At 45.4% G+C, this 123,648-nt stretch overlaps 4 protein-coding genes and 2 long non-coding RNA genes across 10 annotated transcripts; 2 read left to right on the forward strand and 4 right to left on the reverse strand.

Annotated features, from left to right (window-relative positions):
• Positions 1–19,633: 19,633 nt before the first annotated feature.
• LOC142765544 (uncharacterized) lies at positions 19,634–20,144 on the reverse strand. The gene is made up of 2 exons (XR_012884306.1): positions 20,080–20,144; positions 19,634–19,982 (listed from the first exon to the last, which is right to left on the reverse strand). It is a non-coding gene; the product is annotated as an uncharacterized LOC142765544 (long non-coding RNA).
• Positions 20,145–23,206: 3,062 nt separating this feature from the next.
• Positions 23,207–30,865, reverse strand: LOC142765545 (uncharacterized). 2 transcript variants are annotated; one of them, XM_075866687.1, is made up of 3 exons: positions 30,669–30,865; positions 25,637–25,691; positions 23,207–23,487 (listed from the first exon to the last, which is right to left on the reverse strand). In XM_075866687.1, exons 1-3 carry the CDS (start codon positions 30,813–30,815, stop codon positions 23,246–23,248), a joined length of 444 nt encoding a protein of 147 aa, XP_075722802.1. In that variant the 5' UTR covers positions 30,816–30,865; the 3' UTR covers positions 23,207–23,245. The 2 variants fall into 2 exon arrangements, with proteins under 2 accessions (XP_075722802.1, XP_075722804.1); XM_075866689.1 differs by having other exon boundaries at positions 25,637–25,699; positions 30,669–30,807.
• Positions 30,866–49,467: 18,602 nt separating this feature from the next.
• Positions 49,468–69,564, forward strand: LOC142764960 (uncharacterized). Its single transcript, XR_012883988.1, has 2 exons — positions 49,468–49,584; positions 67,872–69,564. It is a non-coding gene; the product is annotated as an uncharacterized LOC142764960 (long non-coding RNA).
• Positions 69,565–78,704: 9,140 nt separating this feature from the next.
• Positions 78,705–88,043, reverse strand: LOC142764962 (mialostatin-like). The gene is made up of 3 exons (XM_075865508.1): positions 87,586–88,043; positions 85,617–85,712; positions 78,705–78,875 (listed from the first exon to the last, which is right to left on the reverse strand). The coding sequence occupies exons 1-3, from the start codon at positions 87,826–87,828 to the stop codon at positions 78,738–78,740; spliced, it is 477 nt and encodes a 158-aa protein (XP_075721623.1). The 5' UTR covers positions 87,829–88,043; the 3' UTR covers positions 78,705–78,737.
• On the forward strand, positions 83,318–121,665 carry LOC142764961 (uncharacterized). 2 transcript variants are annotated; one of them, XM_075865506.1, is made up of 4 exons: positions 83,318–83,456; positions 116,124–116,363; positions 119,043–119,150; positions 121,535–121,665. In XM_075865506.1, exons 1-4 carry the CDS (start codon positions 83,397–83,399, stop codon positions 121,646–121,648), a joined length of 522 nt encoding a protein of 173 aa, XP_075721621.1. In that variant the 5' UTR covers positions 83,318–83,396; the 3' UTR covers positions 121,649–121,665. The 2 variants fall into 2 exon arrangements, with proteins under 2 accessions (XP_075721621.1, XP_075721622.1); XM_075865507.1 differs by lacking the exon at positions 83,318–83,456 and adding an exon at positions 113,636–113,942.
• LOC142765546 (uncharacterized) lies at positions 91,974–98,065 on the reverse strand. Of its 3 annotated transcripts, none has more exons than XR_012884308.1 (4): positions 96,677–98,065; positions 95,886–96,143; positions 95,170–95,282; positions 91,974–94,619 (listed from the first exon to the last, which is right to left on the reverse strand). XR_012884308.1 is itself a non-coding variant. In XM_075866690.1 (4 exons), the coding sequence occupies exons 2-4, from the start codon at positions 96,022–96,024 to the stop codon at positions 94,453–94,455; spliced, it is 351 nt and encodes a 116-aa protein (XP_075722805.1). In that variant the 5' UTR covers positions 96,025–96,143; positions 96,677–98,065; the 3' UTR covers positions 91,974–94,452. The 3 variants fall into 3 exon arrangements, 1 of the variants encoding a protein (XP_075722805.1); XM_075866690.1 differs by having other exon boundaries at positions 95,170–95,214; XR_012884307.1 differs by having other exon boundaries at positions 91,974–95,282.
• Positions 121,666–123,648: the final 1,983 nt, after the last annotated feature.

Genomic DNA, 123,648 nt, shown 5'->3' on the forward strand with positions numbered 1-123,648 from the left:
CCAGTGCCACACGTCCACGACCTCACATCCTGCCAGCGAAGGGTGCTTTCATGCACAATACCAAGGGCACATGTGCGAGGAGCCACATGAATTTTCTTCGTGATGTTCGGAGAAATAAAAGTGCAGTTGTTGTTTGGGACGCGTGTCGCTTCTGCTCTGTTCGCTCGGCCTATTCGCGCGTTCCAACACTACCAAATATATCACTGGTATGACGTACAGTCTTTAGCACGCTTATTTCTACGAATGGTTTCTTGGCTTTACGTTGGTTTTCAAATCGTCCAGTCGGCTGTGCCTTGCTTTGTTTTCTGAAAAATAAACTATCAATAAAGCTTTTGTCTTTTTCTTAAAATATTAAACATTTTATTTATTTCTTTCCAATAAATTTGAGGTTTATTGTATCGTGCTCGTGTGAACACATAAGTACATGCTGAATACGCTTGCGAAACCATACCCTAAATCGCACCCAAATGGACTACTTGGCATAGTAACACATGTGCGTAAGCTCCACCCTTGTAGATTTGGCCATGCTGCCTCAGAACGTTGTCGCCGAGTATACGTTTGCCAAGCGTGCTGTCACCTGCACTTCCGGAGATTGAAAAATTGTAAGTACACCCGATTATAACTTTAACACATGAAACCACATCTTTCAAAACACTTCGCCAAAGCTGTGCTTCGCCTAACACACTTACTTCTAACCCAAAGTTGATCGCAGTGGCCAAGAAGTTGTTTTCAACATGAAGGTATATTGTGCAGAGGTTCAACACAGCTACACTCATGCATTTCTCTCACGGATATAAGGTAAACTAAAAACTGAGAAATGGCGAAGAAAAAACAAGGAAAAGTTCCGTCCGGAGCGCGAACCGACTCGACTAGAAAGCGTATGTTCGACCGTTTACTAATGGTGCGCTCTTCATAAACACAATTCACCGCTGGCGGTATTTAGAGATTGGTGACTTCAGCGAGTTCTTGATATAACTTTTGAGATATGAAGGGCCCGGAAGGCGCGCTTAAAATGTGCATCTTCCGTTTTTGTGCGTCTTTCTAGTTTAGGAATATGTTAAATGTTTCAAGCAGCTTATCACTCATCACGTGACATTATAATTTGCTGCTGTAGCGTTCCTTCCTTCGACTTTTGGGCGAAACAATGCATGACGCTCAACTAGGTCCGTGAAGAAACGTTGCGCTGTCGTGTTATACCAAGTCCTATAATAGAGAAATCAATCGTGTTCCTTTATTCGATTGAGAAAGAAATACATCGTTCGGCACTACAGGGCAGCAAGCTGACTGAATCATCTTTCTGTTGAACACGTGTTCATTTGGCCCACCGGAGAACTTTCTCGCACATATTTTGTCAAATGCCGCACTAGAACTTCAAGCACATGTTATTCGCCACACTTTATAAATATCGCCCAACATGCTTTCATTTACTGTACATATGTTTTTCCCCTAGTTGAACGTGGGCACTACAAAAATCAAATGCCATACTCGTATAAAGCATGACATTGTGAGAGAAACGTAGGAAAACTGGCGAAATAAGCCATGCAAGGCTTCAAGAAGCAAAACTGGACGATTCTGAACAATAATCTGGTTGCTTATATAGCTTATTTCTAGGACTTATCTGTGCGACAAAGGTTCAAGGTTGCTTCTAGGTTGTTGCTAGAGTCACTGTTTATTTTATTTATTTATAAAGTACTGCAGACCATGAAGATGGCCCAAGCAGGAGTGGGAGGTGGTACAATGATAATGATATGACCAGTTATTACATGTACAGGTAATAGATGTACAAGATTCGGTGCTATCTTGATTCTGCGTGGATTCTCGGCGCGTAAATATATGAGCTATTGCACAGGCACTCACAGACTCACTGTGTCATGGATATTCATTCCCCAGGGACAGAAACGCACGCTGAAAAACAAGCGTTCGCACCTCTTATTGAACAACGGACATGTCGTTGACGTATAGACCTTCCGTCACCCACGGGTCATCTCGCAGCCGCCATTGTCCTCCTTCCCGTTGCCTAAAGTATTCTCTCGTTGTACGTACTCGGGGTCTTTGGCTCGCCATCGTCAATTTGCAGCCATTTGTAGAGGTAACCGTTGACTTTTTTTCCTTTTTTCAGTGAACCAGGTGTGGGTAGTGAGATTTGCCTCATTTCTGATGCGTGAACTCCTTTCTGATTATGGTAATTTTCTGGACATCCCCATTCGATGACGACCAAAGGGGCGTATGCCGACATTCTTTGCGGGAAGGGGGGTGAGGGTGGAGAATGTGGCACTTTTTTACTTTCGGGGAGCGCGCTCTCTTTAAATGGCCATTTTAAGGGTGAAGTTCCTTACGCCGTGGTCTGTGCGTCAAGTGTATGTGGTAGTAGCCACCTCTAGTTTAGTCCATAGAATGTCTGCTGCATGGCGGTACTTATATATAATGAACATATTATGAAAAGATGCGATATGGCGGTACTTGGAGTGTCTACTAGATGGACGGATAGGCGGACAGATAAACGGACGACAGATGGACGGACGCACGTACGGATGAATAGACGGACGGACGGACAGACAGACAGACAGAGAGACAGACAGACAGACAGACAGACAGACAGACAGACAGACAGACAGACAGACAGACAGACAGACAGACAGACGAATGGTTGCACGAACGTACGGATGGATGCATGGACAGACGCACGAATGGACGGAAAAAAACGAATGGACGGACACTTCGCGACACTCGTCATCACTCACTCTTAGGATACGGTATGATGTTTTCCATCTAAATGCCATGGCGAAAAAAAAATCTTTTATTGAGGGAGGATGCGCGGGCCCGGTGTGCTACCCGTTGGCTATGCCATTGATTACGAAAGGTTTCGATAAGCTGCGAAGCAGCTTATGATGGAGCTCAAACTGGAGTGCGTGTTGCTTGACCACCCTTAGTACGCATACACCAACTCTCCCCACTCTCGCGTGAGCACAAGGAAGACCTGCTCGCGTTAGCGGTGCAACGCGACGAGGCGGCGGCGAGAGCGCTGCCTCCGCTTCACACACCACACGCCAGCGTCAGCGGGAAACTGCTGCGGATGAAACATGGGCTCGACATGCCCAAACGCAACGGCCGCGTCGGCAAGCACATCCCGTCGTACGCAACGCCGACTTCGAAGCCTAGCGTCAGCGTCAGCGGCGGACTAACGACGTGAGTTCAACGCCCGTGCAGAACGCCTCACTAGAAAACGTAAACGCCCGGGCTTGGACGATGCAGACTCCAATAAAATTACACCATTTCCCTCTAAAAGGGACAACGCGGCGATGTGAAGCCGCGCGGGAGAGGGGGGGGGGCACACCACGTATGCATTGGTTTAACTAGGTGTCTACGTAAGTAACAATATAAGAACATAAACACAACACAAGTGTAACACTAAACACGCAATAATTACGGAAACATTAACGGAAACATAGTCGAACAGATAGATGAAAACGCGGTGTGCACCCAGCGCTGCTTCACATGACTTGATTGGTCCCCTTGAGTTATATATATATATATATATATATATATATATATATATATATATATATATATATATATATATATATATATATATATAGTATTAGTGGACCAGTGCCGAGTACTGAGATTTCCCATTCCTCAGGCACACGCCCATTTACGATTACGATGACAATCTTTGTTTAGGCGTAGGGCCGGCGCGGAGCTATGTGTGATCTAAGAGATCATTCTCCGTATATGCGTACGCAGATCTGCATGAGCATTCTTAATCTTGACTCAAATCCAAGACCACGCTTCTGTTTCTTACCCTAAGAAGACGATGGTTTTTTTTTTTATGATAACACGGCGTAAAGCTTTCTCCACTGCTTTCCCGTGTTCTATCATTTCTTTTCACTGAAACACAGCTTCAACTCAACATGTATCAACTTCATCTTCCACAAACATACAAATATGTGAAACGAGTTTCGACAACCAACTATACGTCTGCTTCGGTTCCTTTTCAGAATGCGCGTTTTTATATGTGCGCTCCATAAAAAGACAACAGATGCCTCGTAAACAATGGGAATGGACGCCGCATGTACACTAGAGGCCTATTGCACCTTCTGAGCTGTTTTATAATATCGGTACACACACTGCACTGCACTTCTCTTCTATAGAGTAAAAGATGCTCACTGGCCCTTAAAACTTCCTTTCATTCTTAAACGAACTCTGGAGCTTTTCATTTATCTGCCTTGTTACGAATCGAAGATTCGGGAGTGCGTGCGAGCGTGTCTCTGTCCATCTTGCATTACATGTGTTTGATTGTGGCGTTACAAATATTATTCGCAATTTGCAATATTATAGGAACGTTTATGTCTCTCAGTATTTCATACTTGTTGCTATTCTGTATTTTAATTCTTTTTCCATCTCTTCTGTGATGTTTTAATCCAAATCCCGAAATCTATGTTCTGTAACATACGAATGACTAACAGCCCGCCGGCAAAATTTTTCTTGAAGCTGAAGTTTATTGAATGTGCACACAATGTAGTGTAATGTATACCTCTGACGCATGGTTGTGTATATATTAGGCAGACTGGCATATGTATCAACACGAGGCTAAGGGAGCATACGTCGAGTCCGAAAGGTCGCCCTAGTACACATTTGGCACTGCATTTCAATGAGTCCGCTTGTTCTCCTTGCTTTAGCAGCACGACCTTGACATACAGGCATAGAAAGAAACAGATCTTCAAGGAAAATAATGAGCCTCCCTCATTTAACAAGAAAAACGATAAATGTGCTAGCCACACCTCGGTCGCCTTGATATGGAAAGAAATTTCGCTCCTGTATGCTGTTCATTCAGCTTGAGATAGTAAGTTGTGACAAGTGCGCAGTTCAAATGTTTTCAGGGACCAGTTTGCGCAGATATGAGAGTTATAACTGGATGTTTTCGAAAAATAAACCAGTTGTTAGGTTGCACCTGTTTGTTTTCATTTCAGTGTCCCCGTGTGCCTGCGCAAACATTTCCAAATAACTTTGTTTTAACTAGGCCAAATCGCAGTTTCGCTTCAGCCCAGTAAAGTTGTCCGTCAAAGCGACGTGAAAGGCCACCTGATAACAATTGGAAAGACATGCACACAGCAGCAGGCGTAACGTCTGTACATGGTGCATCGATTCGTTATGCCATGCAATCCCATAGTGTGCACGCTTCTTCTCACGCCTGCTCACACTTGCTCACGCCTGTGAGACAAACTGCGAGCGTTCTCAGAAGTTTATGAGCCATTTGAACGGGATTTTCTTGTCTGAAGGACATTCTTAAAGGAGCTCACAGTGCCACACAAAACGTGAGGTGGTGGCGTAGGGGCTTGAGTAATAAAGTTTTTGTACTAAAGAGGCCTATGGAGTACAAGTGTGGGGATGGCAACAAACTTGTGTTTATTTCCTGATGAACCGCACTTTCGCATGTCAACTCTTTCTCTGTTCACCGCTGTTTTTCCACGGCTTATTGGTGGCAGCGCAACCGACGGCAATTATATCGACTGAACGTTGCTTTATTTTCTTTACTGTTTGCCCACTTTGTCACGCGATAGAGGTGTTCAACACGTCCACGTTCTTAACGCGTTCGTAAACTCTGGACGTCACCCATTTCATACATACCATTTGTATGAGTGGTGAGGAATACTTGCGTGCACTTAACCAGACCAACGTTGTGGAGACCGCAAAGCGTTTTGCCTTCATGTTAGCAGCTGTAACCCCTAGAATCTCCGGGAACTAATGACTAGATTGTCAATAAACACGAAAGACACGGACTCCATTTTGAAGGCACGATGCCATCCACATGCGCATGGCTCAGCAAATGGCAAAATTGATCTCGCTGGTGTGCAGCCTTCTCAGCATTAAGCACCCTTCTTCATCTTCTTTTAGCACTGCTACTCAAGCCCTATTCATTTATCTCCCCTTTTAAAGCAGCCTTCTTTTGAACCACTTTGTCTCTTGCCATTCTTTCAAAGTTCGCGACACAAGTACCTCGTGTCGCCGTTGAAGCTCGCTATTCCGACTTTCTGCCTTCTGTCATAACGGGTGCGATACTTCTTGGCAGTAAATGGCCGGTATTTCTACTGCTTAGTAAATTATTGTTTTGGTTATGCCACCAAACCCTCATAAATATCACGCTGCAACATCTGGGCCATTTGCCTTCCTTTCCAAGGCTGTACAACTTGTGAGTGTTCACTTCCATGTTGCATACTTTCACAGAACCTTCTGTCGTATTTCTGATCACCTTCACTCTGTTTACGACGTCGGTTGGTGGACTTAACTCTCCATTGTTTAAGGCGCTCGCTGCCTCCAACGCTTCTGGTGGTCTACCAATAATTATCTACCCACGCTCGATGTCCCATACATTGGGTGCTGACTTGAAGATTTTGCCAGTCCCTGTTAAACTTATTGACGACTCCATAAGCAACCTGAACCGAGAGTTACGTTTCAAACGCTCCTGGTCACCTGGAGGCACACTGGCTTTCGAAGCTACGGAAAGACTAGTGTTCGTGCCATGGTACACACACATGGCTGCTGCAGCCAAAGGAAAACTTCAGAGTGCGGCGGAAAATCCACAAGTTCAGCTGTTCATCTATTCGAAGTCTCCCGGGGAAGTTCTTCAGGATTTCGCTTTGTCTCTCTGTCAAGTAACACTCATAACTGATGCTGGACTGAATGCCCCCGTGAATCGTTACAAAAACTGTGACAGCCGACAGTTGTTGTCCTCTGCCGAGCTTTTCAGTCGGGTCAACTCTGAAAGAACACACATCCTTAGTCCTGCAGGAGTGACTTTTGCTGGGCCGCCTAACCTCCGCTATGCGAATGTCCTTGAAGGAATAGCCGTCGTAGATGCTTATAGAACCAAGAATATATCGACCAAACAGATTCATGTGTTCGATGGTCGGCTCTTCGTTCTGAATAAAACTGCTGATATCACCCTTCTAGCTTTTCCCGTGCTTGCAAATTATGAGCGGCAGTTTTTCACGGACGCAAGCTATCCACCGGCCGAGCTCTGCATATTTAGCCTGACCAACATCACTGTGCGCGTATTTTTCGTTGAGTCGTCATTTTCACTCTTTCTTTTTTTCCTTGTATTAGTCTCATTTGGTTTAGCCGTGCATTTTTTGACAAGATTCCGCACGAAGCTACTCTTTCATTATCTTATCTTCCGTGGAGCTGATCTCGTACTGTTCATGATCGCCACTTTTCTAGGGCGAAGCCCGCCTGCTTCGATTGGGGACGCTGCACCGTATAGAACTGCAGCAATTATCTCTTGGGCTCTGGGTGCCTCCTTTCTTGGCAGCTACTTTCAGACAACCCTGATTGCGATTCGGAGCGCTCCCGTGGCTTCAAGTGGAGTTCCAGACATAGCGAGCTTGAGAAAACTCGTAGAGCAACAAAAAGTAGAGCTCTGCGTTACTGGTTACTGGAGAGGAGTAGATACCGTGGACAGTCTAACTCTCCCGGACAACCTCTTCATTGTTGAAGCTATTGCTAGATATAGGAAGCATGAATTCCCGTTTAGATGGCCGTCGGAGTGTTACGGTGTTTCTCGCGACGGAACACATATCGCCCTTTCTCTGTGCACCGAAGATGAAGTTTCAATCGCCAAGAGATCGAACCTGGCACCAGGGCAAAGCTGTGGTCTAGTTAACCGCATGACACTCGTCCTGAAGACCAACCCTGAGAGGTGAGTCACGCGTTTGGTGTATCGCTCATAATCTTTGTGCTGATAGCAAGTAGCAGTAACCAGTACCTTAGAATTTAGAGGCACCAACTTGGTGGTACAATAGATATGGCGTCCGGCAGCTGGCCAGAAAGCAACAGATTTCATCCCGGCCATGACGGTTGCGTTTGAATAATTGCAATATTCTAGAGGCCCTTGTAGTGTGATCAAAGTGCACGTGAATACAACAAAGCTGGTAGAAATTTCTGAAATCTTGTATTATGACCTGTCTCATATCGCTGTTCTGTGACGTCAAATTCCAGAACTTATCTTGGTCGAGTTCGAAGTAGATGTTGATGATGGTGAGGGTCTAAAAGCATGGCTAAATATGGCCTCTTCTTGTTCTCCTCCTCCCACGGCTGATATCCAATGCCGGGAATTAGCCAAGCAGTACGTGAGTTTTCTGTATTTTGGTATACTACCTGTATAGGCTGAACTATCTAATGTGATAAACCTAATTGCAAAATATTAGTAATACAATGTTTAGATAATCATGAATTTAGTTGTATATTCTTTTATACTAACTGAATGATTACTCTGTGGCGTAGAAAACATCCGTGTGAACATCCCTGTGACTATAGACCAGAGCAGAGGCACCAGAAGAAAAACCAACTGATTCTGATATTTCGAGACCCATATAGAGAATAGGTGGTCCTATGAGTCTTTTTCCCAATGACGTGAACGTTTGGCACGAAACAAAGTAATGACCAATAGTCTCCTTCTCACTAAAGAAGGAGCGCAGAAGGGAAAGCGCTTGACTTCCTCCATCCAGGTAAAATTTGAGCGAGGTAGCTCGGCACCATGTGCACGACCTTCTCGATTGCTAGCCTGCTTCTGTTCCCGGTGCATGCCTAAACCGTACCATTAGAAAGCGAACTACAGTGGGCATAACTTTGGCCGTTTCAAAGAAATATCAAATACCTACTACAAGCACAGTTGTTGAGTGCTCACTACGCCGTAATTACTCCTTTCGCGAATTAGCGATGGGCCCACAGGGCGTCCCTAGGACAACACTTGAACCTGCGTGGCTGTTTATTTTGTTGATGTTCCTGGTGCTGATCATCACCAAATATGAGTAACAAGTGAGCCCTCTAAACATCCTCTCGAAGTTCAATACACGCGTTTGGACACCTGGCAGAAAGGCTCCTTTCATGCCGTGACATTGTTTCTTTAACACTTCTTTAACATGACGTGACATTGTTTTATGACGTGATTGTTTCTTTGAAAAATTTTCAAGAAATATTGTGAATAAGTGCTAGAGCAACTTCTTGCCACGCAGACGACCAGAGTTCAATCCTCACTCAGGCCAGAAATGTTTATTTTATTTTCATCAATCTTGCTTTTTAAGTCACGACCAAAATGATTTTTCGCTCACAACCAACGACGCCGACGCAGCAATTTTTGCAATACAAGCTCCTGAACACTCTCGCGTTAACGATCGCCTAGCGTTTGCTTCCATGCTCCACGAAATTATGATGCCTTATGACATAGTAGTACCATGGAACTTAAATATTTGCCCCACGAGACTATACATTGGGTTCTAGAGAAGCGACTCTTGGGCTTTTCTTTTGACATTGTTGCGTGTTTCGTGAGACCCGACGTTTCTTTATTGGCCTGCAGTCACCCAATTGTGGTGCGCGTCCTCAATAGGTGGTTCATTTCTTGATTAGAACCTGGTCATCTAACACCCCCAAAAGTTTATATGCATAAAACTAAAATAACGTGCTACAGTGTTGGCAAAAGACCACGCTTTGCGATAGGTGTCGACACATGGTAAGTTGTAAAGAACTACGTCTACTTAGAGCCGGTGGTTACCTCTGAGCCGAAGCATGAGAGTACAATAAAAAAAAATGTGGTCGATCCCTCTTTTTGGGAATCGGTATAGCACGACAGTGAAACGTGTCCTCGCAGAAGTATTTCGGCAATAATTGTGCATTGTTTTGCCACAAGGGCGAAGGAATGAATGCTATAGCAACAGATAGCAATGTCACGCAAACAATGGCAAGACGCTCTAAACATAAAGTGCATACCTCAAGCAGAAAGCATGCACGAAACGAGCACACACAGGAGGAGAGCGGACGAACAGCTGTCATAGCACGACACTTAAAGCACGCTACTCAAACAGAAAAACGCACCCAATCAGCGCACATGGAAGCGTGAATAACTGTCACAATTTTCTTACTTTTTCGTGTGTATGACCAGCGCTCTCCTTTCGTAAACGCGGCCATGGTGGCAAGTGAGCTGACTGTCGGTCTCTAGCGAATCACGAGTCTGATAAGCGCGCCAGAAGAGACCATGCTCAGTGTAGGCGGTGATTAGTGATGACCCAAACGCGAGTGGCAGCTATTTTTAGGACACGCCCAACGCGAGCCAGTCGCGCCATCTCGCTACCGATGACGAAAACGCGCTGAATATATAAAGCTCAGAGGACTGTCAAACGGTGTGTAGTGTATGTAATTGGTTTGCCGTTAAGGTGTGCGATAAGGTTCGCGTTGTGGCGAAGTGGTTAGCATCGCATGCTGAGAAGTCCGAAGTCATTCGTTCGACGCCCCACCTGAGAACGTTTTTATCTCAATTTTTTTGTTATGATCTGTAAGTTCATGATTTACGTCATATTCGTGAAGGAACTACGTCAGTGGAGCCGTGGTTAACCTGGCATAAGGTAAGCATAAGTATGTTTTGTTTTAAAACAAAGATGGGGTGAAGCGCATTCCGCAAGCACTCTCAAATCATGAGTGGTAGTTTACAACTATCTCTTCAGAGAAAGAGTTCTTTTTTAAGAACTGCATCTTGCTAGTACTTACCTACAAAGGAGAAAGCTAGAGGCTTACAAAAAGGATTTACCTTAAAGTGAGGACGACGCAGCGAGCTTTGAAAATTAAAATGATAGATGTAATCTCAATTCATGGGTAAGAAGAGAGCAGAGTGGGCCAAGAAAAAAACAGGGGTTAAGAATATCAGAGTTGAAATCAAGAAGAAATGGCCAATGGCAGGAAACGTGGCGCGTAGGCAGGACAACAGCTGCTCATTAGGGGTAACTGCCTAGGTTCATAGAGAAGGCGAATATGTGAAGAAAAGACAGAAAATTAGGTGGGCTTACGAGATTAGGTTTGCACATACAACGTGGCAGCAGAAGAAACAGTACCCGTTTGATTGGCGGAGCATTGGAGAGGCGTTTTCCCAGTTGTGGGAGCCGTCAGGCTGACGACGATGATACATTTAACACAATTTTTGAAAACAATATTGGAAGTTGTGGTCAAGCAATAAAAGAACTAAGATCATATGGTACTTTATATGACTGCTGTGACGACTCCTATGAACAAACCAAAATCATTCTTTAGTTGTATAAATACGAGCAACACTCTAAACACTTCTGAATACTTGCGACGTGAATTTCATAAAGAAAAACTAAGTACACTTGGAAAACCTAACTGATGCTTCTTACTAGGTCTAACGGTATAATCCAGTGGGTGGCATCGTCTCCGAAACGTTAAGCGCTACTTTTGTGTTTTCTTCTAGGTACTTTCATGCCCGGATTGTTCGAACGCTTTCGGAAGCCGGGCTAGTTACTCCTCATCGAAGACGACTGCATCGCAACATTGAAGACGCCGGTGTTGAAGAGGACAGTGGGCACAGCTCCGTTCGGCTGTTCTTCTTTGTGTACCTTGCTGGCTGTGCTCTGCCACTCTCAATGCTTGCGTGCGAGATATTCTGGCACAGGCGTAAGCAGACACGGGTCGTTAGCACAGAGTCCCGGTGCTCGGAATGATTCAGTCGCTGAAGCTTATGCTCATCGCATTATGTCACGGCATCGGCGCCTCGAACATCCTCATGTTTAAAGCCTGTACAGATTGCTTTCAAAAAACATTTTCTCAGCATAATACACCAAACCCTCCACCACCCTCAGCAACATTCACCATCTTTTTTCATCCGTTCTGCCGATATAACTCTATCCAAGAGTGAATACAGTCACAGCTGCCCTGCGGTCACACAACCATGCGATCAGTGCATTGACACTCAAATATCTCCAGACATGAAATGATGAATCTATAGGTGTAGATGACAACCTAAACACGTACGCTGCACGTCTTCGCAGGCGAGCGAGTACCCAACTCGTTGTTGCTGCCAGTCGTCTACAGCCGTCGTCTGTAGTTCTTGTGGAGTTTCGGTAGGGTACACATAATAAACAAACGTCGTCAGTAGTCCTCTTGTGTGATCTTCGCACGGTAAACAAAATAAACAGCGGTCGTCAGTAGTCTTTGTGTCCAATCTCGATAGGATAGACTGAATAAACAGCAGTCCTCATTAGTCTTTGTGTACATCTCGGTAAGGTAAACAGAACAAACAGCAGTCGTCAGTTGTCCTTGTGTCCGAGCTTGGTAGGGTAGACAGAACAAACAGCAGTTGTCACTAGTATGTGTGCCAGTCTCGGTAGGGTAGACTGAATAAACAGCTATCGTCAGTAGTCGTTGTCTGCATTATTGGTAGGGCAGGCAGAATAAACAGCAGTCGTCACTACTTTTTGTGTCCAATCTCGGTAGAGTAGACTCAATAAACAGCAGTCGTCAGTAGTCCTTGTGTGCAATATCGAAGGTAGGCCGACTAAACAGCACTCATTTGTACTTCTGGTCTACAATATCGGTATGATAAACAGAATAAACAGCAGTCGTCAGCAGTCCTTGTGTCCAATCTCGGTAGGGTAGACAGAACAAACTACATTCGTCACTAGCCTTTGTGCCCTATCTCGGTAGCGTAGACTGAATGAACAGCTGTCGTCAGTAGTGCCTGCTGTGCGCAATTTCGGTACGATAGACAGAATAGGCCACAGTCGTCAGTAGATCCTATGTGCAATATCGAGAGGGTAGACAGAGTAAACAGCAGTCATCAGCAGTCGCTTCCCGTGCCCGAAAACGTTCATGGCATCGACTTAGAAGCTGAACTGCGACTGCATTCCCTCTGTGGTGCGGCTATAGTTTCTTGTGACCCTATTCTTAAGAATGGGTTACAATGCACTCTTGTTCAGAAGTGATCGTGATGCGCCCTGAGTACGAATTGGCTTAAAGGCGAATTAAATGTCTAAAACATGACCTATGAGGCATGGCATCGCCACCGAAAATTCTGTGTTCATTCAATTTAAAATAGTCACCCAGTGTGATGGCCTGGATGCAAAAGTGAAAAAGTTTCAGACGTAATATGCGAATTTCATGGTTTCTTTGTTTGCACTTCAATAGCCACCGAAGCGTTAAAAAGTGTTCCTAAGTGCGGAAGACGACGCAGGCGAATCTGCTAGTGTATTTGAGGTGCTGGTGTTCTCCAATACTTATTCTTTGAATTGTTTAAACGAATAAACAATGCTAGATTTTACTTCGTGTGTTCAACTCTATCGCCCCCATTGTATCAAGGAACATTTGTTGTTCCAGAAAAAAATTTTGAGAGGAAAATTGAGAAGTAGGAAAGACATTGCGTACTTTTGATACGTAAAAAATTATATCACAGCACCAATTACGGCTTCTTTAAACATTTAAATGCATAGTGTACCCCAGAACGCTCTTTCCCTTAAAATCTTGCGACGTTACTGTTCATGCCTCCTTTACGCAGCTGACGGGCACAAGACCAAAGCAAAATGCTTCTGTTCTTTGAATTAGTTGCTTTCTACATAACTTTTTTGGGTTGCAATCAGTGTGTGTGTGTGTGTGTGTGTGTGTGTGTGTGTGTGTGTGTGTGTGTGTGTGTGTGTGTGTGTGTGTGTGTGTGTGTGTGTGTGTGTGTGTGTGTGTGTGTGTGTGTGTGTGTGTGTGTGTGTGTGTGTGCGTGTGTGTGTGTGTGTCTGTGTGTTTGTGTGTGTGTGTTTTGTCGTGTTCTATCTATGTATGATATATTCAGCACTTGCAATAAACAATCAGTGTTTAGCAGTCTCGTGTACTCTTGTTTGCTGTATTGCATGTGTGACATTCCGTTACGTTGTGTTTTGTTGTCGACATTATACATTCCCCCATTTAAGTTAGCGTGCACTGCTATTCTATGCAGGTTGAATTGTCTAAACGAAAGAAATGTCTAAAATGACGTCTTTACCTTTACATGATTCATGTCCACTCTTTCATGATATGTCGTCTTGACGTTCGTCATGCATTGATGCAAATTACCATTCTGGTGCATGTCAGGTTGACAAAGCAACCACGAAAGCTACACGAAGTATGCGTCACATTACTTGTGACATTCATGAAGTCGTTAGGACCACATGCTATCAATTGTTAGTGAAAGGATGTAAGCTCTCTGTGGTAGTTATATACCGCTCTGGAGTGTGTTGGTATATGTCTCATCACGTTCACTATATTCTGCACTTTAGCTGCTCAACTTAATGGCCATTTTATTTCAGCGATGACTGCGTCCAACACGCCTCGCACTTCTTAAACGCTCATGCACCCACAAAGGCCGGTGTTGCAAACGAGTATCATGCGACAAAGCTGTCCATTTCTGGATTGATTGATATGTGGGATTTAACGTCTTAAAACCACCTTATGATTATGAGAGACGCCGTAGTAGAGGGCTCCGCAAATTTAGACCACCTGGGGTTCTTCAACGCGCACCCAAATCTGAGCACACAGGCCTGCAACATTTCCGCACCCATCGGAAATGCAGCCGCCGCAGCCAGGATTCGATTCCGCGACATGTGGGTCAGCAGGCAAGTACCTTAGCCACTAGACCACTGCGGCCGAGCAGGCTGTTCATTTCTGTCAACCTGGCTGAAGGTTATTTGAACAGCATATATTGGTAGTTAATTGCAAGCATTCATCGTAACCTGAAGCTGCAAACACCTTCGTAGTGAATGAGAAGCTAGTGTTCGTACCATGGTACACAGGCACGACTGCAGCAGTTAAGCGAATACTTAATATAGCTGCGAAGAGCCTGCAGACAAGACTGTTTATTTATTCCACATTGACAGACCGAACACTAGCAGAGCTTTCTTCATATCTCGGTCAAGTCACAATCGTGACACCTGACAGCTACAGCGTCCTGTGAATCGCTTTGACAGCTGCGGACGTAGGCAGGTAGTCCTCTCAGCAGAACATTTTAACCCATTTCTCGAACGAACTTCCGCAAATCACATCGAACGAGTTTGCATGCTGGCGCTTCCAAAAAACACCTTATAAGTATCCCAGAAGTGGCCATTACAGATGGTGTACCTTCGAAAAATGTATTGGTAAATATCATTCACAAGCTTCATGATTGGTTGCTTGTTTCGAGTAACGGGGCAGATGTCACCCTTCCAGGATTCTCAGGCTTAGCAACCCATGAGTCATTAACCACATGCTTATTAACCGCCTGCTTGATTCTGGAGATTTAGTAAGTCTATTATAATTCTTCAGATAACTTTCCGACAGTCTACGTAATCGTTCGCCTTTTTTTGCCTTACCGTAGTTTTATTTGCATTATCTACGCTTTTGTTTTCAATTATTGTATGAAACTACACCTCCAACGTCTACTCCGTGGAGTGCATTTCGTTAGAATGATGGTAGCCGCTCATTTTGGGAGCAGCCTATCTTACTCGATAAGCGATGCCACGCCGTATCGCGCCCCTGCTCTCGTTTCTCGGACCACGGGCGTAGGCGAAAATTTGAGAAGAGGGGTGTGAGGAGGTCAGTTTTTTTAATTTGAGACAGCGCAGGCAAATGGCCATTTTGCGCTTTACATAGCACGGTGAAAAGTGATTGGGAGGGGGAGGCGGGCACGCGCCCGATGTGCCGTACCCCTGGCTACACCACTGTCTTGGGCAATGGGCACAAGCTTCTTCATCACTCACTGCATTCAGACGGCCTTAACGCCAATCCTCAGCGTTCCGAAGAGTTTCACTCGTGTCCCTGGCTTAGCAGCATTAAGAAATCTTGTGTAGCAGGGCAAAGTATAACTGTGCTTTACTGGCTACTGAATAGGAGGGGAGGCAGTTCATCATTCACAGAGGCTGAGTGTTCTGAAACTTAATTCATCTTTAAGGATCATACGTAGGCGTGATTTTGCGGGATACATATAGTTAGGCAAGCTCACTAATGGGTCGACTTAGACTCCAGTAGAGTCGTGAGTCGGAGTTTGAGTCTGTGTGAGTAATATTTTCGTGAGTTTGAGTCCAAGTTAGTCCAATTGTGAAATGTTTCTGTGAGTCTGATTCCCGATGAGTCTATTGAAGGAAACTTTGGTCAGTGTGAGTCGAAATGAGTCCTAAGGGCAAAGTGCATTTCATGAATAAATCTGAGTGAACTCCCCATTCTTTCACAGACCTGTCGTCTGATTTCTTCAGCTTCAGCATTACAATCACCCTTATGTCTGCTCACATTCAACTAATTATGTCTATTCACAAATCAATGTAGCAGCCACCCGCTAGCTCAATAATTGAACAGATATACGCGATGATGATGACGTGTGGTGTATAATGGCGCAAGGGCCATTTAATGGCCAAAGAGCACCAGGTCGATTGACAAATGATTCAAATGATGATTATAATAGATGGCTGTAAAAGGGCCCTTAAAATTTCTCGCTCTAACGCGGGTAAAAACATGGAAGCAATAAAACCATGACATTGGTGTGAAACATGTGCAGTGAGAGTGAATGTAGAAACGTCGGGATAGTAAGACAATAATGGAGATGCAGCCACCGTAGCAGCATTCTTTCTTCGGAGATCGTGCTACGGAGCGCATGGGTCGTACCTACTTCAAAAGTACGTACGACTCTTGAAAACGCCAACAATGATTAATGTGGAAAAATGGGTTCTCTACCGATAAACATTGATGGGTGCAAAGGTATCTGTGGTTGGTATGGCATAAAAAATGTTTTTTTCTGAGAGCACCTAAATCACTGCATTGGACGTTGATGTGGAGGACCGTGAGCGGTTCTCCCCATCTCTCACACAATGTTGCATCGCCACCAGACAACAGGAGTGAATGTGTCGAGTATGTGTGTCCTATCTGTACTCTTGTAAGTGTGATTTGTGTGTAACGTGATCTGGGTACTGTTGGCCGATTTTCGGTTCTCGGTTTAATAACATGTTTGTTTTCTGTTTGCCTATCCCATAGGCACTGCCAACATTCTCTGAGCTCCCGTCATAGAAAAAGTTTCAGCACAAGTGCAGGAACAGCTACAGATGTGTTGATGGCATGGTTGTCTTGAGCAGAGATGGCTAGCTGATCCGCCGACACGTTTTCAATGATTTCGTGGTGCCCTGGCAACCAGCACACTTCAATGTGTCGCTTAAGGGCATAGATCATGCATAACAGCGAGTACAAAGACACAAAGATAAGATTTTTACGCTTTGAAGAGTTCTCAAAGCCGTTACTACGCTCAGCGAATGTTTGTATATTACAGAGCGTGGTACCTGCAGTTCCTTAATATGCTTGACAGCCACAAATACCGCGTGAGCCTCTGCTGTGAAGGTGCTTGTTTCGGAGCGCAGAATACCGGAGTTAGAGAAAGATGGCCCAACAACTGTATAAGACACACCAGCGTGAGGCTTTAAAGTATCTGTGGAAATTTCGGGGCATGTGTACTTGTGTTGGAGCTCGAGGAAATGCGTGCGGATATCTGCAGTAGGTCCGTGTTTAGGGATTTCCACAACAGATAAATCACAGCCTATAACTTGCCATTTCAACGATGGCGGATATACTATTGGAGCCATCAAATGGTGTTCTACAAGTAGCACAGCTGTTTCCTCCGCGAGCCTCCTGACACCGAGTGAGTAGGGCTGTCTCAGGAAAGGACGATTATTGAACAAGGCAGACAGATCATTAATTGTTGGGTGAGTGGAATGTTCCTTGTCTGCAATAGCATTGATACATTATGTAAAATACATGTAACATATCTGCACATGAAGCGACCATTCATTTGATTCTACGCACAGACTCTTTACGGGCGAGTTCGAAAAGCACCCATAGAGAGACGAATACCTAGATGGTGGACAGGGGCGAGAATCTTTAAGGCTGGTGGTGTCGCAGACTGATAGATTATAGCACCGTAATCTAGGCGCGTACATACGAGGCTTTCATATAAATTCATCAGACATTTCCTGTCCCTACCCCACGTATTGCATGACAATTATTTCAAAATATTCATGGTTTCTAGGCACCTGTCTTTTAAGTACCTGATGTGTGGGATGAAGTTTAGTTCTGTGTCTACTATTCGTACAAGAAACTTGTGCTTGGTTTGCGTTTGTCATGCAGATCAATGTCGTGGTCAGGATGCAGGCCTCTTTTTCGGCACAACAAGACGCAAGTGCTATTTTGCACGTTGAGTTTAAAACCATTCTCATGTGCCCATAGAAAAACCTTGTTCAACCCCATTTGAACTTTCCTTTGGCACCTTAGGATGTACGATTGGAAATCAACTTGTACATCATCGACATATATAGAGGAAAAAATATTGCGTGAGGGAAACAGGTACAAGAAATTCATTTTGACTACGAAAAGTGTTCAACTCAATACACCTTTTTGTAGCACTCCTGTTTATTGGACAAATATTTGATAAAGACAGTGCCAACTCGGACACGGAATGTCCGGTTGGAGAGGTAGCTTTCGATGTTGTCAGCATTTTACCCCACACACCTAAATGTGATATGTCTCGCAATATGTCAAAGTGCCATGTAGTATTATATGCGTTTTCCGCATCGAGGAACACAGAAAGAAAAATTGCTTATGAACAAAAGCGTCGCGAATCGGCGCCTCAATACGGACAAGGTCGTCAGTAGTGGACCGAGCATCTCGAAACCCACACTGGTATGGGCCATGTAGGCCATAAGCTTCAAGGAAGTTCATCAGGCGCCTATTTGTCATTTCTCAAAGACCTTGCAAAGAAGCTGGTTACCGCTATTGGCCCGTAGCTGAAGGCTGAGGATGGGTCTTTGCCTTGTCTTAGAATTGGGATGGCAATAGCTTCCTTCCGGGCTCAGGGTAGCTCGCCAGAAAACCATATTGTAACAGACTAGTAAAAGGTAGAGAAGAGAAGGAGAGGAAGACGAAGAGTCTTGGCACGATCGCAGGGTGCTGCCGCAAATGACCATCACCCAGGCAGCACGCCGCCGTTGGACCAATCTTGGACCAACATCGGCTAACATCGGCACCGACGTCAGGCCGACGTCGGAAGTGCAACTTCTTCCAATGTCAGGCCGACGTTCAAGCCAATGATGAGCCGACGTTTTGCCGATGTTTTAGCCAGTATGCAACCAACATTGGGCCGACGAAGGCCCATCGTATTGCCGACAAAGCTGCCAATGTTCGGCCAACATTGGGCCATATTTCAGCCAATCACATGCCATTTTTACGCCGATGTTTGCTGCACGACGAATATTGGCTACGGATGTACGACCGACATTGGACCAATCCAGGGCCACATTGCAGCCAATCAAATGCCGTTATTACACCGATGTTTCCTGCACGACGAATATTGGCTACTGATGGACTTGCCATTATGTAACCATTATTAGGAGGGAATTTTTCTTACCGGAAGATTTAAACAATATGCCTCGATGACCCGCTCTTGTAGCTTTGCAGCCCTGTATACTTGGGGCAACAGAAAATTGAATGCTGAGAACTGAAAGCAGTTACTCGATCTATTTCATCTTTTATACCTCATTCCCTTTGCTAACACTAGAAGTGTAGTTTATTTTTTTACCAATTTATCTTTTGCAATAGCGAGTGCTTTATTTGGTACTGGTATTTGGTACAGCACATCGAAAAAAGTCGTTAGGAAGTAAATGTTGAAAGCGTATGTCCCCCACTTGCAATCCCCACATATGTCCCTCACATGGTAATTGAGAATATTCATAGTTTAGAGCATTTTTTTGTAACTAAAACATAGTGATGGTGCTTCCGAATCAGCATAAGCTAGCTGAACAGTGCACCACCGACAGTCTGCAGACTATTTATTCTTTGTTTTTTTTATTTATTTGGTACAACAAAAAATGTATACATTGAAAAATATATATACACAACTAAAAAAGGCCCGCTCTACTGCAGGTCAGGTTGCGTTGGGGGCACAGTGACAGTGGTGCTGTCAAGGCCCTGGCTGCTGTGGCTGGGCAGAAAGCCAGCTGCCGCGAGCAGCCGATAATCCGCACTCTGAGAGTGGGGATCATCGGGCTGCTCCACAACAAATGCTTCTCTGAAGCGCCGCTTCCTGCCCCCACAGCGATCACCAGACCCTGGCAGCCACCTCTTAATAAAGTTGAGGGCCTCCGCCTGGTCGCACCCTGCTTTTTGGCAGATGACATCTGCATACAAGAACAGAAATACCATAGTACACATGAAGCACTGCAGTACAGAGAATACACAAGGGTACACACACATAAAACAATGAACAAGTATAACCTGTCACTAATCTACAGAGCCTCAGGTTCACAAAGGCCCTTTTCCCTTTTTTGCCATGAAGGCTGCACTTGCACGTCATGTGCCAATACAGCCTTCATGGCATTCACACCAATTTCTCGGAGGCCACGTCCCCCAATCTGCAGGAGGTGCTTGCGCTGTGAAAAAATGCAAGAAGCATAGATGGGGTAAACGCAACAGCACATCGAAATGTTTTCATGATAAAAATCTGCAAGAAGAGGACACTGAAAACAACTACTTGAATTTTTGGGCATCACAATATTTCATTGTTTTTTTACGCTAACTTCAACTCACTTGACCTAAAATGGTTTCCACATCAGCCCTCTCACACTCAGTGTGAGAACCTTTCAGAGTCCTTCCCTGAATGCAGTTTAGCTGTTATGAAATCAAATACAACACTGTTATAACCCTTAATAAATATTGATTCTAGCTATGAAATAGTATAATTACTTTGTACAGTGCTCAAATTCCAATACACGTTTCTTCGAGGTTACAATGTCTTTGCCTGTATGTTGACCAGGAGTAGCTTCTACAGGTGAAAAACGATAAAATATGTGGAATTCAAAAAGAAGCTTGGACATGTTTTTAATCAATGCATTGTAAGCAGAGCACAACAAGATAAATGAACATGATTAATGCGTACTAAGAGGCAACCTTAGAGCGACCAAATCTTGGTCATAGATGAAACTGATAGAAAAATAAAGGTCGCACTAGATGGTCGCACCATTTGCTGTTTATATTTTTCTGTGATAGCCAACAAAGAGGCATGTCGCTATAGAAATCTCATCACAATAAACAAAGGTGCATTTTTCTTCACACCGCGAAATCGGGAGCATGTTAGATTTTTAAAAAAGTAAGAAATCGGCTAACACAAGGCAGGGTGAACTGTAGCTCAAAGTAGAGAGAGCCGCAGTGGACACGAAGTAGGGTGATAAATGAACAAAATTACTGAATGTCTGTTTTAAGCAGGCTATTGCTAGTCACTGCCCATCAAACACACGATGCCGCCTACATCGTCTGCTAGCTTAGGACAGTTCACTCGGACTTCACAGACTATAGTAAATACAGTCGAATCTCATTAATTCCAACACACTTAATTCGAACTGACGCTGTGGTCCTATCAAAGCTATACCGCGCTCCGAAAATGCTCTCAGCACCCCGCCCAATCCTTCGGTGGCACTTCAGACACCTCATCGCTGTGCTTGAAGAAGAAAATGAAGAAAAGGAAAGAAAAGACTGCGGTGGAATGTTTGCCAAATGCCAATCTGCGACATTCCTGTGCCCCACTTCGGCTTTTTCCGTCCCTGCCACATAGAGACCCTTCTCCTCTTAACACTGCGCATGAAGAGAAAGAGGGGAAAAAAAGCTGTCGCAGAGAGTTGGCTCTCTCATGCCGAATTACAACGCGCCGGTGTCACGCTTCCCTGTTTTTCGTTCCTGCTATGTAGAGACTCTTCTCCTTTCAACACCGCGCATGAAGAGAGAAAAAAAAAAAAGCTGCCGCGGAGTGTTTCTCTCTCGAATGCCGATCTGCTTTTCTCCAGGTGGAGACGCTCCTCCATTCTCATCATGTGCTGGCCACGCTCCGGCTGCAGCGCAGATGGTAACAGTGGAAACACAGTTGTCTTCGAAGAGTGTCAGCACTGGACATTGCCGCGCGCAACTTCTTTTGCCAGGAGAATACTGAAGCCGAAGTACAAATGCTTTGCAAACTGCACGCAAAACTTGTTGACTCATTGCAAGGCCAACGTGTACAGACATGTATTGACTACTTTAATTATTGACGGATGTCCTGTAATTTGTGAATAAAACTTCTCCATGCACATGCATCACTGCATGGTGAGCCCTCCGCTCGTTTACCGTATTTACTCTATTCTACCGCGCCCTCGATTGTAACGCGCGCCCGGTTTCCACGACAAAAAAAAAAAACTAAGACATCGGTTGCAACGCGCACCCTTTTTTCTCGTTGGCCCGCTTGATCACACCACTCGCGAAAACGACTCTTTTTGAGAGCGTCTTCCGTATAAATATGAAGTACGGGGGAAGCTTATGCCTATCTGACTTGCAACAGAGCATTGCTGTCTCTCTAGTTTTACCGTGGCCCGATGCCAGTACACAAACTTGCTTCGCCCCCTTCTCCTAGACGGTTGTGGTGCCAGGCATGTCGAAGTAAAGAGGCGTGTGATCGGCATTCCCGATTTGCCCAAGCAGGTAGCCGTTGTTGTGCCGCAAGTTTAGGAGGAACCTCTGAAGACTCTGAAGCTTTTCTTCGTACTCCTCCGGCAACTTCCGGCATATGCCCGTTCGCCTTCGGAGGGAAAAGCCTTTTCTCTTCATAAAGTTCGTTAGCCAGCACCTGCTCGCTTTAAAATGGCTCTGCATTAGCCCTTTTTCTAAGGCTAACTGCATAGCCTGCACTTGGAGCAGTTCTGTCGTCACGGGCCGCTGTGCCGCTCACTGCTTAATCACATACTCGCCGAGCAGCTCTTCAATTTGTGGAAACCGACCCTGCTGTGGTCCACTGAAGCCTTTGCGTGAATCTTTGCTGTCGACAATATTCTGCTTTTGTTTCCGCCAGTCCCGCACGCACGTTTCGGGAACTCCGAATGACCGCGATGCGGCCCGATTTCTGTCCGTTCCGGCACACGCGACGACTTTTCTTTTAGAAGCAGCATTGTGGTGCACTCGTCGAGTTTTTAGAGTCGGCCCTACCATGCCGTCGATGCTAATGTACTACAAGATGACGAACTCCTCAGCACACGTATGAAGTGCCGCGCATGGGAAACACATAGGCAGAAATGACCGACGCGCCATGCCGACGTACGTAGGGGGCGGCCATTTTGTAAGTGGCGATGGCAATAGAATGACCATATTCATTTTTTTTTTCGTACTCGATTCTAACACACATGCGATTTATGAACTCTCTTAACCGGAAAAAAGGTGCGTGTTAGAATCAAGTAATTACGGTAACTTTCATTATTTTGAACTTCTTTTAATTTGAACAAATTTTCTGGCCTCTTTGAGTACGAATTATTCATATTCGACTGTAGTACAGTGGCTCAAGAGATAACCTGACTAGTTTGTTTCCCGAAACACAGTATCTTAAAGCAGTACTAAATTTGTGCATGTTACATAGGCATATTAAAAATCAAGAAATATACACCGAAGCCGCAGCCACAGCTTTACTCTGCACAGCTGCCTCTGCTGCCTCCACTTCTCCAATTGTACCAGCAGGCAGCCGGGGAAGGTCAGAGGGGCGCTGTGCTGGCTGGGCGTGCTGAGGCACGGACAAGAGCCGTACCTTGTGCTTCAGCTGTCGCACCTCCTGCAGAACCTCTCTTTGTTGCTGCCGGATGCCAAGTTGGATCCGCAGGATCCGTAGCAATAGAGCTGAAACATACAAGAGTACATACCATATTTACTCGCACAATTTGCATCCTCACATAATTTGCTCACCAGTATAATTAGCCAGCCTGCTTTACTACAAGAAACTTTTTGCTCGCATACTTTGCCCTCCCCAACCAGCCCGAGCCACCTTGCCAGCACACACACAGACACATTTGACTTCATGATGCTCTGGTCAGGCACATCTCTTGTCGAGCAGGCGAGTGCAGTCTTACGCAAAATCGGCTGAGTGCAAGGTCCCTTCTTCCATGAACTTTTATGCTTTCCCTAGAATATCGAACTTGAAAACTGAAACCTCTTTATGTGTAGTCCGAAATGCCTAAAGGTTTGCCTCCTATCTTCCCACCTCTTCCACGGCAAGAATGTATTCCCGAGACACAGCACAGATGTTGAACGCGTGCAAGGACCTGTCACATCAACTAGATGAGGCAGGTTTTCGCACTCATTTTTTTTCGGTTTTGCCATCTGGTCATTGCGTTTTTACCGTTCCTTGTGATAGGCTACAATAATTATATACGAGGCAGATTGCTGTTATAAAGCTTACCGAAGAAAACTGAAACCGTGCTACCGCTAAGCACATCAGCGTGGAGTTCTTCGACATGCAATATTCAGTATGGGAGCCAGCAGAAGAGTGCGTTGAATAAGACTTAGCATAGAAGCTTGGGTGTGTTGGTTAGATATCGGAGGGAACACAACGCAATAGAAGACTGGGACAAGGAATGGACACACACACACATGAAGGGCGACACACACAGCACTGTGTTGGCATCGCGCTTCCTTGTCTGCATCTTACTTTACGTTGGGTTCCCGACAATTATTGGAGAGTACTTATGTTCTCTGGTATAACCCTGTCGTGGGAACTGGTTTTTGTGAGCACTGTTCGGAAGAACTTCAAGAAAATGGGGGCATTTGCACAGGCTCAGCAAACAAATGACAATCCGCTTTGAAACAGCTGTGACAGCGCCTGCAACATATATTCCCAGTTGAGCTTTTAGGCCAGCGATTCCTACTAGCTTCGCACATGACCGGATTAACAAAAAAAGTACACATAATACGCGAGTATATACCGCATTTGACTCTGTAGCTTTGATGAACCAGGCAGATACACAAATTTATCCAAAACTCCATTGATTCTGTTGCAAAATTATTCAACAAACATATTGCGATGTTATCCATGTTACTATACGACTGTGGCACTTTACCATTGCAGCTTTCCAGGAGGCACACATAGTGCAGCGTTAGTTCACCACTCGCAGTTAATTGTATGCAGTAGGTTGCTCACAGCAACTGACTGCATGCAATGGTGAACATCTTGCATGCTTGCACCGCTGTTTCAGCATGCTGGCTGCTTCCCATACGGCTATCAATTGATGTTCACAAAATTGGGAAGATGAAGAAAGACTACACAGTGCCCTCTGGCCACCCTATACTCCAAAACTCCAGCCAACAAACAAACAAAAGAAACAGAAGTATGCAAATGAATATTATTCCTAATGCAGCTGGAATGGAGTGTAGTTTTCACCAATTCTGTGTGTTAAGTCAATATGGAGTGAGTTAACTCCATAAAGTAGCTTTCCTCATAACAGTGTTCACTCTATTGTAACACAAGGAGTGACTTCATAGCATCTAGAAGGAAAAATATAATCTTCAGTATTTGATTGAAATGTGAGGCTCTACCTTAAAACAACAATAATCTGGAAAAAGAACTCATTACGCTCGAAAAAAAAAAGGTAGCACAGTTGATCCCCTTTACAAGAGACACTGATGTAACAGACAAACGGGGATAGGAGGCACCAGTGTGCAGGCTGACATTTGGCCCATCATGCATCAGGCACTCCGTAGATGCGCCTGTGCAGCCGGGAGCCCTGCAGTCAAGCATGCTGAGCAAGACTAATGACCACTGTACAATGACACATTGCCACAAAATTTCAAAACTTCATTTCACAGACTTCTGCAAAAGCTTCTTACACTCTTGCATAAATTTTGCACAAGCTTCTCTCATTCTTGCGTGATTTTCGTCAGAACATATAAGTGTTGGAAGTCGTATGTCCCCAAAAACTTGCACAATACAAATAGCATACATTAAAGTCTATCACTTATTACGTGCATAGTGTAACAATGAAAGGAAACTCACGCATGGTTTGCTCCGAGCCTTCCCCGTGCGGTGCCTCCTTGAGCCTTGGAGAGCACTGTACAGCTAGAGCAAAGTAGCATCAATTCAGTGTTAATGGCAGGTTAACAAGACAACACAACTAACCCCCATATTCATAAACGCTCCCCGACTCGACTTTCACCCTTCCCTTGACAGAGTTGAGCACTGTGCCGCTGCTCGTTTGAAAGCGACGCTGCGCTACTCGAGAATCACAGCAGATTATTGCTGACATGCAGCAATTTTCTCTGCTTAGAGACGGCGCTCCCATCAGCCATCTCAAGTGAAGGTGAAGCGTTGAGTGGAGGGACGTTCTAGAATACTGGGGTAAGATTGGTTGCAAGAACACTACAATAGGCACACTTAATTTTTACACTTCATCTATATTGTACAGCTACACACATTCTGCATCCTTATAATGCAACATATACATACAGGCTTATAAAGTAAACACTGTAGGCTGCTCAAATAACACCTACACAAAAAAAATACCCAAAAGTGGCCATGCGCAAAGTACTTTTATTAGAAACTCACAAAACTTTTGCGGTGATGGAGAATAAATAAGGCAGGTTACGCTTGGAGGCACATGAGACCTTCGCAGCTTTCATAAAGTACAAAAAACAATATGGTATGTGTGTGTGTATGTACGCATGAAGCTTCAGCCTTTACATACGGTTTCTTGAAAGAATCGACTATGAATTTTATGGCACCTGTGTCCTTCAGCGCAATTGAAAGCCTGCTGATCAGTGTGTGCAATTGTGGAATAGTTACATAGAAAATGGCGTGAAACACCTAAAATCAAATTTTTCTAGCTAGGAAATATGCAGCTGTGTATACACAACACATGCTGCAAACAGTGGGACGTGACCACAAGAGTGATTTGAGTGTAAGCGGCAGTATTCCGCATTCATGCACCCCGCCATTTTCAACTGTTGCCCAAGAGCAGCACCACTTCAGCGTGCTACTTTTTTTTACATCATAAACAGCACGGAATACAGCGAGGATGAAAACAACATATTCAATTAAATTTTGAGCACTATTTATGGTGCGCATGATTGATTGATTGATATGTGGGGTTTAACGTCCCAAAACCACTATATGATTATGATAGACGCCGTAGTGGAGGGCTCCGGAAATTTAGACCACCTGGGGTTCTTTAACGTGCACCTAAATCTGAGCACACAGGCCTACAACATTCCCGCCTCCATCGGAAATGCAGCCGCCGCAGCCAGGATTCGAACCCGCGCCCTTCGGGTCAGCAGCCGAGTACCTTAGCCACTAGACCACCGCGGCGGGGATGGTGCGCATGAAAAAAAAATAGGCCTTTGTACAACGACAAATTCATAATTTGCCTTCACGGACCATCTGTTAGGCTGGACCACATACAGTTTTTTTGTGGCTTTCAAAAAAGATTTGAAAAAAAAAATAATAACCGTGTTTACTCTCGTCATGAGCGCACTCACTAAGTCACCCTCATTTCAGTCGCCAAAATTTTGAATTTTTTTTTCTTCCACATATTAAACACACACCTTACGTTCATCCGCTGAAGTCCCACGGGCTCCCCCCGCCTTGCCGCCTTCGCTCGCTGCCACGTGCCATTTTATTTTTGTTTCTATTTGTTCACGGAACGTCCCCTGTCTTTTTTAATTATCTCTTGTAACATATGTGGCATTATCTTGTTCCCGAGGTGCCACAGGTGCTCTGCTATGTAGATGCACCATTAAACTAGTATTTTTGATCAACTGTGCATTTCTGATGTTTACCTTGCAAGTACGTAAAACTGGCATGCTTCTTGATCTACGATACACATGTGGCTTGTCTCACTTTGAAGGAAAAGTTAGCATACAATAGTGTAAATGCTTAGAATTTGAAATATTGAGGCAGCTGCACACCGGAGATGATCATATGGTAAAGAAACAAGTGCTGCCTTATTACTGGCAAGTTGTCACTTATATGTACAAATAAATTTTGCCAGCTAAAAAAAGTACAAAAGCACAGCGGGGCTATGATGTGGTTCAACCTGTGGATTCGCTTCATTTATCACGCCATATGATGAAGCTTCCTTTGGTAAAACTGCTCAGACAAGAAAAAAAGTTTGCTGTCCAATACAGCAACTATACAAAGTGTGCACGTGCATCTCGCAGCGCCTTTTCGTCACTTCCGAAATGCGCCACCAACATGCCCGGGCACCAACCGAATCTATCGCCTACAACTGCCATGTTGTCTCCTCGTGCTTGCACCCGTTTAGTTTTGCCTCACGATGCAAGTTTGAGAAATTATGAGCTGCTAGTGAGGCAAGTTGATTTAGTAGTCCACGCAGAGGGAGCAGAGCTTAGGGTGTTTCTTCGCTGAAAGTTATAACCTGAAATTGAGAACGCACATTCCGATTTTCCTAAAAGTACCAGCGTATTTGGCTGGTGCAGATTAACAAAAGCTACTTGAAGAAACTTTGCAATATTTGCATCTTCAGGTGCAACTTCATTACGGGTAAGTGCCATAGCCAAGTATTTACCTGCAAACAGATATAGCTTACCAAGATACTGTACATACAAACTTGTCCGCAGTTAAAATCATGATGGCGAGGAAGGCGGTTAAAATCGTGATGGCGATTGCGGAGATTTGGTATTGCATTGAAACAAACTATAAAGAATGGGAAACAATATTAGTTCACTTTGAAGTATAACCGATCGGTTCAAGTTGGGCGTCAGGATATTTTTTTTATTAGTCAATTAATTCTATACACGGTCTCTATCATGTTCAGTGACTCCACTGTACATTAGCGTACAACAAAAGCAAAATACAAAATGAAAAGTGTGTTAAAGCATACGCGCAAAATAAAGTGATGACTGGCATTACCGCGGCACACACCATGCAAAGTCGCTATCTGCCTTGTATAATATTTTCCTCGACTATTTCCACAAATTGCAATCAAAGAGGCTCAAGCTCAACATCAGCACTGTTTAAAACACTTGCGGGGGGGGGGGGGGGGGGGGACATTGCTACTTTGGTGGCGTAGGCCGTGACAATATATTCATGATATTATATCTCTTGGAAACTTGCCTAGCTCTGCCCGACTAGTTTTCGATGGGAGCAGCTGCGCTTCGCACATCCACTCTTAAAATTGCGACTCGAGAAATTTTGAGCTTTCACTTGTTTTTGGCCAGGCAATTTGAGGTGAAAGCAAGATAATAGGCCCTCATAGGTTGTGGCGGGCAGCCGGTGTACGCCGTGGCTGGTATATGTGTCGCACATCTTGATTATCTGGTCTTGTATCGAGTGAACGAGCGAGGCCTTCCTAATCCAATGAGCTCGTTAAAGTAAGACAACAAAAAACCACAATGCTTCCACATCGTTCACAGCAACAGATGACGAGCCCCCAACAAACCGCACTGCAGCACGTGAACTGCCGTAGGTACCCAGGGAGTTACCCGGGCATGGTGGGAGAGGGCGACAACGGCAGAAGTGACATCACAAGAACACTATGTATAAAGGGGACATTTACAGACTTTTCCCATTTTTTAAACTTCGTGCACTGTTCTGTCACAATTTATAGCTCAAAATAGTTGTATTTTGAAAAGGGCACTAATTCATAAGCCCAATGGTTCAAGGATGGGTGCAGTTAGGGGGCCCATTCTACGTTTTACTTATGCCCTTCAAGAACTTGCTTACAGGGCCGAAGTCCTGTTTCAGAAAGAACACGCTAGTGCGTGGCCAGCAGTCCGTCAAGCATTAGTGCTGGTGAGATTTGGAAATGCAGCGCATGAGCATCCTCATCTGCTACTTCTCTGCTCATGCTCTCGGGGCTTACTTGCGAGGCACGGTCCTTCGCACTTTTCATTTTCACACTGTAAATCAACTGATACCAACTCTGCCTTCCATTATTTAATAAACCAATATTTCATGGTCACGAGGACGAGCTTAAAATGTTTGCTACATCAGACCTGAACGGCATTTTGAGTCATCGAAACTTGCTAGTTGCAGCGAGCATTATGCGAAAAATATGATGTGCTTTACGGTGACAACTTGCAAAACACTGCAGCAACGATTAAAATCATGCATTTTTTGTGCTCACAGGAAATCCCTGAAGCAGGAGGCACTGGGCTAGATAAATTGCGCAGCTAAAATACGGATGCGCTGTCCAATGCTGTCATGCGAACAGGCGGAGAAATGGCAGACAAAACTTGGCGCACCCCGATTCTATGCGCATGCGTCCCATTCACAAGCCTCGCTGCCAGTTAGCACCACATGGCTCACTGTCCATGAGCTCGCTTGTTTCCTGTAACAGTGGACCATACGGTACACCTATTTAAAAACGAGGATAGAATGTATATAATGCAGCATCTGATGAAGCCATGATGATATGTTGCTAATGAAATCTGGAACTCTAGTTAGTACCCTTATTGTTAACTAGCCGACCAAGTAGCAAAAAGATTTGCGACTGAAATGATGGCATCTACACCTGCCCTTAAAGGGACACTGAACAAAGTTTTTGCCGCCGAGATTTTCAGCCAAAGCAAAAGATTGAGCCATGAAATTCATAGACAATAATAATTTCAAGCAGAAACTACGAAAACATACTGAATTTAGTGAGCCTTTTACAAAATGCCGCGTCTAGCTCTTAGACGCGGCGTTTTCTAAAAGGTCGCGACATTTATTTTTCAAGTTTTTTTTTTGTTATTCAAGACAAATCTACGGTGCATTGTTCACAGAAAACAAAATTGCCTCGGTAAGATTTCTTTGTGAGCAGCTTACTAATTTTAAGTCAGGCGCGTTGATTCGTGAACTGAAGGATGGGAGTGATCGATCTTGCCTGCTAGTGGCTAGGCGACAAAGGCTTTACCTCATGTCCTGGTGTAGCTAAGTCACGCAAATGGAGCAGAAAATGTGCATTATCATTTATTTCAACTAAATATCACATGTATGTGACTTATTGCCGGTGACAGGTGATCAGGATGAAGTCGACAAGTTGCAAATCTGAACAAGAATTCACTCGAATGAAAAACCAACCTATACTCACGTGCACGGTGAAGTCGAACACGTCGTCCGTCAATGTTGTCGCTGATGCCCGAAGGAAAAGAGAAGAGGACAAGCGACGGGGTCGTCTCTTTCTATAAAGTCGGCGGAACTGCCAGAACGGCCAACACAAAAGGCATCGGGTTGACATTCCTCCATCTGGGCATCAGTCGCTCCACCCGGGCATGCAGCTGCTACTGGTTCTACCACTATCCTCGTCCTCGTGCCTCTACCCGACATTGCAGTGTTGCTGCCATACTCGCGAACCTTTTTAAATTAAAGCACGCAATCATGTATTATCGTGCGCCATACTAAACTTAAAAACAGTGCGCCGGTACATGAGATCACGAAGCGTGGTCCACGCCATCACAAGAGCAATTAGAGAAATGAAACAAAGAAAACGAAAATGTATAAAATATTTTGTCTCAATACGATCCGCAATCCAGTTTCCTGCAGCGGCTTTTGGCTCTGTATGAACGGCCAAGCCAGTGCCAAGCCAAGCTTGCGCCCCTGATCAGCTGTTTGTTTCCATCGAGAATTCAACAGTGAACTGGCAATGTGTTTAGAGTATATTGCTAAAGGGCTTGAAATTGAATATTTCTCTACGTACTACTGCTGTACTTTTCCTCTCTGTTTCCTGATCACAGTGATAAGATTGAGGAGGTTACAATTTAGAAAACAGCAAGTGCAGCTCAAGCATTGCTAGTATCGCTGTTTCGGTAATAAATGTTACAAAGATTTTGCCCCGCGACCTGCTTGCCGTGTTCGAGCACCCAGTAGAAATTTACGGTGCCGCGTTTGAAAGAGTTGAATAAAATTGCAATATTACGAAAGAAAGGCTCTGAAGCAACATCGCATTTTATCAGGCCTACACCTCCCACACCTAGACGAGTAAAACTCGTCGATATTATCTTGCAAAGCTGTGTATAATATTTAAAACACATTGTTTAGCCCACGATGAATTGTTCTATCGTGTGGCTTCTCCATTTGGTACTGTCATGTTAACTTACAAAGGCAACTTTCCATATTTAGTCTCTTTAAATGTTGCAAAAGCTTGACACGTGGTGTGTATGCCATACTCATAATTCTCCTCGTAACCTGGGTCCGCCTCTTTAAACAGCGTCGCATTTTATTGTTCGCAATTGTGTTTGTTTTATACTGTAAGCGAGCTGTGTGATTTCATCAATATTCACGAGTGTTCCCTGACTATACAAACACGTGCGTCTTATTTGGTGCGGTGCACGTTTGTATGTAGCAAAAAATGTCATTTCGTCAGCGTGTGTCTGCATACACTTGCATGCCCTGCAGTACGTGTACATAATTATTGCAGTCAGGACTGCAATGCATAGCCTTGCATGGGACATATATTCCATGCACCCTCAGAGAAATGTTGTTTGTTATGAGCCTACTGTTTATCATTACATTTTTTTTTTCGTCAAAGTTTCATCTCCATATAAAGCAGCTGTATAGAGGCACGAGCTTCAGCAGCTTCCTCGTTGTTCCATTTTAAATAAAAACACCAAGCCTACCCGAATCAATGATCTGTTTGCTATCATTACTGTTATGTGTTCTACGATGTACACAAGGACAGTAGTATACAAAAATAGGGAGGGAATTGAATGCCCTGCCTGCATGGCTGCGCCCTTTCACAAGATCAGGTGCTGCGCTGTGAAGCTTCCTACCGGCCTGCGCAAATTCAAGGGAGCGTACAATAGCGTGGTTCAAGAGGAATTGTGGGGAATACTGGACACACTAGGCGTGGAACGTGTTGTCACTAATCTTTTAAAGGATATTTATAAAGGTATCAAGGTAGTTATAAAGTGGGAAAAAAAGGCATTCAAGCCTGCAGAGGTAAAATGGGGGCTTAGACAGGGGTGTCCCCTGTCACCCTTCTTATTCATGATGTACCTACAAGGATTAGAGGCCAAATTAGAGGCAAGGGGACTTGGCTTCAACCTCTCTTTAGTCAAACAAGGAAAACTCATTGATCAGGCACTACCAGCATTAATCTACGCAGATGATATAGTGCTAATGGCCGACAACAAGGAAGATTTGCAGAGGTTGATGGACATCTGCGGTAATGAGGGAGATAAGTTAGATTTTAGATTCCGTTAGGAAAAATCAGTAGTCATGATTTTTAATGATAACAAAAGTAGTGAGCTTAGAATACAGGAAGTCACGCTAGAGATAACAGACAAATACAAATAACTGGGCGTATGGACAAGCAATGGGACCGAGCACCTGAGGGAACACGAAATATGCGTGACGACTAAAGGTAACAGGAATGCAGCAGTCATGAAAAATAGGGCACTGTGGAATTACAATAGGTATGATGTTGTGAGAGGAATATGGAAAGGGGTCATGGTTCCTGGGCTGACGTTCGGCAATGCGGTCTTGTGCATGAGATCAGAAGTTCAAGCAAGATTAGAAATTAAGCAACGTGGAATAGGTAGGCTTGCTTTAGGAGCTCACGGGAATACACCAAATCAGGGAGTACAAGGTGATATGGGATGGACATCATTTGAGGGCAGGGAAGCTAACAGCAAGATAAAATTTGAGAAGCGATTGAGAGAAATGGGGGAAGGGCGTTGGGCTAGGAAGGTTTTCAGCTACTTGTACATGAAGAATGTCGATACAAAATGGAGAAAGCGAACCAGGAAGTTGACTGGTAAATACTTAGAATACAGCAGGTGGCTAAATCAAAAAGAACTATCGGTTAAGAAGAAAGTGAAGGAAACGGAGACTGACATGTGGAGAATTGGCATGATTAAGAAGTCCGCACTAGAGATCTATCGAACTTTTAAGCAGGAAATTGCCAAAGAAAGAATCTATGATAATACTCAGGGTAGTTCTCTACTGTTTGAGGCCAGGACGGGAGTATTGCGAACCAAGACATATCGTGCCAAATATGAAGAGGTAGACACAATATGCAGTGCGTGCGAAGAGAAGGAAAAACTGCCGAACACTTGACAATGCTCTGTAAAGGGCTTCACCTTATAGTTCAAGATGATGGCGCAGAGTTTTTCAAAGCACTGGTGTTTAGGGACAGGGAGGGCAAAATAGACTTTAAGCGGGTAGACTTAACTAGAAGGAGGTTATCTGATTGGTGGCTAAAGTCAAGGCACGATTGAAAATTAAACCCTTCACTTCAAAGTGCCTGTCCAACTTCACTATTTAAAGGGGGAAAAAAATCTAGTGGTTAGTTCACTAAGCATTACGGCTAGGTGACGTTAGCCGCCGCCCGATCTAAAGGGTACGGCCACATCCATCCATCTATCCAGCCAAGAATATGCTCTCTGGCTTGTTGCCCCAGGCCTAGTCAGGTAGATTTTCTAGCCTCACCGTTGAATTGTTTGCTCGGGTTGTGGCTTGCAAACATTGCGGTTTTGGGCTTCGTATCATCTTGTTCCGTCATCATGTCCTCCAAGTGGAGGACATGTCGCAGTGTGAGGAGGGAGTACGACAAGGCGCTGATAGAATGAGCTATCAGTCTTACCAGGCAGGCGGTTGAGAGCGCACCGAGGCAGCTGACGCACACCAGCACTATCCGCTTCCTGTATAATACAGGCTAGGGAATTATAGAAACACAGAGCAGAAATCAACTCTTGTGCCTCTCTCATGCACTCACAAGGCGGAACCTGCTTCGAACACTGAGGACCGAGCTAAGCAACACCATGCGTGACGATAAATCATGGTCTCCTATTGCAATAATAATTAAGGCACGCATGCAACTTAAACCATTGTCACGCAAGATGAATTCACAACACCATCGAAGTGAACCCAAGGCACGTGCTGATTATTATGTACGGTACTAGCGCTAAATTCATGCAGACGTTTAGTTGGCGCTGCAGTAGGCCTAGTTGAAAGAATGGCCACAGCTACTCCTGTGATGGAGAACGGGCTCATTAACATCTTCATGTAGATTAAAACGGCTTACCCCGAAATGGCTGGGAGTGTCACGCTATCCCTAGCAGTGGCACATGCAGTTGCATATTTAACGATTGCAGAAATGGCGTACCAATTTCCAAAGCACCTATCAATACTTCCGTCAAGGCGTAGCACCAAACACTTTATCGCACATTTCGGGAAACATACCTTTTTCTCCCAATCTGGTGGCTAGGCATGACTACGCCCAAGAATAGGCATGTTAGTATGTATGTCGGTGGTATTTCCATCTGAACCCTGAAAAATTATTTCCCTAAACCCACGAAAAAAAAAGAAAATGGAATGTGCACCTGTCATCACATTGCACCCCATCACAGGAATGGGATCAGATTGGGCTGGCGCTCAATACTCCCTTACGCCTAATCAGAGCTCGGTTTGGCACCAGCTCCAGACAAAACCATTTATAATCTCCTGTCTGGCACATCTGTTTTACTCTGCTCTCTCTCAACCAGAGTGCACCACCTGTGGTTCACCCCTGGTGGATCTTTTTCACTGTTTGTGAATTGCACACAAAGCCCTTACCGGTAGATCCTATTCCCAATTCTTCACTATTCTCATGGGAGGCCACTCTTTGGGCAGCTTACATTACGACATGTGCGTGTCATGATGTCAGTGCCGTCTTTTTCAGAGTCGGCGCCGTCTTTTCTTTCTCTTTTGCTCCTTCCCTGTCCTGTGTTTCTGGTGTTGCGCTGCAAACAAGTGAAGATGTTTAAGAACACCAGATGTTCAAAATTTGCTTCTCATTATATATCGTGGTTTTGGGAATTAAAACCCCAGATATATTGAAAGAAGATGCATGAAAAGGGAAGGATGATATTGGAAACTGGCAAAAAAGGGATGACAGACTTCTGAAGCTATGCAGCCATTGAGATTTTCAGCTGTTCACGCAATTCTCACACGTGGCTTTGATGCAGCTATGCACATATCACACAAGCATGCTGACTGTACAGTTAGTATAACTGCAACCTTCATGTACCCAGCCTTCATGTACCCTCTATGACATTTCAGAACATCTGAGTCAGTGTTTGCATCAAGTTATGTTCTTCATGCTGGGGAACCAGTGTGATGAGTTACCATTTCTACAGAATGAAGCCCTGTCTACCTGGAACAAGCTGCAAGATATATAACTAAACGGCCCTTTTCAGGGCCAGTCAATCTCTGTCCGGCTTGGATGCACCAACTGATTCCCTTTATCATCAACCCTCAATAAAACTAGCAAATGTTTGTACATGTGCAAGCAGTGTCATTCAATATCTTAGGAAATGCTTGTGAAGCAATTTCAAGGAGAATCGTTTTTCTGATCTCATAGTGAGGCATTAGGAACACCTTAGTCACACCAAATGCCATTATTCAATGAGAGGAACAAGAGAAATATTTCACTGGGAACTATGAAGTAAACAAAAAAACAAATGTTTTCAGATACTGCGAGATCATTTCATAAAAAAGCTCAGAAGTTGCTATGTGTGGCCACATTTAATCTGTGCAAGCATCGTGTGGTTACAAAATTCTGTACCAAACATAGGTTCAGCTTTCTGGAATATACCGCGCTGCACAAGCTAGCTCAGTGGATGCACTTCTGTACCCTGCCGGAGAATATTTTTACCACCAGTATGTTGTGACGTGAAGTGAAATGGTGATTGCATACTAGGGCGCGTCCTGCAGGACCCCAATAAAGTTGTTTCACTTGATTGGTTGGTGTGCTGTAAGCAGAACATTTCCAAGAAAAATCGTATAGTTTGGAGGAGGACTTAAGCAAGGAAAGGTGTAGATAAAACACTGGATTCACTGGCATTATCCTCACCAAGTATAACATTGTTTTTCTGGTGAAGCTTTGTGTCTGAACAGCGAGCAGGATAAGCTGGTAAAAACATGCGAAATGGGAAGTCTAGCACAGCAATCTGTGCAGTACTGCTCATTTCATGGAGCATTATTTCACAGGCTTTGCTCATTGTTACCGTTAAGCCTATATTATGTCCACTGCAGGGTGGAAGCCCAATCAATGTTCCCTGTCCTGTATGAGCCAATTTCATATTATGGCTGATAATTTCTCGATCTCATTGGAACTAATCACCTGCCACCCTCTGCTACATTTCATGTGTCCTAATATAAATTAATTGACATTACTGACCTGTCATCCATCTTTTTTTCTCATTCCCAACTAATGCATTTATTTTTGATAAACTCTGTTTTCTTCCCATGTCCTAATACTATACTAGTCTTTTTTCATTATTCTGAAACATTATCTTCGCTCAGAAGCTAGAAGTTATCAGAAAGAACATAACGACATTCTACCTCCTGAGCATATGGAATCATCAATACAAAAATGTAATAAAAGTGAGAAAACATCCTATCTATATAAAAGGCCCTAAAATACTGCAGGAGGCAACAAATAAACTGGTATTTGTATAAAGGCAGTGACAAAAACTTTGACTACTGTCACTTATTCTGATTCTTAGGACATATTTTTTAGTACATCATAGCACATAATTACACATTTACACAATTTATACAAAGGAATTGCCACCACGTGCATTGAGGCCACCCTTCAGAAGTCATGTGAGCACAAGGTTGAGGTAAGCCTTAAAAACCAGATTAAAAGACTAAAGGATGCTGGATATCCCAACAGCACCATCATACCCGTGTGCTAAACCCTCCTGCAGAAAGTCAAGTTAAACAAAACAGGACCAAAATAAAAACAGAATGATCAAAGATCTTTGCATGCTATACCGTACGTACATAAGGTGTTTCACAATATAAAGAAAATAGCGAGCCGATATGATTTTATCTTGTTATTTGCCATCCCTTGCAAGTTTTCAAAAGTGTGTGTACTAAAAAGCAACAGGAATAGCCATTATTTCACCATTTGTCACGAGAATAGGTATACTGAATGCCAATATAATGTTGTGTATGAGATACTATTGACACGTGGAAACGTAAATATAAGACAAACTGGGCATGGGCAATGCCCCAATGTTTGAGCAAGACAGCATGCTTAAAATGTTAAGAATGGCTATGGTAGTCGCATGGCCATACACTGTAAAGAATGTAAGTGCAGTTCTATGTTTCATAAAACACTGTTTTTGAAAAAAGCAAGAACAAGAAATGAAAGAGAGACTGTGAAAGCATTTTCTTGTCAGGAAGGCCATGGATCAGTGCATCAGTATACCTTCACTCATCCATTCGGAGAGAGAGTATTCTTTTCTCAGTTAAGATTATATTATCATGGTCTCACATGTGTCGTTGTGCATGAGCACTGTTCTTGTACTCTGTAAAAAAGTGGGCGTAGTACCTTCAATAAAATTTAGTTGGCAGTCAGCGCTCTTTCCTGTCCTTTTTGTCTCTTCCTGAACTTCTCTCACTGTTACTAGAGCAGAACCACGATGAACCAACTTGCCCAGATTAAGCTATTGTTGACGAAAAGTCTAGTTACGGCCCTGGTCTATGTGTTCCGAGAGTGAAGCACTAGTGGAGCTATCTAACTACCTAACGGTGAGGAGGGTTTGTGTATACTCGAGCTTGTTTCATGACATGGTGAGAGGTGGCAGGTTGTTGAAATAATATACTGTGCGGGAGGTCAAGATTTTGATTGAGAACGCTGAGTATGAGCCAGTGACATTAGGCGTTCAAGACTGTTTGCGATATTCACTCTAGCTAGGACCTTGGTTGGTGGTTGACGTGTGCATTTGATCACATTGTAGTCTTCCATCATAATTTTTTTTGCCACTTGGCGTCGACGCTCTTGAGTTGTACCAAAGTAATTAAGCATCCAGGTACAAGTATCTTCTGTCAGTGTTTCAATGATGAGCTGAATATGAGTAATAGCTTCCATCGATACTTCTGGTATTGGTGTATGCACATTTCTTTTGAAGTTTTTTTTTGTTATTAACGATTTGCCCTATGCATTCACGTTTCTTCTTTTTTTGTGTGTCGTACTTCTCGTATCGCGCAGCCTACCGTTTTGGGCACACGTAAAAAAAAGTACAGAGAAAAGATGCGTTCCACGCCGAAACTCGCGTTCGCAACGAGCTGGGCACCGACAGGGTGCCCTACGACACCCACACACTCCGCAACACCTTACGAACCGTTCGCTGCGATGTTGTTGGGAATTCGTGTGGTCGTTGCATGAATATAGCGCGTGCGTGCGTGCGCACGCGCGTCTGTGTGTTATATCACGGCAAATGCATATGTTGTATGATTCAGTCACCATAACGCAACTGACGACCCCCGCTCTTCCCACACGTCAAACAGCAGCAAGTGCCGTTAACCGTACTGTGCTGTGAACGCAAAACAGATTCGAATAGGTCGCGTAGATAGCTAGCCCGACACATGATACGATAAGATTTGCGTCAGATATTCGACGTCTACATGCACGCGTAAGACAGCGGTATCCGCAGCAGCTTCGTCATACGTACAGATAGCACCGCATCGGACGTCACGTCTGACAGAGAAACTTGATCGGTAATTTTTTCTCACTTAAAAAGTCTACCTTGCACAACTTCAACCAAAAATTATGCATTTCAACGAGCTGTGCATGGTTTAATGATTGATTGATTGATTTGTGGAGTTTAACGTCCCAAAACCACCATATGATTATGAGAGACGCCGTAGTGGAGGGCTCCGGAAATTTCGACCACCTGGAGTTCTTTAACGTGCACCCAAATCTGAGCACACGGGCCTACAACATTTCCGCCTCCATCGGAAATGCAGCCGCTGCAGCCGGGATTCGAACCCGCGACCTGCGGGTCAGCAGCCGAGTACTTTAGCCACTAGACCACCGCGGCGGGGCATGGTTTAATGACGAAAAGATAGTTCTAATATTGTGCCCGGCACATATATCCCAAAACCACCATATGATTATGAGAGACGCCGTAGTGGAGGGCTCCGGAAATTTCGACCACCTGGAGTTCTTTAACGTGCACCCAAATCTGAGCACACGGGCCTACGACATTTCCGCCTCCATCGATCGGAAATGCAGCCGCTGCAGCCGGGATTCGAACCCGCGACCTGCGGGTCAGCAGCCGAGTACCTTAGCCACTAGACCGCCGCGGCGGGGCATGGTTTAATGACGAAAAGATAGTTCTAATATTGTGCCCGGCACATATATTACTCTCTCTCTAACTTGAAAAATCGGCGCGTGAATTGGGGCCAGAACAGCGCCAAAAAGCAGCACACGCAGAAATTGGCTCATATTCTAATATTATGACATCGTGATGTTGGCTTTTCAGCTGACACCGGCAATAACGTTCAAACGGCGGGCCAATAATGCCGGTCTTATTGGATGGCTCCGCCCATATTGGCTGCTACTTGTACAACCTGGCCCGATGTGTCCGTTCTAATAGGCCGGCATAGTCTATATGGGTGGAAAGTTCTGAAAGCTGGCCCAATATAACCAATCTAATAGACTGGCACAGCCATCATTGGCGGAATGTTGTTAATGCTGGTCAAACATAGCCGTTCTATTCGGCTGGCAGAACCAATATTGGGGGTACGTTGTCAACACTGGTCCAACGTCGCCGTTCTATTTGGCTGGCATAGCCAATCTTGGCGGTACGTTGTGAAAACTGGGCCGTTCATGGGCCAGGCAATGCCGATCTATCCCCAATATTGGGCCAACCTTCTGTGCTGCCTGGGATGCATAACTCCCATTTTATACTACGCAATACTGTGTCCATAAATCTTTCAAAGGTGGCTGGAGCATTACAAAGGCCAAAAGGCATGACATTAAATTCAAATAAGCCATCCAAAGTTATGAAAGCAGTCTTTTATTTGTCGCCGGGTTCCATAGGTATTTGCCAATAACCTGACCGCAAATCAAGCGTTGAAAAATAGGAAGCGGCATGCAAGCAATCTATGACGTCATCAATCCGCGGTAAGGGATGACATCTTTCTTCGTCACAGTGTTTAGACGCCTGTAATCTACGCAGAATCTCCAGGAACCATCTTTTTTTCCTGACAAGAATTACCGGGGCTGCCCACGGGCTGGACGACTCTTGCACGACACCTTTGCTCAGCATGTCCTTTACTTGTTCGGCGATAATTTGCGCTCAGAGGATGACACTCGGTAGGGCTTTTGGTGGATGGGGTGTGCAGAGCCGGTGTCTATTCTGTGACGAGCGCGGGACGAGGGTAACTGAAGGGGTGCATCGCCTGACTCGAGGCTTGCAATAGCCGGTTTCAATTGAACGGGTAAGTCGCTGGTACCAAAGGTGACCATTATGTGTTTTGTTCATATTTCTTTCTTGACTTGCCGTATCACTATTCTTTGAACCTTTACTACATTCTGGTCTTGCCAGCATTCTAATAATTTACTTTCAGATAGTTAGAGGAAGTCATCATCAGACACCACACCACGCACTGTATTCATAGACCTGTGTGGACCTACCCAAACTGGGACGTCTCCGAATGCTACAATTTAGATAGGTTATCATATTGAAGGTTGTCGCGTATCTCCTAGAGGAGGACGCCACTTCCCAACTTGGTTACATTGTGGCCTGGACCATTGGCTGCTGTGAGAGTTTTCAAACCGAGGAAAGGCGAGATTGTTCGGACTGTTTTGTTTTCTTTTTGGATGTGCACGACATGGTACTTTGGGAACAACTGCTTCGTTTTCAGGAGTGTGAAGCTTTCTTCGGGGCGCCACATTCTCGGGTGCCAATTGGGAAGTGCGGGGAATAAGTGTGCCATGCAGGAAGTGTAATATTCGGTGGCGATGGTGGCCACCCACAACCGAGCTCAACAAGGGGATGCTGCAAGATTGAATAGTGAGCACTTGGGGATGCCAGCCATGCATCACTGCAATAACCGAATATAACTACCCAAGGTTGGATAACTAACCATGATTAATTCTCGCCGCCAGGAAATTTCGAATTAAACGGAAAAGAGAAGATTACAGGACAGATAAAAAACGAGAGATAAAGAAGCTCAAGGGAGAGAGAAATAGGAAAAGGTGACTGCTGATTTCCCCTGGGTGTGTCTCACAGATGTACGCGAGTTACGGAGGGAGAGGAGAGGGAGCCTGATCTACCCTCTTTCTTTGTCATTAAAAGGCCTTGTTTAAAACATTTCGTGTGAGTTATCACTTTCAATAATAGTGTTCGTAGTGAATTACAGCCACTGGTAACTCGTATTAAAATTGCGACATGAAAAGTGCCAAGTATAGCAACGAATATGTGAGATAGCGGTATTAAACAGGATTAACATGTTGCACAAAACATCTAATAGTTCACTAACAGACTCTTGAGTTAACTCAATCAAGAAGGAAGGAAGGAAAAGAACATCAAGAGAGAAGGCAGGGAGGTTAACTAAGCACATGCTCGGTGCTCAATCAGACTCAAATAGAGCAATATGTCTCAGCCTCAGTGAGTGCAAGTACGTAATATTTCGGACAGTTTGAGTCCAAGTGCATCCGATTCAGAAAAGCCCTAGTCAGTCGGAGCCCTAGTGAGTGTTGGTTCAGCAAAACATTGGTAAATGTGGGCGGGAGTGATCCCTGGAGAGGGATGTATGTTTCATCAGTGAGTATGACATAGCTCTAAATTTTCGTTCAACTATAATTGCTGTATTCGAAAGACCGCGTTCCCGATCGTGTAGTCTCTCGAGTGCTACGAGATGGCTCGTGGTGGGTCGCACGTATACATAGCAGCCTTTTTTTCTGCACCGAAGATGAGATATTCATCGCGAAACGGCGGAATCTACGTCTCGAGGAACGCTGCGGGCTGGTGAACCACATGGCGCTTGTGCTGAGCACATCCCGACATGTAAGTAGGGCAACTTTGCTTGTTTACATACAAGTAGTAAGGGTACGAAGGTATTGCCGCTAGATCAAAAAGAAGGTGTGGCCTGTTGTGTCACGTCGCCGTCAATGAGTCAGTGCGTTTAGGCTGAGTTTAAAGTAGCAGCCGCTTTTATGGTGAGGGCATTCGTACTCCCGTCGTCGAAGCAGACTAATATTCCCGCCTCAAGATTTATATGTGTCCGTGTGCTTTTTGTGCTCTTTCGTACGCTTTTTTTTTTCAATGTTTTCATGCGTGATTGTAGCTGGCTTCATGTTTCCTGTGCTTGACCGCGGCTTTTTGGTGTGCCCGTGTACGGTACTTGATTTTTACAACGAACACTGTATATAGCTAAGAAAAACGAATAACTCTTCGGCATTGGTGTCACGCGATGGAATCACAAAGGGAGAAGAAGAAGAATCTTAAGTACGAAGGTTGTGAAAACTGCGGCTCTTAATTTTCGGAATGGTTTTGTCCGGTTCATTTCGTTGTTTCAGCGAGTGTAATTTGTTACCGACGAGTGCTTAAGACGTGGACTACTCCCAAACCAACTTCTGTAGCCGGTGGGTAGACTTTTGTTTTTCAATCGAGCTCGCTCAACCCCGCTGACGGGAAGCTAGGCCTAACCGAACCAGAGCGAACCCCGGCGTGGTGCCGCTCTTTGCGGCTATTTATTTCTATAAGAAGGCATTTCGGATTTATCTGCTCGTCATGAAAGTGACCATATAAGGGGGGGATTTACTCCCGGTGATGTTTTCGGAAGGTTTTGGCTAGTAGGCTACCGTGGCAAGACGACCGTCTAACAAGGCTACAATCACCAGGAGTCGTGAGACCAAGACAGTATAATCCACGCTTAATGCCAGAGGGTCTGCTGGAGAGCAGCAGAATAGAGTGGCAGAATGAAGGGACGCTCCAGCTTCCGTTATCGAGAAGGACAGGTGTCGTTCCAGACGAGGAGATCTTTGTCCGGAGATCAGCAACACCAGGGCAAGTCATCATATGCCGACTGTGTCCGTCAAGGTACAGCAGAAAAGGTAACGCGGGGTCCGCCGCCAGAGTATCAAAAAGACAACGAAAAGCTAGCAGAGCTCGAACACGAGAACAAGAAAATGAGGGACACGATAGCTCGACTTATGGCCGAGATATCTTAGAATAGGAATGGAGGAGGCCAACAGCCTGTGGTAGCCGTCACGCTGTTGACTCACTGAACGGAAATACCCGTAGTTGAGGCATGCGAGACAAAGATGCCTGCCAAAAAGTAGGCCATAGTTAGCGAAAAGGACAAAGCCTCGTGTAGAGCTAGATCGGAAATCCACAAAATGCTGTCTTCACTCAGCGAGAGCATAAAACGGCTAAGCGAGACGGTCTCGCACATGCAGGGCAACATGCCAGCCACGGAGAAAAGGCACAATTAACAGTTTTCTAAGATAGAGTGGTTTCTATAAAATGTCGTTCCACGTGTCGTAGATCTCAGAGCAAAGCCATTTCCGGCAACGGCTAACCCAACGGATCAGTCACCAAAGCAACAGGATGGCTGCATGAACTAGTGCATTCGTAATGTGGCAGTGGAACTGCAGGGGGTTTCTCCAAAAAAACTCTCTGCAGCAATTTATTCACTCTCATTTGGAAAAACCACATGTCATAACTTTGCAAGAAACTCAAACCACTAACGTCACACGGTCCTGTTACCGTGCTGTCACAAAGAAAGAAAAAGGAAGAAGCATCGCGGCTCTGATAAGCAACAAGCTGACCCACGTCATTCACGCTCTCGGTATAGGTTCATACAAAATTGGGCACATCATGATCGAAATTATTCCTGGATCTACTTATAAAGAGAGTATTTTCATTATCAATGTATATAGCAGCCCTAAGGATTTCAGACAGCGCTTCAAGGCTCTCCTATCCAAGGCCGTACAGATGTCCAGAGGCTCCCCCCTGATTATAGCGGGTCACTTTAATGCACCCTATCGTACCCGTAAGATACTCGTAAGGGGGAGGACCTATGGAGGGAGGCGTTGAACCATGACCTAGTTTTAGTAACAGACGCTGTGCTTCTTACCAAATGCGGTACTTCGTCCACCAGGGACACAACGCCGGACCTCACCTTTGTCCTCAACGTGGTGGAGGTCCAGTGGTCTAACCTCAACGTGGACTTGGGCAGCGATCACTACCTCTTCATCACTGTTCTGCTAGTTGGACAGACAAGAGCACGTAAGTTAAGAGTGGCCGACTTGGACTTTTTCCGCACAGAGAGGAGAGGTCTGACGATGAGGAGAAGCTTGACCGGGAACGCTGGACGGTGCAAATAAGAGATGACATCCATGCTACCACTAAGGAAGTCACCACGAACCTGCCTGTAAAAAGGCTAAACAGCAGACTGGCTCATCTTCTCCAAGCCAAACAGTCCCTCTTGGCCATGTGTAAGGGACAGCGCCTCAAGCAAAGGATTCGCAAGAAGATTGCCGAGGTGAACATAATCATTGAGAAACGCTGTTAAGTCCTCCCTGAACAACAATGGTACGATATTTGCAGTTTGGCTGATGAGAAGATGCGCCGGGCAGGCCATTGGAACCTCCTAAAGCACCTGTTGGATGACACCAACACCAAGTCGAACCAGAGTTGTACGCTGACTCACACACTTCATGCAGCTAGGCAAGAGTCCTCGGACGATCAGGTACTGGCAGAAATGATCGGGAAGTACCTGCCAATTGCTTCCGGTCCACCACCTCCAACTCCCTTTTACCGAAGGGGTACTAATCCAGAAATAGACGCAGAATTCGGAGGTGAAGAGATTAGGCAGGCATTGCATGACTTAAATGGCAGGTCAGCCCCAGGTCCTGATAAGATCACCAACAAGGCTTGGAGAAACCTGGATGAAAGATCGGTAGAGTACCTGACGGATATAGTCAACCATGTGTGGAAAAGTGGCAGTGTCCCAGAGATGTGGAATACAGTCACCACCATCATCATCTCCTAACCGGGTGAACCTCCCAGCCTCGACAACCACCGGCCCATCTCCCTGACATCATGCGTAGGTAAGGTGGCCGAACATGCTATCCTGAACAGGGTTACCCAATACCCGGAGGAACGCGAACGCGACATTTATCCTCACAATATGATAGGCTTCAGGGTGGGCCTTTCGGCGCAACACTCTATGAAGCTGAACAAATATCAAGTTATTGATACGAACACAAGGGACATAAGAGTGATATTGGGACAGGACTTGGAGGAGGCATTTGACAACGTTCTGCATCACTTCGTGCTGAGTCAGATCTAACGCCTTGGGCTTGCAAAGCGCTTCCTTGGCTACATAAAATCATTCCTGGCTGACAGAGAGGCTATACTCACGATGGGCGATGTTGTTCCGGATCCGGTAAAGCTTGGCTCCAGAGGGACGCCACAAGGCTCAGTACTCTTTAACCTTTAACGCCGACCCTCTTTAACCTCGTCACGATCAGTCTGTCTCAAAGACTCTCCGAACTCCATGCCATTAGTCATACCATATATACTGACGACCACACCATAGGGTGTACCGGTGGCAGTGATGAACGAATAGTGGCTGTGCTACAGAAAGCTATTGAGGTCACGGAAAACAACATAAAGCTGACTGGTTTTTGATGCTCGCTGCAGAAATCGGAACTGCTTCTGTACAGGCCCAAGCGCAGGGGCCCCAAACTGAGACATTGGAGGCGATTAGAGGATATTGACATTGCTCTCAGAAAAAGTGAGGGCAGCTTGATCCCCATAGTGGACTCGTTCCGGGTTCTAGGTATGACTATTCATCCGAACGGCTCCAATAACCTGACGGTCACGCGTCTCGCCAGAAAAACTAACAATGCCGTCAGACTAAAAAAAAAGGGTTGCCAATAGGCAACCGGGACTTGGAAAAGATAACCACGTAAGGTTGGTGCACGCCTTTGTGATGTGCCATTTCACCTACGTTGCAGCCCTGCACAACTGGCAAAGGTCGGAGCGTGATAAGCTCAACACGCTAATAAGAAAGGCCATAAATAGAGCTCCCGGGCTTCCCGTGTACACAAGCACGGATAGAATGTTCCGTCTCGGCATGCAAAACACGCTTGAAAAAACTGTATAGGCACAGGGGAGGGCGCAATTTGCCAGGTTGTCCACCACGCGTTCCGGTAAAAACATCCTGCGGGAGCTGGGAATTCCACTGATGGAAATCAAGTCTGACTTCTGCAGCATTCGTCGTCAACAACGAGAACAAATCCCCGTTGTCCTCATCTCTCGAAATGTTCACCCCAAGCATAATGAGCGTAGAAGACGGACCAGGGCAAACGCTCTAATACAAAAGGCTCAAGAGCATGCCGGGGACTGCTTCTTCGTCAATGTGGCCTGATATCCCGAGGGGAAGGCGTATGCGGCAGTGAGCATCAACCACGAGGACAGTATCACCAACTCGACAAGGGTCTGGACGATGGTGGCTAAAATATCAGAGCAAGTGGCGACTGCGTTGGCCTTGCTGGATAACAGGAGTTCCACAACTTAAAGCAACTCGAGATTGGCGGTCCGAGCATAAGCCAAGAGAACAATATCGGAAGCAGCTTTGCGAATTTTTCGGGAAAAAGACATCAGGCCACACAAACACTAATTTGGTTCCCAGCTCATATGAGGCACATTGAGGGAGCCCTGCCCAATCTCAACGTGTCAGCCCACATAGCTGTGCGAGGACTAGCAAACCGCATAGCTATAGGGAGGCGCGGCTCTGTCTTGGAGAACCGTCACCCTCCCATCTCGTATATTGAACTGACAAAATATTTTTACCTGGTGTGGAGATAATACCTTCCACCACACAGAAAACTAAGTAGACCTCAGGCTCTGACACCCAGGCTTCTGCAGGTTGTGGCGTAAACTAATCCCGTGCTATTGAACAAAATTTATCCCGACATACAGCCAACTAATACGTGTTCCTTTTGCCACCATATAGCTGCCTCAGTAAATATGATCTGGCGATGCCTCGCGTTACGCTGTGGGGAACTCATTACGCCGTCCAAATGTGAGGTTGATATTGCAAGCTCCGGACTCGAACAACAGCTATGGGCAGTCCAGTGGGCCCACGACGCAGCAGAGAGACTGTCTTTCTTTCCCGACGTGGGAGCGGCCCTCAACGCACTGAAGCACCTTCCGAAGGACCAAATAAAGTTCATCTATCCATCCATCCATCCATCCATCCATCCATCCATCCATCGATCAATGTCAGAAGCAGTCTCCATCGGGTGTACTATCAGTTACGTTGTTCTCTGCGTCGAGCCCAAGCACGCGCGCCATTGACTGCTCTGTGACTGACGTCATCCATTTTGTTGCAGCCGGAGCACCAAGCCCGCTTGCATCTATTTCTACTGAGACCTTTCACAGGGGTAAGTCAGTGACAGCCCCAGAAGAGCGCCGACAACGAAAACGTGAGACAGCTCACATTCGCCTGGCTGGTGGTGCAGTCGGGGTAGAAAAACAGGCTTGTGAGGCCGAGTGCCTGCAGCAACTGCGTACCGATAATCGGGCGCTCTTCCAAGCAGTACTAAATGGCGAGCGGCAAAGCAAGCGCCGGTGGTGGGTGGATCATGCAAACCGTGCCGCCGGGTTAGCTTGCGATGTCAAACGCTTGCCACCGAAAGCGTTTGACACACGACGCTTGACACACGACTCTTGCCCCAAACAAGCATCACGGCGGGCGTGACAGCGTCAATGTGACTATTGCGAAAGCGCGTTCACCGAGGCGAATATTCGTTTTTTTCAGCAGGAGTTTTTTTTTTTCAGTGGCACTTGGGCTTCTACTGAGACATCTATGACCGCCTGTGGTTCAAGAAAATGACTATTATTGGCGCATTTCAAAGCGTATTTAAACGCTCCTTACATTCCTCATTGACCGTGATCATGCGGGGCATAATGTGCGACATTTGAAATAAACACTGTGGTACACCGAAGCCAAACGTTTGTCAAACCTAATTAAAAAGCATAAACATGTAACTAATAATAGGGGAAGGCTTCAGTACAACGTCGGGTTGAACCCGCTGCTAAACACCGGGGCCGCACGTTCCAGTTTCTGCTGGTAAACTACGCCAATCTTTTGCGTCTCACTGAGCAAGTTGAACACGAGAAAAGACGCCGCTGTGGAATACCACGTATTGTGTGTGTCGGGAAGCATATTATTTGATGTAGAGGACTTCTTTTGTCAGAAACAAGTGCCAAATCACACGTTCATCACAGTCTCCAGACGACAGCATGATATCACCACCGCGTGCTCAACGAAAAAGAAAGCATGTATCAACAAAACATGCCCAGGGCGTTCTCTTACCTTCTGCACCAAAGACGCTATCGTGGCAGCCCGTCCGCGCAGATCGTAAGAGTTCAAGGCATCTTAGTAGCGTTTCTGTTGAGGCCGACCGTTGCCATAGACGAACCAGCAAGGCGAATGTCTTTCCCCTGTCTGTCACTTTGGTACCCCCTTCACGACGAACAATCACTTGGAATGTTCGCGAAGCTGGGAATCGAAACGAGTGGGTGACGGAACGTAAGACGGGGTGGTGAACTCGCAGAAGTTATGTTGTTCGAGTGGTCCGAGGGAGTCTTGTAGAGTGGTCAGTCGATCTTGAAGAATCGTGATTTGACGCCATGGGTACACTGTATCGAAGAGTGCCACCGGTACGACCTCGGCGCTGGAATTTGTTAGAGTGTTTCTTTTTCGGGGGAAAAGTATTAGTCGAGAGCGTTCAAAGAATTGTGAACTACACATGTGGGGGAATACTGGCATGGGGTTGTGACTTGGACAAAGGGAACAGTCCGCGTTTTGAAAATGTTACTTTTTATATGGCTGAACTTGAAGCCGGTACATGGAAAGTCAGATTACACCCACATATTGGCACTGATAGCGGTGAACAGAGCATCGGTTGTCGATCACCTGATTATCGTTTGAACGCGCCGTCGTTTATACATCACGCGTCGAACGTGCCAGTTTTATCATTGGTGGTCGCGCAAGTTTTTGAATAAGCTTGAGTTTTCGCGTCATGCGCGCTATCTTAACAAAATCATCTACTACAGCCCTGAAGCTTCTCGAACACCGCTGGTGTGGTTTGTTCTAAGCATCGCTGACAGTCTTTGTTGGTGAAAACGAAATACCACAAAAGTGAAATAAGCTTCTAAGGGTTTTGCACAGTTTGCGATGCATAAGATCTCATTCGAAGCACGGTAAGCTTCTTCCCGTTGTTCAATGTACCCTCTGAGTAATTTTCCGAGTTTTCATTGATATCTGCTGTGTGAATGTTTGCGTGGGAATCTTGTACTGCCCTAACGAAGAATATGTTTTGTCATGTAAACTCTTGATCTTAACTTGGTCTGTGGCCGAAAACTGGCTTTGTTGACACGTTAAAAGGACCTATATTAAGATTGTACTTGCTTTCATGGTGCATTGTGGTGGGCCGGTACGTCAGCCACAATGCACCATGCTTTAGGGATTTGCCTAGTGATTGCCTCCCCAATATTGGAATCAGTGACATTCTTCAATTCAAGTGAGTCAAGGTGTAGTGCTCATGAAGAGTATTGAAGCCTACTCTACGAGAGATTGGCACTCCTAAGCAACACTGTTCACATATGTGGTCTAATAGGTACGTCTACTAACGACTTCAGTATAAAATCTCGGGTGTGCATCTTTGATACAAGTTATTTACGGCTTGGTGAGAGTTGGTGTCGCCGGGGGACCCTTAAGCTTCGCCCTTAAGAGTTGAACGCTACAGCGAAATCCGGCCTCTATTGCAGCCTTTAGCCGCTTAGTGCATAATTATTATTATGTTTTGTTACACACACACGCACGAAAACGCGCGTGCGCGCAAGCACGACGTATCTATAGTAGTGCAGTGACTGTAGGGTGGCCGTTTTCATCCGCTGCTCTGCTGTATTCGAGACATGTTTTTAACAATGTTTCACTGATGTCACCACCCCCCTCATACACACACGCGCACGTAAATAGCACATACAGGTTTTTGATCGAAAGCAAGAGTCACATGGCCTCCAAGATATACGCCGCGCACTCGCCATCTCGGTCTCACAATGCCTCACAGACGACAGCACATTATTTAGCGTTTGCGGCTTGCTTAATCAACGCCTCTGGAAAGGCATGACATGTTTTCCGCTAGAGGGACATAGTTCTCCATTTTTATAGCTGTTTGAAAGTTCCTGTGTGTTTTTAGCGGCGATGGCTTTACTATGCCGGCCTTTGTCGACGTAGTTTGATGACCTCCCAAATGCACCGGCAAATCGCCGAATGGGCTCGTTTTCATCGTGACACCAGCCGAACAAAATGCGTTAGGAAGACTCCTCCCACTACATGGCATTTATGTAGTGTGTTTTTTTTTTTTTTTTCAATACAGCCACAAGTAACAACGTGACTTTGTGGTATTTGTGGTAGGACACTTGCTTGCCACGCGGATGTCAGGGGTTCGATCCTTAATGGGATCGAGAAGTTTATGCTTTATAATATTTGCTATTTTTCTCGATTTTTCGCTCAGAATCAACAGTGCCGACGCCGACGGCGGAATTTCTGCGACACGAGCTCTCTAACGCTATCGCGTTATAATGCATGTGGAAACGCTCCCCTAGGGACGACCTTTGGCTCCAGAGTGGGCGTGCGATGAAGTAAGCCTGAGGCGCCGCTTTGGCGGCACGCAACAGGCCGTGCCTTTTTTTTTATTTAGCGATCGTGACAGAGGCAAGCTACGTACTTTTCTGTGCTAGTGTTATGAAGAAATTTCTTGGACATTCAAGCTGGCTTATCTTTCGTTGTCATCGCGAAGAAAACTTCTGTTTTATAGTAAATCTTATGTGAAAGGGTACAATTTTCCACGATTGCAATTTCTTGAACTGCTACAAACAACATGATAAGGATGTGTGATCCTTTATTTTGTTTTATATTTGAAGCATATCAGTATAATGCTGCTCATAACAACACAAACACTACAGTTTCTGGTTGCACAATTACAGGAAGGCGGAAAACACTTTTCAGGTTGTTGAAACTGTCCGACAGCTTTCGGTTATTCGTTCTCTAGAGCATGCGTGTATCATCTATTGAGAGCTTGGTCTGTCCACGTCGAGGGCACATCAATACATTAACACACTCCCGTCCTGAGGTATTTCGTATGCTTCTTTAGAAACAATATCTAGATGTGAACAAGTCATGGAACTAACCGAATCATATATCAGCATTGACTCGTAGTTTTAGTAAAATAGTAACTATTGTGTAATAAAAATTGTTTGAGCAATATCACAGCCTCACTGAAAGTCATGTGTGCGCATAGCCCCCCCCCCCCCCAACTTCCTACAAGAAAAGAAAAGACTAGTAAATCTATCAGTTTCTCTTCCCTTGTTTTTGTCATAGCAGTGATCTCGAATGAAAAATCCTGATGCCTTTCAGAAACCTGAAATATTTGCTGATGAGTTGCCAGCTCACCCATGTTCACAAGCTATGTGGTGCGATATCACAACGTTTATTGCTGGTGTTGTTTAGATAATGAGGATCTTCCCCGGAGACATTTTCTGTATTTCTTCATGTTGTGCGCTGAAAATAAAAATGCATCCATATTTTATAGAGTTCAAAAAACAAACCGCATATTTTTGTTAGAGGTAATTGGTAAGGATTGTTAGTCAGCGCAGACAAAGCTGGTCTCAAAGCCGTCTAGCTCTACCGGGCCTAATATAACTATCAATGTGCGGGCTCTTGCAGAAAACATACCACTTGTCCATTACCTACCCTTTGCATGAGCGATCCTCTTTCGATTCACGTGTTAACTCTTTTATTCAGTGCGATAAGCCAATCGAAAGTCACATGGAGCTACTGGCCGCAATTTTCGTGTCATCTGTGGGGCACGATGAACGTCCACGGCAGGCTTTGTAACTAAGACACTATCACGGCATGTCTGACACAGAGGACAAGCGGCCGTAAGGAAGTCACCAGAGTAAAACGAGGTGTAATAAACTCACAGGGTTCTTTGAGCATTCACCTAGGACGACTTGAAGGTGAGCGCCACGACCTTTGCTTCTCAGTTTATCTATAAAATACCTGGAAACACGAGACGCGTGACTATACTAGTGCCAACAGAAGGGTGCTACAGGAGGGTGCTCCAACGGCATCGTGTGGCGTTGCGGAATATGACGTCACGCCTTCATTTGTCAGGTCATAATTACTTCACAGGTCTTTCAATCTGTTACGCCATCATGACGTCTTGTGCTGACGTACTTACGCGATAATTATTTTGTATTATTCTTTCCTGTGACCGCCGACAGTCATATTTCACGTTTGATGAGACAACTGAGACATACGCCTTAAAGGATCTCTGCAACACTTTTAGAGCATGGTCAGAAAATGCTGCTAATCGGTAGTAAAGGCTTCCGATAACACGCGAGCCAAATATTATAGCGCAAAACGGGGCCTGGAGTTCACAATAAATTATCGAGGTCAGCAGAAATTGTTTTTCTTCTCTCGACAAATCACGCAATATGCCCGAACATCACACGTAGTAAGCCCGTCTATCAGCAATTAAATAATTTGAACATGGCGCGCTCGCTCGTTACAGAGATCACCGTGGAAGACCGCTACTTGACCACGCGTGCGCACGTGAGCACACTGAGGAAACCGCGCATTCGAAGAAAAAAAAAGTGATCAAGGTCACGAGGCGCTCGTGACGTTTTTCTGTGGCCCTGCCACCCCTCCCTGCTTAGCTTCCAGTGCTTTCGTCGAGACGAGAGCAGAGAGAATGCAATTGCAGCATGCGACAAATCTGTGTACCCCCACTAACACTGGACGGATTCTCACATTTTGGCGGCGTCAAATTTGTGAGGCAATAAGCTCTTCTAGTGGATTCATTCTATGGTTTCTTGAAAAACTGTTTGAGGGCCCCTTCAAAAGCGTTATTATGCCCTGCTATAACACAAGGCTCTCTTGTTTCTTAAGGTTACACCTACCAATCTCCTTTCCATTGTTCGCTATATTGTCCTCAATTTAAGCTGAACTCTCTTTGTGAGTCTCCAGGTTTCTGCTCCGCAGCTAAGTACTGGAAAGATTCAGCTGTTATACACTTTGCTCTTGAGGGATAGTGGCAATCTACCTGCCATGATTTGAGACTAATATTCAAATGTGCTTCACTACATCCTTATTCTTCTAATTGCTTCAGCCTCGCTGTTTGGCTCCGCAGTTATTACCTGTCCTAAGTAGACATAATCTTATACAACTTTAAGTGCACTATTACCTATCTCGAAGCGCTGCTGTTTTCCGAGGTGTTTGCACATTACTTTTCTTTTCAGCAGATTAATTTAAGATCAACCTTTCTGCTTTCTTTGTCTAACTCCGTAGTTATGAGTTACGATTCGGCCCCTGAATTACTCAGCAATGCAATGTCATCGGCGAAGCACAGGTTACTAAGGTACTCTTCATTAACTCTTATCCCTTACTGTTCCCATTCCAGGCCTCTGAACAACCTCCTGTAACAGCATTGGGGATATTTATCCCCTTGCCTTACACCCTTTTTTTATTGGTATTCTGTTAAGAATTAAGGATATCACAGTCGAAATAAAAAGGAGCAAATTGACGTGGGCCGGACATGTAGCGCGTAGACAGGATAACCGCTGGTAATTAAGGGTAACTAACTAGATTTCCAGAGAAGGCAAGTAAGTTAGGGGGAGACAGAAGGTTAGGTGGTGTTATGCCACAGACATGGTCCTCGTTCGAAAGCGCTTCTTCTCACGAGATCGAGCGCTGTTGCGGCGAACTGTCTCCCCCCTACCAGCGCCACCTTCCATGCAGAAGGCGGCACCGTACAGTTCCGCGCATAACATCACCTCCTCCACCGCGCCACCTTGCTGTTCCGGGTATGGCTGCGTCTCCTCCGCCGAGCCCCGGGAACTGGTCTGAGAGAAGTGACCAAAGACGTTATTTAAGGTCATGCCGGTCCCATGTTTGGAGGATTTTGCCCTAGCCGACGTTGTCGTGCTGGCCGGCTTTGTAGAAACTATAACCTGTTATAGTAAACGTTCCTACCTGTTGTTGTTTTCAAAATCTATTGCCCCCCTATTCCACCTGTGGGCGAAGGCTTCAGCAAAGTCCGTTCGACTGTTTGCCGCTTTCGGGTGCCGCTATCATTGCAACAAACAGGAAATCCTAGCAGTGGTGGCTGTGGTGGGATGCCATCAAACCCGAATTTCTAACAGTGGTGGCAGCGGTGGCATTCCATCAAACCCGAATTCATAACAGTGGGCAGATGATATTAAGAAGTTAGCGGGTATAAAATGACAACAGCAAGCACAAGACCCGGTTGACTGGTGGAATATTGGAGAGGCCTTTGTCCTGCAGTGGACGTAGTCAGCATGATTATGATTATGATGATGATTATGATGATGATGTATATGATGATGGTGATGATGATGATGATACAAAGCATATGGCCGTCCCGCGTCACCCAAAGTATTACTAGTCGATTGGCACAAAGATATCCAGTCACACCATAACACTTTGTTACAAAACATGAATGACACCATAACCTCCTTGCGCTGATTTCTTTACGCAGCATCAATTCTGAAATCACGGGAAATCTGGCGGATATCGAAACAAGAAACTCTATTCAGAGTCGACCAGTGTTAGGGCACTATAGGTCTTCGTCTCAATGATAGCAAGCTGTCGCTGGCGCTGGGCGGTGTCTTCAACGCGATGAATATCCTTAGTTTTCCCTGGAGAGTTATTTTGTGGACGTTTTGATGCACATGTCATTATGTAATTATTTTATTTCTATTCGGCTTGTGGTTGGGTATACTAAAATGTAACAATGAAATGTTGAGGATAGCGATGAGTGGTAAAAATTTAGCGAACCCTTTATCGGCATGAAAGCTACAGAAATTTATACTAGTAACACCGGCAACAGGTGGGAGGTTGTTCCCAAGGTTATCAAATGGAGCCTCCCAACTTTGGTGACAGAAATAGTACTCTGATGATTTCATGTTCATTTAGTACTTCAACATTTCTTGCCTGAAGACGTGACTAAATCGAAGTTAGCACTTTCCCTGCCACCCCAACCATGCGTGGGCCTACGGAGTATACCTTGCGAATATCATTGTAATAAGGGTTCCAGTGCAAGCACGAAAATGCTCAAAGAAAAGTTCTGTTCACTTTTCTTCTAGCCCTTTCGTTCTTGCGCTGCAACCCTTATTACAATGGAATTTAACCAACTAGCCAAAATAGCCGTTCTTCTTGTTGCGAATTTCTCTTGTGCACGCCACCCTACTTTTTTTCCTCGCACATGTCGTCTTGTACCCATTTGTGGCGGTATACACATACGTCGCTGATTCGATTGAGTATACGCGCTGCTTTTTTTTTTCGAAGAAGTAATTCCTCTTTATCACGCAATAGAGGTTGTTAAAAAATCCATTGCCTTAACATGCCCTAGAAGTCGGGACGTCACCGTTTTTCATGACTGAAACTTGGGTGAGTGCCAGTGGATACCTTAGCACGCAATGTTGTGGATATCGTAGAGAGTACTGCTAACAAACTGCGGCTGCTGATGACTATGTTGACGGAAAACATCAAAACAGAGCGATCCACTAATGGGGACGCTCTTTGAATTGGGCATACCGTAATGAAATGCTGTGTTCCAGAGCGATGTGCACGTGGGCACCTTAAAGCATACTGCCTGGGTGTCAGTAGCTGTGAATAAACAAACACGGGACACTAACGACTACGCATTAATGGTGGTGATCTGCCGTCTACAAGGATACCCCACTTAAGAAGTCGAAATGGATCTAGTTCGCGTGCAGTGTGGCTGCAGGCTTTATTGATCTTTTTCGTTTTGTTTTAACGCTTTGTAGCTAGCACTGTGGGTTCATTTTCACTTGTAAAAAAAAAGACTTCTTTCGAAACACTTCATGACTCTGTCTACCTTTGGCAACGCTATATCCTCATTTCGCTAACTTAGCTTCGTGCGCCAAGTTACTGCCTTCGGCCATAGCACGCTCTGCAGTTATTGACAGCAAACGTTATCTGTTCAGCTTGCTTTATGAAAGTACTTGGCTGCTGACCCACAGGTCGCGGGGTCAAATCCCGGCTTCCGTGGCTGCATAATTGATGGAGGCGAAAATGCTGTATGCCCGCCAGTGTGCTTCAATTTGGGTGCACGTTAAACAACCCCAGGTGGTCGAAGTTTTCAGAGCCCTTCTCTATACGGTGTCTCTCATAATCATATGGTGGTTTTGAAACGTTAAACACTACATACATGTCAATTAATCATTTACCTTTCTTAGTTTTTTCGGCAAACGATGATAACCAATATCTGCTTTTACTTTCGTTGTCTCGTAAAGCTGTCAATCTGTTGCCTGCAATACCATGGTGTTGTCCTAACCTACGTATCTACGCGAGGCTAGCAAACCCTGAAGAACGCAACACTGCTACTTTCGGTTCTGGGTCGATCCAGGAACATCTCGTTTATCAACATTGGCCTCAATGTTGCGTACTTTCGCAAAACTTTTTCTCGGATACCTGACTGACTTTACTCTGCTTACCGTATCTCACGCTACACTTAACCCACACGTGCTATCGGCACTCGCTGCATCCAAATCATCTGAGGGTGAACAAATCATTATCTACCCACGATCTACGCTCCACTCGCTAGGTTCCCACGCGTCGACTTTACCCATCCCTGCGAGGCTTATTGACGATTCAATGGACAACCTGGACCGAGAGTTGCCGCTCATACCCAACTGGTCACCTGGAGACACGCTGACTTTCGAATCTACAAGAAGGCTGGTGTTCGTGCCATGGTACATGGACTTGACTGTTGTAGCCAAAGAAAAGCTTCAGAGTGCGGCGAGACATCCGCAGGTTGAGCTGTTCATCTATTCGAACTCTCCCGAGGAAATTCTGAAGGATTTCGCGTTGTCTCTCTGTCAAGTGACGCTCATAACTGATGCCGGTTTGAATGCCCCCGTGAACCGTTACAGAAATTGTGAAATCCGAGATCTGTTGTCCGCCTCCCAGATTTTTACTCGGACCAACTCTGAAAGAGCTTACGTCCAGATCCATGGAGGCATGACTTTTGCAGCGCCACCTAACCCCATAAACGGGAATGTTCCTGAAGGGATAGCTATCATGGATGCTTATAGGACCAAGAATATATCAGCCAAACTGATTAATGTCTTCGATGGTCGGCTCTTCATTCTGAATAAGACTGCTGATGTCACACTTCTAGGTTTCCCTGCGCTTGCAAATTATGAGCGGCAGTTTTTCACCGACGCAAGCTATCCACCTGCCGAGCTATGCATATTTAGTTTGCCCACTATCACTTTGCGTGTACATTTCCTGGAGTCGTGGTTTTCTTTCATTCTTTTTCTTCTTGTATTACTTTCATTTGGTTTAGCCGTGTATTTCTTGACAAAAATCCGCACAAAGCTGCTCTTCCATCATTTTATATTCCGTGGAGCTGGCCTCATACTGTTCATGATCGCCGCCTTTCTTGGGCGAAGCCCGCCTGCTTCGATTGGGGAAGCTGTGCCGTATCGCACCGCAGCAATCGTCTCTTGGACGCTGGGCGCCTCCATTCTCGGCAGCTACTTTCAGACAACCCTGATTGCAATTCGGAGCGTTCCCGTAGCTTCTAGTGGAGTTCCAGATGTAGCAAGTCTAAGAAAACTCGTAGAGCAGCGAAAAGTAGAACTCTGCATTACTGGCTACTGGAGAGGAGTGGATACCGTCGACAGTCTAACTCTCCCGGAGAATCTCTTCATTGTTGAAGCTATTGCTAGATATAAGAAGCGTGAATTCCCGTTTAGATGGCCGTCGGAGTGTTACGGTATTTCTCGCAGCGGAACGCATATCGCCCTTTCTCTATGCACCGAAGATGAAGTTTCAGTTGCCAAGCGATCGAACCTCGCACCAGGGCAGAGCTGTGGTCTCGTAAATCGCATGGCACTCGTTCTGAAGACCAACCCTGAGAGGTGAGTGGCCCGTACGAGTGTATTGCTGTTAATCATTGGAGTGATAATAGTTAAATGAAACCGATATCTTCGCATTTGAAGGTGCCGACTACGTGGTACAGGGCTACGCAGTCGGTTCCCGACCCGAAAGTTGGGGGCTTCTATCTCAGCCGTGGCGGTAACATTTCGATAAAAGGCAAATGCTAAAACATTGTCTACTTAAATAAAAGACCACTGTAAAATCTTAGGCAGTAGAAGTTTTTAGAGCCCACCAGCATGGCGTGTTTATGAAATATAGTTTCGTTTTGATAACAAGAATGTCAAATTTCAGACACTATTATATTGTCGAAATCGAAGGTTCTGCGTGTGGCTCCACCGAAGGTGAATTGTTTTGGTCAACTCATAATTTCACTTGAGGACATAACGACCCAACTTCAATTGCTATTTGAACGAATTAACCTCTGTGTTCTCACTACCCTTCAAATCGCCCTTTTTATTTCCCCTGCTTTGTTGCCTGTTCGTTTCGTTACGCTATGATAAACCGATTCAATTGTTTAGGGACAACGTTGGAATTTCTCAAGTATCCTTACATATGACAGCAAGTTTATTCTCAACATTCATACATGCATTGCAGAGGAAGATTACTAAATCACATGAAAAAAATACCGAACTCACAAATGAACAATAGAACAAATGCACTTTCCTCATTGGCAAGGGAAGAACAACCAAGTTATGAAACCTTCTAGTTTTGTGAACAGCTTCACCATTCTTCTACAGAACTCTCAAGTTTCGTCTACCTACCAAGAACGTCTACGTTGTTATAACCTAATTAGGCATTATCTGCAGGATGACATGTAACTCGAACGTGTATTTTGCTGTGTACTTTAGGTTGGCTAAAGACAATAAAGCAAAGCAGTATTGTACGATACCAGTGTCATTGTGATGCGATGGTGATGCGACTGGTGCGCGTAATTGTGAATGATTGAAAAGTGCGCGAAATTAAAGGATGACCGAGTGCACGTGCTGGGTCGCCTGAACAACGACGACGCCGAGGACCGGTACACGTGAGAGCGTGGAGCGCAAGCATCCAAGACCATAAAGCAAACAAGGGCCAATGGCTGATCACCACGGAGTTTTGAAAGGCCAATCGGGACGAGACAAGTGTGCCCCAGAGGAAGCCAAGCCTGAAGGGCAAAAGAGCTAGGAGTTCGAGGTGAACGAGGCAAGAGGAAGGTCACAGCTGGGAGCTGAAGACAGGCAGTCGGGTGGCAGACCTGAGCCTTCTGGACTTCACCCGGTCTGGACCTCCGGACAACGCCTTCCAAGGACGGCGAGCTGCCTCAACGGTCGAGACCAAGGCCTGCAGATTCCGGTGCGGGTGCAGCAACGGCAGTTCGGGTCACGGGCCTGAGCCTTGCAACCAGCCACCTCATCGGGCGAATCTGGGCCGCCACAGGCATCACCGAGCGAGTCCCATTCCATCGTCGCCGCCAGCGAGCATCGGTACACGCCGTCGCCACCATTACAGCAGCAACGTTTTGGTGAGATCGAACTTGCTCTCTTCCCTGCACCGCCGAATCACCGCGTCAGAACTGCATCATGTAGCTGTGACTTTCCGTCGGCAGTTTCGGGACTTTAGATGTTTGTTTTCCTTCTAAATCCCGCTTTTAGCCAGCTACTCATTTCTTGTAGTTTGTGTTTGAGTTTTGCTTCAGTTCTGCAGTAAATGTTTAGGTGTTGTTTGTTAAGCAAACGGCTTTGTCCTTATTAGAAAAACTCTCCGGGGCTCAACCAGGAGAAACAAATCAGCAACAAGAACCCGCATCACAAACTGGCGTCCGCAGCGACAGGACAAAGCCGTTGGTTTGACACCTTCATTTATTGACGCGGTTGACATCATGTCGAATATGCGAGAGCTAATGGCCTTGGCGGATCGCATGGGAATTGATGGGGCGGATTTTAAAGCATGGTACGAGGAGAAGGAGGCACGAGCACGAGAGGAACGGGCTGCGGAACGAGAAGCTCGAAAGGAACAGTTGGAACGGGAGACGCAGGCCAAGAAGGAGCAGCTTGAGCTCGAGACGCGCGAAAAAGAAAAACAGCTCGAACTGGAGACACGCGCAAAGAAGGAGCAGCTGGAATTAGAGAACCAAAACCTGCAACTGCGTCTTAGACTTGCCGAAGCTGAGAATAGCCGTGTAGAGACAAGAACTGTTGACTCAGCACCAGGCTCAGCACAAGAAAGGAGTGTTTCATGCAGCGTGAATCCTCATAAGTTGATACCGGGATTTAATGAAAGCCGGGACGACTTGGACGCCTATTTAAAAAGGTTCGAGAGAGTCGCCATCGGTCAAGAATGGCCTAGGGACAAATGGGCCACAGCTTTAAGTTTATGTTTGAGCGGAGAAGCCTTAAAGGTGTTTGGAAGACTTTCGCCGGAGGATTCACTCGATTATGATAAAGCCAAGTTGGCGTTGCTCCAGCGTTTCCGTTTTACGGCCGAAGGGTATCGGGAAAAGTTCCGACAAAGCAAGCCACAGGACGGCGAAACAGGCAAGCAGTACGCAACTAGGCTACTGAGTTTTTTCGATCGTTGGGTCGAAATGTCGAGGACCGGAAAAGAATATTCGGCTCTTCGTAACTTGATAGTTACAGAACAGTTCTTAAGAAACTGTCATCACCGTTTGGCACTTTTCCTGCGAGAAAAGAACTTCAACAAGCTAGAGGACATGGCCGAGGCCTCAGATAACTTTTTAGAAGCTCAGAGGCAAGTCAACCTGTTAGTTTTCCGAGAAAAAGTGGAATCTAAAAGCAATACGGAAAAAAGTGGTAGTTACTCGGAGAGAGGAGCAGTACGTTGTTTTGTATGTGGCAAAATGGGTCACAGGGCATCGGAGTGCCGATCAAGGCCAACACAACCTTTCTGTGGATATTGTCAGAAGGCGGGGCATGATTCCAAAACTTGCTCAAAGAAGAACGGTTCAGCCAACAAGACGTCATGTCTTTTGTCGCCAGAGGAGCACTCAACGGAAGTGAAGCTTTCACCGGACAAAGAAGAGGACATGGCGGGCGCCGTGAATACTCACCCGAAGTTTGCCACACACAAAATGCCCGTGTTACAGGGCCGAATCTTTGGCCGAACCGTCTCAGTGTTGCGGGATACGGGTAGCAATACACTGGGGGTGCGTCGTTCTCTGGTACCCGATGAAGCCCTCATAGGTACTACCGCTACGCTATTCTTAGCCGATGGCAGTAGCATCATCGTTCCTGAGGCGGAGGTGGAAATTCATTCACCTTATTTTTCTGGTACATCTATTGTCAAATGCATGACAAACCCACTCTACGACCTTATCGTCGGAAATGTACCAGGTTCACGTGAAGTCCATGACCCCGATACCAAGTGGGAGGAAAGGATTCCGGTAAAAACCTACCCCAACTATATAGCGAGTGGAAAAGGAGCAGATAGAGAGGATGGTACCCTGAAGTCTTCAGTGGTTGGTATCAAAATCCGAGAGCAACGGTCAATCTCATCTGAAATCGATGTACCCACCTTGAAGACGACCCGAAAGGATCTTAGTGCCGCTCAAAAACAGGACAAGACCCTAGATTCTTGCAGGAGTAAAGTAGGTCAAGGGCTACAGGGAGGATCAAAGTCCTATTCGTTCGAGATAGAAAAGGGGCTGCTATACCGCTACTATCACCTACCATCTGGTAAGGTGATTCAACAAGTAGTAGTGCCCCAAAGATTGCGCAGCCAAGTGCTTACTTTGGCGCACGAAACCCTGATGTCGGGGCATCAAGGAATAAAAAGAACGATTGATCGTGTTCTACAATCATTTTACTGGCCAGGAGTTCAAGAGGCAGTGAGGAGATACGTGCGCTCTTGTGATGCATGCCAACGAACCTACCCCAAGAGCAGAGTTGGTAAGGCACCACTAGGTCGAATGCCTTTGATAGACACCCCATTCGAAAGAGTGGCAGTGGACATTATCGGGCCTTTAAAGCCAATATCACACATGGGTAATCGATATATACTAACACTAGTGGACTTCGCTACTAGATACCCAGATGCAATAGCCCTGCCATCCATCGATTCAGCCACAGTAGCCGAGGCACTGGTAGAGATGTTTTCTCGAATCGGGTTCCCGCGTGAGGTACTTTGTGATCAGGCATCATGCTTTACATCGGAGCTAATGAGAGAGGTCAATGACTTGTTGGCGATCAAGCATCTCAGCTCCACACCCTATCATCCCATGTGTAATGGCTTAGTGGAGAGATTTAATGGCACACTAAAGCAAATGTTGCGTAAATTGTGCCAAGAGGAGCCCAAGACATGGGACCGACTATTAGCCCCACTCCTGTTTGCGTACCGGGAAGTCCCGCAAGCCAGCTTGGGATTTTCGCCTTTTGAGCTGATCTACGGTAGAAATGTTCGAGGACCTCTCAGTCTACTTAAAGAATTATGGACCGGAGACAATCAAAGCGAGGAAGTGAAGACAACATATGGGTATGTCCTGGATCTCAGAGATCGCCTAGAAAAAACATTGCAGTTGGCACAAGAAAACCTGTCACGAGCTAAAACAACGCAGAAGAAATACTATGACCGGGGAAGTCGGATGCGTCGGCTAAAGGTTGGAGACCGCGCCCTCGTACTACTTCCCACGACGGAAAACAAGCTTATGATGCATTGGAAAGGACCTTTCAGGGTCACAGGAAAGAAGGGTGACTCTGACTACTGGCTGGATATGGGACATACTACCAAGCTGTTCCATATAAACATGTTAAAACGCTACGAAGAGCGTCCTCCAGAAATATCACCCCAGTCCGCATCTTTCATTGTAGTGGAAGAGGAAGAGACAGACACGCCAGTGCCTACCTTTAAAGCTACTGAGGGCTTTGGTACTGAAGCTATCAAGCTTGGTCCTAACCTCAGGAATAGACAAAGGGAAGAAATTGACGAGCTCCTAACCACCCATAAAGACGTCTTTTCCGAAGTCCCCGGCAAGACAAACTTGTTAGAGTGTCGTCTTAAACTGACAACGTCCGAGCCTATCAACACTCCACAATATCCGTTACCATTCGCAATGAAAGAGGTAGTTGAGAAAGAAGTCGGAGAAATGCTGCGACTCGGAGTGATTGAAAGGTCCGACTCACCTTACAACTCACCATTGGTGCTGGTGAAGAAGCCCGATAAGAGTTACCGTACTTGCATCGACTTCCGTCGCATCAATGATGTGTTGGTCTCCGACGCAGAACCAATTCCGAGAATGTTGGAGCCGACTACATGAGTAGGTTGCAGTGAATATGTTCTGTGTGTTATTATTACAAGGTTATGCTTGTGTGGTGGACTGTTACTGGAGTTAATGACTGTATTTGTACTGTTCTTAGTTGCTGCCAAAAACTTTTTTTTATTGTTGTTGGTTGAATGTTACGTTCTGTGGACTCGGTGTTTCGACGTGAGACATGTCAACGAAGAAGCGGTGTGGTGCCATCGGTGTGTTGTGATAGCTTGTGTGGTGCGCATCGAACGACAGTTTTTCAACGGGAAAAACTTCTTCGAAAGGGGGCCATTGTGATGCGATGGTGATGCGACTGGTGCGCGTAATTGTGAATGATTGAAAAGTGCGCGAAATTAAAGGATGACCGAGTGCACGTGCTGGGTCGCCTGAACAACGACGACGCCGAGGACCGGTACACGTGAGAGCGTGGAGCGCAAGCATCCAAGACCATAAAGCAAACAAGGGCCAATGGCTGATCACCACGGAGTTTTGAAAGGCCAATCGGGACGAGACAAGTGTGCCCCAGAGGAAGCCAAGCCTGAAGGGCAAAAGAGCTAGGAGTTCGAGGTGAACGAGGCAAGAGGAAGGTCACAGCTGGGAGCTGAAGACAGGCAGTCGGGTGGCAGACCTGAGCCTTCTGGACTTCACCCGGTCTGGACCTCCGGACAACGCCTTCCAAGGACGGCGAGCTGCCTCAACGGTCGAGACCAAGGCCTGCAGATTCCGGTGCGGGTGCAGCAACGGCAGTTCGGGTCACGGGCCTGAGCCTTGCAACCAGCCACCTCATCGGGCGAATCTGGGCCGCCACAGGCATCACCGAGCGAGTCCCATTCCATCGTCGCCGCCAGCGAGCATCGGTACACGCCGTCGCCACCATTACAGCAGCAACGTTTTGGTGAGATCGAACTTGCTCTCTTCCCTGCACCGCCGAATCACCGCGTCAGAACTGCATCATGTAGCTGTGACTTTCCGTCGGCAGTTTCGGGACTTTAGATGTTTGTTTTCCTTCTAAATCCCGCTTTTAGCCAGCTACTCATTTCTTGTAGTTTGTGTTTGAGTTTTGCTTCAGTTCTGCAGTAAATGTTTAGGTGTTGTTTGTTAAGCAAACGGCTTTGTCCTTATTAGAAAAACTCTCCGGGGCTCAACCAGGAGAAACAAATCAGCAACAAGAACCCGCATCACAACCAGCAAGAAATAATAATATTTAGCATGCTATTCGACAGATCAATCAGCCAGTACTGTAATCATTTACTGTTACTAAGGTTCCGTTCCATTATTTGCAATTATATACTTGTGTAATAAATATCGTCACCAAACTATTGTTCTGCGGCAAGTTATCTTTTGTCGTACAGTTGAAAAACGCAGTGTAAAACGGGTCAACTGAACAGCAGCACATTCATCTTCCCATGTTGTAAGTGGAACCGTCGAAAACTTGGTGGTCTTAGCAAAGGCTAATGCTTAGATCACTCGGAATATCGAATGCCCACAATATTTATATAAAGTGTATTATGTAATGTTATCGTTCCAATATATATACAGTATTCATTTCTGGTAGCACCACTTACTTTTGCACAAGCTTTGGTAAACTTTGGTGGTCGGGCTAGGCTTCATTATATGCTCCGCTTTTCACCATCCACGGAGTAATCAACCTTCGAGGTTTTCCGCAAGGTCACAGTTGCAGCTGAATAGTCGAACAAAAGCTACTGGTTGATGTAATGAATAGTCTTTGGGGCGCTCTCATCGTTGGTTCATATTTCCACAGTCTCCAGAATTATAACTGCAGCTTCCCCTCTTTCTCTTTTAACGCGATAGTGTTACAGGGCTCGCTTCGTCGAAATCGTGGCGTAAGTATCAGCGTCGGCGTGGGCGTCGTTGGTTCTATGCGAAAATTCATCATCTTGTCCGTGACAAAAAAATTGAGAAAGATGCAAATGAAATGAATAAAAAATCTCCAGCTCCGAAAGAGGATTGAACCTAGGCGGTCGCAAAAAATGTTACATGTTTATAGCAGTCTAATTGAAGGCTGGATTCAAATGAAAGGCTTTCTATGGCGGTCTCCAGGTACGCCAGCTTAAGCCAGTCCAAGCTAATTGTCTCTTTCCGGCCGTTCTGAAGAAGAGTGGTCGCGTAATGGTCCGTCCTAAGTTGGTGTCGAGAGCTCGCGCCCGCAAACGAGGGCGCTACAGTTGATTAGTTGGCTCTCGTCCTGTATGTGTTGTTTTGTGTGTCATTTGTGCGTGAGCCGGGCGCTTCACATTTACATTTGCTAGCCGTTCTGAGCGTTGCATTCAGAGTTGTTGCTATCGCATTCATTGCTTCGCCTTGAGGCGAAACTCGACTGTTTGTTTAAAACGCAGGTGTCGCTGAAGTGAAAGTGTCGCCAATCCACAACCACAATCGTATTGCTTGTCGCTTTCGCTGGCCAGGCACTCGGCGAAACGTCAGCACACTCTCTCACGAGCTCTTGTGTATTTACATGAGTTACGGGCACAAGTGTCGGGTTTGTATAATTTCTCGCAAATGCAGCGCTCAGCAGTCTCTGCCTTCTAATGTTGCCAAGGCTTAAGTGGCGATAACTGCTTTTATTGTTCAATACACTTGTAAATTTGGCTACATATATGCATAGAGCTCTACTCGCCACACCTACCTGTAACAGCTGTACCGCTCCATGACAAAATAAAAACTTCGAAGACACTTAAGCTTCGCCTTTAAGAGCACGCGGTAGTGAAATAGGGGCCCGTGTGCACCGATTTCTATATAGCAAGCCTAGCTTCGGTTCTTGGCGAATGCATCAAACGAGCCATGCGGAAACGAACTACTGTGAGCGTAATATTTGCCGTTTGAAACCACTTTAGAAGGTGTACTCCAAGTACAGTTTTTAAGTTACCATCTACTCCATGATTCTCCCGTTCGCAAGTGAGCGAAGAGCCCACTAAGCTTCCACTAAGCTTCCGAACCTACGCGGCTGCTCACTCTGTTAATGAGCTTACAGCTGATCATTAAATATGGCCGAGCGTTTGTGATGGGTGGGTATTATGGAGGGGGAGCCGCTTGTTACGAAATTCACATGTTTCGACGCCACGCGTGATTCTACGCTTCTGGCACGCAATTTTCATTCCACTAGTTGACATTCATTGAGCGTTACTTTTTGTTTATTTTCTTTTGAAGCTTTTTCGAGCAAGAGCATGGCTCTGTGGTACAACACCCGTCGGCCGCGCAAACGACTTGGTTTTAATTCTCACTAGAACCGAAATTTCTCTTTATTTATTTCATCGGCGTATTTCTCATTCCTTCGGTCACGCACGAGTTTACGACTTTTCTCTAACAACCAACGACGCCAACACCAACGCGCAGGCCGAAATTCCTGCGCAACGATCGCTTTAACACTTTTGCGTTAAAACAGGATTCGGGAGGAATTCGAGCGTTAGCAATCTGCCTGGCAGTCGAGTATTTCACAACAGCGCCATACCTGCGCTTGCCGTTTCTTCGCAGAAGGGCCCTATACAGACGTCATGTCGGCGAGATTAGAGCTTGACCCGAGAGTAAAATAACACCACGTTTCACACAATTCCAATTGCGCAAACAGTGGCTGTTTTGAAAGCTTTCGACCAATTACAAAGAGCTTAGCGATAACTCATTATCATCTCCAGCCATGCCATCAACAAAGTCCACATAATGCATTAAAGATGTCTAACAGATACCTCGCTTCTCTGGAAACTGATTACTAATCGCACGGTGAGCACTGCCTTCGCAAAATTATTATATATGGCGTACATGGTGGCGCAGTGGGTTCTTCGTTGCATGGTCTGGCGTTCTTTTTTTTTTAATAATCTGCAGTCACCCAGTTCCGGTATGCGCCAAAGAAAGGTGCGATCTTTCGCGATAAGAATCGGATAAAATAATACACTTGTTTTCCAAATGTGCAGTTCTATTGAAACTTGCCGTACAATAAGAAAGGAATGCGCGTGCTGTGGTTTTTTTTATGGCAGCTGTGCAGTAGCACAATGTATCCTTTAGCCTTCTAAACATGCTCTTATACTCAAACCTTGCTTTTGGCTACACAAAATATATATAATTTTATGTTCACAAATGGCGTCAGGGGCTAAATAGCGCGCCTGATTTTTCATAATATATCCCACGTTAATTGCAAATATATATTTTATTGTACTTAGAAAACCAAACTCTTGTTTATCATTAGGCCTTACAGTAAGCTACCCGGCAGCATTTTTTCTCAAGTGTTGCGTTCTTTTGTAGGTACTTCCATGCACGGATCATTCGAACCCTCTCGGAAGCTGGACTGGTTACTCCTCATCGAAGACGCTTGCGTCGCAACACTGAGGACGAGGACGTCGAAGAGGACAGCGACCAGAGCTCCGTCCGGCTGTTCTTCTTCGTGTATCTTGCAGGCTCTGCTCTGTCGCTCGCAACACTTGCGTGTGAACTCTTCTGGCACAAGCATAAGAAGACACGCGGCGTTTACGTAAGGAGAGCCGGTACTCGGAATTACGCTGTCGCTCCTCGTCGCATCATGTTGCGGCAGTGGCGCCTAAGAACACCCTGACGCTTAAGATATTCAGATTGCTCTCAACAAAATTATCCCCGCCCGACATACTACGCGTACGGTCGTTATCACAGGAGTCAGCCGAATTGATGTACACTGTAGTACAAAGTAATCACCTGTTTATCTGCAATTCGCCCTGTCCAACGCGAGACAATTGGATTCAGTGCATGCAAAATCTTCATTTCATCTAACCTTCGGCTACTCCTATAGCTACAGTCATCATACTTTCTCATTCGTTTAGTCACTATAACTCTAGTCAAGAGTAAGTACAATCACTGTAGTCATAAGATCAAACAGCCATGTCATCAATGCAACGACATTCAAAAATTCCAAGAGTTATCCCGATAGGTTCGTAGCAATAAATTACCACTTAAATGCGTACGTTATGCGTCTCCGCACTCGAGCAGGTGGACCCCTTGTTGTTGCTGCCCGTACTAGCCTTGACGCTAGAAAGAAGTTCGTGGAACCCTCCGGTCACCATTGCTCGGCCACCCCTGTTTGCAGAAACATGGGCTAGAGCACACACAAGCAAAAACGCTAATTGGAGCTAATAATTACAACCTTGTCATTCTTGAACATGCTGAAATATCGGCAGTGCGAACTAATAGGGTCTGCGCTTGTTTGTCTCTTCCTTTGTTATCACGTTAGTGCCAATATTTTAGTATAAATCAGTACCAACTAGCCCGATACTGAACCTTTCTGCGTTCTTGAACAGCCCAGCAAGAACATAATGAGGCATAAAACCCCACACATTGATCAAATCCAGCAGGAACACAAACAACAGAGAACATAACGACAAACACTGGTGCGAGGTAGTTGTTACACTCTGGTCCCTTTCGAAAAGATCTATACAGGTAATCATACAAAGGACACAAGGAAGGCGGCTGTGGTCCATGTGTGCAATCTAAGAATGGAAGACACTATAAGCAGCTATCGTCCTTTTGTCCTCTCTATAGTCTGTGATCTTGTGGCGCTGTTTATAGGAATAGCCTGTGGTGCACTAGCCTTGAGAATATACTACGATACCAACCCATCACTATTCGGTTCTCTGGACAAAGGCATGTTCAAAACACGCGGCAAAGCATCGCAACTTAAAAGTCTCTGTTCGCTGGATTTATATGATCGCCTTGTGCCATTTCACAGCAGCAAAAGTGAGGAAGTTCTATGTTAGGCAGCTATGTGTACTTAAAATGGCATTTGTGTTTCATTTGCTACCGTAGCGTAAAAAAGAGCTTTTTAATATAAAATGAATGAGACGACGACATTAGTGAAGCCATAGGCGCATTTTAGGCACCAGTTTGTTAATAATTGATTGACATACTATTCACTCATTCATTCAATCATTTATTTATTTAGTATTTTATACACGTCACCAACCAGAACAAATGCTGCTAACCTGTTCTTCGTATAATGAACTCCATCGCCGCAAAAACACCGAGGACACTGTTGTTTCAAAAAAAAGATCAGAGAAAGCTATTATTCACACAGTAAAAAAACGTGTAGTTTTTATGACAAAAAGAGTAAGGACAGATCACTAATTACTGCTTATTTAAACATTTAACTGTGACGTGCACGGCGACACGCTTTTTCGAGGTGTACACTGTTCACGCTCCGTTTGCTTTGCTATGGAGTACTTGGCACCACTGTAACTGGTTCAGGGATATTTACGCTTTGATAAGGCAGAAATACGAAATGTTGGGCTACTTTGTGCTGCTTCACGTGAAGTGTGAGACTGTGCTAGAAGGAACTCATCAATCCTGGCTACAAAAACAAACAAAGAAAAGCTTTCCTTCTTAGATGTAGTCCCCTTTGACATGACTTGTATTGAATCGAATCGGCGTGTCAATTTCTGCTCAAGTTGTATCAATGTATGTGAATATTCGCCACTTACAATAAACCATCAGTGCTTAGTAGTCTCGTATACTCTTGTTCGTTTTACAAAAATCTGTACAGTAGCCGAGACAACCACGACCTTAATACGATAAGAACTAGCAGTAACCCAGATGACACCCCACCAGTAATGACAGAAAAAGTCAGAAAAGCTTTGGAGAGCATGCAAAGAGGCAAAGCTGCTGGTGAGGATCAGGTAACATCAGATCTGCTGAAAGATGGAGGACAGATTGTGTTAGAAAAACTAGCCACCCTGTTTACGAGGTGTCTCCTGACGGGAAGGGTACCAGAGTATTGGAAGAACGCTAACATCATCTTAATACATAAGAAAGGAGATGACAAGGACTTGAAGAATTACAGGCCGATCAACTTGCTCTCTGTAGTGTACAAGCTATTTACAAAGGTAATTGCAAACAGAGTAAAGAAAACATTAGAATTCAATCAACCAAAGGAAGAAGCAGGATTTCGAACAGGCTACTCAACAATTGACCACATTCATACTATCAATCAAGTAATAGAGAAATGCTCAGAGTATAACCAACCACTTTACATAGCCTTCATAGATTACGAGAAGGCGTTTGATTCAGTAGAAATATCAACCGTCATGCAGACACTGCGGAATCAGGGCGTAGATGAAGTATATATAAACATTCTGGAAGAAATCTACAGGGGATCAACTGCTACCATAGTGCTACATAAAGAAAGCGACAGAATACCAATCAAGAAGGGTGTAAGGCAGGGGGACACAATCTCCCCAATGCTATTTACCGCGTGCTTACAGGAGGTTTTCAGAAGCCTAGAATGGGAACAGTTAGGGATAAGAGTTAATGGAGAATACCTTAGTAACCTGCGCTTCGCCGATGACATTGCATTGCTGAGTAACTCAGGGGACGAATCGCAACTCATGATTACGGAGTTACACAAGGAGAGCAGAAAGGTGGGTCTTAAAATTAATCTGCAGAAAACGAAAGTAATGTACAACAACCTCGGAAAGGAACAGCGCTTCGAGATAGGTAATAGTGCACTTGAAGTTGCAAAAGACTATGTCTACTTAGGGCAGGTAATAACCGCAGAGCCTAACCCCGAGATTGAAGTAACTAGAAGAATAAGAATGGGGTGGAGCACATTCGGCAAGCACTCTCAAATTATGACAGGTAGATTGCCATTATCCCTTAAGAGGAAGGTATATAACAGCTGTATCTTGCCGGTACTTCGCTACGGAGCAGAAACCTGGAGACTCACAAAGAGGGTTCAGCCTAAATTGAGGACGACGCAGCGAGCAATGGAAAGAAAAATGGTAGGTGTAACCTTGAGAGACAAGAAGAGAGCGGAGTGGATTAGGGGACAAACGGGGGTTAAGGATATCATAGTTGAAATAAAGAAGAGGAAATGGACATGGGCCGGGCATGTAGCGCGTAGACTGGATAACCGCTGGTCATTAAGAGTAACTAACTGGATTCCTAGAGAAGGAAAGCGGGTTAGGGGGAGACAGAAGGATAGGTGGGCAGATGAAATTAAGAAGTTTGCGGGTATGAATTGGCAGCAGCAAGCACAGGACCGGGTTAACTGGCGGAGCATGGGAGAGGCCTTTGTCCTTCAGTGGACGTAGCCAGGCTGATGATGATGATGATACTCTTGTTCGCCATCTTGCATGTTCTGCTTCCTCCCGCATTGCCATAGACATTATTCCTCCTAGAGTTAACATTAGCACACACTGCGATTTGATGCACGTTGCCATATCCGAGCTAAAGAAGTGTCTCCAACGGCATGTTCAAACTTCTGTCAATCATATCGAGCATTCGAAGACATGTTGGGACAAGAAAAGGTTTTTCATGATTGCATTTGCGTGTACAGGCTGGTTATATAGCAGGTAAGTGAAACAATGACGACGTACGATCCACATTGTTCATGCCACTTGTGCACTCACTAGGATCGTCTGTATGTGGTGTCATTTAACCCGTGCCATGTTATTCGCGCTTGTAATTCAAGTGATACATGGTTTAGCATACACCAAGATGCCGAAGCGGAGACATCACGATGAAATGTAGTCTTTCATGTCATGGCGGTACGTGACATGCATTTCACGGTATACTAGATTTATGTAGCAGCGTCCGGGCCGGCCATCCTCGCGAGCACAAGCGCTACATATCAGCTTACTGTTTCTGGTGTTGCTAACAATAATGCTGCTGTTGGAATCGTTGCGCAGCTGTAAAGAAGCGGTTATATAAAGCATTTGAGACTGTTCAACATACGTCTGCGTGCGATACAATTATACATATCTTCAGCGTCATTATGTAACGTTTCACTCGTTGACAAAATTGCAACGTAGTCCCCTTCACTGCGCAAGCATCGCATAACATCGAATATAAAGATACGTGAGCTATGCCCAATTTTTTACGTAGATATTTAAGCCACCAGTAAGGCATCATAGAGTTGGTCATGTGTTCTTATGTCAGTCTTGTTCATTTTTTGCTATGCTTTTTAATAGGAAGACGGGCATATAAATACGGTCAGGGAGAAATGGTTCTTTTATATATAATTCTAATTAAAAGGCTAAAGCAAGATGAAAGAGCAATCAAAAAGAATATTTCTGCAGTGTTCACTGTGCGAAGTATCTCATATTGAGATAGCTACACAGCGGAACAACTGCCCTTTTTTGATAATGCAAAACTTCCTTGTGTGGTTCGTAGTCGTAGTAACCTTGGCAATATTCTGTCACGTGATTTCGTTCATAATCAAAGTGACGCAAATAAAAGCACAAAAATAATTAGGGTCTCAAAATGGCACTTTAACTCTGTTTTAGCTCCTCGCAGAAATCATCTTGTCAGGCTTTATTAAAAAGGGTATATCGGGCCTTACAACGACATTATGAAGCTCGATACACAAATCTTTTCGTAAGAAAATCCCTGTAGACTGCAGCACGCTCGGGTTTACTACGCACATCAATCAAACTTAACGGAGGCCATTAATGCATTCTTGGAGTCGACATTCTCTTGTTGTTCACGTATAAATGAAAACACGACGGCACAGCTTAATGATTCCTGCTTCAGAAAATGCAACTTAAGTTAGCGCGGCTTCGAAGAAACGGACAAAGTGTCCGTGTTGTACTTTCCAACCATCGACCATTTTAAGTGCCCGTGTTCATTCGTCAGCAAACAACGCAGCGGGATCACTAAGTGCGCGGTGCGGTGCCAGTGCAACGAATGTTTCGCCCAATAAAGCACATGTACGCCACAAATTTCGTCGCATGCACGGCCAGCGCATCAGCAACAAAAGCTTTAATTGTCATCTTTCAGACAAGACATTTTCAAGTAGAGCTCGAGCTTGAGGAGCATAATATCTATCTGGCTCGCAGACAGGTGAGTGCACCAACATATATGGCACTCAGTGTATCGTGTCATTTGTAGGACCACTTCGAAACATGCCGTTTTGGACAGCTCCATAATAGTTTGTTGATCTCAGACAGTCACAAAAACTTGCCGGTCGATTATGTCGGTTCGTGTCAAGATAGACAATTTGAAGCAGCGAAACGCTTTTGTGAGGCACTGCTTGGGACCGCAATATATAATCTTTATAAGTGTCACTTTGCTCTATGCATCGCATGTTTAATGGCCCCGAAAAGAAAGAAATAAACGTATTGAGATACAAAATGTTAATTCTCAGCAGATCCAAACAGCCCTTGGAGGGGAAAAGAAGTGCATTTTCGTTGAGTAGGACGGTATGACTTACTCAGTGCTCAATCACTGCCATTGAGGGGGCTGCGGGGCGAGGCCACAAACACAGCAAAGATAAAGAGAGAGAGAAAGAAATCTACAGCATGTCAAATGCCACTACCACTTAGTGGCAACTTAGCGGCGTCCTTTTAGGGGTGAAGCCCCTTGGGAACTAGCCCTGTTTTTGTTGCGGTCATGGCATAGAATCGTTCCTATAGTCGAAACTTCTGTAAGACACACGGAACGAAAAAAAAGAGGTTTTACGATAGACTTCAACGTTGACATAGGCTAGCTATAAGGTACGAAATTGCTGTTTCAGGCGAAAATTACCTCTTGAGAAGAGTAATTATTAGTTTATTTCTACTAAAATGTGCCCAGATGTTAAAGCTCCTAAAAGAAACCTGTAACACATGGGCGAACCGCGAAAATTGGGTTCACAGCTTTATGGTGTCTCCGTTACTAGAACACGTCTACCCGGCCACCGATATGATAACATCTTTCTTGTTGATGACGTCAGTTCCCACAAGCAACTTTCCGATGAGACGGGACTGGTTGAGAGCACAAAAGGCAGTTGAGGCCAGTCACGTTGCCCTTGCCAATCCTGTTGGCCGCAATGGCCATATCGAGTGGCATGCACGAACGTACAGGGACTGCGTACTGCATGGGGGAAGGGGGGGAGATCTGGGTGAAGAACATATCTATGGCGCTGTGAAGGTCGATGCCTGTTGTACTGCAGATGTAAGCACTGCTGGGGACAACACGTCAGGATATCTCGGTTTATCATGTTCTGTGTACTCAACACGTAGCGCGTAGGCCGGATAACCGTTGGTCAGTAAGTGTAGCTGACTGCATTCCCAGAGAAGGCAAGTGGGTCAAGGGGAGGCAGAAAGTTAAGTGGGAAGATGAGATTAGGACGTTTGCGGGTATAAACTGGCAGCCGCAAGCAGAAGACTGAGTTGACTGGCGGAACATCGGAGAGGCCTCTGTCCTGCAGTGTGCGTAGTCAGGCTGATTGGTGCATTCCTCGCTTTCATACATTTTCAGTGGACAAAAGATACGCGATATGCAAATCTGACCAGGCACCACAACCTTGGTGGTATCATTTGACACTTTTCCATAGAATACAATTGAGAGGTGCCATAAGAATAGGTAATACATTGAAGCACTCTTGTTTTGCACTGTAAGTGTCGCTTGTGGGCAGGCTACTAAAGCGTTCGCCAATCGCAGCTGGCGCTCCATGCTCTTCCCCTGGCACTGACTGATCACCGTAATGAAGAAAGCAGGTGCTCAGTTGTAAGCATAAAAACGGTATAATGGTCCGGCTGCGTCTACATAGTCGTACGAGGCAGCGCGTGAGATAAACACACAAGAATAATTTCACGGCCCCACCTGTGGAGATTGCACGACTTTATGTGTATACCTCGGTGCTCATTTCTAGAGATTGCAAAAAAGATATACTTTAAAATGTTTTTTTTTTCAAGTGAAGGCTGTGTATGAAGAGGCTTTGCAGCTCATTCCGGACAGCATCTAAAACTCTCAAAGAGCTGTTGTGTATTTGAGTGCACTACTGACAGAACACTGGCTTTTAAAGAACCGGGTCTCATCCTCTCGAGTCTTATCTGTCTTAAAGATGCTGTCTTGCGCTCGTCATTGTGTGTGCGTTGGTCTTTCCGTGCGCCTTTTGATTTCAGTGTGCTCGGTCTATGAATTTTATTAAATACGATAGCCTTTCTTGGGGACCTTCAACCTCAAACATTTTGATCTGTCTGTCTGTCTGTCTGTCTGTCTGTCTGTCTGTCTGTCTGTCTGTCTGTCTGTCTGTCTGTCTGTCTGTCTGTCTGTCTGTACATTTGTCTGTTTGTCCACCCTTAATGGTACCCTAAACGAAACCAAGGAGGCCAAACAATGCTCCAAACGGCTGACCCCTTCCGCAGCGACCACCAATATTGCTCAAGGTTCAGCGTTCATACTTGTGCGATTGTCAATTAAAAAGCATTTATTGCGCATGTCTGGGGCACCGTAACAACACGTCAATACTACGTATGTGTGTTTTTTACTAGGAAAGCCATCCATAAGTAATTGTATAAGGAACGTTTATCACGCTGTGCTGACCATGCAACGCTTGCACGAAAAGGGAAGTGTTTCGTTGGAAACACTTCTCTTTTGCTAACACGACACGGTGGTGGCACCTACCCGTCGACTTGCGTTCTACACCTTATCACCTCGGAAACAGGTGCGTACGCCGCGTGCTTCATTTTCCAGGATAAGTGCCAGATAGCGCTCATATCTGTCGTGCGACATGACTTGGCGCGCTCGTTCACCTCCACTGCATGCTCGAGACACTCTAACGCAGCGCCACCAGAATACCATTCACCAATTTTCTTGTGAAGAACATCAAATAAACGTTCTTTTAACTCTCTCCAGACGCAAGGTTATCGTCTTTCGACGACATTTGCAGTGTAACGGGCAGATACGGGGCCTTTTTTTTTCGTGAAATACAGACATACGCTTTTAACCTTTGGAAGGCAGTTGCACTTCTCTTGATAGCGTAATACCGGCCATGATGGTCTAGTCACTATGGCGCTCGGCTGTTGGGCAGCAGGTCGCGTGATCGAATCCCGGTCATGGCGGCCACATTCGTGGTGGAAGTGAAAATGGTCGAGGCTCGTGTACTTAGACTCAGGTGCACGTTGTTACGAGCGTGCTCCCACCCACCCACTGAAAGGCTCCCACTTCCTGGTCTCCAAGCAAGGCTGCCTGGGAGAGTGCCTCAGAACCCTGTGCGTAGATCTCTCTCTCTCTCGCGCGTGCAGGCGTCCCTCACACGGACACTGGGTACGTCCACCAGGAACACTGGGCCCATCCCTTAGAGACGTCGTAAGGGCCTGAACAGCGGAGCTGCCCCCCCTCCTCGATCGTAACGGCTCCTATAATAGGCCGGCGCATCTAACGTCGGCTGTTTCGTCGTTCATGTTTAGTAAATCCATTGCAAATCAAACGTTTTTCTTCTCTGGCTGGATTGTGCCTTGCCACTGGCTGTATGCTTCCAACCCATGAAAAATTGACGCATCTCCAAGAAGTGAATGATGACGAGTGGATGAAGTTAGGTGCTATGAGGTCCATAATGGAGAGTTTTAGCAAGTTACGGAAGTACGGTATGCAAGTAAGCTACCGTATGACGGTACCGTTACCATACAACGGTATCAGTGCAGGCACCCAAGCACCACAAAAGCTTTTTATGAATTCACCACGAGGTTGTCACGCTTTATTGTAGCCTGTCAGCCTACGCATTGTAAACGAAAGGCCCATCGTTCGGGGGATAAGCTGTCACTGGAACAGGGAATGGCAAAAGCCGAACTAGCGGGCCAGAGGAAACGCTACCGTACTGCTTTACCGTAATAGCGTATCCTATTTCCGTAACTCGCTAACACTCTCCAACGTGTACACTTAGAGTCACGGGCTAGTATAAAAGACTTGTGCTTCTTCGTGTTTTATAGTGTTCCGTCTCAATAACAATAGATAATAGTCTCTGGCTAAACTTATTTGTATGTGTCACATCTGTTTCCCACATTCATGAATCTGGGCCTGACGGGTGCGAATGCCGACAGAGCTAGGCCCTAAGGATCTTTACCCCCAAAAGATGTCTATCACCTTTGAGTCGACTCGAGAGAATGCACGAGGAACACCACTGGGTCTAACGTGACAGCGTTAAAGAGCTCGTGTCGCAGAAAACCCGCCGCCAGCGTAGGCCTTGTTGATTGTGAGCGAAAAAATGTCTGTGCGTCTATGACCGAAAAGTGAAGTTACAGGTATAGCCGTGGGAGGCCGCTACTTGCGAACGCGTGCGCGTGCGATCACACTGAAAAGGCCGAGCATTCGAAGAAAAAGTGTGCTCAAGGCCACGAGGCGCGGTAGTTTCTTTGCCCTGCCCCCCCCCCCCCCCCCCCCCTCTGTCTGCTTAGCTTCCAGCGTTTTCGTCGGGACGAGAGAAGAGCTAATGCAATTGCAGCATGCGACAAACTTTTGTAACTCCACTCACACTGGACGGACTCTTAAATTATTTTTGCGGCGTTGAAGTTGTGAGGCAATAAGTTCGTCTAGTGAATTCATTCCATGGTTACTTGAAAAACTGTTTCAGGACCCCTTTAACGCATTTCGTTCGACAGGTGTCATGATGAAAACGAGCCCATTCGGCAATAATAGCGTGCGCTGGTCCAGTCTACTGTGTGCGTGTTTGTGTGCGAGCGTGTGTATGTAACAAAACATATGAATAAGTATGCACTTAGCGGTTAAAAGGTGCACTAGGTGCCGGATTTCGTTATCGCGTTCAACTCTTTTAAAAGTGAAGTTTAAGGGTCCCCCATTTTTTTTTCTCTGTGGGGAAGCCAGCGCGAGGTATCTCCGTAACGTAATGCTGTCAACAGTATTTTAAAGAACAATGAATTAAGAATAAACTGGGTCATTAATCTAATCTCTCAAAACTATTCGACGTTTCGGAACCGCACGTGATTTATTTGTTGGCCGACCTGTACTGACCAGCTCATTGAGCAAGAAACCCATACATGGTTCTGAAATAATATATAATTGCACCATACTTGGTCAGTGTATGTCTCTCATCCCATCCAGTGCCAATAATATATTAGCCTTGAAAGAGCTGTCAAACCGGCGCCATATTATCACGTTCCGGGCACGACTTTACTCACGACGAAATTCTGCAAAGGCATTTTGATGTGCAAATGTACCCTTCAGGGTCAATTCATTGATATCGCCAGTCATTGTGAGACTTGCCATCGAAGAACTTTTTCCGGCTTTTAATTTTGATCTTTTGGGAATGGTCTTATACACGTTACTCTCCACCTATACGCCGATCGACTGAAAGGCAGCGCTGCGAGAAAGTTACTCAAGCAATGGCGTCGCCTATAATTCTCAATGAAGTTTTCTTTATTCATAACTATTTTATATGCGCCTGTTCAGTGATGGTGGCCTAGGTACGGGCGACTTGCCGTTTTCATGTTCGTCACAGGAATGCCCAAGCAGATTCTTCCTACCTGTATCGACCTCCACGTGGACGACTCCCATACATTGCTGAGTGTGCTGAAATAAATCGATGATAAAAAAATTAGGTTACCTACAGAGGCCGCAAAAACTTGTGCAGCTTACTCAAACTTGCTCATGAAATGTACTTTTGCTCTTAGAGGTCACTCGGCTTCAAATTAATCAGAACTTTCTTGACCTCAACTCACTCCGAGTCACGCTCACAAAAATTTTCTTCAACCAGCATCACTTCGTTTCAAACTCACCGAAACATTACTCACCTGGACCCATCCCGACTCACAGGTTGATATCGATCTGAATGAGACCAAGTGATGGCTCACGAGTTCATTGGCCTAGAATTACCTTTTTCGACCATCGTTTCAATGCCTTTTAACAATAATATTTCGCGTAAAATGCGCACATCTTGACGCCTTTTTATACAGTACCTCCGAATGCGAGCTATGACTGCTCGTAACGTCATTTTTCTTAACCAGTAACGTCATTTTTCTTGAAAAAGATCACAAAGTCAGAATAATTAACAAGAACCTTCTTGAAATAGTTGGTAGAAGCAGGGTGGTGAATTCACCCCTTACAAATTCAGGCCTACGATCAACCACGTCTGAACAACACTATACTTTGGAATGCATGAGAGTAGACGTAACTATAAACGTGAATGCAGGTGAGCTTTGTAGTAATGCCGAAGATTCGTAGGACCATAGGTCAGCAAAAACTTCAAACACTCTCAGACTAACTCAGACTCAGGCTCACGACTCGATCTGAGTCCGAGCGAGTCCGGGTAAGTTGTCTCATGAGTGAGTTCGCCGTTTATGGTTACTCACCACGCACGTCATCGAAACCTCGGAATCACCTGTTACGCGACGCCAACAAGCCGAGAAATAGTTTTCCATGCATTAAGTCATGGCTACTAGAGGCGCTGATTCTGGGTTTAAACCCGCATGTATACCTCATAAAGTAGATGGAGGGATGACCGCCATCATAGCTCACTTTATAGAGCATCAGACGCGTTGTTCGAAGGCCACAGGTTTGGTCCCTCCCCACGGCAAGCTGTCTTTTCTTCCACTTTTTTTTATTTACTTTTACACTAACATTACGACTAATAACATTTTCTATACATACCTAACAATCATGGTCTGTTAGTTCTCGTTGTTATTGTCAAACAAAGAAAAAAACGAGCCCTTTACCACTTCTAGTTAAACTCACTAAGTTACTAACGTAAAAAAACTCTTATACGTCCAATACCAGAGCATGATTCATGCGTCTGCTGGAACCCGTATAAAACATGCGACATAACAGGTTCTGGTCTGTACATATTAAGACTGTTCGTTTCCATTACCATCGCTACGATCGTCATTTCAAGTCCTAGTCAGCAGGGAATTTTTCGAAATTGTCGCCCCTATGCGACAGACGTGATACCGATTCTTTGATTGATTGATTGATTCTCTCTCATAATCATATGGTGGTTTTGGGACATTAAACCCCACAAATCAATCAATGATTGATTGACTGACTGATTGATTGATTGATTGATTGATTGATTGATTGATTGATATGTGGGGTTCAACGTCCCAAGACCACGATATGATTATGGAAGGCGCCGTAGTGGAGGGCTCCGGAAATTTCGACCACCTGGGGTTCTTTAAAGGGCACCCAAATCTGAGCACGTGGGCCTACAACATTTCCGCCTCCATCTGAAATGCAGCCGCCGCCTCATCCGGGATTTGATCCCACGACCTGTGGGTCAGCAGCCGAGTACCTTGGCCACTAGACCACCATGGTGGGGCACTGATTCCTTGAATTTCTTGCATTCATTTCTTCATTCATGTTATTGACTATCCTCAGACCGTTACATCTCGTACGCCAATGCTCTTTCTAGTAGATGTTACCACATCCTTAACCTAAAAGTTTCTTTACGCACACTAACGTTTTTTAATACAGCTAATTTCAGAAAGGGACTAAAATATGTAACATTTTACCCTATTCGTGAATTGTCGCTGTCAGATGTTGCCGAAGCACTTGCAAGAAGCTTCAGGTGTAGAGAGTGCCCCTCGTCCCATAGAGAACGGCCTGGGGGAGTCATAGTGGTAGCCCCATGATGGGTGGGGAGCATTGAAGTCCTCCACTATATTATGCGGCTGGTGCAGTGCTAGTTGTTGCACGCGCAAAGACAGGGGGCCGAATTCGACCGGCGGTCCCGGGGGGGGGGGGGCTGTAGGCGTTAAGTACAAAAAGACAGTGAGCAGGTTTACGAGAAGGGTAAGGGAGAATTTCTAGAAGTACGTGATTGGGGAAATTAGAGCCAATATCATGGGGGATGACGTTACATTCATGTTGCGTTTAACTAGAGTTGCCACTTGAGAGTTAGCGCGCCCCGACGTGTCATGTATCCGGATAATTGAGCGTGCTTGCCACCCTCTTGAAGCGCTATGATTTCTGGACGATCGCAGGAGGCAAGAAACTGCTGAATCACGGGACGCTTACGGGCGAAACCCCGGCAGTTCCACTGCCAGATGGTGCTGTTACGCGAGCGGCCCGCCATGGTTAGGATGAGAGTTTCTGCCGCCTGGGACCGAGAAATAAGCTGGGCCTAGGGCAGCATCGTAAGATTCGCACCAAGCGTCTAATGCTTTACTGAACGAGTCGAGTTGCTGGGTGAACTGGGCTGTGAGTGTTTGAAAATCTTTTTCTATGGTGCTTTGCAGAGCCGCGAAACTTTGGTCGGTGCGTGTTTCACTCATAGTCAAAGCTGACGTAAGGTGCTCAATTTGGGTTTGCGTGTCATTTGGTTGTGTCCCAAGGCGCGCGCCAGGTTTATTGCGCGTGAACGGAAGAGACAGTGGTGCAGCAAGCGACTGTCGCGGCAGGTGTTGCGGGCGAATGGACGAGGCGGCAGCTGTGGGCGCCGCGGCAAGTGCGCGGCAGGCGAGGGAGATAGTGACGCAAGCGCACACTGCGAGAGAAGCGTGCCGTCAACGCACAGTAGCAGCTTGACCTACTTGGCACCACGCCAACACCTGCGGCGCGCTGCATATTCGTACGAAGGGAGAGTGCTACACAGGCTAGTCGGAGAGCTGCTTCACATGTAAAAACACATGAGAGACAAGAAGGTCGCCAAGCTCTGCACCTCTGCACTTCCTCTGGCTTTGCACCCCTTGAACGAAAGTGCCTTTTTAAGACATTAATTTTACATTCTAAAAACCAAAAGTGCTAAACCAGAAATGCTTGGAAGAGAAAGAAGTGCGTGACTCATTGCACGTGACTCTGAACACGACGTTACACTGACAGTGGAGGAGGAGGAGGAGGAGGAGGAAGGGAAGAAATGAAAGGCAGGGAGGTCAACCAGATGCACGTCCGGTTTGCTACCCTGCACTGGGGGAATATGTGAGGGGATTAAATGAGAAGAGAGAGAGAAGTGAAGGGCAACATGTGTGTAGATGTGACCTTGTCCATTGCACGCTTATAAGCGGTCGCGTAGTCCGGTCGTCTTTAAAAACTTAGCAATGCCCACGTCGCTTTGCTGGCCTGCCACGCGTAGAGCTATGAACCAAGAATCTTCTCTTCGGAAAAAGGTCTACTGTCTAGAGTCTCTAACGTTTCGCGTAGCAAGTTGCGTTCGCTCACAAAACGTTCACATGAACACTGTAGATGTTTTATTGTCTCGTCAGTGTCGCACGATTCACATCGGGAGCTATCCACCATTCCTATGCGAAAGGAGTACGCCTTCGTAAAAGCTACTCCTAACCACAGGCGGCACAGTAAAGTTGCATCCTGGCGGGAGAGGTCCGATATAACTTGTCTCGATGGGTCCAATTTGTGTAGACGGCGGTTCCCGACACTGGGGTCACTCAGCCAGGTTTCCGACATGGTGTTAGCGAACGAGTGAAGGCCCCTTGCAGTGTCGGTTCTCGACAATGGAATTGGGGTTGTCTGGGCGTCCGCGTGGGTGGATCGGGCAGCATTATCAGCAAGGTCGTTACCGACAATACCACGATGTCCCGGTAACCACTGGAACACCACGTCATGTCCTTTCGATAAAACTTCGTGAAGCACTTCTCTTATTTCGTTCACTAGTTGTCGATGCACCCTTTGTCGTAAAGCTGATTGCAAGCTCTGAAGGTATGCCCTGGAGTCGCAGAAGACAGCCCATTTTTGAGGCCGGGCTTCCGCGATATAAAGTATAGCAGCACGTAAGGCAGCAAGCTCCGCTTCTGTGTATGTTGTCCTATGCGATAGTTTGAGCTTTATAGTGACCTGGTACGTCGGAATGACAACAGCACCTGTGAAGCTGTCATCAGCCGATACCGATCCATCTGTGTAAATGTCGGTCCTCTGGCCGTATTTTTCGTTGTGTAGCAACAATGTCACCTATCGTAGGACCACTGTTGATTGACGGCTCTTGTTCGCTATTCCCGGAATAGTGAGGCACACCTGTTGTTGTTGTAGGCACCACGGAGGTGACGCTGGTCTTGTTGCTGGAGTGAAGCCAAAAGGAAGGCATTCTCTATGGGCAGAAATAATCTTTGAAAACATCGATTGTGGTCTTTGAAGTGGCAACACTGCAACATGGTGACCAGGAACTCAGCAGAGGTGTCTTATGTGGGCTCTCAAATTGTCAGTGGTGATGTATGTTTGAATTGGATACTCTCTTGTGATCATAATTGCCCCGTAGGTTGAGGTGCATCGCGGCAATCCTAAGCGCACGCGTAGTGCTTGTCCTTGCAGACTTTCGAGGGTGCGGATGTTCGTCTTGCACGTTTCTCAGTGGGCACTCCACGAAAAGTCTCTGTCAATATTCACACCCAGGAAGCTATGGTTCTTCTGGTATGGAATATTTTGTTCATTGATGGTATTGGGGTATTGTGTCATGGCTCTGCGAGTAAACGCAACCAATGCATATTTATCCGTTGAGACGGAAAGACCTTGCTTGCGGAGATATGAGCATGTCAGTGTGGCAGCCTGCTGAACTCTTGCACGTACTTGTAGACGAGTTACAGCTGAAGTCTACAGACAAATATCGTCAGCATATATGGATATGGGGACAGTACTTGGCGAAATTTCCTGAAGGCCTACCATTACAAGGTTAAATAAAGTGGGACATAATACGGCGCCCTGAGGGACGCCACGAGAGGTATAGTAATTGGTGGTCGGTCCATCTGAGGTTTGTACAAAAAACGACCTTCTCGTGAAATAATCCTAAATCCATTGGAACATTTGACCACCGATTTCGACAGCTTCCAACGAGTCTAGGATGGCTTTATGTGTTACGTTATCATAAGCCCCTTTGACGTCGAGGAAGAGTGCCAGTGGTATGCGCTTGAGGCTCTTCTGTTGCGGGATAAATGTTGTGAGATTAATCACGTTGTCAAGAGATGACCTACCTCGCCGAAAAACCGTCATGCAGTTTGAGTGTACGTTGTAGCGCTTGAGGTACCAATCTAGGCGTAAAAGTATCATCCTTTCCATGGCTTTTTCTACGCAACTTGCGAGCGAAATAGGGCGAAATGATGTCAAATCAAATGGTGACTTTCCTGCTTTGAGTAGTGGCACAATTCAACTTATCTTCCAATCCTGGGGAACAATGCCTGCTTGCCATGAATGGTTGTAATAGTATAACAACTGTCCCCTGGCCTCCTGTTGAAGGTTGGCTAGAGCAGCGTAGACGATGCCATCGGGTCCTGGTGAAGATGATCGTCGGGAAGCCGCCAAAGATGTGTCAAGTTCTTCTATAGTGAAAAGATTGTCCATTTCGAAAATGCGGGGTTCAGGAACAACACTCTTAACGGTGCCAGTAGACAAGGCGGACACACCAGCGATTCGCGTACAAAACTCGTTTGCCACTTCAAGTTGCATGTGGCCTAAATGTAGGGCTAAGGCCATGAAAAGATGTCTTTGTTAGGGGGTCGAGCGCAGGCCACGAATAGTGCTCCAGATGCGTGACAACGGCTTCCGGGATCCAATTATTTGCAGAATGATTTCCAGTGTTTCTGTTCAAGTTTGTCTAAACGTCGTTGGACTTTTTTCTGTATGCGTCGTGCCAGCCTTAAGTCACATATTGCTTTCGTCCGTCTGTATCTCCATTCCGCCCTTCGGCGAAGCGCACACAGTTTTTTCGGTTGAACGTCGAAATCTGAACGCTTGCCGGTGAACGGGAGGAGACAGGAAGCTTCCCTCATTGCTTCTTTGATGACATCCTCCAAGCTCTGGTCAGTATCTTCACGGCATGCATTTTCTATGAGTCGCTGAAATTTGGACCAATCAATTCTTCGTATTGTGGTCTTAGGGGCAGAGTTAGTAAGACCCCTTATTCGCATATAAGTTGGAATATGGTCACTCCCATGCGTTTCGATGTCTGAAAACCAGTGCACCTGCGACCGGAAGTTTCTGGATACCAAAGTCAAATCGAGGCAACTGCTGTATGTAAGGCCCCGCAGGTATGTAGGACTGCCATCATTTAAGAAACATAGGTCGTGCTTAGAGGCGAATGACACTGACAGTGACTACCGTATGTGCCCATAGACTCTATACGCGATGGTTGAATACGTCGTTTTGAAATGTATTGTCCTAACTGTTATGCCTAATTGTATATTGTATGTGTTGTTGACTACTTACGCTTAGAGACTTGGACCCATCGGGCTCAAATCTAGACACCTCTAAGGAATAAGGAGTAGCCGGTTTCCTATTTTTTTATGCTCCTGCAACTCCATACATCGTGTGAATATTATAACAAACGTGTGTGACAACACTTGCACTGTTCAGAGTTGAGCAGGGTAACTCATACCATACCTGAAGTCCAATCTGGTCACACATCCTCCGGTTATAACGTGCTCCGCACGTGAGCGCTCGTACGTAGATGACTCTGTAATTGAAGCCATTTACGAGCTACAAAAGAAAAAGAAAATACCTTAGCTTGGAGGTTACAAGCTTGACAATTCAAATAAACCCAGAACAGAAAAAACCATTGACCATTGCGATACTGTATAGTGAGAATTCTCAGTGCAGCTTCGTGCTGGCGCAAGGCCAACTGTGCTCGAAGTTCTGGTTTTCCGCAGGGTATCGACTACGTCGTAAGTCATAACTTTTGTGAACTAGGACAGCACCACTGCGCCATTAGTCGTCTTTCTGCGGATAAAGGATGTACTCGCTAAACATCTGTGAGGCATTATACGCACTTAGTTGATGGTGCGTGGAGCTGATGACGGCGCAGAATAATGGCTGAGCCCTTTGCAGTGAGTGGCAAGCATTAAATTGCACAATCGTTGCGCAATCGGCATTCTGTGATGACTGGTTGTTATTTTGTTCTTGTGCACTGCTATATTACATATGTTATCAGGGCCTTTTTTTCAAATCAATTTCAGTGATGACATTATTTTCCTGAATTAAAGAGAAAAGAAAAGCACCAGAGTGGCTCTGTGACGAAATGCTCGAGTGGAACGCATAGGACCCTGATGCGAATCCCATTCGACTCTGGGTGTTTTTTTTTTTATTTTGTGCGTGTGTAATGGCTACTCCACCGATGACAACGATGACGGCGACACCGGTCAAAGCCGGAACGGCTGCCTTAGAAAGTTAGACCTCCTTTATCCCTAATCACTCTTCGCCAATTCTAAAATTACCACGCTTGCAGCAACAAGATAATTGGTAAGCGGGAAAACACGCAAGTGTAAAGTGCGGGAGGTTGTGCAGTCACAGATTTCAATGGTATCTACTAACTCTCACGTAGTTCCTCACCAGCAAAAATGGAGCACACTGCTCTCTGACGGCGCCAATGACTTAACACACTAAGCTTCAAAACATTTCGTGTAGGCAATGCTGCCAAAATATGAAAAAACATACTTTGAAATCTATGATGTCACGCGCACATATTTGACCACAAATCTGACAAGCATGTACTGCTGGGCGAGTTGGTAATTCATCTCAATTGAGTACCGCGAAAAAATTTAAGTACAAATTTTCTCAAATAAAGTTTCAGCTGTTTGTGTGCGCTGTGTCAAGCTGTCTTCTTTTTGTACTTCAAATTTTTCGTGCGACTCAGTTAAGAAAAGTTTCACAAACAGAAATTTGACGTTTTTCTCACCGTCTACTACGAAATATGTGGCATTATAATTAATAGCATTATAATTTTCTTAGTTCAATTCATGAATTTGAACCCCGACATTACTTTACTTTAGCGTCTCTTTAAAGCGACATGCGACATTGAAGATACATCCCATGTGACAAGGCTCAGTATTGTCAAGTGACGACGTCGTTGGACAATCTAATGCCTCCACATGCCACCATGTATGGATGCCGAGGCTTTTCAACAAAAGTCACGATTCACTATGTTATTGCAATGGTATGTGCGCATTAACAAACTGTACCAGGGAGATCTCGTAATAAACGCTCATATGGGCTCTATCAGTGATAGCCGTCGTGGGTATAATTCATAGAGCGAATCATCATACCCGTAGTGGTAGAAAGCGATACATCATACCCAGAATGTGAATGAGCCCTCAAGGTTCAAGCGAGCAAGCAAGCAAGCGACCACGTCGGTTCTCAGCGTGGCATCGGCATGTTCCGCTCACTAGGCTATCTCTTCTAGCGCTGCTCTCGCATTCGGGATACCGGGTACACTCTTAATCAAGTCCTACTTAAAGTGCCGCATAACCAGGAAACCGGACATTACTCGTGTGGGTTCCTGTGTATAACCCGCAGTTAACCAGGCGGATCTGATTGAGAGTCACGTATTCAGGTGACACTAAAGAGGCGGCCGTACCTGCGACCATGCGGAGAGTACTCGGAGCACACGGTATCGAGGGCCACCCGGCTGGGCAGTGCTTAGCTCGGCAAACCGTGCCACGGCAAGAAGGTTTGGCTCATTCGGGTTTTGCGGCACCCACCCTCCGACGCTCGGATGGGTACTGAGGTCCATACAAAGAGCCGCGTAGAGTGTCAGTAGTAAGAGCAGCAGGCATGCCAGAACCCGTGGTTTCCCACTGCGGTCTTCGTACTTTTCCATGCTTTCCTGTAAGACGAAAAAAAGGACGTATTATTGTGATACGCTTGTATTTTTTCATCACAGGTCAATGATACCAGTACGCATACACCTTTCCCAAGAATGACTAACGAGAAAGAGAAATGTCAAGTGGAAAGTGGGGAAGTTAACTTGAAGAAAATGTGTGGTTTGCTAGCCTGCACTATGGAAAGGGTAAGAAGAAATAGAAAGGCAAGGAAGGAAAAAACGACGACTGAGCATTTTCGACAAGCTTATCCGAAGAAAGCTAGTTTTCGGGCAAACCATGCAGTGGGCGCACCATATGGGCGAACATATGGGCAAACCATACAATTAATAGAGTCGAGTAAGGGAAAATTTTTAATTAATCATGGTGTTGTTTGATATGTGTGTTTGAGTTCGTTTTTACATATGTGTACGCGTGTGCTTTATGTTCCGTGTGCTGTTCTTTCTTTTTTCTTTCAATGCATGTTCAATATAAACTCAACGGCTAAGAAGCAGCCGGCACCTTATTTGTGCGCCAACATCTCCTTATATATCGTCATAAATGGGTGAACTCATGAGCCGACTCACTCGGACTCAATCAGACTCATATTGAGCCGTGAGTCTGTGCCCGAGTTAGTCCGAGTGAGCAATACTTCGGTGAGTGTGAGTGCGAGTGAGTTCGGCTAAGGAAATGTTTGGTGAGTCCGAGTCCGAGTGAGTCCTAAGCGCAAAATATATTTCATGAGTCAGACAGAGTGAACTTTACAAGCATTACCGGCCTATGTATATTATATCAATAAAGGGGGAAAAAAGCTTTGGCTCAGTTAGTTACGCCGCACGAAAGGTACAGGTAACGGGAAATAAGAGATGTGAGAGAGTTGACAGAACAAGACTAAAAAATACATTTAGGAAGCCTCGCACTTTAGGGACCAAGCTTGAAGCAAGTGCGGAGCTGGACAGCCTTCTTTATCCGCCTTCGGTTTTCTTTTAAGGACGATTGTCTTTCTAGGAGACCTTCGACGCAAAAATTTTGGTCTGTCTGACGTTGCATGGTCCTCGAAGCGTGATTAAGGTTACAGTCATTATATTTACTTATATATGTCTTTTCTAGTAAAGGGCGCACATACAGATTGTATACGTGTTGTTATGGTGCTACAAATATGCGCAATAATTGCTTTTGAATTGACAATTTCACAAGCATGAACGCAGAATAATGAGCAATATTGGTGGGCGCTGCGGATGGGGTCGGCTGTGGGGGGTATTGTGTGATATTGTTTAAAGTATCCTGAACAGGCTGTCTGTTTGGCTTTCTGGCTTTCTGGCTGTCTGTCTGTACATTTGTGTGTTTGTCTACTCTTAACGGTTCAGGATACTTTAAACAATATCACACAATACCCCCCACAGCCGACCCCATCCGCAGCGCCCACCAATATTTATCATTATTCTGCGTTCATGCTTGTGAAATTGTCAATTCAAAAGCAATTATTGCACATATTTGTAGCACCATAACAACACGTATACAATCTGTATGTGCGCCCTTTACTAGAAAAGACATACATAAGTAAATATAATGACTGTAACCTTTATCACGCTTCGAGGACCATGCAACGCTTGCAAGAAAAGTCGAGTGTTTCCAACGCTTCGCTAAGACGAAACGGTGGTGGCACCTACCTATCACCTTGCGTTCTACACCTTATCACCTCTGAAACGGGCGCGCACGCCCGTCTCTGTGCCACGCGCTTTGTTTTTCTAGAAAACTGCCAGATAACGCCCATGTCTCACGTGTGACGTGACGATGCGCTTGTTCGACTCCGCTTCACGCTCGAGCATGAGCTGGAAGAGCTACCACACCTGGGGCCGAATTCACAAAGCTTTCTCTTTGGCTACGCATTTTCTTAGCCAAAAGTTCTCTTATCTGGAGGGATTACTATAGCGCGGGTATGAATTTAACTTATTCGGCACTTAAGAGGGCAAGGAGGACACACGATAGCTGTAGAAACGACAAGGAAAGAAAGAAGTGTGTGCCGATAATATCAAGGTAGCACGCAAAGCGTCTGGCATCGAGAGTATACGATGACAGCCAATGATTTGCTGCATCCAAGTTTCAGTTCCGCGAGCGTCTGCTACAGCGCTTACGGGATGCCGCGTACGTTGTAATAGGCGTTTTGGCGGGCTGTGCAAAGCCAAGCACTCGCCTTTCATCAACGACTGTAGCTAAAAACGAAATTGCTCGATGGCCTTAAGTCATCGAGCAATCGATGCACTATCTCACCAAGTACAAGTAAACAACACTCCAGGTGTACCACATAAATGAAACCACACATAAATCGATGCATGCAATGTTTGAAAATGTGCCTCGAATGTCTTCCCCTATTTAACGCGACCAGTTACCTTACATTTCATTGCAGCTGCGCTGCTACTTAACCAATTCGGTGCAATCTACCACGGTATAGTGGTGAACGTAAGGGTGTTTTGTACCTATAGTCAAAGGTAGCCTTTGTTACAATATTCTTATTACAAGACACATGAGCGACTTTGGTGCCTGCAGACGAACTGTGCGGAAATAGATAACAGCAGTAATCAAATGAAATTGTGAGCGCAATTTCGCTGGTTCCATGCACCGCAGCATTTTTATAAAGCCGGAATGCGAGAACGTGCATACGCTTACGCTTAGGTATATGTCTACGTAAAATAAGGGAGACTCGTCGGGAGGTGTCTCAGTGCTAATGCTTTTCACAAAACACGGTGCAAATATTTCGCCCAGCGTTGTTTGAGTGCGCAAAGCAAGGGACGTGTATACGAGTCTTGAGGTCGAGAGACGTTATCACACGTGCGAAAAGGATGAAAAGAGAGAAAGACTCTCGTTTCGGCTTCGCGAAAGCTTGAAATTGATAGATAATAAGGACAATTTTCTGGCCCAGCAGACGTCAGGGAAAGTCTCCGCAAAACAGGGTCAGATGCTCGGAGGGCATAAAAAAGTGGAGTACGCGTTATATGAGAGTGACAGCCACTCAGAAAGCGAGATGAAGTGTGACTGTCCTTTGGTGTGAGAATCAATGCTAATTAAGAGAGTTGAGTTAATGAGCCAAAACTTTCCTAAATAACGATAATGAAAGCATACTGAGCATTCATCTAGTGAAAGTGACACTAGTGACAGTGAACTCATAATAGTTGATTAGCGTTGTCACAGGCCGATATATATTTTTATTTTCTTATCTATATTTAGAAAACTATGAGAAGGTAGCGTACGTTAGAGCCGGCTATCTCAACGTCATGACAGTAATGTACAAGAATAAATAGCGCACGGTTATACAATCACACGTGGCGGTTTCTATCTTCTAGTAACCTTGGGAAAACGCATTCTAACTATTTTTTCTATTTTTGACAAAGTTTCACGGGACGTTTTTGCATTTGGCTTCATTCGAAGGAATGACGATATATCAGCAATAAGGCGAACACAAGCACTGCTGCAGTGGACGAGCGGTTACAGCGCTCAACTACAATCTAGGAGGTACTTGGTTCGATTCGCAGAATCACTGAGCACTTTCTTTTTTCAAGAGGTTGCCCGGCCTGACATTATGCGTGTTGGCGGGTACTAAGTTTTTGAGAAGTAGGCTTTCGCACTTGCTTCTTTCACTCCCCTTTTGACCCAAAAGCGCTGTACTGTGCTCCTTCAAAAATTAAACAATTCAGGGTTCATAATTTTCTCCTCCATCCTCTCTTATCGCAAAAGTGTCCAGTGCTGAAATACCAATATCATACCTGGTATATTACTTTTCACGTTTTTGGATATTCGACCAGCAATCAGTCTTCACGGTGTTTTGAAGAAAATCTACACATGCAGTGAGCTAACTGCTTGCAGCCAAGTTGACTGCCTTTGTAGGGACACGCTTTCGTGCTAATTTGGTGGGCATCATCACATGCAGCAAGACCAAAGAGCACGGACAGTTAGAGCTGATGCAAACAGAGTGATTAGTTTGTGTCTTCTCTCCCGCTATTTGTCATGCTGCACGCTTCAGTGTAATGTCACTGTCAATGGTTAAAATGAACTATAGCAGTTAATCGAGTTCTGCTGAGAGGGTCCCCTATTGTCTAGAATGGAACAGAACAATGGCAATTTGATTTGTGTGATAAAGAAATACCCTGCTTTTGGCTACTAGAATAAATTTCTAAACTGAAGTTTATTTTTTATTAACAACAGTTCCAGTGCAGATGAAAGGTGCATGGACAAAAATCGTGTATTCAGCTTGACTAGGTTTGTGACCTTAATTGTAATTGCGAACCGGTATCACAGTATGCATAAATATCACACACATATACAACCACGGGTGATAGCTTGCTTATTCTGATTAAAATTGAAAGGTTGAAATCGACATATTCAACCAATGCAATGTGTACGAGATATGCCATGTAGAGTAGCTATGCTCGAAACTAATCTTCGCAGGTTCGTTCCATTTTACCCAATTTCTTGCCCATGACTGTAGGTTGGTAAATGAAACTTCTTCGAACACACATATTCTGTGTAAGGTTACATTTATTTTTATGCAGTACAAAACAAATTGAAATGTATAATGGCTCAAAAGAGAAATAACTAGAAACAAATTCAGCCAAATCATTACCAAACTTACTCACCAATGATAAACGGATTCTCATTTAAAAGATACATACATACATACATACATACATACATACATACATACATACATACATACATACATACATACATACATACATACATACATACATACATACATACATACATACATACATACATACACACATACATACATACATACATACATACATATGTACACCCGTACATACATACATACACACACTCAGGTGTAAATATTTAAATGAATGGCTACAAAACAACAATTATAATACACTCATTTTGAATATACTACAGAAAGTAACTTACGAAAGATATCCACCGGCACTGTTATGTCTGAACACGGTGTTTCTCGAATTATCTCGCAAAAGCTTGATGCATAGTTTTCTGCTGCTGCCCAGTGACAAGCAGTTTTTATAAAAAACACAAGAATAAAGCCCTTGACAATTTCATGCTAAAGAAAAGGGCTGTGCATCAATATTTTGTACATGTCTGCAATATCGCTCTGTTTATTTACATAGCTTGGCTCATTCACAACCCACTAACAAAGCATGTTAGGACACTTGGGCTGAAAGTTGGCACAGCACGAGTAAATTCTAGACAAAACATGAATAATACAATTATAAGCTACTAAGCTCCTTGGTGCAAACAGTGTTTATATTGACAGCTATAGGTGCCATTTCGTTTTCCCAAAACACTTCTCAAAAGTAGAATCAACTTTATTCAGCTAAAAGTTTCTATTCTGGCGTGTCGTGGTGGCTCAACGGTGGAAGCGACTCTTTCGGCCAAGAAAACAAAGACCAATTATTTTTCAAGTTCGTGAATTCACCCCATGCTAACATTGAGGCAGCTGGTAAGAGTGCTTTTGGAGAGAGGAAACCACGACATTCCCACCAGTTGTGGCCTTGGGTAGGTACTTCACTTGGACAAAAATGATGAAAAACACTCCTCAAGAAGACTTCAAAGTTTGCACATCAACACAGTTCTCATACAGCTGTCTATCAGTCTGCTTGAAAAATATTGAGTTTACTGGTGGGCAAAGACTGTACACTATGTGAGGTGACGCTCCAGTGCACTGCATGTATGTCTTGCTGCTGGCCTCAACTGCGATGTTGCTCAGCACATATGTGTAAAATAACAACTAATACTATGCCACTGCAAAGTAATTATGTGTCATTTGCATGAAACAGGGACCACAATAAAAGAACATAACAACATTTGCCTTTGGTTCAAAAACTGTAAATAAATTTCCACAGAGTTTTCACAGTTCATCTTAGGATAGTAATATTGGTTGTAAACACATTCTTACTTCCACTAACAAACTATTTTAAGATGCCAGATTCAATATTAGAGTATACCAGCACTTTTTTAGGGCTAAACAATTGTACAGGCACCTAGAAAAACACAAGTGAATGCATGGTATAGCTACATATAAAAATAAGTACTTTTATTTCTAGTCTGAGTAGAGCTGCATAGATGATAAGTCACTTGCATTACATTATGAACAAACATATCCGAGCAAAGTATACATTTAAAAAGTTACACTTACACAGTAGATAAGTAGACTGTTGAAGGACGGACAGGCAGTGGGATAATACCCAAGCACTAAAATCTTCTGTTAAGATATACTAGGAGTGGTGATGATCTACTTCCTTCCAAATAAAATAATCCACATAGATTCACTTCCCAGAGCTTATACACTCATGGCATCATTGGTGCTATACAAATGAGTGTACACTGAAGGATTACATCGACTAAGTACATGATTACTGCATCCATGGCTTTACTTCTTGTACTACAGAGAATGCAGACACAGTTACCATTGGCGACCATGGATACTGTGATTTCTGGCATGTAAATGTAGAGGCACGCAGGCACTTAACACACATGTTAAAAACTTCAGCTCAAAAATATTTGCCCACTAACACTACAGCAGCCTTTAAATTAGTGTCATAGTTTGGTATCTTCTATGCAAAATTTAAATAATTTTGAATGCAAGCAAATGAACTGCTGAATAATGCACTGCTAAGAAGTTAAGCAGCAGCTACTTCTGACATCACAATGTGCTCTTTCTGCTGTTGTAAACTTTGAGCAGGAGAACAGTCACTGGCAGTCCCTTTATACTTGATGGTCTTCTGTGCTCTGTTCTTGATACACTGTACATGACCGTGGAGCACCAAACCCCTTGTTACTGCTGGAACTTAGAAAAATACAGATCATTGTTACAACCATGCTACATGCAAGAGAGTATAGTTGTCAATTATGTGCTCATATTTACAGATATTGTATTTTCAGAAGCCAATGACAAGCCTCAACACACACACACACAAACAGTGAAGACTGAAAATATATTTAATATGATACAAGAGCAAAACTACAATGTTATAGATGAAGGCATGAAACTTCTGCCAGACATAAAAAGCCAATAAAGTTTCTTCTATTTTGACTTTACACTAGGTGCGCGAAGCAGACCACAAATAAGTTCACTAAGAAATACCAGTTAGACTGCTCTACAACGCAACAGCCAATGTTCCTAACTTTAAGGCTGTCTAACATAGCCAGCTCACCGTACTGCGTATAGGAGCAAATGGGCAGTCTAGAAGACACAAAGAACTTGTGGATTATGAGTGTGCTTGTTGCTGACATCTATTATTCTAAATGAAGAAAACCTTTCAAAAATGCACTTCATCAGGAGAAATAATCATACGCAACAAACACAATGGGCTCCAACAGGTGCCACCAACACTCACCATTATTGTTGATACCAGTGTCTTGCCGGATGGATATGCTGCGTCCTGCACAGAACACCAATGGAGCGCTCCATGACTTGGATTGCATGTGTGCTAGCTGCATCGCTCTGCTGCTGAAATAGGCGAGCCACAGACAGAGAAATGAGAAGCCATGGCTTTGAAACACACTGAACGTCACCTTTAGAGATCAACAATGCATACTTAGGTCAGGTACGATTTGTAGAAAAATATATATCACTATGCAATCGTGGTGAACATGTTCGGCTGAAACATAAGCCACAGCACTGAGAGAGAAAAAGCTACATTAGGTAAAAGATTCAGTTACTGGCCCTATGTCATCTGAAGCTTCTTCAATAGGTCTTTCTCCTTACAAGTTGTGAACAGCTAGGCAATTTTCACCCACTTGCTATTTCCTTCCAGAGCACTTGATTCACAGAGGGAGTCACAAGCTCGAGAGCTCAATAAGGAATCAAAGTATTTGTGCTCGTTTCAAAGCACAAGCTTTTGAGCCTCAGATTATTGGAGTTTCATTCATAAGCTGCAGGCTTTCAGCTTACAACATTCTCAATTATCTTGCAATTTAGTTCTATAAATGTTGAATAAGAATTATGTGAAAGAATATTACAGGTATCCACTGAAAGCAACCATGCTTGGGTTTTCAATTTGTGCACAGTAAGTGGTGTTCACGTAATCGTATGTATTAAAGAAAAACTAACCTTGCAGCCAGCCGTTAGGCAGTTTTGTGCGCTCGAAGCTCCCAAGCAGATCGCAGTCCTTCCAGATGAGGCTGCCATGCATGCTTCCACGCCCCATCCGCTGAATGATAACAGTCCCAGCAGTGACATAGGCTTGCATAGTTAGGGAGAACGCGTCCTTCCTATTTTTGTACAGGTGCTCCAAGTAATTATGAACATTGATGTGCCAGAATGTTCAACCGATGAATCACAGGACCTTAACAAACCAATCTCTGCGATCTGTGAAGAGTCAAAAACGAGATATTTAAAAAAAATCATTAAAGCACTCACTTCTAATACTTATTTGAGGAAGCTATCACTTCGTTAATGTGAACAAAATCTGCTATAATCACTTTGAAACAAACTGAAGCCTCATGTAAAATTTACGTACCGTAATATATATGTCCTACTGAAGTATAGTACTAGCACAGTGGTAATCGTCTATAGAACTAATTTTCCAAAATAACATAAATTTTTTAAGTGCAACCTGGCTTCTGAAAAATAAATTCACATTAACTTTCCAACTATCAAACGTGGTCAATCGACAGGCCCAACCTCATAATCAAACAAGAGCTCACTTGTATCAAATCACAAAAAACTTTTTATGTATTTGCTCCATAATATATGTATGTATATAACAGTAGTAGTATATTTTTCATGCTTCAACTTACCATAGAGAAACATTACATCTGATGGGCTTAAAAACTTGCACACGTTATAGAACTGCGTGAATTATAGTACTGGTGAAATTTAGTCCTGCAAGGTGAACTCACCGATGGCAGCATTTAGTAGCCGTCGGTGTCATGAGGAACCAAGTACGGCCAACAGGCAAAGGGCATCTGCAGACTGGAAGCTGCCAATGACAGCAATGAAGGGCTGGCCAGGTGTGCACGTCCATTGATAAAGTGTAAGAACTGGCCATGACCGGCTGTTGTCAAGGCTCTAGTGCCGTGAAAAACGATGGCCAGACGAACTTGGAAACCTGTAGTTAGGTGATATTGGCCTACAACTTCATCCAAAGCAAGGCACCGGTGAAATCTTTGCTTTTTCTGGGGGCCGAAGGGAAGCTTGACGTTCACGGGCTCTCGCTGCCACATAGAACTCTCAAGTTGTTACCGAAGAACAGTCAAGGCGCGCTTCCAAAGTAACACGATCCACAACAGAATGTAGCATCTCGCAGTTTTGGTTGATCACATCACAGCGCTCGGGCTATGGTTATCACAAAAAGGAGAAGTGACGACTTAATAAACAAAAGCGCCAAGCTGCCCCACCACAACTTCGCCGGGCAAAACAGTTATCAACGCTGTCTTTCAATTTTCAGTCACACGAGCACAGCTTGTTCACAAGTCTTGGAACGCCAACACAGCACCACTGTTCACAACGAACATCGTTTCACTCCCGAACAGTACATTGCTCTCAAGTAAATAGAAGCGTACGGGCTAACTAGTGGCGAAGCAAGAACCGAGCGCGTAGTTCATACGTTTCCGTAAGTACTTGGGGTCACTCAAGTAACGTGTCAAAACGCTGTCAATCCGAAATGTCGCACAGCACCCAACTGAGAGACTGGAAAGTCAAGCGAACGAACTGTTACCGGCACACAAACACACATTGCAGGCTTCTCGAGTGCTAGTTGCCGTCGATACATCGACGCCGATCCCCGCTTGATAACCACACCGACGCACAGGCTTCGCTGCGCTTCACCGTACACCATTGCACTGCCACAGCTTTCCGCACTGCTCACACACACTGAAAGAGCTGCTGTAATCACAACACATCCGGTCAAACGCTGAAGTAACTCGTGCGAGAAGCATTTGCTGAAAGTCGCACCGACAGATATGCTGTTTACGACGCCATGTTGTTTTCGACAACTGCACCGCACGTAAGAGAGCTCTTAGAAAGTACTTGCACTATTTTCACGGCGTGAAAAAAATTTCTCTTATGTGCGAGGGGGGTGATATGACGAACAGGACAGGCGTGCCAGATGAAAGAAGTGTTTTGGCAACGTCACGGAGTGAGCTGATGTAGAGGGTATTGCTTCACAACCAATCACAAGCTGTGCCTGTCGGCCAAGCCGTCGTCTGCTCGCGTTTGTCGTCTGCTTCGATCAGAGCATGCGACAGGGGATTCGCCTTCGCAACGCTATTATTCTCAGGTCAAGTGGCCGCTGCGTCACACAAAATACATGTCAGTGGCTCGCTCTACCTTTGAATGATGTTCGTGCGCCAAGTTAAATGGCTGGTAATTGACGCAGGGATGAATTCAGCCAAGTTTTGCTCCAGAATCATGAGGGTTTGCATATTTTTGGTGTCATACAAAGTTACTAGGGTCATTTTATTCCGATTGCTTGCCATATTATCATGGTCCATATCGGTGTCTGAACAGTGAGGGTGAAGATGCATGATTTGTTTGTAGTTCCATGCGTAATCACGCGCACCCCTAATAGGCTTTGGTTTACAAAGTACGCTTTGTTCCAGATCGTCCCAAAGTGTATCGACAGCTGTATTTCAGAGATCGCAACCATTGGACAGTTAGAGCCAATGAAAATACACTAGAGCCCAAACTTTATGAACCACTCACTGAAAACTTCCTCTCATTTTTATTTCCAATAGCGTGCAAAGAATGTGCTCCCATTAACTTCTTTGGTGGTAATTTCCACCAATGAGGCAAGGATCTTGAGTCGCACTTTTAATTAGACGAGATGGGGCGCAACACAACAACATAACAAATAAGGTTGATCCTATGTCATGTCGCGTTCGAATGCACCGACCATTCACGTATCACATTGGTTTTCATCCAACCACAAATCTTTACATGCGTAGTTTTATGCCATTGACGCCCAATAGAATTCTTCAATTACTGCGACTTCGAACTTATTGGACGATGGTGGTTGTCAACACCATCCACTGCGTACAAGGGAAACAACACGCGAAGCTCAAAGCGCCGAAAGAAATAAAAACGCACCAGCAGTCATCAGGCAGCCCTTAATGGGCGTGAATTAACTCAAAACCAGCCAGGGCACCAAAGTATACCGCTCCGGCAGCAGGTTCTAAGTAGCCACATTGTTCCTAAGAGTGGTCCGGACCACTCTTGGGATTTTCTCTCAGCCATGCTGTTTTTACGCACAATTTCGCTTCGTGAATCCACTTACGAGCACTTTTCAGTGACGTAAGCAAATATAGCAACTGCATCACCATCGCTGACATGTTCCCGGGCAGTCACAGCGCGCTTTATTTGCAGTGGCCGATGTGACAACTATGGCCTCTTACGACGTTTTTTCGTTTCGTGAATCGACTTACGCAACAAAATTTCTCTTGCGCAAAAATGTTTTCGTAAGTGAGTTTTGTGAATCCGGGCCCTGGTTACCAGCTTTCGGGACATTACCCAGATGTACTGAGAGGGAAGGTGCAGACTACCAGAACCACACCCCAACGTGACCCCGAAACAACAGACAATACTGCGTCGAGAGCAGGCGGGATCGCTCGCGCATCCCGTACAGCTCAAACGTAGGTACCCTGCGGAACACGACATGCTCTGTCCGCTTTGTGAAATATAAAATGGCACCCTGCCACACATCTTGGCAGAGTGCAAAGAACTTAAGAACCCCCCACCGTCCCTTTGTCCCGACACCCCGAATCCTCACCTCCTTGAGTGTTGGGAATCCTTGTTATCCAGCCCCACCCTACCGTCTCAGCGTGCACTGATGGACAGGGGTTAGGAGCGGCTGGATACATACGGGTCCCGTAACTAGGGAACCGCCCCGTTCGGTGCCTGCGCGTACTACCAACAATGTTGGGACCAGTAAAGGTTGATTCATCATCATCATCGAGGTACTCTAACGCAGTGCCTCCAGAATACCATTCACCGATTTTCTTGCGCAGATCAGATAAATGTTTTGTTCACTCTCTGCACACGCAAGGCTATCGTCTTTCGACGACATTTGCAGATTAACATGCAGATATGGGGTCATTTTTTCTTCGCTACTCTCTTTACTTTTCTGCTTTTTTTGCCTTTTTTTCTGTATTTCTACTTATTCTATCGTCTCTCCTTATCTATTTACTTATTTTTTGCTACTTCTACTACTTCTTCTTGATTTCTTCTTTTCTTTCTCTCCTTATGTTTCGGTCACCTCTTTTCTCATATTGCTATACGTAATTTAACCTAGATTACGCCAAGCGTACTAGTTGTTGTTGTTTTTTTCGCTGGTGGTGGTGAGTGATCAGCTTCAAGGCGCTCGAAGTAGGTGGGGAACAAGACTTCTCGGCGCGAGCGAGCGCTCAAGCTCGAGGCGCTCGTATGAGTACAGCAAGAAAAAGTTCAGGCCAACGCATAAGCTTGAAGTGTCAATAACATCATCGAAGATGTAACGTTTCGGCAAGTAGGCTTGTCTTCGTCAGGCCGACGGCTGCCTTCCTTATCTGTGCGACTCGCTTACCTTGCACGGCGTGCCAAGGCCGGGCTGGAAGGGAGAAGCACAAGTTCTTTGATTTGCTCATGCCGCTTCGCTCGTTCAGCCCTCCCGAAGGCGAACATATGCACTGTCACGTAACAGACGAGTCCACCTGCCGAAGCTATGTCTTGTGAGCATTCCCGGCTCAACGATTTATCACGGTGTGGCGACACACTGCGCGCCAACGGCCACAGCCTCCGCCTTGACACTAACTGGCCCGGCTTCATGAGGCCAAGCTGCAACATACCACCGGCAAGTGACAGCGCCACCGCAGTGTCACCGACGGCTTACGTCACTGACGGTGGCTATAAACTCAGGCTGCAAGCTCACAAAATTATCATTGCTCCGTTACCTCTGACGAGCGTCATGTAGGCTCGATCCGATGCTGTTGCTGTAGATCGCATTTACAATGTTTAGTTTTCATGTTCAGATCCACCCTTCGTCGACACAGCATCCCATAATTGTATACGCACACAGCAATAAGAGAAAAATCATACTTTATTTATAGTCAACATGACCTAAAAGGATAATTATATTGGCGTTTATGTCTCGAGTGCCGTTGCAAAATTTATGAAAAAAACTTGCTTCTTGCGCAAGCCCCGTACTTTTGCCGCACATTTATAAATATTTGCATATAAAACAAGCAGTGCTTCCCGTCATTTTTTTCATAATTATATTGCCACGTTCTATTTCTCAAGTTTTGTTATCGCCCCATTACATTACACAATTCTCAGCGCAAACCGCGCCTGCAGTTTTCGAAAAGCTTCAGGACTGTGGTAGATTATTTCGATAAGATCACGCTCTTTCCGCGAACTGCACAGATTATTCTGGAACCTACATTACCGCCAGCGATAACGGTAGAACATTCGATGGCAAGAGTATAAATGCCGACGCACTTCGCAGCTTGTCTGTAGTTTTATCGACGGCCGACACTTCGTTCGCCGCTATCAGTGCAAGCCTGCTACTGTGATCCGACTTTCCGTTTACCAGGCACAGGTTCACCCAAATAAACAGTTTAATCTTCAACGTACTCTCTGCTTCTTCGTCAACGTCACGACCCCGTGACATCTGGTGGAGGTGCTGCTTCTTTGATGTTCCGCACGCCCCCTTCAAGCCGCGAACCCAGCCCAAGCTGCAAAGAGGACACGGACGCTAACCCTGAACAGCGAACAAGCCGCAGGCAGAGGGGACTACAACCAGAGTACGGGCCCCTTCATGAAGCAGCCAGACAGACCCGGATCCCGGCATCAACTACAGCAACCATGACCGCCCCCGTGCAGCCTGCCGCAGTCATTCTCTGGCAGCCCAAGGAACCCCCAACGTTCCATGGATCGTCAGGCGAGGACCCGAAAGCTGGATCGAAATATACGACCGAGTCACTGCCTTGAACAGCTGGGACCCCGAAGAAAAATTACGTTGCGTCTATTTCTACTTAGAAAACGCCGCGAAGACGGGGTATGAAAACCACGAATCCACACTACGAACCTGGGAACTCTTTCAGACTACGTTCTTGCGCACGTTCACGCGCGTCGTCCACAAGGATAGGGCTGGCACATTGCTGGAGGCGAGGGTGCAACTTCCTAATGAAAGTGTAACCCTCTTCGTCGAAGAGATGACCCAGCTCTTTTGACACGCCGACTCCAACATGGCTGAGGAAAAGAAGCTCCGGTTCCTCATGCGCGGAGTCAAGCAGGGGCTGTTTGCGCGACTTGTTCGGAATCCACTTAAGACTGTGAGCGAATTTCTTGCCGAGGCTACAACTATAGAAAAGGCGCTTGATATGCGCACAACGCAGTACAACCGCCGCGCCTCATTGAACTGCGCTGATGCCTTCAATACCGATGACCTGCGCGAAACGATTCGAGTGATCGTACGGGAGGAGCTGCGGAAATTGTTGCCTTCAACGCAGCCTGAAGCCAATATGATCGCTGACATTGTCCGCGAAGAAGTTCAGCAGTCACTTGGAATCGCAGAAGCACCACAGCCTGAACCGGAAGCAATGAGCTACGCAACTGCAGTGCGCCACAACGCTCCTCCACGCCCTCATCAGGACACATTCCCGCCACAGTTCTTCCGCCAGGCACCGCCACCGCCACCGCCGACGCCATACCACCCGCCGGCCGGCCAGCGCTACGCTTCAAAGAAGACTGACGTCTGGCACACCCCTGACCCCCGCCCACTGTGCTACCACTGCGGCGAGGCCGGGCACACTTACCGCCGTTGCCAGTACCGACAGATTGGACTGCGTGGCTTCGCCGTCAATGCACCACGTCCGCAGCCAGGAGAACGGCCACGTGACATCGCCGACTACCTGACAGAAACTCGGTGGACGCCACGAAGTCCTTCCCGTTCACCATCGCCCAGCCGCCGCATGTCACCGCACCACCGGCAGTACTCCGGCCCAACGCGGGGTCGGTCTCCTAGCCCGTATCGGGGAAACTAAGGGCAGAAACCAATGAAGGTGTGGTTGCTGTGCGACGAACTACCGAAGATCCTGCGACAACGACGACGCCACAACGGAGCTTTCCGAACATGACGCCAACCAGGCAAAGTCCTGACGGCGAAACCTCATTCACCGAAGGTGACTTGACGACGCAACATGGAAACAACGGAACAAGCCGACGCAGCCGTGACCCGACGCCACGCCTTAACTGTAATGCGAAACGGCGATCTAGCGACCTCGACGTTCTTATCGACGGCCACAGTGTGACCGCTCTCGTCAATACTGGAGCCGACTATTCCGTCATCAGTGGGCCGTCCGCCGCGAAGTTGAAGAAAGTTAGCACAGCTTGGGAAGGCCCCGTAATCCACACAGCCGGAGGTCATTTCTTAACGCCTGCAGGAATCTGCTCATTGAGTCACCATTAACGGCCGTATTTATCCTGCAGACTTCGTAGACCTACAGTGTTGCTCGAGAGATATCATTCTTTGCATGGACTTCTTATGCCCCCATGGTGCTGTCATCAACCTAAGAACAAAGTCGATAACGTTATCCACAGAAGAAGCACTACCGCCGCGCACGCTGTCAGGAAACCATGCCTTGAATGTGCCTGAAGAACAAGTCACCATTCCGCCTCGATCCAGCGTCATTACTTCAGTCGGCGCTCCTAAATCACCTGACTTGGAAGGCGTCGTTAAAGGCAGTCAGCCTCTGTTGGTCACCCACAATATTTGCGTCGCAAGAGGAATTGCAGAGCTGCGGAGAGGCAAAGCAACGGTTGTGCTCACGAATTTTCGCAATGAATAGAAACATGTGAACAAGGGCACGTCAGTCGCATACATCGAAGAAATCGTGGAAGCCACCAGTGCTTTCACCCTCGCCGATTCTGCGGAACCTGCTCAGAGAAACCAAGCCCCTTCCTCAGATTTCGGCGTCAATGCCAGCCTTCCGAACCATAAGCAAGAACAGCTCAAGACCCTGCTCCTGCGATACGAAAATTGCTTTTCGTCGTCAAAAATTCGGCAGATGCCAATCACGAAACATCGCATCATAACCGAGGAAAATGCCAAACCACTCCGTCAGGGTCCGTACAGGGTTTCCCCACGAGAACCCGAAGCCATAAAAACACAAGTTGATGAAATGCTACGGGATGACGTCATCCAGCCGTCCAAGAGTCCGTGAGCGTCCCCCGTGCTGTTAGTGAAGAAAGTGGATGGAACCCTACGTTTCTGCGTCGATTATCGCCACCTGAACGAAATTACAAAAAAGGACGTGTATCTTCTTCCACGAATAGACGACGCACTTGATCGGCTCCATAGCGCAAAGTACTTTTCGTCAATCGACCTCAAGACTGGCTATTGGCAGATCGAAGTCGACGAAAGAGACCGAGAGAAGACGGCGTTTATAACACCAGACGGCCTCTTCGAGTTTAGGGTGATGCCCTTCAGTCTTTGCTCAGCGCCTGCAACCTTTCAACGCGTTATGGATACAGTACTGGCAGGATTGAAGTGGCAGACTTGCCTTGTGCACTTGGACGACGTCGTCGTGTTTTCCTCGAGTTTCGACGAGCATCTTTGGCGCCTTGAATCTGTACTTCAAGCCATCAAGACATCCGGACTCACACTCAAGCCAGAAACGTGCAGATTTGCGTATGAGTAGCTCTTGTTCCTGGGGCACGTGATTAGCAAGTCTGGAGTTCGACCAAATCCACAGAAAACAGCCGCCATCGCCGGCTTCCTGCCACCCACTGACAAGAAGGCGGTGCGCCGATTTCTGAGCCTGTGTGCCTAATTATAGGCGGTTCGTGAAAAACTTCCAATCACTAACCTTACCAAGGTTGACGTGGAGTTCAAGTGGGAAACGCCGCAGAAACACGCTTTCCAGGAGCTTAAACATCAAATCCAGACACCTCCGTTACTTGCCCATTTCGACAAATTCGCCGAGACAAAAATACACACTGACGCAAGCAGCGTAGGTCTCAGCGCCGTTCTTGTGCAGAGGGCTGACGGACTTGGAAGGGTTACTAGTTACGGTAGCCGATCGCTATCCAAAGCAGAAGCCAATTATTTTATAACCAAAAAGGAGTGTCTCGCCATCATCTGGGCTACGTCGAAGTTTCGCCCGTACCTATACGGCAGGCCCTTCAAAGTTGTTAGCGACCACCACGCCTTGTGTTGGCTAGCTACCTTGAAGGACCCTTCAGGTCGCCTCGCACGATGGAGCCTGAGACTTCAAGAATATTATAAAGGAGATTTATTGAGCAGAAAGGTTCATGCTTGGAAGGCTTGAAAGGCGACGCACCAGCCGCAATTCGTGAGCTCGAGCAGCTGCTGCACGCTCGATGCTGCTGCCTCTGCGCCGGAGTACTTCCTCTTCTTTACAATGGCCCCGCGTAAAAAAAAGAAGCCATCCTGGCGACTTAGTCCTGTGCAGGCGGCGTTGAACCGTGGTACTGCTTGAGCCTCTAGACGTGTACAACCTCGCGGTTGCGACGTCGCAGGTCTGACGATGGCGTAAGAGGCTCAATGAGGTAATTTACTGGCGAAATTTGTTCGAGAATACGATATGGCCCATCGTACTTTGACAGAAGTTTGTAAGAGAGCCCAGGTGTGTGATGCGGCACTCACAGCCACACAAGAGCACCAGGAAGAACAACAGGAGTTGAGGTCTGGGCATCATGAATTGCTTTTTGCCGGTTTTGGTCATCGCAGGTAAAGCGACGAGCTAACTAGCGACATTCTTCTGCGTGTCTGGCGGCGTCTAAGATCGGTAGGCACTCGGACGCGTCTCGTCGATAGGGCAAAATGGTGTAAATGGTGTGGGAGGGGTGACAGCCGTAGAGGAGTTAAAAAGGGGAGAAGCCTGTTGTCGCTTGCGTTGCCGTATTATAGGCGTATGTAATGAATGGGAGAACTAAGTCTATGTTAGAGTGATCAGGCGTCACATACATAGATAGCATGTCACCGAGAGTACGATTAAAGCGCTCGGTAGCCCTATTGGTTTGAGGGTGGTAAGCGGTACATGTGCGATGTATAATAGCACACTCAGCGAGCAATTTTTCAATGACCTCGGACAAGAAGGCGTGGCCACGGTCACTGAGGAGTTCTTGAAGGCCTCCATGACGCCACACAAAATGACGCAGTAGGAAAGTGGCAACCTCCTGTGCTGTAGCCGTTTGAAGAGCAGCGGTCTCAGCATAGCGCGTAAGGTGGTCGATGGCAACTATTATTCACCTGTTGCCAGTTGGAGTCAATGGAAGTGGCCCATAAATATCTATTCCGACCCGTTCGAAAGGTCGGGAAGGGCATGGTAAAGGCTGCAGTTCACCGGCGGATGCGTGTGGTGGAGATTTTCGGCGCTGACATTCGGCACAAGAGCGGACGAAGTTGCGGACGAAGGTATACATACCACGCCAGTAGTAACGATGTCGAAGCCTTTCGTAGGTCGTGAAGACTCCTGCGTGGCCACATTGTGGGTCAGCGTGGAAAGAGGAACAAATCTGCGACCTCAGGGTTCGTGGAACAACGAGCAGCCACTTGCGTCCATCTGGTGCGTAGTTGCGTTGATAGAGAAGTGTGTCACGTATGGAGAAGTGTGGAAATTCGCACCGGAGCGTTCGCGTCTTTGGGAGTTCAGAAGTGTCGGAGAGAAGATTGAGAAGAGACGCAGTCCACGGGTCATTGCGTTGTTCCATAGCAATGGTGTCAAAGTCAGGAGATGACAATGTGGAATCGCAAGCGGAGTCAGCTGTGGCATTCTGGGACAGGGGGTAACGGGAAAGGGCGTCGGCGTCAGCATGCTTCCGTCCTGACCGATAAACCACACGTGTGTCATAATCTTGAATTTTCAACGCCCAGCGAGCGAGGCGGCCAGATGGGTCTCTTAACGTCGAAAGCCAGCACAGCGCGTGGTGGTCGGTCAGTCACGGCGTCAAAAGAACGACCATATAGATATGGTCGAAACTTTCCAAGGGCCACACAATGGCCAAGCACTCCTTTTCTGTGACGCTGTAATTGGTCTCAGCCTTGGTAAGTGTGCGACTAACGTATGCCACGGCGTATTCCTGATGCTCCTGTTTACGCTGTGCGAGCACAGCACCCAGGCCTACACCACTGGCGTCGGTGTGGATTTCAGTTGGAGATTCAGAATCGAAATGGCGTAGAATGGGTGGCGTCGTGAGAAGCCGTCGCAAGGTGGTGAAAGCCTCGTCGCAGGCAGGGGACCACGATAACAGGTCTTTACAGTTGCTGGGGAGTTGCGTGAGAGGTGATATAATAGACGTGAAGTTTCGGACGAATCGCCGGAAATACGAACACAACCGATGAAACTTCGAAGTTCTTTGATGGTGGCAGGTTTAGGAAACGCCGTAACAGCTCGCAATTTCTCGGGATCCGGGAAGATGCCTTCCTTGGAAACAACGTGGCCCAAAATGTTCAGTTGACGCATGGGAAATCGACATTTTTTAAGGTTTGATTGCAAACCGGCGTTAGTCAAGCAAGTAAGGACGTGCTGAAGGCGACGTAAGTGGGTGTCGAAGTTAGGGGCGAAGACCACAATATCATCGAGGTAACACAATCATATCTTCCATTTTAGTCCACGCAGGATGTTGTTCATCATTCGTTCGAACGTTGCAGGTGCATTGCAAAGCCCGAAGGGCATGACGGTTAATTCATGTAAGCCGTCTGGCGTGACAGAAGTGGTTTTGGGGCAATCGGCCTCCGCCATCGGCACCTGCCAGTAGCCTGACCTTCTTCGTCGACATCACGACCCCGTGACAATATTTCTAATGACGCCTACCATGCAAGAATTGCGTGAATAACAGGAGTTTCCGGCCTGTTTCTAAAAGTTACGCTTTCCATCGCCCCTAGTATACACGTGCGCTCTGAACGGCGAAGAAGCACTCTGTGTGCAGATTTATACTGCTGATGCACTCGCAATATATATACACAGCCATTCAACGTCAATCTTTACGTTACCGGTCAAATTTGTAGCGTAACTAATAAAGTCAGGCAAAGAGCATTATTCGTGTTCACCCGCAATTTCTTTCTCTTAACAGAGGACCGCTAGAGGACAACGTACAACGCACGCTCAGTGGCTTTGAACACTATAACAGAAAGCTCTGTGTTGTCTTTCTACAGCTGTGTATACTTGTGAATCTGCCTTAATGAGCTGTTTGCGCCTGTGATCTTCAATTTCTTTCCGTGTTCTCTTGTTGCGCTATATATATATATATATATATATATATATATATATATATATATATATATATATATATATATATATATATATATATATATATATATATATATATATATATATATATATATATTCAGGATATTTTCTATGCGTAATGAGAATTGGATCATCATAATAAAATAAACAATGACCTCAGTAATTGCTGGAGATGAATGTTCCAAACGACAACATAACTATGAGGGACGCCTTAGAGGAGGGTTCCGAAAATTTCGACCACACGGGGTTCCTTAAATCTGAGCACACGGTCTTCTAGCATTCTTGCCCCCAACCAAAAATACGGCCGCTGCAGCCAAATGAAATACACGTGCCCGCCAGCCATATTTTCTAAATATTAGGGTAACGACACTATCAGGATACTTCCGCTAGATTGAAAGTACCAGCCGGATTTGTGCGCAACTGCCTTAGTTAACCCCGAGTTAATCACTCTCAAAGTTTCTTACCCAGAGAATTCCAGCCAAGAGAATGCTTGACGAGGTATTGGTGCATAATGGCTGTACGATGCTCGAGCGCTCGCGTGTATAGTGACCCCATATGCGACTGCGCCATGCATTGCAGGCAGTGCAGCCCCCCCCCCCCCGCATACACAATTTGTCACGTGGATCGCAGTTTAATCCAGCGGCACGCCCCGCGCAGGAGGCAGGTGAATGTAGTCGTCCTATGAAAAGGCCGTTCGCTAAAATGTCGGCAGCTGTACAGAAAAGACAGGAGTTTGAATTCCGGTGTAAGAAACTGCGTCCTCGATTCAAGATGCAACAAATGGTCCTTTCCGTGGTCAGCAAGAACTTCGCCTTCGTGTCCCCCGAGACAGACATTTGAAAACATGCATCATGACCACATTACTTTCGCACGTATTCACGCCGGTTTCATTCGAAAAACGCCCATTCGAAGTGCCTTCACCCAGAGATCCGCAACATGAAGACTGCGGGTCGTGTTTTAAATTTTTATTTTTATTTTTCTACCTCTTGACAGACGACGACGAGTCACAATTCACAAGTGAATACAGGATCCACGAATGCCCCTCACTTTTTTTCTAAAAAAGAGAAAAGGCTCCTTCGCTTGAATCGCTATGAGATGCTCCATGATTCTGGCTATTTACAAGATTTCTTTTCAGGAACAGCCTTCTCTCAGGCAAAAAGAAATAGAGAGATATATAACTATTGAAACAGCGCACATCACCATGTGTGATCCACATATTTTTTAGCATATGTCACAAGCACGTATGAATTACCAACTTTACGCGATCCTTCTCACATGGATGTCTCGAGGACCGCCTGTAGACCGGTTGAAGTAATGAGGGACCTATTGCAGAGAGAAAGAAAAAAGTCACAGATTCACAGCAAAACGGAAGCAGTGGATGCGATAGCAACGAATTGGAATATACGGTGTAAGGCTGGCGCCAGCTCTTTTGGGTCCCTTCTCACGCAACTCTACAAAAAGCTGATGTAAGTGTCCCCTTCGGGGACACCTCTACACAGTCCCCTCGCGTTCAGAGCGCAGCACGTAGAAAAGTATATGGACAACTCACTGATGAATGCCGATATAATGAAAACAGGTAAAGTTCATCCTCTTTTCAAATCCGGCGATAAGCACTCTTTTTCCTATTATAGACCAATTTCATTAACCTCATACTCTTGTAAAATGCTTGAACACGTAATCTTTAAACATATCATGAACTTCCTCGAGCCTAATAACCTTCTGTCCAATTTTCAACATGGGTTTCGACGCGGGTTCAGCACGGTGACGCAACTTATTGCCTTTTCACATGACATTTCCATGAACCTTGACACAGGATATCAGATTGATGCCATCTTTATCAATTTTTCTAAAGCCTTTGACACTGTTATTCATTCAAAGCTCTTGCACAAATTAAATAAGATCCTCAATAACCCACAATTAGTTCACTGGATTTCTTGCTTTCTTTCGAACCGTTCTCAATTTGTGTGCTTTGATTCCGTTGCTTCTTCCCCGGCCAAAATGACTTCTGGTATTCCGCAGTGCTCAATCCTCGGGCCTTTGTTATTTTTGCTTTATGTTAATGACTTGCCTGATATTGTTCATTGTAAGATTCGTTTGTACGCTGATGATTGTGTTTTATATCATGTAATCCACTCGCCCAATGATCACATCCTTTTCAATGATTCATTTGCATCTTTCTGTAACTGGTGCCGTTCCTGGCAAATGAACATTAACTACAAAAAAACTGTGTTCATGTCCTTTACTAATAAATTAGTTTTTTTAGATTTCAACTACTCATTTATTGGACTGTCTTTGCTGAGAGTTTACCAATATAAATACCTTGGTGTGCTTTTCACTCCTAACCTGTCCTGGTCTCACCATATTGATTACATTACTTCTAAAGCACTAAAAAAACTTTGTTACCTCCGGCGTACACTATCTGCGGCCCCTAGCGATACAAAACTAACTGTGTACAAGACCATTATCCGCCCCGTGCTCGAATACGCGTCACCTGTATTGAACCCCTACAACCAGTGCGAAATAAAACAAATAGAATCGGTACAGAAAAAGGCCATTAGATTCATCTTCAGGCGTTGTGAATCTGCTTTTTCACTTACGTCAGCATTACCATCTTTGAACCTATCTCTACTTTCATCGCGAAGGAACATTGAGTCTCTCAAGTTATTACAATCTATAATTTATTCGACGTGCAAACTTTCAAAAGATCTCTACTTAACATGTTCCAGACCTTCTTTAACACGCCAATACTATCCTTTGAATATGGCACCATTCTACGCCCGTACTAACACGTTTAAATTTAGCTTCTTTCCACGAACTGTTGAGCTTTGGAATAACTTATCCAGTGACATACGTTCTTTGCCCTTAAATGAATTCTTGTTATCCATAAATACCCTTTGACAGTTTGTCTTTTTCCGTTTCACTGTTCACTGTATTTACTGTGTTCTCTTCCTTGCCACCATGTCTTCATTATGCCACCATGTGATGCCATATATTGCCACTTTGTATTTTGCTTTCCTTCGCAAAGTATTACACCATGTTTTGTACCGGCCTGTTACCCACTCCTGCCATAGCCCTTACGGGTTGCAGTATGTAAAAATAGATAAATAAATAAATAAAATGAGATAGCGCGAGCGCCAATGATGGCCGCTGCACCCTTAAAGTTCACAGTTGTAGCTCGAGCGAAACACCTCCTCCACCTTCGCATCTTTTTGTGCTCTCTCGTCGCTATACATCGACAGCAGGCCTTCCGAACGGGATGATGCTATCGAATGCGCCCTCCGAGCGACGGAGATGGGCCCGCTCGTTTGATGTTAGCTCAAGCCGCGTTCTTCGCGCCCAGCTAGTGCGCTATTGCCTGCGGGTATACGATGTGCGAGAATATTTTATCAATTTTAACTTCATACGGGGTATGACGGCAACGCCAACGGCAACAACCCATCGAGGTGCGCAATAAAAAACGGGGGTGGGGTGCTCTTAAGATAACACAACATGCTGCGTGGTATATATGTCTTTTATTTTTTTTCCTGGTAAATAGTTACCAAACTAAAGCTCCACGCCAACTCGATCTCAGAAGCCTGTGAATGAGTTCGGAGCTTTGAGGTCATATTCAGCTTATTTCTGGTCATATTTGATCTTCAATTATACAAGCCTAGAAAAAATTTGCTCAGCCACATATATCGTCGAATACTGCAACAAATTCTGTACAGCCATCTCATGAAGAAAGCGAAACATAGATCAGCTTCCCCATAATTTGAAAGTGTTATGCGGTGATGCATAGCAAGCTTCAGAAGACGTTGCTGTCACGGGATGTAGTGTGCCTCCAAAAAACGTGATATAACTTTAGTTTCTTTTTCTAGGGTGTTTTTCGTGCGTGATTTTTTTCTAGTGTGTGTTTTGGGATGAATTTGTGAAGCCCTTGGGGTCTCCGGAGCCCTGTTTGAGAGCCGCTGCTCTATTTCAACATGTGGGCAGAAGCCACGTCAAGCTACATCACTGTAGCTTTTTTGCTCCTGTCAAATAATTCGCTTCTTATTTCTACGAGTAAATGGTGTGAAGTAAACAATTTGATTTTGAAACGTCGATAGAATACTCCAAATGAAATTTCAAAGGTTGCCTCAACTTGGAATGTCAGCTTGTTTTACTTTTTCATCACTTCTTTTCCTCGTGCTCAAACAAGCCGGACTATCTTAAATTATATACCTTTGTTTTCAGGCATTTAGAGTGACGTAACAATCATTTAAATCTACAGTATAGCATGACGCAGACACTCAAACCCCTACAATTGATTTTCTGCTTGCTAAAGTATCTATTGGTTCAATAGATATTCTAGACTGAGGATGATGAATATTGTCCACTTTTTCATGAAGAGCATCGTCTTTCGTTATGGAGCACCACCAGTTGTCATAACTGACTGTGCAAAAGCTTTTACCACCCGGATGATATAAGACGTCTTGCATCTTAGTGGAACAGCTCGTCGAAAAACTACTGCATACCACCCACAAAGCAACTGCCTTACAGAGAGACTAAACAAGACGATCACCGATATGCTATCTATGTACGCCGTTCACCAAGGCCACAAAAACTGGAATAACATCCTCCCCTACGTCACTTTCGCTTGCAACACCCCTGTGCCAGAAACTCGTGGGTCCCCATCTTTCCGGTTGCTTCACGGCAGGGAAGTCACCACAATGCTGGATGTCGTGCTCCTACCAGACAGGCACCGCAGTAGCGTTGAGGCTCATCAGCCTAGCGGACGCATCTCGCAAGATTACAGTCGAGCGAACCAATAAGCTACAACACATCGACTCGCTGCTCGTCGCCGCGATGTTTCTTACCAACCCGGAGAACGAATATGGTTGTCGACTCCGATTTGACAACGGGGCTGGTAGGAAGAGTTGTTAAACCGATATTTTGGTCCGTATAGATTTCTACGTCGTCTCAGTGAAGTGAACTACGAAGTTCTTCACGAAGACACTGCTCGTCAACCCCACCGTACACAACAGGCAGACGTCGTCCATGTTTCAAGGATGAAACCATTTTCCCAACGCCAACTATTCGTCGAACTTCCTTATGAAACAATAGTCAGGGATCATCAACACCCCATGGTGTACGGGTTATTGCATGTTTTTTTTTCGTTTCGTAGTGTATGTTGCGACATCGAAACAATGTTCTTTGGTAAGAGGAGTAGAAGCAATACTTGCATAAGTTCTGCAAGTATTGCTTCTATTGATGTTGTGTGCGCCGCTGTTGAAAAGTGGACGAATACGAGCTTGCGGAAAAGACGACAAAGTCATATTCCTGGTGGTCAGTCCAGTCTGACGTCCTTGTGTGCTCTTAAAACAGGTTTCTGTTACCTTATAACGTGACAATAATATTTGCTATGAATTCCGAATCTTATGCATTACTTATCATAGCTATAGGAACTGAGATATAACCATACATCAGCATTGTCACACAATTAAAAATCTTTGGTGTCTATACGAATATAGTATAGATACACATCGATTCTCCAGAAGAAATTATAGCTATTACTTTCCTAAAAACTTAGAAATGTAGCGTTGCACTCTACGTCAGAGGAGAAAACTCTACGCAGGGACGCCACATGGTAAAGGCTGTATTATGAGTCTCGAACAGCTGCGCAAAACGTTTCATCTCGTTTAATGAAACCTACCGTTTCATATCTTTAAGAGAGTTGAGCTTGCGGTTAACATATGGCGAAATATACCAAACAAAATGAAACGTACGAATATGTTTCATTTCAGAGCAAACAAAACTCTCCCTGCTATGGTAATACTCGCTGCTGAGACACCTTATTATCCCGTTTGCTCGATTAGACGTCACAACCAACTCAGTGAGAAAACACCAAACAGCCTATGCACGAGTAAAAACACCGCTTCGAACGCCTGAGTTTACAAGGAGGGTAAGTCAGATTTTATTCTGACGGAGCAGACTGATTCAAAATGACGTAACTGTTGCGTGTTTCTGAAGCATACGCATCCTCTTGTTTTAAAATGGCATGACAACTGCTAGCAAAGCATAGTGGCATGGTATGCTGTTCTTGCAGGACCTTAAAACGACAGAGCTTAATTCTTCTTATGGAGCTTATAGGTGATTGAACTTTGTTTACCATTCAGTCAATAATAATATTGTTACCGATCTTTCAAATAAATCACGGCTTTTAAATGTGAAGCACTTCTTAGTGAACCGAAGACACAATGACATTTTCTATCGATCTATCTATCTATCTATCTATCTATCTATCTATCTATCTATCTATCTATCTATCTGTCTGTCTGTCTGTCTATCTATCTATCCACGTACGTCTGGATGCTCTCGTGGTCACCTCCGTAACTTGGTAGTTATCGAAATCAGCATGAAATGGTGCGCGCGTGTGACAAACATAGCTGATGGAGATGGCATGCATTGTTAAACAGAAAAGCAAGACAAATACCATGGCTTAAATTATCCTAACACATGCCAGCCCACATTTTCTGCCAGTCAATCCCACGGCACCAAATAAACCCGAATTCGCTCCAGGCAATCTCGTATAATTTCGCAATAACCACTTCAGAATTATGGTGCGTTTCAAATTTCAGATCACTTATTCGCCTACCTATAGTGGCTTGCATAATTACATGACAAACTACGATACCCGGGCTTTGAAATGACGTTCACGGCGAGTAGAAAAAGCACTCGCACTCATCTATTTTTTCTACGGGGTCACGTTCCTCGGCCGTCCCGATTAGCGGCTGCATGAACAATAATTACGATCCTCCAGCATTTCTCTTCCATCTAAATGCCACCACCGTGACCAGCATCAAGCCCAAGGCCTTCGGGCCAGCAGCCCATCACCAAAGCCACTGATCCACAACAGTGAACGAGCACTTCTTTTTTTTTTATATCCCGAAAATTGCTAAGTTATTTTGTACAAAAGGAGGGAATCGTGAGGGCTCGTTTGTTTGTTGGATGCAAACTCTAATGAAACAAAACATTCATAAAAGCCAAGGAAGGTGTACGGCACGTTTATGACACTGTTTCAACTTTACCGAAGCAAGTAAGATACATCTGCGAAGAAACCAAAGTGGACCGAAAAACAACTTGCCGCCGTCATGGACCGAGCCTTTCAGTGGAAACTTGAATAGTTTGTGCCACTCACGCTCAATTGGAAGTCGAGCCCGAGATAGTGGAAAACCTTCGCGTGCTCACCTGCGCTTACCTTTATGCGGCATCATTGAGCTATGCGTTTTGTCATTTTCCACCCTAAGGGATCGCTATATACTTTCTCTGCTCTTGTACTTTTTCGAGCGCGCTGGAACCGCCTAAAAAGCTACTAGTTGAACACATCCATGTGTTGCATTAAACATTCGCTAAAACGTATGCCGCCAAGCGTGCTTTCGCGGTCAACTCAGTGCACTCTAACGTTAATGTCAATGGCCACGAGTCATTGCTTTAGAAAGCGTTCAAGCCCCACTGTATTCATGTATGGCCGTCTCAATTTCGAACCCATGCGTTCGGTTGGACCTTCGACACACTGCACACCACGACCTGTACATTCTCGGAATTTTTAGGGGCGAAGCTCCTGAGAGTCGAACCTTGTCTGCCGTCGTCCTTTGATGACGATGACGATGAACAATAAGCTTGTCCCAGATCACACTTTCTCTTTCTGTCATCACGGCACAGCACATGCAAGGTGCGCCCACGATACGTCATGACGATGACGATGAAGCACTCTCTATTTCATTATGCCATTCATCATTCTGCTTTGAGGTATCCTCTATACATCTGTAAGGCATCTGTGAGGCTATAGTGGGTAATGAGGGACGCCCTAGTGGAGTGCTCCAGAAATTTCGCGCCATATTCTGCTCTTTAAAGTTCCCACAGATATACAAACACAGGCATATATAGCATTTCGCTTGCTTTAAAATGCAGCTGCCGCGTCCACACTTCGATCCTACCACCTCCGAGGCGGGTCACTCAAGTGTCTTCGATGTCTTGTCTTTCGTTCTTGTAGCTTGCACGTAACAAGCAGAGCTATATAGTGAACAAATAGAACACAGCAGCTCGAGAAGCTTTTACTACATTTCAATGGTTTTGCTTTTAGGCTGTGCGCTACGCTGGAATAGTCAGTGGCCGCGAGATGGTGGTGACGCTAACGACGTTGGCCGTGGTGTATTGGACTCTGCCTTGCTCGCCCGCTGAAAACGCCACGAATTCTTCGTGGAAGACGATGGACCCCAAGGACAATGCAACGGTGTTGATAGCGCAACAGGCGATGGATTTCATGAGCAACGAGGGCCTTGAGTACTACTATGTCTTGAATGTGCTGAGCGCGAAATATATGGTGAGCTTTTGCTTCTCCTATTTTAGTATCCGATCACGGATACTGTGCCATGGGCCCTATCTATTTCAAAAAGAAGCGGTAACTACACTTTCGATTGTGCACCACTTAGTATATTTATTTTTAAATTTAACTATTCCTTTGTGACGTGACGTCTTAGTGCTGCTCAGCAAACAGTGAACTCGCATTAAATATCGCATAAATCACGAATGCCAATTTTGGCCAGAAAAGTGTCGCAAACGTCATCGCAAGAAACATCACCGGGCAAACAAAAGAAAATTGAGAAAATTATTTGCACAGAATTACCACAACTGTGATATGCCCATATATTGACCACCCTTTTTACGCATTCACAGCCGTCTTATTTCAGCACAAAATGAAAACACGCTATGACTGGGAGATTCGTCAATCGCACCGGATCCACAAGTTGAAAGTGAGTTTGGTGACATAATTGAAAGCACAGGTCAAGTTTTATGACTGCATTGACCCGTAATTGACTGACCGACTGAGTCATCAATGTCCAGAACGCTTCCATCGTTATTCAACAGAACCTTTCAACCTCCACAGCCATATTCCAGCAGAAACTGTGGAGTTCACTCAGACTCTTTCATGAAATATAATATTGCTCTTGGGGCTGGCTGAGACTCAGGTTCATCAAAATGTTTCTCGAGCGGACTCTCTCGAATTCAGGTTCACTAATATTTTTCTCAGCCAGACTCACTCGGACTCAGACTCATCAAAACGTTACTCAGTTCAACTCGCTCAGACTCACAGCTCCGCCTGAGACTGAGTGAGCCGGGGTGAGCTGACTCATGAGTTAGTTTGCCGGCCTATGTCCACACCAAACGCATATGTTCAGACGGGTCCACAGTTAAAAGGAACACCTGCATGCACAGCATGTTGGGATTCCGCCATCTTGCTTGAATTTGCATTGCAAACATACTTGCTTAGATTTGCGTAGAACTACTGGTGGCAGACAATTCAAACTCCTCTTGAGAGACTATAGTTTCATGCGTGAAGATTATTTTTACCCCCACTTGTTATTCAAGGGCCCGCAACATGAATGGTGTTTGTTTTAGTGTACACTTTAACAGTGAACTGTACTGTACATAAAACCGACCAAGTATACGACACGTGGTGCACTTCCAACTTTTTCAAGTCCTGGCTTTGTTACTGGGACGGGACTGAAGAAACAGATCGAAGGTAACTTTTTGTTTTACTTCTACTTTGCGTCATTCGGTATACTTAAATTTATGTCTATTTTCCATTTCTTTTTTTTTAATGTTCAATAATACACTTTGAGCATCGGTGTGCATGGTCCTCTTTTGCAAGTGATGTAATTGCTTCCTGCTACGCCATTGGATGTGCCTCGGTTTTCCGGTATACCTGTTATTCTGAGGTAATAATTTATGCCACAAAAAAATGGACACTTAGTATCCACCAAGGAACGACGAGAACACATATGAGCAATTTTAATGCGTGAGTGTGAAGAAATGCCCGACATCAGTGGCGTCGACCCGACGAAAACACAGAATAAATGTCAGGGCTCCAGCTGGAATCGAGCCAAAGCATTCTGCGTGGCCATGAAGCATTCTACCGCAGAGCTACGCCAGGTCTCGAAACTACTTTTCAAATCAACGCTAATCTTCGTGAAACGTCATAAGTGGTTGCAGGGCTGCCTGTTCAATTTTATAAACATATGTACTCCTTTGATACAGCCGTCACGTCGGGTTAACGTCAGTGGGGGTTAGGTGTCATGCGCTGAAGTTGATATATGTAACAGTGTCCAGGGCCCAGCTTCCTCCCGAGCATCGGTGCTTCATATCAGCTTCTGGAGTTGCTAATACGCATGTTCCCGTTGGGATCGTTGCGATTATGAGAGACGCCGTAGTGGAGGGCTCCGGAAATTTCGACCACCTGGGGTTTTTTAACGCGCACCTGAATCTGCGCACACGGGCCTACAACATTCCCGCCTCCATCAGAAGTACAGCCACCGCAGCCGGGATTCGATCCTGTGACCTGCGGGTCAGCAGCCGAGTACGTTAGCCACTAGACTACCGTGGCAGGGCTTGGACGTTTGCTCAAATTATACTTCCCTTCCTTGTTTTCTTCTTTTTTTCCTGGTTGTCGTATATAAATGCATTGCGGGATGAATATACCTTCAGTTGATGGTCTACGCTTGTCCTTGTTTCTTTCCCGTACGTGTTTTCTACCACGTAGTATACTTATATCATGTATCACCATTTGGCCCAACCATCCACTTTGATTGGCCCACTATTGGCCGAGATGTCGCGGGACGACGTCATAATGTGATGTGACGTAATGACGTCGTCACAAAATATGGCGATCTGCACGTAATGGCGACGTCATCATGTGATAATTTTTTACACCACTCACGTTGACACAGCCGATGAAAGATGCCGAGGTGAGGCGCCGGCTAATTTTCATGTTTGATGAGGCATAAGGCGTTCGGCTAAATAATACTAATAACAATCGACTGTCAAGGAGATGGCTTCAACTTCCGGCTCGCTGGGTTGGGCATATGCGTAAGGAATGCATGTGGCTTTTCCTCTAGACATGGCGTGACGTGGGTACACTAGAGCGAAGCGTCTGCTAGTCTAAATATGCCCAGCATATTCTGCATCCTTGGGCTCACGCTAATTATTCTTTTGAATTTGGCAGGAAGACGGAAAAAAGAAGACCTACAATATGACGTACACGTACGTGACGGCGTACTGTTCGACGTATAAGCCGTTCGTCAGGGACAAATGTCAACCGACAGAAAAGCTGGTATGCCGAATTCTTGAGCACGTCAGCTAACATTTTATTTTTTTTATTTTTTAGTGGAAGCCAAAAGAAGGAACCGAGAGGCAAATAGGTTTACAGCACACCCGTACGCGATATCAGAGCGTATATGGAAACTGTATAAGGTATTCATAATTTATAGGTTGCAGCTAATAAAACGAGGACAGATCACTATGTGCTTTCGTTCAATTGGTGGTTTTCTTAGTGATGTATTATCAGCAACTCGCCTTTAATAATAATGTTTTCTTATAATGGTCCCAAAGTGTATGACTGAGGCCTATAAAATCGACTAATACTGCGTAAAATATGAATAGGCCACCGAGCGCATTGTGGTCAGACCAGATCATTGAGCCCGTCATAAGTGGGCTTATGCTGCTTTTATTTGTAATAGGTTTCGCTGTGCTCCTGTACTAATAGTATCATCAGTTGTTACCAACATCTGCACGGTAGCAAGTAAAGAGGCGGCAACGACAATGACTTCGGGGCGTACCGAGTGATGCCTGCGGATTTACTTTATCCCAAGCCTAAAGCACCCACAGCCTTATCGCCGGTTAGAGTATTTCTGCCCATTTGCACAGCTACTAGCGAAAGAAAGTTTGGGAACCAATAGGTGCCACCAAATGCGTTTTCTTTTTTTCATCTGAATCGCGTTGTTGGAAATTAAGTAGTCCAGCCTAGGAGCGTAAGTACAGTAAACAAATTGAGGCTTCTCTACACTATGGGGCCGTTCTAAATTTTGTTGTTCACTGATACCATGGCCCTCGAGCTTTTTTTCTCGGGCCACTGTATCCCGAGGTGCCCTTCCAGCCCGGAAAATAATTCCAAAATCATTTCTTCCTGTCTCCTGCTCCAAAGCGGGAACAAGAGGCGACGCAAAAAGTTCAATATTCGGCAAAACTTGTTGCTAGGTGAGTTAGTTCTTACTTGGCAAGAAAAGATCCCCCATAGCCGCCATGTAGCTCAAGCGTCCCCGCCCCCTCCCGAGCGGCATAAGCCTCGCCGTGCCGTAGCACAACTGCGAGGAGCACTCGTACCTTTAACCCGGAGGTATCGGGCGAGGGGTGCACCACTTAATAAGTGAGCCAATCTCCGGTACAACATCCCTCTGCCTTTAAATCCGGTGGCCTCCGGCCGGCACCGGGACGGTTTCGAACCCGGCACCTTCCACATTGGAAGCAGACGCTCGACCTTTATGCTACCTCTGTAGTGGCAAGAAAAGATGGCTGTGCCCCAACATCAAAACAACACCGTGTCGTCCGTGTCTTCAGAGTCCTTAGTTTGTGCAGAGCCATCTTTTCTTCCAATGTTCGGAAGTGCTGGTGCACTTCAGGAAGACCATGCCGGAGCTGTTCACGCCGTGGACATTGCCACATTAGCCTGGCTTCACCAAAGCGCCTTCAGTTGCTACAAAGAGACGACGATGAGACGTAAAGACACTGGGGCTTGCTGGACAATTTTGTTTCGCTTAGGCGACCCCACTGGCGCATCCCACCGCCCGAATTTGTAGCTCCGGTTGTAGCTCAGTGATGGGAGGCTGCCATGCGCAGCTCCCATCACTCCTGACGTTCTCACTCTTGCCACGCGGGCTTAGTCTTGCAATTTATAAAGTTGTGGTTGCAGTGAGAAGTTGTTTCGCCATGCTCTATAGGAAAGAGAACTAAAGGGGTCGTGACTAAAGTCGTTTGAAGCCTGTGTCACGAAACATAGTACGTGTAAACAGTCACTCGAAAGAAATATAAATACGCGCATTCAAAGCTGGCTTTAATAATGTCACTTCATGAAGCTGCCGTGCACCTATTTATTTTTATTGTTTATTTTATTTATAAAATGCTACGGACACTCAGTTCAAGGAAGAGGGCTATAAAAATAGAACAGCAGTAAACACGTTTAGTAAAAGATTAGCAATAACAAGGAAATCAAAAACAATGCTACAGAAATGAAGCCTACATGTCCGCCATAACGCTATAAAACCAGTAGACAATAATGAGGATCATGATGTCGATTCGATTAAGCGATTCAATTCGATTATAGTGCGAGGAGAAAAAAATAATTCCTAAATATGTTCATTCTCCTAAAGTAAGGTATTAATGCATCTTGTCTACAGTGACGTGTGGTCACTGTAGAGGCCATAGACATATAGAGGCCACAGACATATAGAGGAGTCTAGTGGTGAATTGATCGTGTAAAGCAGTTTAGGAAATTACACTTTCTGTATCTGTGCGTTCAACTCCATTGGTTCTATGTGGTTAGACGCCTTACATAAGTTCTCGATTTTATTGCTGTTAGCAGGAGTCTGAGACGATGCATCGTTTCTTGCATAACCACTCAGTGAGGTGTCTGTTCTTCTCTTTTTTTTTCCTTTTTGCCAGCCCAGCGACCAGTGCACCGCCGTTTTATCAACCCAGAGCGATGTTCAATTCACACAAGTGCTCGCCATGGAATGCCACGAAGTAGAACCTCACGACAGCATTGCTCAAATATAGGCGGTACATAAACAGTACTTCCTGTGTCACACTCCACTCAATCAATTCGGAAAACGCACGCTTTCTGGCATCAGTAGAGATCATATTCTCAATAAACCTAACATTGTTAACACCAATCGTGTGGTCGCAGTGCCCCACAAGCATTATTTATGGAATGATGAGCCTGTTGGTCACATTCTTCAAATTCAGTTAAAGGTTGTGTGGAAAATAGCATTAACGATTCTATCAATTCATCGCGCCACATGACGGAGCATTCTGTAAGAAAGCAAAAAAAAAACGCTCGGAGTAGATTGATTGATATGTGGGGTTTAACGTCCCAAAAGCACTATATGATTATGACAGACGACGTAGTGGAGGGCTCCAGAAATTTCGACCACCAGGGGTTCTTTAATGTGCACCCAAATCTGAGCACACGGGCCTACAACGTTTCTGCCTCCATCGGAAATGCAGCCGCCGCAGCCGAGATTTGAACCCGCGACCTGCGGGTCAGCAGCCGAGTACCTTAGCCACTAGACCACCACGGCGGGGCGCTCAGAGTAGAGCAGGCCGCTTATTTTGTAAAACCGTCTACGACTATGTTTATTTAACGTAATGACGTCATACAGAGCACGTGTTAGGAGAGGGGTTGGTTTTTGTTTCAATGAGAAAGAAATTGAAAAGAAAAGTGAACAAACCCGCCACTATTTGCATCAGAGTGCGACATCTCAGCATTAGTTCACAAAGGAAGGAATAAGGAGGGTTTAAAAGAGATAAAGAGAGAAGTAAATATTGAGAGGAAAGTAAAAAGATTGGGAGACAGTTTGAGAAGTCCGCGGACGAGGCCCCTATCGGCTAGCGGTTCGTCGAAGAGAGCACATCATGGTCTGGACAACCGTCAGCCACGAAATCCGCCCAGCGTCGCCCAGTGTTGCAGAACATGTGGTGTCGGAGTTTGCAGCGTTGCAGCGAAAAGTTCTGATGAATGAAAAGATTAAAGATCAGTCTTCAAGCCGGAATTGAACTTAAGCATTCTGCGCGAACGGTGACATCATAACGTGACAACGATTTGTTCCGTCACTCGTCTTTGACGCCGTAGGATGGCCTTGAAGGGTCAACTAAGACTCCTGCCTTAAAAATCAGCCATCGAGCCGGAGTCGAACCCGGGCATGCAATTCAAACATCAAGTGTGTTTTACAACCGAGCCGTACCAGTGAGCAAACCTACTTTGAAGACAGGCCCCATTAATATAGACATCACATCTGATGAAGAGTCCCGTCAACAGACGAAATATTGCGTCGCAGAAACGTATATAATCGCACCAGGTGTCACATCACAATAACTGCGCAAAAATTTGGTATTTTAAAGGGGTAACCGTGTAAACCTCGTCAGGCATAATCTGTTCGAACATGAGCCACGGGATCAACAAAATGTGCCACTTGATTGATTGATATGTAGAGTTTAACGTCTCAAAACCAGCATATGATTATGAGAGACTCCGTAGTGGAGGGGTTTCGACCACCTGGCATTCTTTAACATGCACCCAAATCTGAGCACACGGATTTACAGCATTTTCGCCTCCATCGAAAGTGCAGCCGCTGCAGCTGGGATTCAATCTGACGATCTACAGATCAGCAGCAGAGTACCGTAGCCAGCAGACCACCGCGGCGGGGCGTGTTTGAACATCAGCCATAGGATCCACTAAATGTGGCACTCTGTAGGACGTAAGGACGTGTAGCTGCTCCACGTCTTTTTTTTTTTTTTTCGCAGCTCCAGAAGTACTTTGCTACTTAGCAAGAGAATTATTTACGATGTACTTCCGGCAGGCGAACTCGATGAGTTTACAACAGCAAATGACACGTGAATGGACGCATTTTTCTCCCGGGATGGTTATCACACGTGTTCACTGAGGAGCGATTCCAGATAACAATTTCGAGAGCATAAATATAGTGTTTAGGGTCTGACGTCCCAAAAGCATTTCCCCTCCATCGAAAATGTGGCCGCCACGTCAATCAGTCAGTCAG

This window comes from Rhipicephalus microplus, chromosome 6, assembly GCF_043290135.1.
Source record: "Rhipicephalus microplus isolate Deutch F79 chromosome 6, USDA_Rmic, whole genome shotgun sequence".
In the NCBI taxonomy this organism is placed as follows: domain Eukaryota; kingdom Metazoa; phylum Arthropoda; class Arachnida; order Ixodida; family Ixodidae; genus Rhipicephalus; species Rhipicephalus microplus.

What these genes read in the sequence shown, in the direction of transcription:
- LOC142764962 (XM_075865508.1), bottom strand. Translation starts at nt 87,828, where the DNA reads ATGGAAAAGTACGAAGACCGCAGTGGGAAACCACGGGTTCTGGCATGC. An exon ending in TACTCTCCGCATGGTCGCAG is followed by an intron (nt 85,713 to 87,585) that starts GTACGGCCGCCT and finishes TTTCTTTTGTAG; the next exon opens with CTCGTAAATGGCTTCAATTA. An exon ending in GTGACCAGATTGGACTTCAG is followed by an intron (nt 78,876 to 85,616) that starts GTATGGTATGAG and finishes GATTTATTTCAG; the next exon opens with CACACTCAGCAATGTATGGG.
- LOC142764961 (XM_075865506.1), top strand. Translation starts at nt 83,397, where the DNA reads ATGGTGACCAGGAACTCAGCAGAGGTGTCTTATGTGGGCTCTCAAATT. An exon ending in TGCTGAGCGCGAAATATATG is followed by an intron (nt 116,364 to 119,042) that starts GTGAGCTTTTGC and finishes TGAATTTGGCAG; the next exon opens with GAAGACGGAAAAAAGAAGAC. An exon ending in GTCAACCGACAGAAAAGCTG is followed by an intron (nt 119,151 to 121,534) that starts GTATGCCGAATT and finishes CCTTTTTGCCAG; the next exon opens with CCCAGCGACCAGTGCACCGC.
- LOC142765546 (XM_075866690.1), bottom strand. Translation starts at nt 96,024, where the DNA reads ATGCAAGCCTATGTCACTGCTGGGACTGTTATCATTCAGCGGATGGGG. An exon ending in GCCTAACGGCTGGCTGCAAG is followed by an intron (nt 95,215 to 95,885) that starts GTTAGTTTTTCT and finishes TGTTCTGTGCAG; the next exon opens with GACGCAGCATATCCATCCGG. An exon ending in CACTGGTATCAACAATAATG is followed by an intron (nt 94,620 to 95,169) that starts GTGAGTGTTGGT and finishes TATTTTTCTAAG; the next exon opens with TTCCAGCAGTAACAAGGGGT.
- LOC142765545 (XM_075866687.1), bottom strand. Translation starts at nt 30,815, where the DNA reads ATGTCAACCCGATGCCTTTTGTGTTGGCCGTTCTGGCAGTTCCGCCGA. An exon ending in TGTTCGACTTCACCGTGCAC is followed by an intron (nt 25,692 to 30,668) that starts GTGAGTATAGGT and finishes CTAGCTGTACAG; the next exon opens with TGCTCTCCAAGGCTCAAGGA. An exon ending in AGGCTCGGAGCAAACCATGC is followed by an intron (nt 23,488 to 25,636) that starts GTGAGTTTCCTT and finishes TGTATGTTTCAG; the next exon opens with CTCTATTGCTACGGATCCTG.